Raw genomic sequence first — 133,370 nt, forward strand, 5'->3', positions numbered from 1 at the left:
TGCAGCACAACCCCAATATACAACAAATACATTGATAAGTAAATGGAAACTAAACTAGACTCATAGAGGAATTTAAATGTTCAGTTGTAGAAAGTAGGGCCATGGGATAGGGTCAGAAAGGTCAGTATGTTTGATAACTGGTTACAGAGGTGACATAACAAGCATAAGGTCCATTATAACACAGTGAAGTAGAGGTGGGAGCTAAAAGCAGACATGGACAGTGAGACGGTGTGAGGAGGTCAGGGGTGAAACACTAGATCCGGACAGGTAGAAATGGCAGGGCTGGAAATAGACACAGAGACGCATTCTGATCATGGCTCAGACCTGACCTGAGACACCCAAACAGAAGATGCCATAGCAAAGTCCTGTCCAGTAGGCTATATGGGATTTCCTATCATCAAAATCCTACACATGGAAATGTGTCCAGTGTGTGTGTGTCCAGTGTGTGTGAGTGTGTGTGTCCAGTGTGTGTGTGTGTGTGTGTGTCCAGTGTGTGTGTCCTGTGTGTGTGTGTGTCAGGTGTTTGTGTCCAGTGTGTATGTGTGTGTGTCGTGTGTGTGCGTGTTCAGTGTGCTTGTGTGTCCTGTGTGTGTGTCCTGTGTGTGTGTGTGTCAGGTGTGTGTGTGTGTGTCCTGTGTGTGTGAGTGTGTGTGTCCAGTGTGTGTGTGTGTGTCCTGTGTGTGTGTGTGTGTCAGGTTTGTGTGTGTCCAGTGTGTGTCCAGTGTGTATGTGTGTGTCCTGTGTGTGTGTGTGTGTGTGTTTGTGTCTGTCCAGTGTGTCTGTGTATGTGTCCAGTGTGTATGAGTGTGAGTCCTGTGTGTGTGTGTGTGTGTTTGTCCAGTGTGTGTGTGTGTGTGTGTGTGTGTGTGTGTGTCCAGTGTGTGTGTGTGTCCTCTGTGTGTGTGTGTGTGTCCAGTGTGTGTGTGTCCAGTGTGTGTGTGTGTGTGTCCAGTGTGTGTTTGTCCAGTGTGTGTTTGTCCGGTGTGTGTATGTGTGTGTGTGTGTACAGTGTTTGTGTGTCCAGTGTGTGTCAGTGTGTGTGTCCAGTGTGTGTGTGTGTTCAGCATGTGTGTGTCCAGTGTGTGTGTGTGTCCAGTGTGTCCAGTGTTTGTGTGTGTCCAGTGTGTGTGTGTGTGTCCAGTGTGTGTGTCCAGTGTGTCAGTGTGTGTGTGTGTCCAGTGTGTGTGTGTGTGTGAATCTAGTGTGTGTGAGTGTGTGTCTAGTGTGTGTGTGTGTGTCCAGTGTGTGTGTGTGTCCAGTGTGTGTGTGTGTGTGTGTGTCTAGTGTGTGTGTCTAGTGTGTGTGTGTTTCCAGTGTGTGTGTGTGTGTCCAGTGTGTGTGTGTGTGTGTTCAGGATGTGTGTTTGTGTCCAGTGTGTGTGTGTGTGTGTCCAGTGTGTGTGTGTGTGTGTCCAATGTGTGTGTGTGTGTCCAGTGTGTGTGTGTGTGTCCAGTGTGTGTGTGTGTCCAGTGTGTGTGTGTTTGTGTCCAGTGTGTGTCCAGTGTGTGTGTGTGTCCAGTGTGTGTGTTTGTGTCCAGTGTGTCTCCAGTGTGTGTGTGTCAGTGTTACCATGGTTATTATTTACAGGGACACTGAGGAGTCAACCCAAACCCTAAACCCTGGATAGAGGGGCTCAGTGAATGTGGAGTGGAATGTGTTCAGGTGGGTCAGTGTGTCAGAGGAGACTCTGTAGAAGGACAGAGTGCCGGCTGGCCAGTCCAGATACACTCCTACTCTGTGGGAGCTGGAGGAGGGGACGTCTATGGTAGTGGACTTATTATTGTGCCAGAAAGAGTAACGGTAGTCAGAGCAGAGCAGACTCCAGGACTTGTCATTCCATCCAATCATACAGTCATCACCCCCTCCTCTCCTGCTGATTCCTTTATATGCCACTCCTATATCAGCCCCACTCCCACTCCACTCTACCTCCCAGTAACAGCGCCCAGTCAGACCCTCTCTACACAGCACCTGACTATAGACCTCAAATCTCTCTGGGTGATCAGGATACGGCTGCTCCTCTCTCCTACATGTCACCTTTCTGTTATCCTCAGACAGAGAGAGGAATCTGTTTACTGTGTTTGGGTCCAGTGTGAGATCACAGACATCTGATGTATGAAACCAGACACAATATTAGAAATCATCATCATTCACATTAGAATGTAACTCACTTTTCACTAATTCATTTAATGTAGATGTTTCTAGGTATCAAAAGGAGACGTTAAGGTAACTTGAGACTTGTTGAATGATCATATGTTATACTGTATGGTAATATAAAACACACCTATTACCATTAATTACACACAAACACACATCCTGAACACACACACACATCCTGTACACACACAAACACATTGAACACACACTCACACCTGTATGCATGCATGAACACACACACACATTTCTAAAGTAACACGAACACGCCACACACATACACAGACACACACATTGTCAAAGCAACTCTTTGTAAACTTTGGTGTCCCTGATTTGTGCTTCTGTAGAACTACAGCTGATATTTAATATGACCAAGTAAGTAATGATGGTGGTCTTTGACTTTGACTTCACTTGAATTAAGACTTATTCTTAGTCATATTCTTCACAGCAGTCAACACTCACATTTTCTAAGTCCAGGTTTCATTGTGTTCTTTCCACCATGTTCCACACTGTAGCGGTAAGCAGAAGAACAGACAGTCATTGAGGGATACACCTGAACTCACACACACACACACACACACACACACACACACACACACACACACACACACACACACACACACACACACACACACAAACACACAAACACACACACACACACACACACACAAAAAAAACTATTTTCCTCAGTCACGTGATCTTCATTCACTTCACTCACTTACGTTTCCTCCTAAGTTCGCTCATTTAGCAGTTTTAATTAAAAGGTTTGTCTTCACAGTTGAATAAATGTCATTTTCTTTAATCACTCATTCCTCCTTTTTAATCACGTTGTTTTCCCGCTCCGATGTCCGTCTCGAGTCCTTTTCTGCCGTCCATGACGATGTTAACTCTCTCTCTTAGCTAGCTCGACTATGCATTTGCCTCTGCTAGCAATACACTGTGTTAACATTAGCCTATTCTGGACCACAGAAAATAACAGTTTTAAACAGTTGTAAAAACTCACTTCTTCCAGACAGAATAGTTCCTGTAGATTCAGACTTACTCATCACCAATATTTTGTTATGTCTAATGGGTTTCATACCCACGTCTGTATAACAATTAAAATAATGATGAGACAGGAGGCAGGAATCAGTTCAACCATTTATCTGGAACGTGATCATCTCAACACATACAAACCCCCATGATGCTCTGCAGCACAACCCCAATATACAACAAATACATTGATAAGTAAATGGAAACTAAACTAGACTCATAGAGGAATTTAAATGTTCAGTTGTAGAAAGTAGGGCCATGGGATAGGGTCAGAAAGGTCAGTATGTTTGATAACTGGTTACAGAGGTGACATAACAAGCATAAGGTCCATTATAACACAGTGAAGTAGAGGTGGGAGCTAAAAGCAGACATGGACAGTGAGACGGTGTGAGGAGGTCAGGGGTGAAACACTAGATCCGGACAGGTAGAAATGGCAGGGCTGGAAATAGACACAGAGACGCATTCTGATCATGGCTCAGACCTGACCTGAGACACCCAAACAGAAGATGCCATAGCAAAGTCCTGTCCAGTAGGCTATATGGGATTTCCTATCATCAAAATCCTACACATGGAAATGTGTCCAGTGTGTGTGTGTCCAGTGTGTGTGAGTGTGTGTGTCCAGTGTGTGTGTGTGTGTGTGTGTCCAGTGTGTGTGTCCTGTGTGTGTGTGTGTCAGGTGTTTGTGTCCAGTGTGTATGTGTGTGTGTCGTGTGTGTGCGTGTTCAGTGTGCTTGTGTGTCCTGTGTGTGTGTCCTGTGTGTGTGTGTGTCAGGTGTGTGTGTGTGTGTCCTGTGTGTGTGAGTGTGTGTGTCCAGTGTGTGTGTGTGTGTCCTGTGTGTGTGTGTGTGTCAGGTTTGTGTGTGTCCAGTGTGTGTCCAGTGTGTATGTGTGTGTCCTGTGTGTGTGTGTGTGTGTGTTTGTGTCTGTCCAGTGTGTCTGTGTATGTGTCCAGTGTGTATGAGTGTGAGTCCTGTGTGTGTGTGTGTGTGTTTGTCCAGTGTGTGTGTGTGTGTGTGTGTGTGTGTGTGTGTGTCCAGTGTGTGTGTGTGTCCTCTGTGTGTGTGTGTGTGTCCAGTGTGTGTGTGTCCAGTGTGTGTGTGTGTGTGTCCAGTGTGTGTTTGTCCAGTGTGTGTTTGTCCGGTGTGTGTATGTGTGTGTGTGTGTACAGTGTTTGTGTGTCCAGTGTGTGTCAGTGTGTGTGTCCAGTGTGTGTGTGTGTTCAGCATGTGTGTGTCCAGTGTGTGTGTGTGTCCAGTGTGTCCAGTGTTTGTGTGTGTCCAGTGTGTGTGTGTGTGTCCAGTGTGTGTGTCCAGTGTGTCAGTGTGTGTGTGTGTCCAGTGTGTGTGTGTGTGTGAATCTAGTGTGTGTGAGTGTGTGTCTAGTGTGTGTGTGTGTGTGTGTCCAGTGTGTGTGTGTGTCCAGTGTGTGTGTGTGTGTGTGTGTCTAGTGTGTGTGTCTAGTGTGTGTGTGTTTCCAGTGTGTGTGTGTGTGTCCAGTGTGTGTGTGTGTGTGTTCAGGATGTGTGTTTGTGTCCAGTGTGTGTGTGTGTGTGTCCAGTGTGTGTGTGTGTGTGTCCAATGTGTGTGTGTGTGTCCAGTGTGTGTGTGTGTGTCCAGTGTGTGTGTGTGTCCAGTGTGTGTGTGTTTGTGTCCAGTGTGTGTCCAGTGTGTGTGTGTGTCCAGTGTGTGTGTTTGTGTCCAGTGTGTCTCCAGTGTGTGTGTGTCAGTGTTACCATGGTTATTATTTACAGGGACACTGAGGAGTCAACCCAAACCCTAAACCCTGGATAGAGGGGCTCAGTGAATGTGGAGTGGAATGTGTTCAGGTGGGTCAGTGTGTCAGAGGAGACTCTGTAGAAGGACAGAGTGCCGGCTGGCCAGTCCAGATACACTCCTACTCTGTGGGAGCTGGAGGAGGGGACGTCTATGGTAGTGGACTTATTATTGTGCCAGAAAGAGTAACGGTAGTCAGAGCAGAGCAGACTCCAGGACTTGTCATTCCATCCAATCATACAGTCATCACCCCCTCCTCTCCTGCTGATTCCTTTATATGCCACTCCTATATCAGCCCCACTCCCACTCCACTCTACCTCCCAGTAACAGCGCCCAGTCAGACCCTCTCTACACAGCACCTGACTATAGACCTCAAATCTCTCTGGGTGATCAGGATACGGCTGCTCCTCTCTCCTACATGTCACCTTTCTGTTCTCCTCAGACAGAGAGAGGAATCTGTTTACTGTGTTTGGGTCCAGTGTGAGATCACAGACATCTGATGTATGAAACCAGACACAATATTAGAAATCATCATCATTCACATTAGAATGTAACTCACTTTTCACTAATTCATTTAATGTAGATGTTTCTAGGTATCAAAAGGAGACGTTAAGGTAACTTGAGACTTGTTGAATGATCATATGTTATACTGTATGGTAATATAAAACACACCTATTACCATTAATTACACACAAACACACATCCTGAACACACACACACATCCTGTACACACACAAACACATTGAACACACACTCACACCTGTATGCATGCATGAACACACACACACATTTCTAAAGTAACACGAACACGCCACACACATACACAGACACACACATTGTCAAAGCAACTCTTTGTAAACTTTGGTGTCCCTGATTTGTGCTTCTGTAGAACTACAGCTGATATTTAATATGACCAAGTAAGTAATGATGGTGGTCTTTGACTTTGACTTCACTTGAATTAAGACTTATTCTTAGTCATATTCTTCACAGCAGTCAACACTCACATTTTCTAAGTCCAGGTTTCATTGTGTTCTTTCCACCATGTTCCACACTGTAGCGGTAAGCAGAAGAACAGACAGTCATTGAGGGATACACCTGAACTCACACACACACACACACACACACACACACACACACACACACACACACACACACACACACACACACACACACACACAAACACACAAACACACACACACACACACACACACACACACACACACACACACACACACACACACACACACACACACACACACTCACACTCACACTCACACACACATTCAGCATATAACTTTGTACAAGCGGTGGTAAGAATGTTTGTCCGTGTGTGTCCAGTGTATGTCCAGTGTGTGTGTGTCCAGTGTGTGTGTGTGTGTGTGTTTCCAGTGTGTGTGGGTCGAGTGTGTGTGTGTGTGGGTCCAGTGTGTGTGGGTCCAGTGTGTGTGTGTCCGATGTGTGTTTCCTTTTTGTGTGTGTGTGTGTCCAGTGTGTGTGTGTGTGTGTGTCCAGTGTGTGTGTGTGTGTGTCCACTGTGTGTGTGTCCAGTGTGTGCGTGTGTGTCCAGTGTTTGTGTGTGTGTTTTTGTGTGTGTGTCCAGTGTGTGTGTGTGTGTGTGTGTCCAGTGTGTGTGTGTGTCCAGTTTGTGTGTGTGTGTCCAGTGTTTGTGTGTGTTTGTGTCCAGTGTGTGTGTGTGTGTTTGTGTCCAGTGTGTGTGTGTGTGTGTGTGTGTGTGTGTGGGTCCAGTGTGTGTGTTTGTCCAGTTTGTGTGTTTGTCCAGTATGTGTATATATACCACACACACTGGACACACACACACACACACACACACTGGACACACACACAAAAACACACACACAAACACTGGACACACACACACTGGACACACACACACACACACAGGACCCATGCACTGGACACACACACACACACACAGGACACACACACACACAGTCTTTATATCACTTAGTCCAAGTGGTGGTCAGAATGTTTGTCTTAACTAGCCTGATAACTCCAACATGTCTGATATGAACATTGACATAAACCCTCTACATACTTGAGTTTCTCCAGTCTGCAGTGTGGATCCTCCAGTCCAGCAGAGAGCAGTCTGACTCCTGAGTCTCCTGGGTGATTGTAGCTCAGGTCCAGCTCTCTCAGGTGTGAGGGGTTTGACCTCAGAGCTGAGACCAGAGAAGCACAGCCTTCCTCTGTGACTAGACAGCCTGACAGCCTGCAAAGAGTCAAATCATATTAAAACCACACTGCTATTCTTTGGTGGTGAAAATAGTGGCAGTATATTTTTCCTTACATATTAAGATACATCAGTGTCCTGAAACCTGCCATATCTATTCATAAATTAATGTATCATTATTAGAAATGACAAATTATCAAAGTATTGCTTGTAGAGAGAAAAATGCATAATACAAATATTTGAGTAGACTGACCAGAGCAGTTTAAAAAGCAGTATCAGTCAAAAGACAGACAGTGAGGTATCAGATTTAGATTGTATAGAGTATACAGTCCACACCATATCTATTTTGACAGTGAAGCTAACATTTTAAATGTGGCTCTATACTCCAGCATTTTGGATTTGAGATCAAATGTTTCATATGAGGTGACAGTATATAATGTCACCTTTTATTTGAGGGTATTTTAATACATATCTGTTTCACCGTTTAGAAATGAAAGCACTTTATGTATCTAGTACCCCCCATTTGACGAAGTCAAACGTATTCTGACCATTTCACTTATAATTCATTAAAGTTGTCAAAAGTTGAGTATTTGGTCCCAAACTCGTTGGATGCATTTGCAGTTTGTTTTGGTTGTGTTTTGGGTTATGTTTTGCCCAATAGTAACTGAATGGTGGATGATGACTGGAGTAATTTTCTGTCTAAGTGAGTAGATAACATGTTTCTAAACACTACTAAATTAATCCTGATGATGCCATGATTAATAAAAATCATGAATGAATCATGAACAATTATGAATGAGAAAGTTACAGAGGCTACAACAAAACATGCTAACCTCTCACCATTACCAATAACAGAGGGGGTATGATCCTTGTTCCTCTGTAACTTTCTCATTCATCATTATTCACGATTCTTCATGATTATTCATAATCATGGTAGCATCCACATGAATGTAGAAGTGTTCAGAAACATCTTCTATTCTTACTGACAATACAAGTGAATTGACTCCAAAATGACAGGACATTATTCACCATTCAGTTTCTATTGGGAAAAACATCATCCAAAACACAACCAAAACAAACTGCAAATGTATTCAACAAGTTTGTAGAATCACAAGCTTGATGTAATCACTGCAGGTGAGGAATATGGGACCAAATACTAAACTTAAGACTACTTTAATAAAATATAAGTGAATATGTCCAAATTATTGCGACTTTTTCAAATGGAAGAACTAGACACATAAAGTGCTTTCATATCTAAACAGTAAAACAGATATGTATGAAAATACCCTCAAATAATAGGTGACATTCTGTACTGTCGCCTAATATGAAACATTCTATCTCAAATCCAAAATGCTGGAGCATAGCACCAAATGTAAAACTGTAAGCTTCACTGTCCAAACACATATGGTGTGGACTATGTGTGCCTGGTAAACACATGTGGATCTGGTGAACAGTTATCACTTGTTGACCAACTACAGGAATACTGACCTCAGAGTCTCCAGTTTACAGTGGGGATTCCCCAGTCCAGCAGAGAGAAGCTTCACTCCTGAATCCTTCAGGTCATTGTTACTCAGATCCAGCTCTCTCAGGTGTGAGGGGTTTGACTTCAGAGCTGAGACCAGAGAAGCACAGCCTTCCTCTGTGACTCCACAGCCTGACAGCCTGACAGAGAGATCATCATGATTTCACAAACACACTGTTAATTTAACACCAGTAGTGTAGAAGGACAATGGCAGATGCATTTGGTTTATTCTCTCAAACAACATATAGATTAATCTTCTGTATCCTAGAATTGTATGGTCATATTGTTATACTAATGTGAACATCAATGCACCGATTCAGTAAGTTTTTCAATGTAATACTATATATTATATACATATTATAATACATATATTTCTCTAAACTGAATATTTCTTCCTGATGATTAGTATTAAATGTCATTTTATGTACTCACAGAGCAGCTCTGGAGGCTTTGACCACTGGCAGCAGCCTCAGAAGACCTTCCTCTGATCTGGAGTATTTCTTCAGGTCAAACACATCCAGCTCATTTTCTGAAGTCAGCAACACAAAGACCAGAGCTGACCACTGTGCAGGTGACAGTTTGGCTTCTGAGAGACTTCCTGATCTCAGGTAGCTTTGGATCTCCTCCACTAGAGAATGGTCATTCAGTTCATTCAGACAGTGGAACAGATTGATGCACCTCTCTGGAGAGGGATTCTCCCTGATCTTCTCCTTGATGTACTTGACTGTTTCTTCATGGCTCTGTGAGCTGCTTCTTGTCTTTGTCAGTAGACCTCGTAAGTGCTTCTGATTGGACTCCAGTGAGAGGCCTAGAAGGAAGCGGAGGAACAGGTCCAGGTTTCCTGTCTCACTTTGTAAGGCTTTATCCACAGCACTCTTGTAGACAGTAACTTCAGGCTTGTCCCTGGACTGCGCAAAAAAGTAGCTGAACATTGATTGAGGTTTGGCCATTAGATTCTCATTGTTGTTGATGAATGTGAGGAACACATATACAGCAGCCAGAAACTCCTGAATGCTCAGATGCACGAAGCAGTACACCTTGTCCTGGTACAGCACACATTCCTCTTTAAAGATCTGTGTGCACAATCCTGAGTACACTGATGCTTCATTGACATCAATGCCAGCCCTTTTCAGGTCTTTTTTTATAGAAAATCAGATTGCCCTCAACAAGCTGTTGAAAAGCCAGTTTTCCCAGTGACAGAATGCTCTCTTTATTCCAGTGTGGACCTGTCTCTTCTTTCCCAAGATACTTTTCATTCTTCTGTTTGGTATGAAACTCCACAAGGTGTGAGTATATCTCAGTCAGAGTCTTGGGCATCTCTTCTGTCTTATGTTTCAGCATGTGTTCAAGGACTGTTGCAGAAATCCAACAGAAGACTGGAATGTGGCACATGATGTGGAGGCTCCTTGATGTCTTTATGTGTGAGATGATTCTTCTGGCCAGGTCCTCATCACTGAATCTCTTCCTGAAGTACTCCTCCTTCTGTGGGTCATTGAACCCTCGTACCTCTGTCACCTGGTCAACACACCCTGAAGGGATCTTATTGGCTGCTGCAGGTCGGGTAGTTATCCAGAGGAGAGCAGAGGGAAGCAGATTTCCCTTGATGAGATTTGTCAGCAGAACATCCACTGAGGTTGACTTTGTGACGTCACAACAGATCTTGTTCTTCTGGAAGTCTAGGGGCAGTCGGCACTCATCCAGACCATCAAAGATGAACAGAACTTTGTACTTGTCGTAGTTGGAGATTCTTGATTCTGTGGTTTCCTTTGAGAAGTGATTGAGAAGTTCAATCAAAGTGTGTTTTTCCCTGTTCATCAAATTCAGCTCCCGAAAAGGGAATGAAAATACAAATTGGACATCCTGATTTGCTTTTCCTTCAGCCCAGTCCAGAATGAACTTCTGCACAGAGACTGTTTTTCCAATGCCAGCGACTCCCTTTGTCAGCACAGTTCTGATAAGTTTGTCTTGTCCAGTTAAGGGTCTGAAGATGTCGTTACATTTGATTGCAGTCTCTGGTCTTGCTTGTTTCCTGGTTGTTGTCTCAATCTGTCTCAGCTCATGTTCATTATTGACCTCTCCTGTTCCACCCTCTGTGATGTAGAGCTCTGTGTAGATCTTATTGAGAAGTGTTGGGTCTCCTTGTTTAGCGATCCCCTCAAAAACACATTGAAACTTCTTCTTTAGATTAGATTTGAGTTCACGTTGGCAAATCACAGCAAGCTCATCTGAATCTAGAAATAACACAGAGGATATTAATATTACGTATGTTTTAAAGCCTACAATATTCTAGGACTGTTATGACATTTTAAATTATAATCATTTTTTCGCTTAACTGACTGTATAAATGTGTAAATGTTTTCATAATGCATTACAGACTGGTGTGACTGATTATATTATTATTGGTATTATCTCTCTCTCTCTCTCTCTCTCTCTCTCTCTCTCTCTCTCTCTCAACACAACACATTCTTCTGCTACTTGATGAGGTCACTAGGTGTTGTGTTAAGGCTGCTACAATATCATTTAGTTACACAGCTACTTTAGCTGTACTTTAGCTACAGCTTTTAAATGTTTGTTATAAAACAGCATTCAACATGAGGCAGACAGCTCTTACTTTTCTCCAGTGTGTCAGCAAGCTCCTTCTGGTTCATTTTCCTCAGGACGTGCAGTGTGATCTTCAGAGCCCCCTCTCTGGCACTGCTCTCCTGCTTCTCATCTTCAGCATCCACCACTTCCTTATCCTGCTTCTGACTCTCAAAGCCTTCTGGGAGTTCTGGACTAAGAATCCTCTTGAACCTCTTCAGCTCCTTCTTCACAAATGTCATAATATTCTCTTCAAGCAACTGAAATAAATCAAGTAAATAAGTTAAGCAAGAGAATAATTGCTTTCTCATTAACACATGAATGAATGATTGACAGATCAACTTTACTTGAGGTAAACAAAAACAAATGTACATAACAGGACCACATACACTGAATATGGAGGCCAGGTCTGTTTGATGACTCTGGGAAGACTGACCACTGAGAATCTCTGACTCTGATCTCTCCTGTTGGTTTCTGTGGACAAAACATGAGATTACATCTCCTCATCCAGGGAGTACACACACATACACACATACACACATACACACATACACACATACACACACACACACAGGGAGGGAATGTTGTGTTTGTTTAATATTGTTTTAGGACTATGAAAATGGAAAAAAGGATTAGCCTATGGATTATGAAAACAACAAAAATAAATGGGAAAATGGGAGAGGAGAAATGACTAGAGACAGTGTTGTTTAACCCACTGACCATGACCCATGAGTTCTTCTTACCTTTGTTCACTAGAAAAGTATCCCTCTCTAAACTCTATAGGTTGTTGCATAGACCGGTCACTCTTCATAGACACACAGCTGGGTACAGGGGAGGCTGGTCTCTCCTGCTTGATTGGACTTCAACACAACAGAGACAAACATTACATCTCTCATCTACTCTGAGCTCAGATGGGGAAACATAAAAAGAGTTTCATTCCAAACGCTATATATCCATTTTCAGAAATGTTGGTGAATTAGATTTTATTGTTTAAAGAAATTATGAAAGAGATGAGTGTGTTTTTTCACTATCTAATCATGGCATGGGATTGTTCAACGACAGACATGTATTTGTTTAAAATCTATCACTTGATGGTTTCATTTCAGAGAGACAAATAATCATGTTTTTTTGCAAAATGCTATATATCTGCCTCACTCTCAGAGAAATAAGTAGTACTGCTAGGTTTTACACAGTAATAATATATATCTTCCTCACTCTCAAAGAAATAAGTAGTACTGCTAGGTTTTACACAGTCAAATGTGACCGACCAGCTCGATTCGGTCTTATGTAGCAAAATTTGAAATGTTTATTTTTTTACATTGGATAAAAGTAGAGACTCAGCTAGAAAAAGGTATATCATACACTATAGTTGAGGAACAATGGGAAAGTAATTCTGCTTTGAAAGATGATAAACTTGTAACCTCAATTTTGAGAAAATGGTCTTTGAATGTTTTGGTTCACCTACTGGAGAGCTCTTCTTTATCTACAGTGGTGTTACTTTGGCAGATAATATCACCCATCTAAATAAATAGTATATATATATATATATATATATAGTTAACTAAATGTATGGTGCTTTTGGTTTATGTCAGTTTCATTGTTTGTTATGCTATAAATGGTTATTTTATGGTTGTAAGTGGTAAAATTAACTAATTAATTAATTACTACTTTAGTAAGGATATACTTTATTCAGTACTACTGCAGTTACTAAATAATTCCAATAGATGGCAGCATAAGACCATGAATGACATTTCAGAAGGTTAGTTTAGTTTTCTCCCTGGATACACCACCACTCCCCCTCACAGGAAAACTCCTGCACACGCTTTTTACTGTCCCTTTCCACACTGCTAACGCAAGAGGAACGACTGAAAAAGCATTTAACAGATTACTGTGAAATAATATAATGATGATTCATGTTTATTATTAGCTGTTTTTATGCTCATGTTTTGAAATTATACTTCATTACTATAACGATTATCAATAAGCCTGAACATTAATTTAGTCACCTCTGGTCGAGAAAAACGTATTTTCCTGGTACAGTCATTGTCAGATTCATCAACCAGCAGCGATCACTCTGCCTTCTAGCACAAGCGAGGGGCATGTTGAGGTACATTTGCTAACCGCGAGGGTTGCATGATGTAATTTATTGGTGGGCTGGAAGACGCAGTCTTGTCTTTTCTATTCCGAGGTTGTTTAATCGCAATATTAGATATTTAAAAATGCATGTATACTAGGGTTGAGGTTGGAGCATGTGACTAGTGATTATTTACCCGGGGTTCAACACCTGCTATAGTCACTATTTAATTGCTCTTCCAAAAGCATCACAGGCCTAATACGAGATATATAGCTAACTAAAGTAATGAGTGACCATTTCAGAAAATCATGGGACATATAGTATTTGGTTGCATGCTATTTTATGTCAATCATATTGCTGCTTGTAGCCTATAACTGATGCTTCGTGGTCTTTTGCCACCATCTATTGGAAATATTTAGCTATTAAAAGTTATTAATTCACGTACAGACATTGGTGAGGCAGCTCAGAAATAAAGTGTATTAGATCAGTCTCAAACCTGCCCCACGCCAATTGCTGGATCTTCACACAGAGGTTACTAGGTCACCCAATTCAAACCACATTTGAAAAATAAAACAAATGTGTCTTATTTATCAAGTGTTCTGTCTTGCAATTATACATATAATAAAATAACAACAAAATAATTAAAACACTATTTAATACTATAATTGTATTTACTAAGATAATATTATTACTAAAATAGTTTCTAAAAGTGTTCTAGGCTACCATACCCTAGAATTAGGGGTTAGGGTTACGGCTAAAATAGGTTATAAGTAGGGTAAGAGTTTCTGTATAGCACTTTGTGACATCTGCTGGTGTAAAAAGGGCTTTATAAATACATGTGATTGATTGTTAGGTTTAGGGTTTATATGGCAAAAAACTGTATGGGTTTATAGCACTCTTGCGCCTCCCTTTGGCCATATGTGGGTACTAAATAACTCATTCATTAAATTTTTTACATTTACATTTTACATATTTAGCAGACGGTCTTATCCAGAGCGACTTACAGTTAGTGAGTGCATACATTTTCATACTGGCCCCCCGTGGGAAACGAACCCACAACCCTGGCGTTGCAAGCGCCATGCTCTACCAACTGAGCTATATGACACTTGTTAGGCTCATAATCTGAGGTAGCAACTGTGTCAGATCTACAAATCCATTAGCTAGACCACCCAATTAGACAACAATCACCCCATTATACCCATTTGGTTTGCAACTCAGTGAACCTGCGCAGCATTCGCTCAATTTGATGCCTATGAACGAAGATTTCGATGCATATCAAATTACCCAGCAGCCATTTAGAAACAACAAGTCATCAGAAAAATTGTTATTTCTTAATAAAAAAATGTATTCTGGCTGTTTAAATCTGCCACATCTTGAAAAAGAGGACAGGGACATGCGTTTTGTTTAGATTGTACACTTTTTTCTTAAAACAAATATGTTTAACCATGACCAGAAATTTTTTAACGTTTGATGGCTTTGCGCCAGACAACACCTCTTAGACTGTGGCTCACCACAACATGTACTCAGGTTAACATTGAACGCGCTCACCAAGTAACCGTAATCTTGTTAATAATAAGTTACCTGAGGTAAACCTACAGTAGAACTAATAGGAGCTGGCAGGGTGAAAAATGCCCAAACATAAGGCCTGTTTGTTTCGCGATTACTTCATAACCAGGGACAGAAGGTAATATTATGAAACTGGGCTCCATGGCGGATGCAATGAACTAATTTTATCAGAAATAAACGTTGAAAAAAATTTAACTTGAGGCGCCCCGAAAATAATATTCAAAAAGTTCAGTCCTTGGACACAGAGGGGTTAAACACTAAAGTTACCGTCCATCTAGTGAAGAGAGGAGAACCGGACAGAGGGATGGTAGGTAGCCAGCATCCGTCAACGAGAGAGGGAGAAGCCCTCCACGGTATTTAACAGGTGGAAGAAACAACCAGGGAGCTCCATCGGTCCACAAGAAAAGCAGGCAGCCGGTGATGATGTAGTGGTAGCTAGGATAACTAGGATGCTGCTGGTAGAGTAGCTAGCTTAGCTAGCTGTACCGACTAGCTTGGCTAACTAGCAGGTCGTTCGTCTGTCCCTCGAGGATGATGACGAATCCGGTGAAACACACAATTAAACAAGAATAGCGAGTGAAAAGGATCTGGCTACACTCATACTGTCACTGACCATTACGCAAAAAAGCAAATTGAACAATAAACTTCGGCGTCTCAACACTGTAACTAACTCCGTCGTTGTTCCCCAACATCACCTCAGTCCACTCTGCGCGTAACTGGACAATATGCTTGGCGCCAAACCGTACGTGGACGCGGACATGAGCAGAGCCACACAATAAACTAAACTCAGTCTTTACAGTGGCTTACATTAGTAATATTATTTTATTTATTTTTATATGTAAAACAAACATTCAAAGTTTTTTTTATAACAATATTTTGAGATCTGGGCCCATATCCACAAAGTATCTCAGAGTAGAAAATTGGTCGTATAAGTGCTGAGAATTAAGACATTTTCCTCTTATGGGTATAAATGAATGCATAGCATTTTGTCTTCGGTTTGGCAGATTAACTCATGCTTATTTCTGAAGAAAAACTCAGGTTTTTGCCCAGCAGCTAAGGAGTTGGAGCTGTGGCAGGAGTTGGACCTATGGCAGAAAGGTGGCTGGTTCGAATCACCGGCCGGGCGCTGGAAAAAACGGGCGGGCTTGATCTGACCACTGGAGGGCTGCTGGGTTCACATCCTCAAAACAATCACCTTTCGTTGATCAGAACTCTAGAGGTTCTTCTTCACTGAACCCCAAAATATATCTAACTTTATTATTTAATTACCTATATCATGTTATTTCAAGTTATCCCTTTGGAGCGCAACATCACGTTGTTAATTTTTTTTAAATTGGCCATGGCTATAAATTGGGCAATTGAAGGCATCTAGGGCGAAATATGTGTTCGATGAAAATGAACATTGTATGCAAAGTTGTAGGCAACATTATTGACAAGGGACCCTGATGCCTACGATGCCAAAGCTATTTAGAGTTGTTAAACGGGTGTGAAGAGTGTGTTGGTATAACGGTAATATTGTCAAAATTCCGCTTGTAACAACCATCAGAATTGGTTAAATAAATATGCATTCCATTATATTAGGCAATAATGAAGAGTAGGCAAAGTGGTTGTGTCGTATTAAAATTCTATCAAATGTCTTCCATTGCAACGAGTCCAGTCAGGGTGCTGCAGAACCCCTGCAGTACCTCCACTGACCCGGGATTGAGAACTCCTGATTTAGCAGATACTCTAATCCAGAGTGATTTACAGTAAGTGCATTAATCTTAAAATAGCTATTTATTTTGTAAATAAAATGAATACATTCTTCATAAAATTGTCATCTCACCTCTTAGCTTTGGTGTCATGTTCCCCAGAGAGACGCATTTTAGAGGCAGGGCCCCCCTCCTCTCTCTCCCCAGAGAGACTCCTATTAGAGGCAGGGCCCCCCTCCTCTCTCTCTCCAGAGAGACTCATTTTAGACCACTGACCCCTAAACAGAGATGCAGCATGTTGGTTGTGGTGAACACAGTGACAACTCATTCTAGAATGTCAATTGTTCTATTTTACTCATGATCTCTTAGAAATAAAACATTTACTAACAGACATATCCAAATAGTCGGGTGATTTAATTTAATCACATGAACATTGTTACATTCCTCAACAATAAATAAAACATTGTCTCTCAAACAGAAGAAGGAACTAACAAAGAGTCACTAACAACAACCAAAACGAAACAGGTGGTTTTAGGAGGGGTTCTGAAAGACACTCATGGGGGTGTCCACTAGTGATGGGAAACAGAGGCTTTCTGAACCCTTTGGGGCTTTCACCAAATTGTGCCGAAAATGCCATTGATAGATTTGAGTGCTAATAAACAACATTTAGTTAGAATGTGGGGTTCGCTTTTGCCTCCAGGTTCACTATGTTTTCAAAAATGATGCATCTGTGGTATTATTTAGGATACTAAATACAGAAGATTATCATAGGTTACACTAAATAAAACACATTATTTAAACAACAATGGGAAGATAGTGCGGTTTCACAGAAAATAATTGTTCAACTATAGCATGGATTCAATCTTGTTGATGTCTGATCCAAATCCCCGTCTCTACCTGCTGAGCTCCCATTCAGGGGCTACAAACTGGAAGACATCAAACTAAATGTGTAAATAAGGTGTCCAGTAGAGGTCAGTGTTTGAAAAAGACTTTGCTTCGAAAAAAGCACCGGCACCAGGGAGAAATCAGTGAGATCTCTCACATTTTGCAACACATGATTCGAAAAAGCATGAGACCAAATGAAGCTTCGGACGTCATTGATCATGTGGTAATGTTACTTCGAAACTATCCATGGCAGCGTTTCAAACACTTAAAAGACTCCCTCTCCCCTCAGCCCTCAAGTTAAGTGGACACTTCTGATGACGTATCATGACGTATGATGAGTTGACACTTCTGATGATGTATCATGACGTATGATGAGTTGACACTTGCAGGGCAAAGGGTGAGGGAAGAATGAATGAATTTTAAATGGACCGTTCTCTCTGCGTGGTGCGTGGGAAATGCATGTTACATCTTCAGAAAGGTGTCACTCGTTTGTCCCACGGTTGTGTTTTCAGTCACCATAGCGACCGTTAAAACACTGGTAAACCTAAATTCCATCGCTATCGGGAAACCGGGCCCAGAGTGACTTACAATACAGTTGCTGTATTGTAGCGTATTTTAGCTTTTAAAAGACTTGATTTGCCTTAACAAAAAATGTTAATGAATTATAATCCACATAATAATTCACATTTCCTGTTGCTCCAGGATAATCTTTCTGCTATGAGAAACTGGGTCAAATTATTATGTGGATTAAGTGCATTTATCTTAAGATAGCTAAGTGAGACAACCAAATATCACAGTCAAATATACAGGATACGAACAACCCATTCCAGCTAAACATTGGATATATAGCGTTTTGCGAAAAAACACATTTTCATATACATCTAAAATCTATTAATTAAAAATCTGAGATCAATAACGCTTTGAACACATCAACTGCGTCATTGCATTTTGGTACCAGAAGTACATTCATTTCCAATGGAACGCTGTGTTTGCCTTGCAGCATTGCATTGCAGAGGCAGTTGCAGTGCGTTCTGTGTGGTGCGTATGTTGGATTTATCGAACGTATGCGTCAAACTGTGTACATAGACGGCTTGACAGAAATGGTAGCAGAAAGTGAATGTTTAACTTTTGTTGCACACATATTTAGATGATGCTGCATACTATTTTGCGCAATGAAGCAGTCGGTGTGTTCAAAGTGTAATATTTTAGGTACCCATAAGCAATCATTTGAAAAAATTGTGGACATAGAGTTTTGGAAATGTACTTAATAATTCTCAAACAAAACTGTAATCTCACCTCTTAGCTTTGGTGTAATGTCCCCCAGACAGACTTATTTTAGAGGCAGGGCCCCCCTCCTCTCTCTCCCCAGAGAGACTCATTTTAGATACAGGGCCCCCCTCCTCTCTCTCCACAGAGAGACTCATTTTAGACCACTGACCCCTAAACAGAGATGCAGCATGTTGGTTGTGGTGAACACAGTGACAACTAATTCTAGAATTTCCATTGTTCTCTTTTATTAATGATCTCTTAGAAATAAAACATTTACTAACAGACATATCGAAACAGTCAGGCTATTTAATGCAATCACATGAACATCTGGTTGTGACATCTCTTCTCCATGTTAACTGTCAATAATAACAATAAGTCACTGTTTGTTAAGGTAGTTATAGACAGTGCAGCAACACAAGGCCATGTCTCACACTTATTTTTATTCATTAAAAGTCGGCTATTTGTTGTCTTTCAATCTATTATTTTCTAAACATATCTGAGAATGTAGACAGAAGGGCTAAAACGAGCTTGATTGATCTGAGGGGAAATCAATGATACATTCCGAAAGTTTTTTTTGCAACAAGTAAGAGATGTTATGTTATGTAAAGTAGGCTAGGTTATAATGTAAACTCAGCAAAAAAAGAAATGTCCCTTTTTCAGGACCCTGTCTTTCAAAGATAATTCGTAAAAATCCAAATAACTTCACATATCTTCATTGTAAAGGGTTTAAACACTGTTTCCCATGCTTGTTCAATGAACCATAAACAATTAATTAACATGCACCTGTGGAATGGTCGTTAAGACACTAACAGCTTACAGACGGCTGGCAATTAAGTTCACTGTAATGAAAACTTAGGACACTAAAGAGGCCTTTCTACTGACTCTGAAAAACACCAAAAGAAAGATGCCCAGGGTCCTTGCTCATCTGCGTGAACGTGCCTTAGGCATGCTGCAAGGAGGCATGAGGACTGCAGATGTGGCCAGGGCAATAAATTGCAATGTCCGTACTGTGAGACGGCTAAGACAGCGCTACAGGGAGACAGGACGGACAGCTGATCATCCTCGCAGTGGCAGACCACGTGTAGCAACACCTGCACAGGACCGATACATCCGAACATCACACCTGCGGGACAGGTACAGGATGGCAACAACAACTGCCCGAGTTAACCCACGATAGCACAATCCCTCCATCACTGCACAGAATGTCCGCAATAGGCTGAGAGAGGCTGGACTGAGGGCTTGTAGGCCTGTTGTAAGGCAGGTCCTCACCAGACATCACCGGCAACAACGTCACATATGGGCACAAACACACCGTCGCTGGACCAGACATGACTGGCAAAAAGTGCTCTTCACTGATGAGTCGCGGTTTTGTCTCACCAGGGGTGATGGTCGGATTCACGTTTATCGTAGAAGGAATGAGCGTTACACCAAGGCCTGTACTCTAGAGCGGGATCGATTTGGAGGTGGAGGGTCCATCATGATCTGGGGCGGTGTGTCACAGCATCATCGGACTGAGCTTGTTGTCATTGCAGGCAATCTCAACGCTGTGCGTTACAGGGAAGACATCCTCCTCCCTCATGTGGTACCCTTCCAGCAGGCTCATCCTGACATGACCCTCCAGCATGACAATTCCACCAGCCATACTGCCCGTTCTGTGTGTGATTTCCTGCAAGACAGGAATGTCAGTGTTGTGCCATGGCCAGCGAAGAGCCCTGATCTCAATCCCATTGAGCACGTCTGGGACCTGTTGGATCGGAGGGTGAGGGCTAGGGCCATTCCCCCCAGAAATGTCTGGGAACTTGCAGGTGCCTTGGTGGAAGACTGGGGTAACATCTCACAGCAAGAACTGGCAAATCTGGTGCAGTCCATGAGGAGGAGATGCACTGCAGTACTTAATGCAGCTGGTGGCCACACCAGATACTGACTGTTACTTTTGATTTTGACCCCCCCTTTGTTCAGGGACACATTATTCAATTTTTGTGGAACTTGTTCAGTTTATGTCTCAGTTGTTGAATCTTGTTATGTTCACACAAATATTGACATATGTTAAGTTTGCTAAAAACAAACGCAGTTGACAGTGAGAGGACGTTTCTTTTTTTGCTGAGTGTATAATAGCGGTTTGTTAGTGATATGCAGATGGAGGTCTATACCTCAGCTATAGCCTACATATCCTAGATGACCAGCCTAAACCTGTTCAGATCAGTTCCCATAACGTTACACGCCTACCAGTAGCAGGACAGAGCATGTAGCCTAGGCATGATATGTTTCACATTTCCAACAGAGACCATCAGGTTGGTCAGCATGATAAGTGATCATATATCAAACCTACTCTGACTATTGAATGTCTGTAAACGACCTAACTTTCTAATATAATAGTTCTATGTAGCCTAGACTTACCAGAGTCTGCTCGTCTTTCCTTCAAATCAACACATTTACCCTAATTTTAATGTTGCCGAGAAATGTGTCCCACAGTTTCAACAGCCATTTTGTAAGTGCGTAGGCTACACACTTACTTTCACGTTCATATGAGGAAACTGGTGCGGCCGCCTGTTTTCTTGCAGATGAAGTAGCCTCTCATAGGGAACTCATTCAACCAGCCTAAACAACAGTAAATAAAATATGTCAAATGGTCAAAAAACAATGGTGTAAAGAGAATCCTGTCCTCCTAATATAGCCATGTACATTAAAGACAGGTATATTGCTACAGATGTAGGATCTTAATTTGAGCCTGTTTGCTACAGCAGGAAAATAATCCTGAAGCAACACGACATTTGAAATATTATGTGGATTATAATCAGTCTCCTGAGTGGGGCAGTGGTCTAAGGCACTGCATCACAGTGCTAACTGTGCCACTAGAGATCCTGGTTCGAATCCATGGCTCTGTCGCAGCCGGCCGCCACCGGGAGACTCATGGGCGTCGCACAATTGCCCCAGGGTAGGGGAGGGAATGGCCGGCAGGGATGTAGCTCAGTTGATAGAGCTTGGCGTTGCAAATTCCCACGGGGGGCCAGTATATATAAAAAAAAATGTATTCACTAACTGTAAGTCGCTCTGGATAAGAGCGTCTGCTAAATGACGTCAATGTAATAATTAATTGACATTTTTCAAAAGGGAAAGGTGGAAAAATTTAAATTACAAACTTCAGAAGCCTTTTTAACCCTCAAATACACAACAAGTTTTAGTTCTCCTGCAACAGGCTGATTAAATTAAGATCCTGCATCTGTACATAGCTTGTCTTTATCTAAACCAAGGCAGTTTGCATTATTAGCAATGACGTTGCATCTGTCAGCTGCTGTAAACCTATGTGATTGGATGTTATAGACCCCCATCCCAGTTTCTTTCCCCATGCTGTAGCCCTCACCAACTGGCCATCTGGTCCATAGAGACTAAAGGACTATACACTCTATGCTGCACACCACATCAAGCCATCTCTGAACTGTACACTACCATCTGGCCCATAGAGACTAAAGGACTATACACTCTATGCTGCTCACCACATCAAGCCATCTCTGAACTGTACACTACCATCTGGTCCATAGAGACTAAAGGACTATACACTCTATGCTGCACACCACATCAAGCCATCTCTGAACTGTACACTACCATCTGGTCCATAGAGACTAAAGGACTATACACTCTATGCTGCACACCACATCAAGCCATCTCTGAACTGTACACTACCATCTGGTCCATAGAGACTAAAGGACTATACACTCTATGCTGCACACCACATCAAGCCATCTCTGAACTGTACACTACCATCTGGTCCATAGAGACTAAAGGACTATACACTCTATGCTGCACACCACATCAAGCCATCTCTGAACTGTACACTACCATCTGGCCCATAGAGACTAAAGGACTATGCACTCTATGCTGCACACCACATCAAGCCATCTCTGAACTGTACACTAAATAACTGCACTATACTGCATTAGCACTCTGTTCATCTCTCTTAGATATATTTATGTAAATCACCTGTATACCCACTGTACTGTATTTAAGTGATAATGCCTGAGAAGCCGGTGTTTGGAAGATATATTGGCACGGGTTTTGTTAGGCAAACTGTGCCAATATATCCTCCAAACACCGGCTTCGAGGGCATTATCACTTGTATTCAACGAGTACCAACATATTCAAATAATGATTAACATATGTTCATTAAAATTGTTATTTTGATGAATTTATTTCGTTCTATTTCATCCTTCCACAAGATATAGTCCCGACACAAATCTAGGGTTGCTAATGTCCTGTTGCTGCAGGAATATTTTCCTGCTGTAGCAAACTGGCTCAAATTAAGATCCTACATGAACTCAGCAAAAAAGAAACGTCCCTTTTTATAGATCATTTGTTGTGGACATTTGTTCATATCCTCTGCTAGTTAGTGAGTTATTATCCCAGTTATAGATCATTTGTTCATATCATTTGATAGTTAGTGAGTTATTATCCCAGTTATAGATCATTTGTTCATATCCTTTGATAGTTAGTGAGTTATTATCCCAGTTATAGATCATTTGTTCATATCCTCTGCTAGTTAGTGAGTTATTATCCCAGTTATAGATCATTTGTTCATATCCTTTGATAGTTAGTGAGCTATTATCCCAGTTATAGATCATTTGTGCATATCCTTTGCTAGTTAGTGAGTTATTATCCCAGTTATAGATCATTTGTTCATATCCTTTGATAGTTAGTGAGTTATTATCCCAGTTATAGATCATGTGTTCATATCCTTTGATAGTTAGTGAGTTATTATCCCAGTTATAGATCATTTGTTCATATCCTTTGATAGTTAGCGAGTTATTATCCCAGTTATAGATCATTTGTTCATATCCTTTGATAGTTAGTGAGTTATTATCCCAGTTATAGATAATTTGTTCATATCCTCTGCTAGTTAGTGAGTTATTATCCCAGTTATAGATCATTTGTTCATATCCTTTGATAGTTAGTGAGTTATTATCCCAGTTATAGATCATTTGTTCATATCCTCTGCTAGTTAGTGAGTTATTATCCCAGTTATAGATAATTTGTTCATATCCTTTGATAGTTAGTGAGTTATTATCCCAGTTATATATCATTTGTTCATATCCTTTGATAGTTAGTGAGTTATTATCCCAGTTATAGATCATTTGTTCATATCCTTTGATAGTTAGTGAGTTATTATCCCAGTTATAGATCATTTGTTCATATCCTTTGCTAGTTAGTGAGTTATTATCCCAGTTATAGATCATTTGTTGTCAGCAATAGGAGAGTGATTGCTTCCTACAACAGCACAAAACGTGTACATTTCTAGACATCTTTAAATAGTGAGTCAGGTAAAGAGCTTTTTTTGTCTTAAAGGGGCAGTGTTGTATTTTGAGACATGCTTGAATAAACTAAGTAGCCAATAGGCAGAGGGTAGCATAATTTGTCTGATTCTCTGTAATAATGGTATGAGAATAATGATGCATTTTATTTAGTAAAGTGGTTTCTTGCATCAAACACAACAACATTTTCAGTCACCTCCTCCTTGTGTGAAGGACAAGTAGATAAACAGGTTAATGTCAAGCTCTGCATGTTTTGTTCAAAAGTCTCATGGAATGTAGGCTTACATTGAACACCACACATTGGCTGCTACTGTAGGCTGAATGATAGAACAGCTATTTACATGTTAAATGTTATTGGAGGCCTTTTTTACATTATGATCAAATAGCCTACTTGGTCTCTGTTAAAACTGTAACTTAAAGTGGGTACAGCCTCAGTGTTCACAGTAAACTCACGCCGGAAGTTGCACAGATCGCTACACTATAGTAGAACTATGATACAATTACATTTATTATACGAAATGTGAAATGTAGAACTATGACGAATGAATATTGATATATTGAATTCACAGGAGGTTGGTGGCACCTTAATTGGGGAGGACGGGCTTGTGGTAATGGCTGGAGCGGAATAGGTGGAATGGTATCATTAATATGAGCCGTCCTCCCCTCAGCAACCTCCACTGATTGAATTTGACTTGCCCACGTCCAGTTAGCGCCATTTTGTATGATTAAACTGTCAAGTCATTATATATTTTCCGTTCTGAGAGCACCTTCCTGATGACTGGCACTCTGTACATTCCTATGGATGAGGCCTGAGCTGGAATGTGAAGATAACTGAAGCTAGCTAACTTTAGAAAACCAGTATATCTAGCTAGCATCATAGTCCACCCCTCAGGCTAAGTTCAGGTTACAGCATGAGGCAGACATCAACAGCCGAGTTGTAGGCTACTACCTGGGTCGTATTCATTAGTTTACACAGCAGCCAACAGTTTTGCAACAATGCATAAACAGTTTACTCCAAACGCTGTACAACATGACCTAAACGGTTTCTGTTGCCAAACGTTTTGCTACGGTGGGCACTAATGAATACACACAACCTGTTTTGAGGAAGTGTAAGTTGTTGTTAGTCTTTCCACAATATTCATTTGTCTCTCTTTCACACAACATACCTTCCTGAGTGAAAAGCGTTAACAGTAGATTAGAAAGAGAAAATGTTGTTGCTTGTTATGTTTTAAGCCTGTTTTGAGAAGACAAGTCTATAGACCTATGATACAGTACACTCTTAGAAAAAAGAGTTCCAAAAGGGTCCTCTGGCTGTCCCCATGGGAGAACGCTTTTGGGTTCCAGGTAGAACGCTTCTGGCTTCCATGTAGGACCCTCTGTGGAAATGATTCTTCATGGAACCCAAAAGGGTTCTACCTAGTACCAAAAAGGGTTCTACAAAGGGTTCTCCTATGGGGACAGCCAAAGAACCCTTTTAGATTCTAGATAGTGTAGGAGTGATCACCCTGGGGCACACAGATGGAAACAGAACAAATTCACCCCACGCATCTAATTTATATCCAAAACATTTTAAGGAGAGTAGGCCTATTATAACACTGTCCACAAAACATATCATCAACTATATGAATACACATAACAATATCATCAACTATATGAATACACATAACAATATCATCAACTATATTAATACACATAACAATATCATCAACTATATGAATACACATAACAATATCATCAACTATATGAAAACACATAACAAAATCATCAACTATATGAATACACATAACAATATCATCAACTATATGAATACACATAACAATATCATCAACTATATTAATACACATAACAATATCATCAACTATATTAATACACATAACAATATCATCAACTATATTAATAAACATAACAATATCATCAACTATATTAATACACATAACAATATCATCAACTATAATATTACACATAACAATATCATCAACTATATTAATACACATAACAATATCATCAACTATATTAATACAAATAACAATATAATCAACTATATGAATACACATAACAATATCATCAACTATATTAATACACATAACAATATCATCAACTATATTAATACACATAACAATATCATCAACTATATTAATACACATAACAATATCATCAACTATATTAATACACATAACAATATCATCAACTATATTAATACACATAACAATATCATCAACTATATTAATATCATAACAATCGTCGTCTTACCTTTTATGTGTCTCTCAATAGAAGTAGAGTCTGGAATGATCATTCGGAGGTGGAAAGTTCCTTTAGTTTGTTCTGCTCATTTCCATATCAGGTTCTACCTGTTGTCTCTCCCACTCCCTGTCTCTTTATAGCTCTTACAATGTGCCTTGGCATACATTCTACAAGTGTCTGAAAATCTATTGGAGGGATGTTTAATCATTATTCCAAAATAATTCCATAATTTTGTGTTTTGTTGATGGTTGTCTTCAATTTGGTTGAGACCTGGTGACTGAGACGACATTGGCATTTTGTGAAACATCAGCAAGTTCAGCAGTTTTCGTCACTGAAGCTCCTGCCAAACGTGCCCCAACAATCACCAATCGTTAAGCTCTTCCCGAGCAGGGTCGCAGTCTCTCCTGGTTGCAGCTCCTCTCTCCCCAGGGGTATCAGCTCCTCTCTCCCCAGGGGTAACAGCTCCTCTCTCCCCAGGGGTAGCAGCTTCTCTCTCCCCAGGGGTAACAGCTCCTCTCTCCCCAGGGGTAGCAGCTTCTCTCTCCCCAGGGGTAACAGCTCCTCTCTCCCCAGGGGTAGCAACTCCTCTCTCCCAGGGGTAGCAGCTCCTCTCTCCCCAGGGGTAGTAGCTCCTCTCTCTCCAGGGGTAGCAGTTCCTCTCTCCATAGGGGTAACAGCTCCTCTCTCTCCAGGGGTAAAAGCTCCTCTCTCCCCAGGGGTAGCAGGTCCTCTCTCCCCAGGGGTAGCAACTCCTCTCTCCCCAGGGGTAGCAACTCCTCTCTCCCCAGGGGTAGCAACTCCTCTCTCTCCAGGGGTAGCAACTCCTCTCTCCCCAGGTGTAGAAGTTCCTCTCTCCCAGAGGTAACAGTAGTGGTAGTCGGTGGTGGTGGTTGTAGCTGTGACTGGAGTGAGGCCTGTCCAGGGGCTTTTCTAGGATTTGAAGACAAAGCCAGTATGGGGGTTCAGTACATTTCAACAGATAAATGCATGAATTTGGTGCACTTTGAGATGAACATTGAGAGATTAGAACATTGAGAGATATTTCTCAGGTAACTTGCACCTTCCCACCTGCCACAGCAGACACTGTCAGTCCTCAATTACAGTCGCTACTGTGGGTCTCTACTCTGGAACACTCTCTACTCTGGAACACTCTCTACCATGGAACACTCTCTACTCTGGAACACTCTCTACTCTGGAACACTCTCTACCCTGGAACACTCTCTACTCTGGAACACTCTCTACTCTGGAACACTCTCTACTCTGGAACACTATCTACCATGGAACACTCTCTACTCTGGAACACTCTCTACTCTGGAACACTCTCTACCCTGGAACACTCTCTACTCTGGAACACTCTCTACTCTGGAACACTCTCTACTCTGGAACACTGTCTACCCTGGAACACTCTCTACACTGGAACACTCTCTATTCTGGAACACTCTCTACCCTGGAACACTCTCTACTCTGGAACACTCTCTACTCTGGAACACTCTCTACTCTGGAACACTCTCTACTCTGGAACACTGTCTACCCTGGAACACTCTCTACTCTGGAACACTCTCTACTCTGGAACACTCTCTACTTTGGGAAACTCTCTACTCTGGAACACTCTCTACTCTGGAACACTCTCTACTCTGGAACACTCTCTACTCTGGAACACTCTCTACTCTGGAACACTCTCTACTCTGGAACACTCTCTACTCTGGAACACTCTCTACCCTGGAACACTCTCTACTCTGGAACACTCTCTACCCTGGAACACTCTCTACTCTGGAACACTCTCTACCCTGGAACACTCTCTACTCTGGAACACTCTCTACCCTGGAACACTCTCTACTCTGGAACACTCTCTACCCTGGAACACTCTCTACTCTGGAACACTCTCTACTCTGGAACACTCTCTACTCTGGAACACTCTCTACTCTGAAACACTCTCTACTCTGGAACACTCTCTACTCTGGAACACTCTCTACCCTGGAACACTCTCTACTCTGGAACACTCTCTACCCTGGAACACTCTCTACTCTGGAACACTCTCTACTCTGGAAATCTCTCTACTCTGGAACACTCTCTACTCTGGAACACTGTCTACTCTGGAACACTCTCTACTCTGGAACACTCTCTACTCTGAAACACTCTCTACTCTGGAACACTCTCTACCATGGAACACTCTCTACTCTGGAACACTCTCTACCCTGGAACACTCTCTACTCTGGAACACTCTCTACCATGGAACACTCTCTACTCTGGAACACTGTCTACCCTGGAACACTGTCTACCTTGGAACACTCTCTATTATGGAACACTTTCTACCCTGGAACACTCTCTACTCTGGAACACTCTCTACTCTGGAAGACTCTCTACTCTGGAACACTCTCTACTCTGGAACACTCTTTACTCTGGAACACTCTCTACTCTGGAAGACTCTCTACTCTGGAACACTCTCTACTCTGGAACACTCTCTACTCTGGAACACTGTCTACTCTGGAACACTCTCTACTCTGGAACACTCTCTACTCTGGAACACTCTCTACTCTGGAACACTCTCTACTCTGGAACACTGTCTACTCTGGAACACTCTCTACTCTGGAACACTCTCTACTCTGAAACACTCTCTACTCTGGAACACTCTCTACCCTGGAACACTCTCTACTCTGGAACACTCTCTACCCTGGAACACTCTCTACCATGGAACACTCTCTACCCTGGAACACTCTCTACTCTGGAACACTCTCTACTCTGGAACACTCTCTACTCTGGAACACTCTCTACTCTGGAACACTGTCTACTCTGGAACACTCTCTACTCTGGAACACTCTCTACTCTGGAACACTCTCTACTCTGGAACACTCTCTACTCTGGAACACTGTCTACTCTGGAACACTCTCTACTCTGGAACACTCTCTACTCTGAAACACTCTCTACTCTGGAACACTCTCTACCCTGGAACACTCTCTACTCTGGAACACTCTCTACCCTGGAACACTCTCTACTCTGGAACACTCTCTACCATGGAACACTCTCTACCCTGGAACACTCTCTACTCTGGAACACTCTCTACTCTGGAACACTGTCTACCCTGGAACACTGTCTACCCTGGAACACTCTCTATTATGGAACACTTTCTACCCTGGAACACTCTCTACTCTGGAACACTCTCTACTCTGGAACACTCTCTACTCTGGAAGAATCTCTACTCTGGAACACTCTCTACTCTGGAACACTCTCTACTCTGGAACACTGTCTACTCTGGAACACTCTCTACTCTGGAACACTCTCTACCCTGGAACACTCTCTACTCTGGCACTCTCTACTCTGGAACACTCTCTACTCTGGAATACTCTCTACTCTAGAACACATACATCTACATATCACCAGTGTATTGCCAAAAACCACTCAAACAACTTCAATAGACTCTGACCTGTCCAATGAGCCAAAATGATTAATGAATCCCACAGTACACCAACTCTCTCTCTCTCTCTCTCTCTCTCTCTCTCTCTCTCTCTCTCTCTCTCTCTCTCTCTCAATTCAATTCAATTTCAATTTAAGGGCTTTATTGGCATGGGAAACGTGTGTTAGCATTGCCAAAGCAAGGGAAGTAGATAGTAAACAAAAGTGAAATAAACAATAAATATTAACAGTAAACATTACACTCAGAAGTTTCAAAAGAATAAAGACATTTCAAATGTCATATTATGTATATATACAGTGTATATACTCTCTCTCTCTCTCACACACACACAAAAAAACAACAAAAAAAATCACATCAAACCCCTATTATCAAAACAGCATCGTGCTTTTAAAACTCACATCACTGTGATTGATCCATTAGAAGAAAGAAGTTCAACAGGTTGAAACTGAGTGAAAAACATGGTTGTTGTGGATGTTGTATATTATGTATACACATAGGCTATATATGAGCCCAAACCCGAAAAAAACTAATGATAAAATAATGTTTGAACCATTATACAATACATAACCTACTGCATATTACACACGGCAGAAAAACATTAAAAACAGAAAAAGGATTGAAGATGTCTTCGGTACATAATTGGTCTAGCCTTGACTCCACAATTAAACACATTCTAGTAATGTCCTTTGAGTGATGACTGTATTATTATACATACTGGATGGACTGGTTACCTTATGTTACACTCCACACTTCCTATCCATGAGTCTGGGAGAGAACGTATAGGCCTAGGCCATGCTGTTGGTTCATTGATTGTGCAGGGCAGCTTACAGAGTTAGCCTTCCGGTTTACAGAATTAGATTTTAATATAGTCTAGTAATAGGAAGAAAACAAATATGTTCATAATTAATAGGATGACACATTACCGTTAGCTACAGAATATCTCACCACCATGCGTTTCCATCTCCTCCCCTCTATCCTTCATTCATTTTTCGAGCGCGCAGAGAGAAGGGCTGTCAACAGTTTAGTGAAATATGTTTCCTTGTGAAAACATGTTACTATTGATGATCCAAAACAGATTCCACCTGGTTTCCCAAATTAAGCACTGGGTAGCTGCAGGAACAGGGTTGGAGAGCCCATGGCATACAGAGTTTGGGCGGAATATCACCTGTCGCGCAGCGAGAGGCTGCCTGCTCCTCAAACAGTGGTGGGGTTTTGGAGTGAAATAACCAGAGTATACACAGCATATGACTGAAAACTAAAAACGAACAGGCAGGAAAGCAGCCTCCATTCACTAGTCAAGCTGTTCCCCTGACCCTGTTCATGCCCATTTGATAATCGGACATTATAAATCGAAACCAATTGTAAAATATTAAGGCCAGGCACCACAGGCAAAAATTGTGATTTTGCTTCCATCTTTCAATGTTCCGATTTTGGGATATTTTGGAACTATAACTTCGATACTTTCATAAAACGTACAATTACATCGGCAATAATGTATATAAATACTTGATTTGTATCATTTTATCCCAACTCCGTCAACTACACCTAGCATAAATGTCGTTTTTGTTAGCATGTTTCATGTAGAACTTCAACCGCTATTTTTCAAACTCTCCATGTTGAATCATATACAGTGGGGGAAAAAAGTATTTAGTCAGCCACCAATTGTGCAAGTTCTCCCACTTAAAAAGATGAGAGAGGCCTGTAATTTTCATCATAGGTACACGTCAACTATGACAGACAAAATGAGGAAAAAAAATCCAGAAAATCACATTGTAGGATTTTTTATGAATTTATTTGCAAATTATGGTGGAAAATAAGTATTTGGTCAATAACAAAAGTTTCTCAATACTTTGTTATATACCCTTTGTTGGCAATGACACAGGTCAAACGTTTTCTGTAAGTCTTCACAAGGTTTTCACACACTGCTGCTGGTATTTTGGCCCATTCCTCCATGCATATCTCCTCTAGAGCAGTGATGTTTTGGGGCTGTCGCTGGGCAAAACGGACTTTCAACTCCCTCCAAAGATTTTCTATGGGGTTGAGATCTGGAGACTCCAGGACCTTGAAATGCTTCTTACGAAGCCACTCCTTCGTTGGCCAGGCGGTGTGTTTGGGATCATTGTCATGCTGAAAGACCCAGCCACGTTTCATCTTCAATGCCCTTGCTGATGGAAGGAGGTTTTCACTCAAAATCTCACGATACATGGCCCCATTCATTCTTTCCTTTACACGGATCAGTCGTCCTGGTCCCTTTGCAGAAAAACAGCCCCAAAGTATGATGTTTTCACTCCCATGCTTCACAGTAGGTATGGTGTTCTTTGGATGCAACTCAGCATTCTTTGTCCTCCAAACACGACGAGTTGAGTTTTTACCAAAAAGTTATATTTTGGTTTCATCTGACCATATGACATTCTCCCAATCCTCTTCTGGATGCACTCTAGCAAACTTCAGACGGGCCTAGACATGTACTGGCTTAAGCAGGGGGACACGTCTAGCACTGCAGGATTTGAGTCCCTGGCGGCGTAGTGTGTTATTGATGTTAGGCTTTGTTACTTTGGTCCCAGCTCTCTGCAGGTCATTCACTAGGTCCCCCCGTGTGGTTCTGGGATTTTTGCTCACCGTTCTTGTGATCATTTTGACCCCACGGGGTGAGATCTTGCGTGGAGCCCCAGATCGAGGGAGATTATCAGTGGTCTTGAATGTCTTCCATTTCCTAATAATTGCTCCCACAGTTGATTTCTTCAAACCAAGCTGCTTACCTATTACAGAGTCAGTCTTCCCAGCCTGGTGCAGGTCTACAATTTTGTTTCTGGTGTCATTTGACAGCTCTTTGGTCTTGGCCATAGTGGAGTTTGGAGTGTGACTGTTTGAGGTTGTGGACAGGTGTCTTTTATACTGAAAACAAGTTCAAACAGGTGCCATTAATACAGGTAACGAGTGGAGGACAGAGGAGCCTCTTAAAGAAGAAGTTATAGGTCTGTGAGAGCCAGAAATCTTGCTTGTTTGTAGGTGACCAAATACTTATTTTCCATCATAATTTGCAAATAAATTCATTAAAAATCCTACAATGTGATTTTCTGGATTTTCTTTTCTCAATTTGTCTGTCATAGTTGACGTGTACCTATGATGAAAATTACAGGCCTCTCTCATCTTTTTAAGTGGGAGAACTTGCACAATTGGTGGCTGACTAAATACTTTTTTTCCCCACTGTATAATTCAACAGCTTGTTTTCCGGAGCAGATCGTTACTATCGTTACAGTCCATATATGGCTATATCCTTTGTGACGTAGTGCTGAAAGAGCCGGCATTTACTGACATCCGATTGGTTACTGACATTTAATGGCACTTTCCGGCAACCTGATTGGTTAAAATGCCTCACGTGCCGCACAGCGCTTCCTCGTTTGAAAATATCTCCCGCGAGGAATCCACGTAAAGAGAGACAAAATGAGAAAATCCCGAAGAATATACCTACAGTATGTGAATAAAAATAGGCGATCTCTGTTAGCCAATGCGAGAAAAGCAGTGAATGAAAGAAAACATGAGCCTGATCAGCCGATCCAGGCAGTGGCAGTACAGGTAGAGGAGGAAAAGGAGGAGGCCGGCAGCAGCACGTCGAGACGCACATTAGTTGAGATGAAGATGACAGCTAGCAGCGATCAACCAGACAGCAGACAGACAGACAGCCAACAGTGGCTTTTATTCCACATGTCACAAAGAAACCAACTTGTACATGATTTGATTTGCCCTAAGTGTCTAAACACTGGACTGAAAATCACCATAGACCCCACCAACCAGGGATTGTGTAATTCTGTCATGATAGAATGTGCACCCTGAGAAGGTGATCGTGATGCATTTAGGAGGAGTGTTTACACTTCCTCCAGGCTGCAGGAGGGCTCCAGGGGAGATGTGGCATTTTATATAAATGTGAGGATGGTTCTTCTAGCACAAGAAACTTGGACTTGGTTATGCAGCTCTAAAGAAAACAAAGTCCTAGGGATTCCTTCCCTGAGTCTCAGCTCATATCAGAGACATGACAGGAGAGTGACAGGTCAATAAAAAGGGAGAGTAGCCCATTATTGTCAGGTGACTTGCTGTGGATAAATAATATTTAGTAGACAACTGTTATTACTGAGAAATTATCTTTACATAAAGTAAATGCATGCTGATATGCTAATATGTACATAGGGTAACATGCTGATATGCTAATATATACATAGGGTAACATGCTGATATGCTAATATGTACATAGGGTAACATGCTGATATGCTAATATGTACATAGGGTAACATGCTGATATTTAGTCCTGCAGTTATGACTGTAATGTCGACAGACATCATAATAAGTACTCTTTTCCCCCCACTTTAGTAGCAGAGATTCAGAGAGGGCAACAGCCAATGGGGAGTGCTGCAAAGCTAATTAGAATACGCAGATATAGACCCAGACATAGCAGAGTTGCTGAAGGAGGATGAGGATGCCATCATAGACATTCATGGATCCTTTGATGGCTCTTGGCACAAGAGAGGATTCACTTCCAACTACGGGATAGGTGTGTACATTGGTGCTGGTACCAGCCAGCCCTAGAAAATGGTGAAGATCCACCCAGTCGCAAAAGAAATGGAGGCCATACATTCTTTAATTGAGAGGATGCACAGAAAATGGTACCTGTATATCACAGGATGTCAAATGATAACGTCCTCAAAAGAATGTAGCACGGAGGAACCCAGAATGCAAATTAATGTCTGAACTCTAATATGGTTGCGATGCCCCAAAACTGTCTTCGTGGGCAAAAGCCTCATTGCCAGTATGGCAGTAGCCACGTTCAATGAGGGAGCCACTGCTATATCAAATGGGATGGACTAATTGTGTATTGACAGCACTTTGGTGACACTGGAAGCAATCAGAGAGGAGTTGTGAGAGCTGATGCTGCTTCAATGGAGTGTGACAAGGGGAGGCGCAGGTCACATGACACAGTCAAGAAAGTAAAGCAGCACCAGCAACAACTCAAAGAGGGCCGTACATATGGGGCAGGCATAGCTGATTACTGTTCTGCACATTTCAACAGCCATACAAAAGCCTTGGATGTGACAAATTGAGCAAAGTGATATGAGAATTTGCCCAAAACTGCATATTTGCCCAACAGACCAGTATTCAAAGCATATGCTCTATTGCTTGAAACAAATGCATTAAACATGCGGATGTATTTGTAAAAGGTATATTTGATGTTTATTTGTCAGTTTAGAAGTGATATATGAAAAATAGATTAATTTAATGTGACGTAAATGGTGATATTTATGGAAAGTACATTTTAATTGTAGTCTGTGATGTTTGGCATTACAGTTGTTCTCAATTGCTAAAACACAATTTCTGAAACCTTGCTCCATTTCCTGAAAACATTAAACACAAAACCTCATCTTCAAGCACTATTTACAAAACCTCTGACTCCTCTCGCAAAATGAAAAATTCGCCCTCAAAACAGTTTTACCTGTGTTCAAAATCAAACACTGCTCTCAAATCATAAACAAAGTGATCAAAATGATAAACACACTCAAGCAGTCAGTAAACAATACACCGAAAAATAGAAAACACATTGTTCAAAACATACAGTTCAGGGAGAAGTACATTTTTAATCTCAAAACAAATTTCACATTTTTCCGTCATTGTCTTTTGATGAACGAAAACATGTTCTATCATTGTAGCTCAAAATTGATCAGAAATTACTACTCTGCTTTGCTCTTTGCAATTTTTCGTTTTTGTTCTTCCTCCTCCTTGTACCCCTATTTTTACAGTACTGTACCCTGCATCTCACAAACTTGTCCTTTGTCTCTGCGATACTGTAATTCTTGTTCTTTGTTGATATGAACCTGCAACCAGTCCAAATCTATTGAGCAGTCAGTACTGTTAACAAATGGAAAGCCCAATGTTCAGGGCCATACAATTTGTCCATTGTACAGTATACAGCCTACAATGCACTGTACTACAGTATACAATACTAAAAGGGACACAAATCAAAGGAGTAAACATGTGATCAATGTGCTTCTTCTTGTCTTTGGGCTGGGTCAGGCCAGAGCACTTCGTCCACATCACAAGCAATATTGTCCCTCCTGAGGCAACAGGGGGAAGAAGCCTCTTGTGTGCCGTATCCAGCCCTGACATGATTCTTCACCTGTATCACCACAGGCTAAATCCATGGCTTGCAGCAGATTTACTCTGGTGTAGGGTTGTCTATCATACACTTTCCATCTCCAAGAGGAGGAAAACTTTTAATCGGATTCAGGAAAGGCGAGTATGGAGGGAGGTACAATGTTAAACCATTCCCTTACCTGAGCAGCTCGGTGGAAACTGACATTGTCCCACACTATCACATAGGTGGGAATGGGATTCTCATTTAGCTCTTGACCCTGCTGCTCTTGAACCTGCTGCTCAAATAAAATATCTCTTAGATTGACAATAGATCTGAGAAGGTGCCGGGTGTTATACGGCCCGAGTGTAACATGGTGATGTAGAACGCCATGGTTGCCGATAGCAACACAGATTGTGACATCACCCCCTCGTTGACCAGGGACTTCAACAACGGCCCGCTGTCCAATCATGTTTCGGCCTCTCCTTCTCCTCTTTGTTAGATTGAAGCCTTGATTCATCGACAAAGATGAACTCATGGGGTCTGTCCAAGGATTCCAAGTCAAATATTGTCTGTGTAGAAATACAATATACTGTATGTAGGATTTTGTAAGTGGTACAGAGACAGTGCTATACTGTAGAGTACAATTAGGCCTACTGTATGCACTTCTGATTCACATACATTGTATGTACTGAAGAGTAATGTCATTCGCATAGTATGTGTTAGTACTGTAGACAATCTGGATTACAGTAAATGTTTCTGAATGTACACTTACTTGCACATACTGAGCTCGCCGTTATTTCACCCTTGGTGAGTTGCGCTCAAAAGGTACTCTGTATACTTGTTTCATTCGCATCCTGTTACGACGGAGGACACGGTCAATTGTGGAAATGCTCATACTGTCGATTCCCTGGAAGTGTGTGTTGTCTTGTATCACTCGTTCCTGGATTTCTCTGAGTCGTATTGCATTATCTTGAAGGACCTTGCCAACTATAACGGCCTCTTGCTCCCCAGTGAATATAGCTGTCCTTCCACCTGCATGTGGCAGCCTTGCAATTCTACAAAAAGTAGTTGAGCAGTTACAAAACATATTCATGCAGTACAATACATACAGTGATTCACTTTACAAATGTCTATTGAAACAGCTGCATATAGTGTAGTACAGTAAATTTGCAATTACAAAAATACAGTAGTACACTGTACCTGTTCTCTTCTCTGAATGTCCTTACTATGGTGGACACAGAAAATCGGCTCAAATTGGGTTGCACTCTAAGTCCTGCTTCCCTCATTGTCAGTCCATGGACAAGAACATGGTCTATGACTGTTGCTTGAATTTCATCAGATATTTCCACCCTTTGTCTTCCTCTTCCTCTTCGTCCTCCTCTTCCTCTTTCTTGCCCTCCTCCTCCTCTTCCTCCTCGTCGCCCACCTGGCATACGCACTCGTCCTCGTCCTCTCACATTGTTTCTTCTATCCATTCTCAGACTTTCTCCTTCCCACCTTCAACAACCTGTTTGCTCTCTGAACTGCCTTATATTGGTTGTGTCGCATCATTTGAAACAGGTTAAATAAATTTTGAGTGGTTGTGTTCAATCAATGACATGTGTTCTCTATTTGTATTTGATTGTTGCCTCTTGTGTTTACCAGTATGGATGACATGTGCATTAGAGTGCAGAATGTGTTTTGAGAATGAGAACGTGTTTAGAGTTTTGCTGAAAAGTCTAAGTGAGATCTGCATATTGTGTTTTACCATGTGAGATGGTTTAAGGTATTGACAACAGACTGCATAATTAGCTAAATGAGTCCAGGCAACTGAGAACTTTGTTCAGCCAATGGGTTTTAGTGTTTTAGCGATTTGGCCTTTTATAAACGCATTTCATGCAATTCCACGTCATTTTACTTGACTGCAGACTCTGGCATAATCTTTATTAATGCCGTGTTCAAAACATCTGGAAACTCTGAGCTGGGAAATCTCAGACTTCCGACTTTAATGAGTTCAAGACAACTGGGAAATGGGGAAAAAACGAGCTCCGACTGGAAACATTTGTTTTAAACGGTCATCCAACTGGGAATTCTGGCCTCTTTCCAGAGCTCCGACTGGAAACATTTGTTTTAAACGGTCATCCTACTGGGAATTCTGGCCTCTTTCCAGAGCTCCGACTGGAAACATTTGTTTTAAACGGTCATCCAACTGGGAATTCTGGCCTCTTTCTAGAGCTCCGACTGGAAACATTTGTTTATAAACGGTCATCCAACTGGGAATTCTGGCCTCTTTCTAGAGCTCCGACTGGAAACATTTGTTTTAAACGGTCATCCAACTGGGAATTCTGGCCTCTTTCTAGAGCTCCGACTGGAAACATTTGTTTTAAACGGTCATCCAACTGGGAATTCTAGCCTCTTTCCAGAGCTCCGACTGGAAACATTTGTTTTTAACGGTCATCCAACTGGGAATTCTGGCCTCTTTCTAGAGCTCCGACTGGAAACATTTGTTTTAAACGGTCATCCAACTGGGAATTCTGGCCTCTTTCTAGAGCTCCGACTGGAAACATTTGTTTTAAACGGTCATCCAACTGGGAATTCTAGCCTCTTTCCAGAGCTCCGACTGGAAACATTTGTTTTTAACGGTCATCCAACTGGGAATTCTGGCCTCTTTCTAGAGCTCCGACTGGAAACATTTGTTTTAAACGGTCATCCAACTGGGAATTCTGGCCTCTTTCTAGAGCTCCGACTGGAAACATTTGTTTTAAACGGTCATCCAACTGGGAATTCTGGCCTCTTTCTAGAGCTCCGACTGGAAACATTTGTTTTAAACGGTCATCCAACTGGGAATTCTGGCCTCTTTCTAGAGCTCCGACTGGAAACATTTGTTTTAAACGGTCATCCAACTCGTATTTTTGGCCTCTTTCTAGAGCTCCGACTTTCCTGATTTGAAGACCACTGATGTCATGATTCTACCTCATTTTTTCCTGAGTTCCCATTTGTCTTGAAAGCGCAATACCGCACAAATTCTCGAAATGACAGGCTATTTTTGACACTGAAAAACTGAGAATCTGAGATAAATGAAAACGAACTTGAATCCATCAATAGCCTATGCCTGGGTTTGTCTAGACATACTGTATGCTACAATATGAGGAGGAAATTATAGTCCTAAAAATGTTTTAAAGTTTCTCTGATAGATTTGCAGCGCGTTCCCGACAGTATGCCTTGTTATTGTGCTACACTCCATTTACATTTTAGTCATTTAGCAGACGCTCTTATCCAGAGCGACTTACAGTTAGTGAGTGCATACATTTTCATACTGGCCCCCCGTGGGAATCGAACACAAAACCCTGGCGTTGCAAAAGCCATGCTCTACCAACTGAGCTACACGGGGCCTAGGTTATTTTTAAAATAAGCTATTTATCCTCTGTGACTACATTTTAGGCTTTCTCATTGTGTAGTAGGCTATTCTGAATTATTTAATTTATTTCTGAACAGACAGCAGTAATTCTATAACTTTGTAAAATGTATTTCAATTGATCAGGCGAGCTGCAGCTCCTCCAGAACCCTTGGCGCGGCTCTATAAATGATGGGCAATGCTGGAGAGATGAGAGTTGGAGGCTCATGTCTGTCAGAGCAGAGAGAGTTCTGGGAGAGATTATTAGAATTTTTACATTGCTAAAAGTGACAATTATCTTTCATGCCAGGAGAGGTACCGGATCCGGCCAAATAGGTTCCGGAACGAAACAGTCCAAAATGGAGAGGTGCCGGATCCTGTTCCCGGCAGGATCCGGATCAAATTAAGCACTGATAATACACTATAACCATCATATCAAAGTAAACTTGGAGTCACGCGATATGTTGCGTGGTCCTCCCACTACGACTCGGGAAAGCATGCAGTTTTAGGCTACAGATGAAATAAGTTATGATGAACACAGGTTGGTGAAAGTGCACGGTGACGAGCTTGATGCTCCTTTCCAATAAATATTAAGGCTCTTATTCAGCTAACATGATGATCGATGCTTAGCTGCCATTTGTGAAATACAAATAATATCGATATAGCCATGCCCACACTGTATCTGTGAGTTGTTGGCATGTGTCATGGCCAGAGTGGGCACATTTGCTATATAATGCAACAGCTTTAGTGACAAAACCATCAGTAGAGTTGAAGATGCGATGGAAACCCATTTAACTTGTGTTTTTCATGTGGTACATGGGAATTTAACCACACAAGGAATTACGTTATCATGTACAGTCTTTTATCCACAAAAAAATCAGTTTGAGGGAAACATCTCTGGAGGGAAAATGCGCATATTGTTTTATGCAGATTTTAGAATATTCGCATGGAAACCTTTTGAATATTGGATGAAAACCTATCTATTGACCAGATACTCCATTGGCCGCTCTAACAATGAAAATAATTGTCTTAAAAAGTTAAAGGCAGTCGAGAGGAAGCAAGATCAACAGAACCGAAAACCAGATTTTTTTTTTTTAAAGGAACAGCAACAGAACCGGAAACGAAAGTGATCGATAGTGTTCCAGAACAGAACTGTTATTTTAAAAACAACTGGTTAAAAAGTGTTATTTTACGAGTCACACAAAAAAATACGCTATAAAGTGCTTATGCAAAGCCATCACTCTGTCACTCCAACTTATTCCAGTGTCTGCCTGCCAGCTGAAAGTCTTTACCAGTGGGTGTGTTTAGGCTCCCTGCCTGCCAGCTGAAAGTCTTTACCAGTGGGTGTGTTTAGGCTCCCTGCCTGCCAGCTGAAAGTCTTTACCAGTGGGTGTGTTTAGGCTCCCTGCCTGCCAGCTGAAAGTCTTTACCAGTGGGTGTGTTTAGGCTCCCTGCCTGCCAGCTGAAAGTCTTTACCAGTGGGTGTGTTTAGGCTACCTGCCTGCCAGCTGAAAGTCTTTACCAGTGGGTGTGTTTAGGCTCCCTGCCTGCCAGCTGAAAGTCTTTACCAGTGGGTGTGTTTAGGCTCCCTGCCCCTCCCCTCTCTGAAGCAGAGGCTACTGTACTGACGTTACAAGCTTCATTCAGAAGATAGATGTTTTATTTGCTAGAGAAGAGAATGGTGGTGTCGGGAAGAGTGGGGTGTGCCGGACACAACAAAAGTTTCAGATGCTTTTACTTTAGCTTTTAGTGCAGGGGTGTCAAACTCATTTTAGCTCAGGGGCCACATGGAGGAAAATCTATTCCCAAGTGGGCCGGACCGGAAAAATAATGGTATATATATAACTTAAAAACAACAACTTCAGATTGTTTTCTTTGTTTTAATACGATCAACATACAACATAAAGCTGGAGCCTGAGGACAGTGTGTCCAAAATAGTATAAGCACAACATCACTATTAATCATAAAACACGTCAAGTTTATTTGAAAATTCTAAAGAAAAAGAACACAAACACACAATGCCTCAGTGATTAACAGAACTGTTTCACAGATCACATAACTATATCAGGGGGTCATTTCTCAGGCAGAAATGTAGATACAAATAATGAAATCCTGTTCCCCAAACAAGTGCAAGAACCACAGAGTCAAGAATAGGTTAAATATACAAATAAAATAAAATCAATTAAAAACAATAGCACATCAACATAAAAACATATAAACATAAAGCTGGAGCCTGAGGACAGTGTCCAAAAGCACAACATCACTATTAATCATAAAACACCTCAAGTTATTTGAAAGTTCTGAGGACAAAGAACACACAAACACACAATGCCTCAGTGATTAACAGAACTGTTTCACAGATCACAGAACTATATCAGGGTGTCATTTCTCAGGCAGAAATGTAGATAAAAAGAATGAAATCCTGTTCCCCAAACAAGTGCAAGAACCACAGAGTCAAGAATAGGTTAAATATACAAATAAAATCAATTAAAAACAATAGCACATCAACATAAAAACATAAACATAAATCTGAAAGCGTTGCTCAAACTCCCGTAACAGTCCCGTTATTTTATCTTTGAACCGCTTCATGTCTGCCACATGTTGGGTCGCGCACACATTTTTCAGACAGGGGAAGTGAGCTGCATCACCACCGGCAAGTTGCGTCTCCCAAAATGACAGCTTCAACTTGAAAGAACGTATGTTGTCATAATACTGCGTGACAATTTTGTTGCGCCCTTGCAGCTGTTTGTTCAAGTTATTCAGGTGCTCTGTAACATCCACCATAAATGCAAGGTCCTGCATCCATTCTGCGGAATGAAATTCTAACACTGGTTTGCCCTTTTCTTCCATGAACTGTTCAATTTCTTCTCGTAAATCAAAGAAACGCCTCAGCACAGCACCTCGGCTTAACCATCTTACCTCAGTGTGGTATGGCAGGCCATAGATGTGGTCTTTCTCTCTGAGAAGGCTGTCAAACTGACGGTGATTCAGGCTTCTGGATCGGATTAAATTAACAGTTTGGATGACCACCTTCATGACGTTATCCATCTTTAATGACTTGCAACACAAAGCCTCCTGGTGCAAAATACAGTGAAAAGTAAAAAAATCACGTCCTCCATTTGCAGATTGCACTTTCTCTCTGAACTTTGTCACAACGCCTGCTTTTTTCCCGATCATTGAGGGCGCACCATCTGTAGCCAGGCTGACAGCGCGGGACCAGTCCACTCCGACCCTGTCCAGCGTGCCGACGAGTGCGGGAAAAATATCAGCCCCTGTCGTTGTATCTGTCATCGGCACTAACTCCACGAACTCCTCGGTGAATGTCAATGTGTCATCAACTCCGCGGATGAAAATGGCCAGTTGTGCAACATCTGTAATGTCCGTGCTTTCATCAATTGCAACCGAAAACGCAATAAATGACTTTACTTTTTGCTTCAACTGGCTGTCCAAATCCACTGAAAGATCGGAAATCCTGTCTGCAACTGTGTTTCTTGTCAGGCTGATATTTGCAAAAGCCTGCCGCTTTTCAGGGCACACATTCTCCGCTGCCTTCATCATGCACGTTTTTACAAATTCACCCTCACTAAATGGTTTTGAAGCCACTGCGATTTCATTAGCAATGAGGTAGCTAGCTTTCACTGCAGCGTCACTGATGTCTCGGCTGTGAGTAAACACAGACTGCTGTTTCTTCAGACCCGCCAACAGTTCATTCACCTTCTCTCATCTCCGCTGTCCTTGAAAGTTGTCATATTTGTCGGCATGAAGACTCACATAGTGGCGACGAAGGTTATATTCTTTAAGCACTGCAACATGCTCTGAACACACCAAACATACAGCTTTCCCATTCAATTCCGTGAATAAATAGGATGACAATTTTTCTTGGAACACTCTGCACTCTGCGTCCACTTTTCTCTTTTTTGACAGAGACATATTGGGGCAATGAGGGTGCCAAAGCACATAATGTTAAAAGTAGAAGCCGTAATAAATATCGCGGGCAAAACAAAGTAGCTCATTGGCTGCACGTGCTTGACCTACATGCTCTGCCCCAGTATAAACAATTTGCTTGCTTAACACAATTGCTATTGCGCCATCCAGTGGACGCAATTGGAACAGCAGTTTATTTTATTGAACAATTGCAGCGCATTTTTATACTTTACAAAAAACAACAAAAATTTAAAAATTTAAAAATTTAAAAATCATCTCGCGGCCCGGATTAAACCCGTTTGCGGGCCTGATCCGGCCCGCGGGCCGTACGTTTGACACCCCTGTTTTAGTGTCTCCGGCGCTCTAGTCCACAAGACGTTCAGGCAGGAGGGGGGGTTAACTGGCGCTCTAGTCCACAAGACATTCAGGCAGGAGGGGGGTTAACTGACGCTCTAGTCCACAAGACGTTCAGGCAGGAGGGGGGTTAACTGGCGCTCTAGTCCACAAGACGTTCAGGCAGGAGGGGGGTTAACTGGCGCTCTAGTCCACAAGACGTTCAGGCAGGAGGGGGGTTAACTGGCGCTCTAGTCCACAAGACGTTCAGGCAGGAGGGGGGTTAAAGATGGCGGACACCTGTAGTCTCTTGTGGTGGTGTGACCTCACTGGCAGAGTCCAGAACTCTCCTGAGGAGTCAGTGGAAGGAAAGCAGTCTGAACCAGGTTTTCCTCTAGGAATTTGCCTGTGCTTAGCTCTATTCCGTTTCTTTTTATCCCCCCAAAAAACTCCATAGTCCTCGTCGATGACAAGCAGACCCATAACATGATGCAGCCACCACCAAGAAAACAGTGGCACTCAGTGATGTGTTGTGTTGGATTTGCCCCAAACATAAAAGTTTTAATTCTGACATAAAGTGAATTTCTTTGCCACATTTTTTAGCAGTTTTACTTTAGTGCTTTATTGCAAACAGGATGCATGTTTTGTAATTTTTGTGTCCCGTGTGGCTCAGTTGGTAGAGCAAGGTGCTTGCAACGCCAGGGTTGTGGGTTTGATTCCCACGGGGGACCATAGCGTCTGCTAAATGACTGAAATGCGAATGTATTCTGTACAGGCTTCTTTTTACTCTGTCAATTAGGTTAGTGTTATGGAGTAACTACAATGTTGTTGATCCATCCTCAGTTTTCCCTTATCACATCCATTAAACTCTAACTGTTTTAAAGTCACCATTGGCCTCATGGTGAAATCCCTGAGCGGTTTCCTTCCTCACCGGCAACTGAGTTAAGAAGGACGCCTGTATCTTTGTAGTGACACACCATCCAAAGTGTAATTAATAACTTCACCACGCTCAAAGGAATATTCTGCTTTTTATTTTATTTTTACCCATCTACCAATAGGTGCCCTTCTTTGCGAGGCTTTGGAAAACCTCCCTGGTCTTTGTGGTTGAATTTGTGTTTGAAATTCACTGCTCGACTGAGGGACCTTATAGATAATTTTATATGTGGTATACAGAGATGAGGTTGTCATTCAGAAATCCTGTTAAACACTATTATTGCACACAGGTGAGTCCATGGAACTTATTATGTGTCTTGTTAAGCACATTTTCACTCCTGAACTTATTTAGGCTTGCCATAACAAAGGGGTTGAATACTTGTTGACTCAAGACAATTCAGCTTTCGTTTTAAATTAATTTCTAAAACATTATTCCACTTTGACATTATGGAGTATTGTGTGTAGGCCAGTGACACGAAATCTCAATTTAATCAATTTTAAATTCAGGCTGTGTAACAACAAAATGTGGAAAAATTCAAGGGGTGTGACTTTCTGAAGGCACTGCATTATAGACCGTTCAGACTTCAGTAGGGGACGTTGTTGGGCATCTCCTTTAGCATACGCATCAGATTCATCTACTGGGTTGTTATCAATCTAAATAAATACCATCTAAAAAATATATATTGCTTGATTGAATGCAGTCATGTCTTAAGAATATTTTGTTACTTATTTTGAATAGTTGTATATTTAGAAGTACATAAAATGAATGTAAGGATATGTTTTATATTATAACCAATCAGCATTCAGGATTAGACGTTGTATAATATTCTACAAAGGCCTACTGAAACATGTAGCATATTTTCGTTTCCCATACAATAAAAACATGACAATGTAATACATTTGATAAATAGTATTTATAGATTTGATTAGTAATATAGTTATAGTAAGTAATACAGTCCAGTAACAGCTTCTTTTTACAAAGTAAAACGTAAAAGTGGATTATATCAACCTGCAAGGCTCACGGTCATATTATTTGCCGTAAACATGAGTGCCAAAGCTTGATAAATAGTGCGTAAACAATTGTAAAGGATGAATTACATAAATAAATATCGGTGAAAAGATATCCATGAAAAGATATGAAAACAATAGTAATTTATTGATTGTATGGGACCCTGTATTGTGGCCTTACCCGTGTCTTAACTCATGAATCAATCTCATGAATAATGCTTCAGTTCGGCCGGCGCTGAACTCTGCTAGCCAAACCCAACGAGTGTTCTAGTATACTCCCTTAAAAAGACCTTAAAAGACCTTCGCTTGAAAATCGTGAAAAAAGAGGCAGTAGTCCTATTTGTCCTTTTTGAGATGCCGTAGCCAGTATACACTCAAAATTGTCTGAATTAATTAAGATAACTCAAGCAATCTTGGCAAAATGGGTAAAATTGCAGGACATTTGCTTTAAAACTGCAATAATTCTCTCTGCCCCATTGCAAAATATGTAGAATTGCATGAAATTGGTTATAAAATTGCTACATTTTCTCTCCACCCCAATGCAAAATGTGTAGAACTGCAGAATACCTGCTTTAAAACTGCAATATTTTCTCTACACCACATGGCAAAATGTGTAAAAATAATTAGACCACCCACAATTCTTCATCATCATTACACCATTGTTCTAAATTAAATTCACCCTCTTCACCCTCCTCATCGTTCAGTTCATTCAAATGTAATTGTAAAGTAACGTGCCCCATTATCCGTTTCCATCGCCCGTTCATCCATTGGCATCATTCAACCAGTGAGGAGAGAGACACATTATCACCTGGGTACCAACGTCTTACAGCGCATTTGTCTTTGTCACGAATACCGCCGAGGCTGCTCCTCCTCCTTGTTCGGGCAGGCTTCGGCGTTCGTCGTCCCCGGAGTACTAGCTGCCACCGTTTGATGTTTCGATGTTCGTTTGGTCATGTCTAGTTTAGTGCACCTGTTTCGTATTCTGTCCTGATTATGTCCCCTATAAGTTTCCCTGTGTTATGTTTTGGAGTTGTGTGTTGTTGTCCGCCTGTCGTTTGTCTGTTGGTTTATGTTGTGCTTTAGTGTTTTACGCGTTGCGCGTAGGTTTTCGCCTCCTGTGTTTTGAGGCCATTTATTTTCTGTATTGTGTATTCAGTCAAGGAAAGCTGTTTGACTTATCCGCTGTGTCCTGCACCTGACTTCACCACCACATCCACAAGTACATCGTGACAGTGTTGTTGTTTTATCGTACTGCTTTGCTTTATCTTGGCCAGGTCGCAGTTGTAAATGAGAACTTGTTCTCAACTGGCTTACCTGGTTAAATAAAGGTGAAATAAAAATGTAAATACAAATGAATGGAAGTTAGGCTAGCGAGCAAGCTTTTTAGCCAGGTAGCCTAGGACAACAACAAATAAAAGTGTGTACTGTATGACAGAGTGATATACCATTTTGTTGTGCTGGAATGTTGTTGCTGAAGAAATTGCTATCTCTTCTCTCACTCTGTTTTGATTCATGCAGGTGACTGTGACCCTCTGGCAGAACGCCCAGAATATGTTCTGGAAGTTAAGATAGGAGACATTGCGGGATAACAGCCAGTCACAAGGAGGAACCAATCCATGTTCTGACTGACCTGTGTAATATGGTGCATTGAGTTGGTTGGAACCTCTCCAGTTAACTGTTAATAAACAATATTAAATTAAACTTAAATTCATTTAAGTTTGACTTTGTGTGTCCCTGTGTTGAATTTCCACGACATCATCAACATAAAAGAGAGGAGGATGTCATTGGTGTTTCTCTCCTAGTAGAGTGAGTCAACATGAAAGAGGAGGATGTCATTGGTGTTTCTCTCCTAGTAGAGTGAGTCAACATGAAAGAGGAGGATGTCATTGGTGTTTCCCTACTAGTAGAGTGAGTCAACATGAAAGAGGAGGATGTCATTGGTGTTTCTCTACTAGTAGGGTGAGTCAACCTGAAAGAGAGGAGGATGTCATTGGTGTTTCTCTACTAGTAGGGTGAGTCAACCTGAAAGAGAGGAGGATGTCATTGGTGTTTCTCTACTAGTAGGGTGAGTCAACCTGAAAGAGAGGAGGATGTCATTGGTGTTTCTCTACTAGTAGAGTGAGTCAACCTGAAAGAGAGGAGGATGTCATTGGTGTTTCTCTACTAGTAGGGTGAGTCTACATGAAAGAGAGGAGGATGTCATTGGTGTTTCTCTACTAGTAGAGTGAGTCAACATGAAAGAGAGGAGGATGTCATTGGTGTTTCTCTACAAGTAGAGTGGGTCAACATGAAAGAGGACAATGTCATTGGTGTTTCTCTACAAGTAGAGTGGGTCAACATGAAAGAGGACAATGTCATTGGTGTTTCTCTACTAGTAGGGTGAGTCAACATGAAAGAGGATGATGTCATTGGTGTTTCTCTACAAGTAGAGTCAGTCAACATGAAAGAGAGGAGGATGTCATTGGTGTTTCTCTACTAGTAGAGTGATTCAACATGAGAGAGGATGATGTCATTGGTGTTTCTCTACAAGTAGAGTGAGTCAACATGAGAGAGGAGGATGTCATTGGTGTTTCTCTAAGTGTATAGTGAGTCAACATGTTTTCTCTACTGGCACCAACAGACACACACACACACACACACACACACACACACACACACACACACACACACACACACACACACACACACACACACACACACACACACACACACACACACACACACACACACACAAACACAAACACACACACACACACACACACACACACACACAGAAATCAGAACCATGTACAGCCACATCATATTTAGCTTACGTTGATTGGACTAAATTGTTTTTGGTATCTTTCAGTTGTCACTGTATTAGACTAAGCATTGGTGATTTAATAATGTTGATATGTTGAAGTTGAAATGGTGCTGGAATAGTGGAGGCAGCTCCTGTTTTCTTTGCGACTTGTGGTAACTCTCCGTGGTTCTAAATCAATAGTTGTTTAGTGCATATGAACTAACAGGTTACAGAGCAAACAATGCAATTATCACAACACATAGATTGTAGAGGTTCGTCTGTCCCTCGAGGATGATGACGAATCCGGTGAACCACAAGATGAAACAAGAATAGCGAGTGAAAAGGATCTGGCTACATTCAAATTTCATTTTTTGAGAAAAAAAGTATTACTTGTTAAACGATCTCTTTCTCTGAGCAATTGTATTAGTATAAAATCATTTGACTCAGGGGGGTGTTTAGGTACTGTGGGATTATTTAATCAGTTTAGCTTATTGGACAGGTCAGAGTCTATATTTGAAGTTCTTGAGTGGTTTTTGGCAATACACTGTAGATGTATTCATGGATTTAGCTGTTGAAATTCCTTCCCGGACCCTCCTACTGGCTATGGGCTAAGCCACCGATGTCTTCAAATCCTAGAGGAGAGAGGAGCTGCTACCCCTGGGGAGAGAGGAGCTGCTACCCCTGGGGAGAGAGGAGCTGTTACCCCTGGGGAGACAGGAGCTGCTACCCCTGGGGAGAGAGGAGCTGTTACCCCTGGGGAGAGAGGAGCTGTTACCCCTGGGGAGAGAGGAGCTGTTACCCCTGGGGAGAGAGGAGCTGTTACCCCTGGGGAGAGAGGTGCTGCTACCCCTGGGGAGAGAGGAGCTGCTACCCCTGGGGAGAGAGGAGCTGTTACCCCTGGGGAGAGAGGAGCTGTTACCCCTGGGGAGAGAGGAGCTGTTACCCCTGGGGAGAGAGGAGCTGTTACCCCTGGGGAGAGAGGAGCTGATACCCCTGGGGAGAGAGGAGCCGTTACCCCTGGGGAGAGAGGAGCTGCAACGAAGAGAGACTGCGACCCTGCTCGGGAAGAGCTTAACGATTGGTGATTTTTGGGGCACCTTTGGCAGGAGCTTCAGTGATGAAGACTGCTGAACTTGCTGATGTTTCGCAATGTGCCATGGCCGTCTCAGTCACCAGGTCTCAACCCAATTGAAGACTCGTGGAATAATGATGTCACATCCCTCCAATAGAGTTCCAGACACTTGTAGAATGTATGCCAAGGCACATTGTAAGAGCAATAACGAGACAGGGAGTGGGAGAGAGAACAGGTAGAACCTGATATGGAAATGAGCAGAACAAACTAAAGGAACTTTCCACGACCGAATTATCATTCCAGACTCTACTTCTATTGAGAGACATATAAAAGGTAAGACGACGATTGTTATGTGTATTAATATAGTTGATGATATTGTTATGTGTATTCATATAGTTGATGATATTGTTTTGTGTATTCATATAGTTGATGATATTGTTATGTGTATTAATATAGTTTTTGATATGTTTTGTGGACAGTGTTATAATAGGCCTACTCTCTTTAAAATGTTTTGGATATAAATTAGATGCGTGGGGTGAATTTCCATCTGTGTGCCCCAGGGTGATCGCTCCTACACTATCTAGAATCTAAAAGGGTTATTTGGCTGTCCCCATAGGACAAGCCTTTGTAGAACCCTTTTAGGTCCTAGGTAGAACCCTTTTGGGTTCCATAAAGAATCCTTTCCACAGAGGGTTCTACATGGAAGCCAGAAGGGTTTTACCTGGAACCCAAAAGCGTTCTCCTATGGGGACAGCCAGAGGACCCTTTTGGAACTCTTTTTTCTAAGAGTGTACTGTATCATAGGTCTATAGACTGTGTTCCCTAGGGTGATCTCCTACTGTATCATAGGTCTATAGACTTGTCTTCTCAAAACAGGCTTAAAACACAACAAGCAACAACATTTTCTCTTTCTAATCTACTGTTACCTCTTTTCACTCAGGAAGGTATTTTTATTTTCAGGTAGTAGCCTAGCTGGCTCTATATCTAGCCTGGCTGTTGATGCCTGAAACCTGAACTTAGCCTGAGGGGTGGACTATGATGCAAGCTAGATATACAGTTTTTTCAAAGCTTATCTAGATTTCAGTTAGCTTCACATTCCAGCTCAGGCCTCACCCATAACAATATACAGAGCGCTAGTCATCACGAAGGTGCTCTCTCAGCAGAACAGTAGATATCTCAATGACTTGACATGTTCTGGTTGTGAATTCAGGCTACAAGGTGAGAATCCTGCCAGGAATGATTGTAAAGTGTGTAGAGAAATTAAATGTATGGTGTAATTTTAGTACAGTGAATGGAAGTAAAACACTCAGACCTAACAGTCTACTTCTACTGAGACAGGTTTGTGTCAGTTTAATCATACAAAATGGAGCTAACTGAATGTGGGCAAGTCAAATTCAATATATGTATATATATTATAGTTCTACATTTAACATTTGATATGATAACTGTAATTGTATCATAGTTCCACTATAGTGTAGTGATCCTCGCTAAATGAACCACGTCACAATTCCAACCAAGTAACCCAATTGGCGCCAGTGGCGCGATGCGTAGGTTGTTTGCCTTTTTACAAGTGCAACCTGGGTTCACTTCCCTGCCCCGCTGTTTGCTACATTGGTGTCAGAAGTAGTATGGTGTCTGTGAGGCCATCAGATTGCACGGCCCGGATGTGTGAGGGGTCTGAGTAGTCGAAGCACGGGACTTGCTTTTATAGGGGGCAGTGTGAGACAGGTTACAATTAAGTTTAACCCTATTGCTGCGATGCTTAGGGTGTTTGCCTTTTTTTGTAGCGGTTGATACATTTCTATTAAGGGAAACTCAAGTCTGCCATTTCTAAGTGGAAATGACAATCTTCAGAAGCCTTTTAAAACCTCAAATTCAGTACAAGTTTTACATTTCCTGCATTGCGGGAAAGTTATTCTGCAGTGGGGGGTGATCAAATTAAATCTTACATCTGTACACATAATTTTACATGGTGATAGTGACAGACAACATTTAGAGACAGAATACAGACAGAAGAGTTTACACAAATGTCTGTACAACATTAAACACAACTAGGAAGAGTGAGCATAGAGCTATAAGATAATGAACAGTGGATATACAGATATACAGTACAGTGGGAATACAGTTGATATACAGATATACAGTACAGTGGGAATACAGTTGGTATACAGATATACAGTGGGAATACAGTTGATATACAGATATACAGTACAGTGGGAATACAGTTGATATACAGATATACAGTACAGTGGGAATACAGTTGGTATACAGATATACAGTACATACATTTCATTTTTTTTTTAGCAGACGCTCTTATCCAGAGCGACTTACAGGAGCAATTAGGGTTAAGTGCCTTGCTCAAGGGCACATCGACAGATGTTTCACCTAGTCGGCTCGGGGATTAGAACCAGCGACCTTTCGGTTACTGGCACAACGCTCTTACCCACTAAGCTACCTGCCACCCAGTACAGTGGGAATACAGTTGGTATACAGATATACAGTACAGTGGGAATACAGTTGATATACAGATATACAGTACAGTGGGAATACAGTTGATATACAGATATACAGTACAGTGGGAATACAGTTGATATACAGATATACAGTACAGTGGGAATACAGTTGATATACAGATATACAGTACAGTGGGAATACAGTTGATATACAGATATACAGTACAGTGGGTATACAGTTGATATACAGATATACAGTACAGTGGGAATACAGTTGATATACCGTGGATGTCCACATGTACAGTACCAGTATAAATATATCTAAGAGAGATGAACAGAGTGCTAATGCAGTATAGTTCAGTTATTTAGTGTACAGTTCAGAGATGGCTTGATGTGGTGTGCAGCATAGAGTGTATAGTCCTTTAGTCTCTATGGGCCAGATGGTAGTGTACAGTTCAGAGATGGCTTGATGTGGTGTGCAGCATAGAGTGTATAGTCCTTTAGTCTCTATGGGCCAGATGGTAGTGTACAGTTCAGAGATGGCTTGATGTGGTGTGCAGCATAGAGTGTATAGTCCTTTAGTCTCTATGGGCCAGATGGTAGTGTACAGTTCAGAGATGGCTTGATGTGGTGTGCAGCATAGAGTGTATAGTCCTTTAGTCTCTATGGACCAGATGGTAGTGTACAGTTCAGAGATGGCTTGATGTGGTGTGCAGCATAGAGTGTATAGTCCTTTAGTCTCTATGGGCCAGATGGTAGTGTACAGTTCAGAGATGGCTTGATGTGGTGTGCAGCATAGAGTGTATAGTCCTTTAGTCTCTATGGACCAGATGGCCAGTTGGTGAGGGCCACAGCATGGGGAAAGAAACTGTTCAGATGGGGGTCTATAACATCCAATCACATCGGTTTACAGCAGCTGACAGTTGCAACGTCATTGCTAATAATGCAAACTGCCTTGGTTTAGATAAAGACAAGCTCTGTACAGATGTAGGATCTTAATTTAATCAGCCTGTTGCAGGAGAATGAAAACTTGTTGTGTATTTGAGGGTTAAAAAGGCTTCTGAAGTTTGTAATTTCCACTTTTCCACCTTTCCCTTTTGAAAAAGTGTTGCTTCAGGATTATTTTCCTGCTGTAGCAAACAGGCTCAAATTAAGATCCTACATCTGTAGCAATATACCTGTCTTTAATGTACATGGCTATATTAGGAGGACAGGATTCTCTTTAGACCATTGTTTCTTGACCATTTTACATATTTTATTTACTGTTTTTTAGGCTGGTTGAATGAGTTCCCTATGAGAGGCTGCTTCATCTGCAAGAAAACAGGCGGCCGCACCAGTTTCCTCATATGAAATTAAAAGTAAGTGTGTAGCCTACGCACTTACAAAATGGCTGTTGAAACTGTGGGACACATTTCTCGGCAACATTAAAATTAGGATAAATGTGTTGGTTTGAAGGAAAGACGGGCAGACTCTGGTAAGTCTAGGCTACATAGAACTATTATATTAGAAAGTTAGGTTGTTTACAGACATTCAATAGTCAGAGTAGGTTTGATATATGATCACTTAGTAACAGTCAGTATCTGGTGTGGCCACCAGCTGCATTAAGTACTGCAGTGCATCTCCTCCTCATGGACTGCACCAGATTTGCCAGGTCTTGCTGTGAGATGTTACCCCACTCTTCCACCAAGGCACCTGCAAATTTCTGGGGGGAATGGCCCTAGCCCTCACCCTCCGATCCAACAGGTCCCAGACGTGCTCAATGGGATTGAGATCCGGGCTCTTCGCTGGCCATGGCAGAACACTGACATTCCTGTCTTTTAGGAAATCGCGCACAGAACGAGCAGTATGGCTGGTGGCATTGTCATGCTGGAGGGTCATGTCAGGTTGAGCCTGCAGGAAGGGTACCATATGAGGGAGGAGTATGTTTTCCCTGTAACGCACAGCTTTGAGATTGCCTGCAATGACAACAAGCTCAGTCCAATGATGCTGTGACACACCGCCCCAGACCATGACGGACCCTCCACCTCCAAATCGATCCCGATCCAGAGTAAAGGCCTTGGTGTAACGCTCATTCCTTCTACGATAAACGCGAATCCGACCATCACCCCTTGTGAGACAAAACCGCGATTCGTCAGTAAAGAGCACTTTTTGCCAGTCCTGTCTGGTCCAGCGACGGTGGGTTTGTGCCCAAATGTGACGTTGTTGCCGGTGATGTCTGGTGAGGACCTGCCTTACAACAGGCCTACAAGCCCTCAGTCCAGCCTCTCTCAGCCTATTGCGGACAGTCTGAGCACTGATGGAGGGATTGTGCCTTCCTGGTGTATCTCGGGCAGTTGTTGTTGCCATCCTGTACCTGTCTCGCAGGTGTAATGTTCGGATGTACCGATCCTGTGCAGGTGTTGTTACACGCCACTGCAAAGGATGATTAGCTGTCCGTCCTGTCTCCCTGTAGCACTGTTTTGGTTGTCTCACAGTATGGACATTACAATTTATTGCCTTGGCCACATCTGCAGTCCTCATGCCTCCTTGCAGCATGCCTAAGGCACGTTCACGCAGATGAGCAGGGACCCTGGGCATCTTTCTTTTTGTGTTTTTCAGAGTCAGTTGAAAGGCCTCTTTAGTGTCCTAAGTTTTCATAACAGTGACCTTAATTGCCTACCGTCTGTAAGCTGTTAGTGTCTTAACGACCGTTCCAAAGGTGCATGTTCATTAATTATTTATGGTTCATTGAACAAGCATGGGAAACAGTGTTTAAACCCTTTACAATGAAGATCTGTGAAGTTATTTGGATTTTTACGAATGATCTTTGAAAGACAGGGTCCTGAAAAAGGGATGTTTCTTTTTTTGCTGAGTTTATATTATAACCTAGCCTACTTTACATAACATAACATCTCTTACTTGTTGCAAAAAAACTTTCTGAATGTATCAATGATTTCCCCTCAGATCAATCATGCTCGTTTTAGCCCTTCTGTCTACATTCTCAGATTCAAAGACAACAAATGGCCGACTTTTAATGAATACAAATACGTGTGAGACATGGCCTTGTGTTGCTGCACTGTCTAGAACTACCTTAACAAACAGTGACTTATTATTATTATTGACAGTTACCATGGAGAAGAGATGTCACAACCTGATGTTCATGTGATTGCATTAAATAGCCTGACTGTTTCGATATGTCTGTTAGTAAATGTTTTATTTCTAAGAGATCATGAGTAAAAGAGAACAATTGACATTCTAGAATGAGTTGTCACTGTGTTCACCACAACCAACATGCTGCATCTCTGTTTAGGGGTCAGTGGTCTAAAATGAGTCTCTCTGGGGAGAGAGAGGAGGGGGTCCCTGCCTCTAAAATGAGTCTCTCTGGGGAGAGAGAAGAGGGGGGCCCTGCCTCTAAAATGAGTCTCTCTGGGGAACATGACACCAAAGCTAAGAGGTGAGATGACAATTTTATGAAGAATTTATTAAGTTTATTTACAAAATAAATAGCTATCTTAAAATGAATGCACTTACTGTAAATCACTCTGGATTAGAGTATCTGCTAAATCAGGAGTTCTCAATCCGGGGTCAGTGGAGGTACTGCAGGGGTTCTGCAGCACCCTGACTGGACTCGTTGCAATGGAAGACATTTGATTAAATTTTCACGACACGAACACTTTGCCTACTCTTCATTATTGCCTAATATAATGGAATGCATATTTCTTTAACCAATTCTGATGGTTGTTACAAGCGGAATTTTGACAATATTACCGTTATACCAACACACTCTTCACACCCGTTTAACAACTCTAAATAGCTTTGGCATCGTAGGCATCAGGGTCCCTTGTCAATAATGTTGCCTACAACTTTGCATACATTGTTCATTTTCATCGAACACATATTTCCCCCTAGATGCCTTCAATTGCCCAATTTATAGCCATGGCCAATTTAGGATTATTTTTTAACAACGTGATGTTGCGCTCCAAAGGGATAACTTGAAAAAACATGATGTAGGTAATTAAATAATCAAAAGAAAAACGTGTTTATTATACACTTAGAAAAGAAGGTTCCTTATAGAACCAGAAAGGCTTCTATCACTTCCTTAATATATGGAACCACTAAAAATTATATATATTTTTGGGTTCAGTGAAGAAGAACCTCTAAAGTTCTGATCAACGAAAGGTGAATGTTTTGAGGATGTGAACCAAGCAGCCTTCCAGTGGTCAGATCAAGCCCGCCCGTTTTTTCCAGCACCCGGCCCGGGATTCAAACCAGCCACCTTTCTGCCTTAGGTCCAACTCCTGCCACAGCTCCAACTCCTTAGCCGCTGGGCGAAAACCTGAGTTACTCTTCAGAAATGAGCATGAGTTAATATGCCAAAATGAAGACAACATGCTATGCAGACATTAATGGTATCACTTATACATAATTATTATACAGAAATCATTGCCAAAAGCACAAGACATACAGTTGCATGTAGGTCTATATTATTTATGGATTGATCATATAGAAATATAGAAACATTATTTAAACTACTCCAAAGCAATTACATGTGGCACAGGAACCACTGACTCACTGCATTATTCTATAGTATTATCAAGACACCTGCTGTTAACTCTTAACTGGTTAGCTCATGAGGTGTCCTAAATATCTGCCGACTAGGTGGGACTAGAGGCTTCATGCATAGCTTTAATTTATACCCGTAAGTGTAAAATGTCTTTATTTTCAGCACTTAATTGTCCAATGTTCTACTCTGAGACACTTTGTGGATATGGCCCAGATCTCAAAATATTGTTATGAAAAAACTTTGAATGTTTGTTTTACATATAAAAATAAATAAATGAATATTACTAATGTAAGCCAGTGTAAAGACTGGGTTATTTATGCACTCACTAACTGTAAGTCGCTCTGGATAAGAGCGTCTGCTAAGTGATTAAAATGTAAATGTAAATGTATTGTGTTGCACTGCTCATGTCCGCATTCTGGAACTGTCCACGTCCCCGTACAGAACTGCCCGCGTCGACGTACGGTTTGGCGCCAAGCATATTGTCCAGTTACGCGCAGAGTGGGCTGAGGTGATCTTGGGGAACAACGACAGAGTTTGTTACAGTGTAGAGACACCGAAGTTTATTGTTAAATTTTCTTTTTGGTCAGGGACAGTATGAGTGTAGCCAGATCCTTTTCACTCGCTATCCTTGTTTCATCTTGTGTGGTTCACTGGATTCGTCATCATCCTCGAGGGACAGACGAACGACCTGCTAGCTAGCCAAGCTAGCCAGTACAGCTAGTTAAGCTAGCTACTCTACCAGCAGCATCCTAGTTATCCTAGCTACCACTACATCATCACCGGCTGCCTGCATTTCTTGTGGACCGATGGAGCTCCTGGGTTGTTTCTTCCACCTGCCTGTTAAATCCCGTGGAGGGCTTCTCCCACTCTCGTTGACGGATGTTGGCCTCTGTCCGGTTCTCCTCTCTTCACTAAATGGACGGTAACTTTAGTGTTTAACCCCTCTGTGTCCAAAGACTGAACTTTTTGAATATTATTTTCGGGGCACCTCAAGTTACATTTTTTACAACGTTTATTTCTGATAACATTTGTTCATTGCATCCGCCATGGAGCCAAGTTTCATGATATTACCTTCTGTCCCTGGTTATGAAGTAATCGCGAAAAAACAAGCCTTATGTTTGGGCATTTTTCACCCTACCAGCTCCTATTAGTTCTATTGAGCTCCGTGACACCGACTCGCCTTCAGAACGTTCTATTCCCAGTCCATTGTTCTGCGTCACAATGCCAGCTTCACTATTGTTATCAATGAGACCTGCCTGCGTTAACCCTGTAGGTTTACCTCAGGTAACTTATTATTAACAAGGTTAAGGCTACTTGGTGAGCGTTAACCCTGTAGGTTTACCTCAGGTAACTTATTATTAACAAGTCTAAGGGGTTTACCTCACGTAACTGATTATTAACAAGGTTACGGCTACTTGGTGAGCGCACACACTGTTCACCTGAGTACATGTTGTGGTCACCTATAGTGAGGTGAGACACAGGTAAGGAGGTGATGGCTGGCGGATAGCCATCAAACATTAAACATTTTCTGGTCATGGTTAACCATATTTGTTTTAAGAAAAAAGTGTACAATCTAAACAAAACGCATGTCCCTGTCCTCTTTTTCAAGATGTGGCCGATTGAAACAGCCAGAAGACATTTTTTAATTAAGAAATAACCTTTTTTTTTTACGACTTGTTGTTTCTAAGTGGCTGCTGGGTAATTTGATATGCATCGAACTCTTCATTCATAGGCATCAAATTGAGCGAATGCTGCGCAGGTTCACTGAGTTGCAAACCAAATGGGTATAATGGGTGATTGTTGTCTAATCTGGTGGTCTAGCGAATGGATTTGTAGATCTGACGCAGTTGCTACCTCAGATTATGATCCTAGCAAGTGTCATGAATGAGTTATGTAGCACCCACATACGGCCACAAGGAGGAGCAAGAGTGCCATAAACCCATACTGTTTTTTGCCATATAAACCCTAAACCTAACAATCAATCAAATGTATTTATAAAGCCCTTTTTACACCAGCAGATGTCACAAAGTGCTATACAGAAACTCTTACCCTACTTATAACCTATTTTAGCTGTAACCCTAACCCCTAATTCTAGGGTAGGGTAGCCTAGAACAATTTTAGAAACTATTTTAGTAATAATATTATCTTAGTAAATACAATTATAGTATTAAATAGCATTTTGATTATTTTATTGTTATTTTGTTATATGTATAATTGCAAAACAGAACACTTGATAAATAAGACACATTTGTTTTATTTTTCAAATGTGGTTTGAATTGGGTGACCTAGTAACCTCTGTGTGAAGGTCCAGCAATTGGCGTGGGGCAGGTTTGAGACTGATCTAATACACTTTATTTCTCAGCTGCATCACCAATGTCTGTACGTGAATTAATAACTTTTAATTGCTAAATATTTCCAATAGATGGCAGCATAAGACCACGAAGCATCAGTTATAGGCTACAAGCAGCAATATGATTGACATAAAATAGCATGCAACCAAATACTATATGTCCCATGATTTTCTAAAATGGTCACTCATTACTTTAGCTAGCTATATATCTCGTATTAGGCCTTTGATGCTTTTGGAAGAGCAATTAAATAGTGACTATAGCAGGTGTTGAACCCCTGGTAAATAATCACTAGTCAGATGCTCCAACCTCAACCCTAGTATACATGCATTTAAAAATATCTAATATTGTGATTAAACAACCTCGGAATAGATAAGACAAGAGTACGTCTTCCAGCCCGCCAATGAATTACATCATGCAACCCTCCCGGTTAGCAAATGTACCTCAACATGCCCCTCGCTTGTGCTAGAAGGCAGAGTGCTCGCTGCTGGTTGATGAATCTGACAATTAATGTACAAGGAAAATACGTTTTTCTCGACCAGAGGTGACTAAATTAATGTTCAGGCTTATTGATAATCGTTATAGTAATGAAGTATAATTTCAAAACATGAGCATAAAAACAGGTAATAATAAACATGAATCATCATTATATTATTTCACAGTAATCTGTTAATTGTTTTTTCAGTCGTTCCTCTTGCGTTAGCAGTGTGGAAAGGGACAGTAAAAAGTGTGTGCAGGAGTTTTCCTGTGAGGGGGAGAAGTGATGTATCCAGGGAGAAAACTAAACTAACCTTCTGAAATGTCATTCGTGGTCTTATGCTGCCATCTATTGGAATTATTTTGCAACCGCAGTAGTACTGAATAAAGTATATCCTTACTAAAGTAGTAATTACTCAGAATTGCAAAATATGACATTTTCTAGTTAATTTTAATACTTACAACCATAAAATAACAATTTATAGCATAACAAACAATGAAACTGACATAAACCAAAAACACCATACATTTAGTTAACTGTATATATATTATTTATTTAGATGGGTGACATTATCTGCCAAAGTAACACCACTGTAGATAAAGAAGAGCTCTCCAGTAGGTTAACCAAAACATTCAAAGGCCAATTTCTCAAAAGGGAGGTTACAAGTTTATCATCTTTCAAAGCAGAATTACTTTCCCATTGTTCCTCAACTGAGTCTCTACTTTTATCCAATGTAAAAAAACACAATTTCAAATTTTGCTACATAAGACCAAATCGAGCCGGTCGGTCACATTTGACTGTGTAAAACCTAGCAGTACTACTTATTTCTCTGAGAGTGAGGCAGATATATTTTAATACTGTGTAAAACCTAGCAGTACTACTTATTTCTCTGAGAGTGAGGCAGATATATATTTTTAATACTGTGTAAAACCTAGCAGTACTAATTATTTCTCTGAGAGTGAGGCAGATATATATTAATACTGTGTAAAACCTAGCAGTACTACTTATTTCTCTGAGAGTGAGGCAGATATATATTAATACTGTGTAAAACCTAGCAGTACTACTTATTTCTCTGAGAGTGAGGCAGATATATTATTACTGTGTAAAACCTAGCAGTACTACTTATTTCTCTGAGAGTGAGGCAGTGTATATTATTACTGTGTAAAACCTAGCAGTACTACTTATTTCTCTGAGAGTGAGGCAGATATATATTAATACTGTGTAAAACCTAGCAGTACTACTTATTTCTCTGAGAGTGAGTCAGATATATTATTACTGTGTAAAACCTAGCAGTACTACTTATTTCTCTGAGAGTGAGGCAGATATATTATTACTGTGTAAAACCTAGCAGTACTACTTATTTCTCTGAGAGTGAGGCAGATATATTATTACTGTGTAAAACCTAGCAGTACTACTTATTTCTCTGAGAGTGAGGCAGATATTATTACTGTGTAAAACCTAGCAGTACTACTTATTTCTCTGAGAGTGAGTCAGATATATTATTACTGTGTAAAACCTAGCAGTACTACTTATTTCTCTGAGAGTGAGGCATATATTTTATTACTGTGTAAAACCTAGCAGTACTACTTATTTCTCTGAGAGTGAGGCAGATATACACTGCTCAAAAAAATTAAGGGAACACTTAAACAACACAATGTAACTCCAAGTCAATCACACTTCTGTGAAATCAAACTGTCCACTTAGGAAGCAACACTGATTGACAATAAATGTCACATGCTGTTGTGCAAATGGAATAGACAACAGGTGGAAATTATAGGCAATTAGCAAGACACCCCCAATAAAGGACTGGTTTTGCAGGTGGTGACCACAGACCACTTCTCAGTTCCTATGCTTCCTGGCTGATGTTTTGGTCATTTTTGAATGCTGGCGGTGCTTTCACTCTAGTGGTAGCATGAGACGGAGTCTACAACCCACACAAGTGGCTTAGGTAGTGCAGCTCATCCAGGATGGCACATCAATGCGAGCTGTGGCAAGAAGGTTTGCTGTGTCTGTCAGCGTAGTGTCCAGAGCATGGAGGCGCTACCAGGAGACAGACCAGTACATCAGGAGACGTGGAGGAGGCCGTAGGAGGGCAACAACCCAGCAGCAGGACTACTACCTCCGCCTTTGTGCAAGGATGAGCAGGAGGAGCACTGCCAGAGCACTGCAAAATGACCTCCAGCAGGCCACAAATGTGCATGTGTCTACTCAAACGGTCAGAAACAGACTCCATGAGGGTGGTATAAGGGCCCGACGTCCACAGGTGGGGGTTGTGCTTACAGCCCAACACCGTGCAGGACGTTTGGCATTTGCCAGAGAACACCAAGATTGGCAAATTCGACACTGGCGCCCTGTGCTCTTCATAGATGAAAGCAGGTTCACACTGAGCACATGACAGACTGACAGAGTCTGGAGATGCCGTGGAGAACGTTCTGCTGCCTGCAACATCCTCCAGCATGACCGGTTTGGCGGTGGGTCAGTCATGGTGTGGGGTGGCATTTCTTTGGGGGGCCACACAGCCCTCCATGTGCTCGCCAGAGGTAGCCTGACTGCCATTAGGTACCGAGATGAGATCCTCAGACCCCTTGTGAGACCATATGCTGGTGCGGTTGGCCCTGGGTTCCTCCTACTGCAAGACAATGCTAGACCTCATGTAGCTGGAGTGTGTCAGCAGTTCCTGCAAGAGGAAGGCATTGATGCTATGGACTGGCCCTCCCGTCAGCACATTCAATTATGTAAAGAAAAAAGTATTTAATACGATTATTTCATTCATTCAGATGTTATTGTAGTGTTCCCTTAATTTTTTTGAGCAGTGTATATTATTACTGTGTAAAACCTAGCAGTACTACTTATTTCTCTGAGAGTGAGGCAGATATATATTATTACTGTGTAAAACCTAGCAGTACTTCTTATTTCTCTGAGAGTGAGGCAGACATATATAATTACTGTGTAAAACCTAGCAGTACTACTTATTTCTCTGAGAGTGAGGCAGATATATTAATACTGTGTAAAACCTAGCAGTACTACTTATTTCTCTGAGAGTGAGGCAGATATATATTAATACTGTGTAAAACCTAGCAGTACTACTTATTTCTCTGAGAGTGAGGCAGATATATATTAATACTGTGTAAAACCTAGCAGTACTACTTATTTCTCTGAGAGTGAGGCAGATATATATTAATACTGTGTAAAACCTAGCAGTACTTCTTATTTCTCTGAGAGTGAGGCAGATATATATTATTACTGTGTAAAACCTAGCAGTACTACTTATTTCTCTGACAGTGAGGCAGCTATATATTATTACTGTGTAAAACCTAGCAGTACTACTTATTTCTCTGAGAGTGAGGCAGATATATATTATTACTGTGTAAAACCTAGCAGTACTTCTTATTTCTCTGAGAGTGAGGCAGATATATTATTACGGTTTAAAACCTAGCAGTACTACTTATTTCTCTGAGAGTGAGGCAGATATATTATTACTGTGGAAAAACCTAGCAGTACTACTTATTTCTCTGAGAGTGAGGTAGCTATATATTATTACTGTGTAAAACCTAGCAGTACTACTTATTTCTCTGAGAGTGAGGCAGATACATGCATTTTGCAAAAAAACATGATTATTTGTGTCTCTGAAATGAAACCATCAAGTGATAGATTTTAAACAAATACATCTGTCAATCGCATTCCATGATTAGCTAGTGAAAAAACACACCAATCTCTTTCATAATTTCTTTAAACAATAAAAGCTAATTTACGAACATTTCTGAAAATGGATATATAGCGTTTTGGAATGAAACTCTTCTTATGTTTCCCCATCTGAGCTCAGAGTAGATGAGAGACGTAATGTATTTCTCTGTTGTGTTGAAGCCCAATCAAGCAGGAGAGACCAGCCTCCCCTGTACCCAGCTGTGTGTCCATGAAGAGTGACGAGTCTATGAATCGTCATATAGAGTTCAGAGAGGGAGACTTTTCTAGTGAACAAAGGTAAGAAGAACTCATGGGTCATGGTCAGTGAGTTAAACAACACTGTCTCTAGTCATTTCTCCTCTCCCATTTGACCATTTATTTTAGTTGTTTTCATAATTCATAGGCTAATCCTTTTTTCCATTTTCATAGTCCTAAAACAATATTAAACAAACACTACATTCCCTCCCTGTGTGTGTGTGTGTGTGTGTGTGTGTGTGTGTGTGTGTATGTGTGTGTGTGTGTGTGTGTGTGTGTGTGTGTGTGTGTGTGTGTGTGTGTGTGTGTGTGTGTGTGTGCACTCCCTGGATGAGGAGATGTAATCTCATGTTTTGTCCACAGAAACCAACAGGAGAGATCAGAGTCCAAGATTCTGAAAATGAACCAGAAGGAGCTTGCTGACACACTGGAGAAAAGTAAGAGCTGTCTGCCTCATGTTGAATGCTGTTTTATAAAATGTAAAAGCTGTTGCTAAAGTACAGCTGAAGTAGCTGTGTAACTCAATGATATTGTAGTAGCCTTAACACAACACCTAGTGACCTCATCAAGTAGCAGCGGAATGTGTTGTGTTGATTAATTTAGACAGAGAGAACAGGAGAGACAGAGAGAGAGATAGACAACATTAATGATACCATCAGTAATACCTAAGAATAATAAGAATAATAAGAATAATAAGAATAATAATAATAATATAATTATAACTCCAGTGTGGAATGCATCATTTAACATTTACACATTCATACAGTCACATAACACAGTCCAACAATACTGTGGGCATTAAAAGAGATGTAATATTAATATCCTCTGTGTTATTTCTTTATTCAGATGAGCTTGCTGTGATTTGCCAACGTGAACTCAAATCTAATCTAAAGAAGAAGTTTCAATGTGTATTTGAGGGGATCCCTAAACAAGGAAACCCAACACTTCTCAATAAGATCTTCACAGAGCTCTACATCACAGAGGGTGGAAAAGGAGAGGTCAATAATGAACATGAGCTGAGAAATATTGAGACAACAACCAGGAAACAAGCAAGACCAGAGACTGCAATCAAATGTAACGACATCTTCAAACCCTTAACTGGACAAGACAAACTCATCAGAACTGTGCTGACAAAGGGAGTCTCTGGCATTGGAAAATCAGTCTCTGTGCAGAAGTTCATTCTGGACTGGGCTGAAGGAAAAGCAAATCAGGATGTCCAATTTGTATTTTCATTCCCTTTCCGGGAGCTGAATTTGATGAAAAAGGAAAAACACACTTTCATTGAACTTCTCAATCACTTCTCAATGGAAACCAAAGAATCAAGAATCTCCAACTACGACAAGTACAAAGTTCTGTTCATCTTTGATGGTCTGGATGAGTGCCGACTGCCCCTAGACTTCCAGAAGAACAAGATCTGTTGTGACGTCACAGAGTCAACCTCAGTGGATGTTCTGCTGACAAATCTCATCAAGGGAAATCTGCTTCCCTCTGCTCTCCTCTGGATAACTACCCGCCCTGCAGCAGCCAATAAGATCCCTTCAAGGTGTGTTGACCAGGTGACAGAGGTACGAGGGTTCAATGACCCACAGAAGGAGGAGTACTTCAGGAAGAGATTCAATGATGAGGACCTGGCCAGCAGAATCATCTCACACATAAAGACATCAAGGAGCCTCCACATCATGTGCCACATTCCAGTCTTCTGTTGGATTTCTGCAACAGTCCTTGAACACATGTTGAAATATAAGAGAGAAGAGATGCCCAAGACTCAGACTGAGATGTACACACACCTTGTGGAGTTTCATACCAAACAGAAGAATGAAGAGTATCTTGGGAAAGAAGAGACAGGTCCACACTGGAATAAAGAGAGCATTCTGTCACTGGGAAAACTGGCTTTTCAACAGCTTGTGAAGGGCAATCTGATTTTCTATGAAGAAGACCTGAAAGAGGCTGGCATTGATGTCAATGAAGCCTCAGTGTACTCCGGATTGTGCACTAGGATCTTTAAAGAGGAATGTGGGCTGTACCAGGACAAGGTGTACTGCTTTGTGCATCTGAGCATTCAGGAGTTTCTGGCTGCTGTGTATGTGTTCCTCTCATTCATCAACAACAATGAGAATCTAATGGCCGAACCTCAAGTTACTGAAGTTACTGTCTACAAGAGTGCTGTGGATAAAGCCTTACAAAGTGAGACAGGAAACCTGGACCTGTTCCTCCGCTTCCTTCTGGGCCTCTCACTGGAGTCCAATCAGAAGCACTTACGAGGTCTACTGACAAAGACAAGAAGCAGCTCACAGAGCCATGAAGAAACAGTCAAGTACATCAAGGAGAAGATCAGGGAGAATCCCTCTCCAGAGAGGTGCATCAATCTGTTCCACTGTCTGAATGAACTGAATGACCATTCTCTAGTGAAGGAGATCCAAAGCTACCTGAGCTCAGGAAGTCTCTCAGAAGCCAAACTGTCACCTGCACAGTGGTCAGCTCTGGTCTTTGTGTTGCTGACTTCAGAAAAGGAGCTGGATGTGTTTGACCTGAAGAAATACTCCAGATCAGAGGAAGGTCTTATAAGGCTGCTGCCAGTGGTCAAAGCCTCCAGAGCTGCTTTGTGAGTACATAAAATGATATTTAAGTACTAATCATCAGGAAGAAATATTCAGTTTAGAGAAAAATATGAATTATAATATGTAGATAATATATATTGAAAAACATATTGAATCAATGCATTGATGTTCACATTAGTATAACAATATGACCATACAATTCTAGGAGACGGAAGATGAAGCTTTTTGTTGTTTAAGAGAATAAACCAAATGCATCTGCCATTGTCCTTCTACACTACTGGTGTTAAATTAACAGTTTGTGAAATCATGATGATCTCTCTGTCAGGCTGTCAGGCTGTGGAGTCACAGAGGAAGGCTGTTCTTCTCTGGTCTCAGCTCTGAAGTCAAACCCCTCACACCTGAGAGAGCTGGATCTGAGTGACAATGACCTGAAGGATTCAGGAGTGAAGCTGCTCTCTGCTGGACTGGGGAATCCCCACTGTAAACTGGAGACTCTGAGGTCAGTATTCCTGTAGTTGGTCAACAAGTGATAACTGTTCACCAGATCCACATGTGTTTACCAGGCACACATAGTCCACACCATATGTGTTTGGACAGTGAAGCTTACTGTTTTACATTTGGCGCTATGCTCCAGCATTTTGGATTTGAGATAGAATGTTTCATATTAGGCAACAGTACAGAATGTCACCTTTTATTTGAGGTTTTTCGTACATATCTGTGTTACTGTTTAGATACGAAAGCACTTGATGTATCTAGTTCTCCCATTTGAAAAAGTCTTATTTATTTGGACAAATTCACTTATCTTCTATTAAAGTAGTCATAAGTTTAATACTTGGTCCCATATTCCTTACCTGCAGTGATTACATCAAGCATGTGATTCTACAAACTTGTTGAATACATTTGCAGTTTGTCTTGGTTGTGTTTTGGATTATGTTTTTAGTAATAGAAACTGAATGGTGAATAATGTCCTGTCATTTTGCAGTCACTTCACTTGTATTGTCAGTAAGAATAGAAGATGTTTCTGAACACTTCTACATTCATGTGGATGCTACCATGATTATGAATAATCATGAATGAATCATGAATAATGATGAATGAGAAAGTTACAGAGGAACAAGGATCATACCCCCTCTGTTATTGGTAATGTTGAGAGGTTAGCATGTTTTGATGTAGCCTCTGTAACTTTCTCACTCATTATTATTCATGATTGATTAATTATTTGTATTAAGCAAGGCATCATCAGGATTAATTCAGTAATGTTTAGAAACATGTTATCTACTTACTTAGACAGGAGATTAATCCAGTCATCATCCACCATTCAGTTACTCTTTGGCAAAACATAACCCAAAACACAACCAAAACAAACTGCAAATGCAACCAACGAGTTTGAGTCACAAGCTTGATGTAGTCATTGTGTTCAAGGAATATCGGACCAAATACTAAACTTTTGACTACTTTAAAACACTATGAGTGAATTTATCAAAATACTTATGACTTCAAAAGTGGGGGACTAGATACATAAAGTGCTTTCATTTCTAAACGGTGAAACAGATATGTATTAAAATACCCTAAAATAAAAGGTGACATTATATACTGTCACCTCATATGAAACATTTGATCTCAAATCCAAAATACTGGAGTATAGAGCCACATTTAAAATGTTAGCTTCACTGTCAAAATAGATATGGTGTGGACTGTATACTCAATACAATCTAAATCTGATACTTCACTGTCTGTCTTTTGACTGATATTGATTTTTAAACTGCTCTGGTCAGTCTACTCAAATATTTGTACTATACATGTTTCTCTCTACAATCAATATTATGATCATTTCTAATAATGGAACATTCATTAATTTATTAATAGATATGGCAGGTTTCAGGACACTGATATATCTGAATATGTTGAAAAAATATATTGCCACTCTATTTTCACCACCAAAGAATAGCAGTGTGGTTTTAATATGATTTGACTCTTTGCAGGCTGTCAGGCTGTCTAGTCACAGAGGAAGGCTGTGCTTCTCTGGTCTCAGCTCTGAAGTCAAACCCCTCACACCTGAGAGAGCTGGATCTGAGTAACAATGACCTGAAGGATTCAGGAGTGAAGCTGCTCTCTGCTGGACTGGGGAATCCCCACTGTAAACTGGAGACTCTGAGGTCAGTAATCCTGTAGTTGGTCTGATTTCAGATGAAATGTTTCATATTAGGTGACAGTACATAATGTCACCTTTTATTTGAGGATATTTCCATACAAATCTGTGTTACTGTTTAGAAATGAAAGCACTTTATGTATCTAGTTCTCCCATTTGAAAAAGTCATAATAATTTGGACATATTCACTTATATTGTATTAAAGTAGTCATACGTTTAGTATTTGGTCCAATATTCTTTGCCTGCAGTGATTACATCAAGCTTGTGATTCTACAAACTTGTTGAATGCATTTTCAGTTAGTCTTGGTTGTGTTTTGGATTATGTTTTTCCCAATAGAAACTGAATGGTGAATAATGTCCTGTCATTTTGGAGTCACTTCACTTGTATTGTCAGTAAGAATAGAAGATGTTTCTGAACACTTCTACATTCATTAGGATACTACTATGATTATGAATAATCATGAATGAATCATGAATGATGATGAATGAGAAAGTTACAGAGGAACAAGGATCATACCCCCTCTGTTATTGGTAATGGTGAGAGGTTAGCATGTTTTGTTGTAGCCTCTGTAACTTTCTCACTCATTATTATTCATGATTCATTCATGATTTTTCTTAATCATGGCATTATCAGGATTAATTTAGTAGTGTTTAGAAACATGTTATCTACTAACTTAGACAGAAAATTACTCCAGTCATCATCCACCATTCAGTTACTATTGGACAAAACATAACCCAAAACACAACCAAAACAAACTGCAAATGCAACCAACGAGTTTGGGAACAAATACTCAACTTTTGACTACTTTAATACACTGTAAGTGAATTGGTCAAAATAGTTATGACTTCTTCAAATGGGGGACTAGATACATAAAGTGCTTTAATTTCTAAACGGTGAAACAGATATGTATTTAAATACCCTCAAATAAAAGGTGACATTATATACTGTCACCTCATATAAAACATTTGATCTCAAATCCAAAATGCTGGAGTATAGAGCCACATTTAAAATGTTATCCTTGTCAAAATAGATATGGTGGGACTGTATACTCAATACAATCTAAATCTGATACCTCACTGTCTGTCTTTTGACTGATACTGCTTTTTAAACTGCTCTGGTCAGTCTACTCAAATATTTGTATTATACATGTTTCTCTCTACAAGCAATATTATGATAATTTCTAATAATGATACATTAATTTATGAATAGATATGGCAGGTTTCAGGACACTGATATATCTGAATATGTTGAAAAAATATACGGCCACTATTTCCACCACCAAAGAATAGCAGTGTGGTTTTAATATGATTTGACTATTTGCAGGCTGTCAGGCTGTCTAGTCACAGAGGAAGGTTGTGCTTCTCTGGTCTCAGCTCTGAAGTCAAACCCCTCACACCTGAGAGAGCTGGATCTGAGTAACAATGACCTGAAGGATTCAGGAGTGAAGCTGCTCTCTGCTGGACTGGGGAATCCCCACTGTAAACTGGAGACTCTGAGGTCAGTATTCCTGTAGTTGGTCAACAAGTGATAACTGTTCACCAGATCCACATGTGTTTACCAGGCACACATAGTCCACACCATATGTGTTTGGACAGTGAAGCTTACAGTTTTACATTTGGTGCTATGCTCCAGCATTTTGGATTTGAGATAGAATGTTTCATATTAGGTGACAGTACAGAATGTCACCTTTTATTTGATGTTAATGGTGAGAGGTTAGCTTGTTTTGTTGTAGCCTCTGTAACTTTCTCATTCATTTTTATTCATGATTCATTCATGATTATTCTTAATCATGGCATCATCAGGATTCATTCAGTAGTGTTTAGAAACATGTTATCTACTCACTTAGACAGACGATTAATTCAGTAATCATCCACCATTCAGTTACTATTGGACAAAACATAACCCAAAACACAACCAAAACAAACTGCAAATGCAACCAACGAGTTTGGGACCAAATACTAAACTTTTGACTACGTTGATACACTATAAGTGAATTGGTCAGAATGCTTATGACTTCTTCAAATAGGGGGACTAGATACATGAAGTGTTTTCATTTCTAAACGGTGAAACAGATATGTATGAAAATACCCTCAAATAAAAGGTGACATTATATACTGTCACCTCATATGAAACATTTGATCTCAAATCCAAAATGCTGGAGTATAGAGCCACATTTAAAATGTTATCTTCACTGTCAAAATAGATATAGTGTGGACTGTATACTCAATACAATCTAAATCTGATACCTCACTGTCTGTGTTTTGACTGATACTGTTTTTAAACTGCTCTGGTCAGTCTACTCAAATATTCGTACTGTACATTTTTCTCTCTACACACAATATTATGATTTTTTCTAATAATGATATATATATGGTAGGTTTCAGGACACTGGTATAAATTAAAATGTTGAAAAAATATACTGCCACTATTTTCACCACCAAAGAATAGCAGTGTGGTTTTAATATGATATGACTCTTTGCAGGCTGTCAGGCTGTCTAGTCACAGAGGAAGGCTGTGCTTCTCTGGTCTCAGCTCTGAAGTCAAACCCCTCACACCTGAGAGAGCTGGACCTGAGCTACAATCACCCAGGAGACTCAGGAGTCAGACTGCTCTCTGCTGGACTGGAGGATCCACACTGCAGACTGGAGAAACTCAAGTATGTAGAGGGTTTATGTCAACGTTCATATCAGACATGTTGGAGTTATCAGGCTAGTTAAGACAAACATTCTGACCACCACTTGGACTAAGTTATATAAAGACTGTGTGTGTGTTTGTGTGTGTCCTGTGTGTGTGTGTGTGTTTGTGTGTCCAGTGTCCACACACACACACACAAACACACACACACACACACTGGACACACATACACACTGGACACACACATACATACAGGACTCACACACACACACTGGACCCACACCTACACACACTGGATCCACACACACACACTGGATACACAAACAAACACTGGACACACACACACACTGGACAAACACACACACTTGACACACACACACTGGACACACACACACACACACAAACTGGACAAACACACACACACTGGACACACACACACACACACACACACTGGACACACACACACACACACTCACACTGGACACACACACACACACACTCACACTGGACACACACACACACACACACTGGACACACACACACACACACACTGGACAAACACACACAAACTGGACACACACACACACACACACACACTTGACAAACAGACACACACTGGACACACAAACACACACTGGACACACACACACTGGACACACACAAAAACACTAGACACACAATGGACAAACACACACACACACACACACAAACACACACTGGACACACATTCACACACAATGGACACACATTGGACACACACACACACACACAAACACACACTGGACACAGACACACACTGGACACACACATACACTGGACACACATACACACACACAAACACACTCGACACACACACACACACTCACACACACTGGATACACACACAAACACACACAAACACACACTGGACACACACACACGCACACACTGTACAAACACACTGGACACACACACACACACACACACTGGACACACACACACTGGACACACACACATACACAAAAAGGAAACACACACACACACACTGTATACACACACACACACTGGACACACACACACACACACTGGACACACACACACACTGGATATACACACACACACACTGGACACACACACACACACTGGCACACACACACACACACACACTGGACACACACACACACACACACACTGGACACACACACACTGGACACACACACATACACAAAAAGGAAACACACACACACTGGATACACACACACACACTGGACACACACACACACACACACACTGGACACACACACACACACTGGACACACACTCACACACACTGGACACACACACACACTGGACATACACACACAATGGACACACTGGACAAACACACACACACTGGACAAACACACACACACACACACACACACACACACACACACTGGACACACACACACACACACACACACTGGACCCACATATACACTGGACACACACACACACACACACACACACACAAACAGGACACAAACACTGGACACAAACACACACACACACACTTGGACAAAGTTATATGCTGACTGTGTGTGTGTGTGTGTCCAGTGTGTGTGTGTGTGTGTGTGTGTGTGTGTGTGTGTGTGTGTGTGTGTGTGTGTGTGTGTGTGTGTGTGTGTGTGTGTGTCCAGTGTGTGTGTAAGTTCACGTGTATCCCTCAATGACTGTCTGTTCTTCTGCTTACCACTACAGTGTGGAACATGGTGGAGAGAACACAATGAAACCTGGACTTAGAAAATGTGAGTGTTGACTGCTGTGAAGAATATGACTAAGAATAAGTCTTAATTCAAGTGAAGTCAAAGTCAAAGACCACCATCATTACTTAATTGGTCATATTAAATATCAGCTGTAGTTCTACAGAAGCACAAATCAGGGACACCAAAGTTTACAATGAGTTGCTTTGACAATGTGTGTGTCTGTGTATGTGTGTGGCGTGTTCCTGTTACGTTTGAAATGTGTGTGTGTGTTCATGCATGCATGAAGGTGTGTGTGTGTTCAGTGTGTGTGTGTTCATGCATACAGATGTGAGTGTTTATCCAGTGTGTATCCAGTGTGTGTATGTTCAGGATGTGTGTGTGTGTGTGTGTGTGTGTTCAGTATGATGATGATTTCTAATATTGTGTCTGGTTTCATCCATCAGATGTCTGTGATCTCAGACTGGACCTAAACACAGTAAACAGACGCCTCTCTCTGTCTAAGAAGAACAGAAAGGTGACACGGAGGAGAGAGGAGCAGCCGTATCCTGATCACCCAGAGAGATTTGAGAACCTTGGACAGGTGCTGTGTAGAGAGGGTCTGACTGGGCGCTGTTACTGGGAGGTAGAGTGGAGTGGGATGGGGGCTGGTATAGGAGTGACAAATAAAGGAATCAGCAGGAGAGGATGGGGTAGTGGGATTGGATCCAATGACAAGTCTTGGAGTCTGAACTGCGTCTTCCACAGATACTTAGCCTATCACAATAATAAGTTCACTATCATAGACGTCACCTCCTCCAGCTCCCACAGAGTAGGAGTGTATCTGGACTGGCCAGCCGGCACTCTGTCGTTCTACAGAGTCTCCTCTGACACACTGACCCACCTGTACACATTCCACTCCACATTCACTGAGCCCCTCTATCCAGGGTTTGGGGTTCATCATGTTGATGACTCAGTGTCCCTGTAAATAATAACCATGGTAACAGGGTTCATGATTAATTTTGGGGTTTGGTGTCCTCAGTCAAACACACACTGGATACATACACACACACTTTACGTACACACACACACTAGACACACACACTGGACACACACACGCACAGGACGCACACACTGTACACACTGTACACACACACACAAACATTAGACACACACGCAATGGACACACACACATTGGACACACACACTGGACACACACACACACACTGGACGGACACACACACACTGGATACACACACACACTGGACACACACACACTGGACACACACACACACTGGACACACACACACTGGACACACACACACCCACACACTAGACACACACATTGGACACAAACACACACTGGACACACACACACACACACTAGACACACACACACACACTGGACACACACACACTATACACACACACTGGACACACACACACACTGGACACACACACTGGATACACACACACACACACACACTGGACACACACACAATGGACACACACACACACACTGGACACACACATGCACTGGATTCACACACACACACACAAACACACACTGGATACACACACACACTGGACCTACCCACACTGGATACACACACACACACACACACACGCTGGACACACACACACACACACACACATACGTGTTTATAGACTATATCAGGACTTATGAAAAAATGTGGGGACATGCCTTTCCCAAGGTCCAAGAGACCTGGGAATCAGAATAGTTCCATCCCATGATTCTAGGAATACATCCATCTGTGAGATTTTGTCTAGGGCTATATTTTGTTCAGACCTGATTTTAATAGTATATATGAGGACTTTTTCGGGTTAATGTGACTTATAAGGCCCATAGCAACAGCACCCCATAGATACACCCTCGATTTTCAGGTTTATGTGACTTATGAAGACCCTGTAATACAAAAAATAGGGTCTGTATTTGAACGTGGTTCCGGTTACATGTTGAAATGTCTGCATAAGAATCATAGGTGTACAATACTTAACTAAAGCTTTTAAAAAATTATAATAATAATCATGCTCACCAGACAGGTAACCTTCAACAGAAATGCCTATCCATGTTCACATAAATATAATATATTCTCAGTCTACTGTTTAAGTCGTATTATTGTTATTTATAACAATAATATATATATATATAGATATATATACATTTACAGTCAATGTTCATGTAAAAAAAGAGGGAACACTTTATGCCTTTCTTACTTTTATTGAGTGCCAGCGAAAATATGCAAATTACCAAATCAATTGAACACCCAGAATAGACCACCTACACTTTGCCTCCTTCCCTGCTATGCACAAGGCAGTAGAAATTGCATGTTTGAAATGAATGAGAAACTCTCTATTAAAGCATCCAGCTTCTATGAATCATGACAGTGTACAGTACATTCAGCTAACCTGTCTAAATAACGTAGGGATTTACATCATATTTACATAGTGCAAGTTACCATACACGAGGCCTGTTACAAGTACCCATTGAAATGGTAATAGTTTAACAGTAATTTAAACACCTTGCCACATTCAACAACTTGTGGTTAAGAACAAAGTGCTGCTGAAAACTTGGGAACAATAACAATCCCTTTAAGTACTGTTTATCTCTTTTCCCAGTCAATGAGAGCAGATTATTAACTTATATCATCAACTGTTATCCCAAAAAAATGTGACCATAAATTGCAAACATATGCTCATTAATAGCCCTCAATTATACATAAACATACGAACATGTGGGATCTACAGTGGAGCCTATGTGGCATGTTTGTACAAGAACCAACACTATAAATCATTTAAGGAAAATAAAATATGAACATGAAACCCACAGATATTAACACTATCTGAGGAGAAGCTGATTGAAATTGGAATTGAATGGTACCTGAGCTACAGTTGGCATGCTCTAGTTCTATCTATTAATCTTCCTTTTTAATGCTACGTTTCTGTTGTGGATGTAGTATTTGGTGTAGTGTCGAGCAACGTTGCTAATTATGCTGTGTGACAAGGAGAACCCACTGACGCTGTAATTTCATCATAAGGTTTATTCATAACAAAGGGTTACAGCGTCGATTTACAGATACCTGCAGATACCCGGAGAATAATCGCCCCATCTCAAATCTGATTATTCTGACCTCTTTTGTCTTTACCAAGTATATATAATCTTTACCAGCGTATGGGTGGTTTCCCTACAGACCAATCACCTATCTTCACACAACAGACTTCCTCTGTTCTATGGTGTCACTCTAAAACCGCTCCCTCTAAAACTGAATAAACCTCCTCTCAGGTTCCACTTGAAAACATTAGCAAAGTCATAATTCTTCATACACTACAATAGCAACCCAGTCTCTGTCTTTCAGAGCTACTGGCTCTGCTTGGAGGCAGGAGTCACAGTCCTTTTTATCTGGTATTCTGCAGCTTGTTATGAAATTAAGCAAATGCCGCTCAACAGCTTTCACTTCATCACCTGTCCACTTGCTTCTCACCTTCACAGCTTTCATAAATGGAAACAAAATACAACTGATTAACAATGAGCTCTGCTAAAGTGACAAATGGAGGATATGATACAAAGGATTCTAGTTAGTAGTTATATGATGTTATCAATACATGTGAATACAAAATGCTTACTAACCTTGCTTTCCTTTGGAGCACTTTGAGGATGCTTGGGATGTGACTATTTTACCATGTCTTGGTTGTGTGTTGCTCATGTGTACGTTATCCAAGGTGGTTGACCTAGGAGTGCCCTCCATGTTGTCCAGGGTGGTTGACTCAGTAGTGCCCTCCATGTTGTCCAGGGTGGTTGACTCAGAAGTGCCCCCCATGTTGTCCAGGTGGTTGACTCAGAAGTGCCCTCCTGTTGTCCAGGGTGGTTGACTCTGGTGTTTGCCTCAGAAGTGTCTGGTCCCTAGAAGTCTCTGTTGTTGAGCCTTTGCAAAGTAATAATGAATGTGATTATGTTCTATGAGCTTTATGACAATACGTTTGCTTGCTTGTATTATTCACTGTAAACAACCTCAATGTCAGGCAATATGCAATTCTACATGAGATATTAACTGATATTTGAGATATAAACATAAACTGATTGCAAATCCATAAATGTGGAATTACTTATCACCACCAATGTGATTGTTTAAAAACAGATAGAGGATCATTTTGATAATCCCCACAGAAATTTGCATTTATGTGACATAACTTAAAGATATTACCACATATATACAAGTCAGGATACCTTTGCATTGATGTAGGTCAGCAATGGTTTCTTCGCTGGAATCATCATCACTCATTTCTACTTCATCTGGTTGGGTAAAAAACATTTACGGCCAATTATTTAAATTAAGGACTAACAACACTTATAATAGTTATATTTGAAGTGGCTAAAAACTATATTTCAAACAAAATTTTACCTTCAGGATTGACCTCAATGTCATCCAGCCCTTTCCCCTGCAGGTAAGGCAGTCTTCCTTTTTCGATTGCTATCAACAGTTTGCTGACTTTTGCGAGCTGCAGGGTACTCTCTGGAAGCCGATAGAATTCTCTATGGACACGGATGTCATGTCCTAGAAAGGTGGCAAGTTGATCCATTTCATTTTCTTTGAGGTTTAGTAGTGTGGACAAAGTGGCGACTTGTTTCCGCAATCTTGTTGAGGTGAGTGCCTCTGGGTTCTTTGCACCACATTGTTTGCATACTTGCGAAAGCAGTCGGAGCCTCTGTAATGGGAAAGGACACCTGGCCGTGCAAACATGTACACATTTTCTTTGTGGACTTGACACTCTTTTCTGCTTATCATGAGGAGGTCCATAGCAGTGATCATGTCAGGGGTTAGAAGCACTGGAATCTTTCTTGACCTTTTACCTTGAATCTCAACTCTCTCAAAGTGCTCTGCAAGCTTCCTCTCGAAGTCAGTAAGGCCCCTCACAATGTCTGGATTCAGCTCCGTAAGATCCCTGGATGTGAAAGACTGAAGCTCCAATTTTTAAACTTCCCCTTCCCTCCTTCTGTTAAATAGTACTACCTGCGTCAAAGTCACTTTAGCAAGATTTCCAAAGCTTTTGCTGTTGGGTTCTTCCTCAAGGTCCTTCATACACTTAGCACGCTCAGTAGCAAGAAACGTGTGCAGCACCGACACATCCTCTGTAAAGGGTAAAACCTGTGGTTTATTCCATTTGGCTTGTTGAAGTGTACCCAATGTGGCAGCTGAAATGGACTCTGTCCACTTTTTCTGATGTAAAGTGGCAAATTGCTTTGCAGACTCTGCAACAGCAGGGCGATTTGCAATGATGGCATTGCATTGCACAATGCCTGCAACTTTGGCTAAACTGTGTCCCAATTTCAAAGCCAATGATGGGATTTTATACGAGTTGCTTTCGACATCATAACCAGCAACAGATCTTACTGCCTGTATCACATGGGGAAAGTTACAGGGCATAACAAGGACTTCGGTGCTCTTCAAAGGTGTTAAGCCCTTGCCGTTATCAATAGTCTTGCCATCTCTCTCATTTTTTGGCGTATGTAGTCATTCCTTCTCTCATATGGTTTCCTGGAATTCAACAGTGACTCGCCGATACAAAGGAATTCAGTTTCACTCCTTACAACCGAGGAAACGTCATCCTGGTTCATTTCACAAGCAATCTTCCAAACAGTTTCCTTAACTGAGTCAGGTCTTGGTAAGTGCAGTTGAATCCGTTTTCGCCCAACTTGAGGCTCTCTCTCAACAGACTTCTTCGGGCAGTTTCTCACATGTCTCCATAGGGAATTTCTTGCATACAGTCCTTCGCAAAATGTGCAGTGACGGTAGTCATCAGATGGTTTTGCAGTACTAGGTCTTTTACAGGCAACCATCTCTCCAGTGCCACAGCTTGCCACTTCAGTATTATGGTCAAAGTTTCATCTCTTCTTAAGAGAGCGTAACAACTCTCTTCTTTTGCGGGATCCTTTATTAAAACTGAAAGCCATTGCAACATCAGGCTTTTCACTGTGGATGGATTCGAGGTGTCTTGCCAATTTATAAATGGCCTTTTTACAATAAAGACAATTGCTTCTTGTTGTACTTGCTTCCTTTTGCTGTTATTGACAAAGGTGTGACATTTATGGAGCTTTTCTGGTGTGATGTGTTCTCTGATGAATTGGCACTGCAGCTTATTACTGAAGTAGAAGGATTGCTGCGCATCTTTGAATAACTTAATGTTCTCGGCTTCTCTGAACTGGTGGTACTATCCCCACTGTGTGCTGTAACATTCCCTAATGGTGTGTTCTCTGACAATTTGTGGTGGAGATTCTTTTCTGTGGTTTTATTTTCCTTACTACAAGAACTTGTAGTAATTATAATAGAAGCATCCGAGGAATTGCCACATGAGTCTGGAAGATAGTCTGCAGCATCCGAAGATTCATCAAGGTCTGAAGGAAAATGGAGAAAAAAAACATCTAATTCTGTCAATAACTTTATACATGTATTAATACCTAGGGTATCATACTCCCTACAGTACCATCACATTGTGCATAACACCTACATACTCACAGAAAAATGTATTCTAGTAAACTGATTGAAAGACCTCTGTCTCTCAGTTATCTATTTTTTAGCCTTCTCATAACGATCCTCACACGGCGCCTCAGATTTTGCAGATGGCGGCTTTTTCTAAGCTGTACAAATTTCTACAATGTTTCCTCACATCAAAAATACCACAATGCGTTAACAAAGAACATGAACTATTTTATCTAATGACAAGAATGCAGCTTTCTTACCAGCTTTGCAGTAGGACACTGGAAGGGTACAATTCCACTGGACTTGCTTGCCTTGAATGAAATTATGAAAAATAAATATTTGTTTGTAATAACACAGTACCGTAACAGTAAATTAGGATATTATACATTATACTGTATGTGAAAATAATTTGGGTTAAGAAATTGACAATACTGTTTTATAGATGACCTATAAATGAAAAAATGAATATGTGGATCTGAGGTCAAGGGCTGCATTGACCACAGATGTTAGGAAAGATAATTAATATATGGATCTGGGCTTTTTATGCAAGACTATATAAATATGGTTAAAACTGTACAATATCTGCTAACCAACAATATGAGGACCGTGTAACACACACACTCTACTCTGGTTGGGTCATACCATATCGGGACGTCATCTGAAACACATTTACGTCTTGAACAGCCTAAGTACCAAATGAGGACTTGACGACTGAACACATTGTCACGAACCGGCTCAAGTTCGTAACAAAAGGGAGACACGTGGAGACAAGGAATACTCAAAGTATATATTTATTAACTAAAGTAAACTAAATCAAATAACAATGGTGTGTGTAATCAGTAATCAGTAGTGTAAGTGAGTGTTTGCATGCATAAATGTAATATGGAAAAGTGTTGAGAGGTGCCAAAGCAAACAACCAAAAATGGCCCAGGTGTTTCCCATGTAGCTGACGACCCTCCCAACTCCGCCCACCGGCATCCTAATAAGGAAACAAGAGCAAAGAGAGAGAATACGGCAGACAGAGTGGGAGGGTCGTCACACCCCCCCCCATAAGACCGGGGACCAACAAGGACCCCGGACCAACGTACCAGCCCCTGCGTCCCAAACCGACAAATTGTACATGTTCACACCTCCACTTGCCCCACCCATCATCCTCCTCTCCAGACCTCAGCAACCTTTACACAGGAAGCAACCTTTAAGAGGAAAGAAGAACACAAGACTAGGAGGGGACAAACAGGAAAGATAGAACATGACAAAATCAAACAATGGTCGGTCACGTCAATATTCATGAACAGGGCGCACGAGAGAGCGCATCAGCAATCACGTTATCAGTCCCCCGGATGTGCCGCACATCTAGATGGAAGGATTGTAAAAATAAACACCATCTCATTATCCTCTGATTAGGACACCTCATGGACCTCAAAAAGGTGAGAGGGTTATGGTCGGTGTAGACCATAATAGGTACTACACCCGACCCGACATACACTTCAAAGTGTTGTAGCGCCCATATGAGTGCTAATGCTTCTTTTTCAATGACCGAATAGTTCAACTGATAATGGTTAAACTTTTTGGAAAAGAAACTAACAGGCCTCTCAACCCCAGCCACATCGGCTTGCAGCAAAACTGCACCCGCCCCCACATGACTAGCATCCACCTGCAAGGTAAATGACAAATCCACACGAGGAGCAGCCAGTACCGGAGTTGAGGTAAGCAACCTCTTTGCATCTTCGAAAGCCTGTTGACAATGAGAAGACCATACGTACACAGCCTTAGCTTTCAGCAAATCTGTCAAGGGAGGGACCACAGTAGAGAAGTTCCTACAAAAACCACGATAATACCCAATCATTCCCAAGAAACGCATCAGTTCCTTTTTAGCAGTTGGTAGTGGAAAAGTATCAATAGCTACCACTTTAGCCCGAACAGGACGCACTTCACCCTGCCCAACCACCTTTCCAAGGTATGTAACAGTCGCCTGAGCAAACTCACATTTAGCCAAATTTATCGTGAGGCGACCCGCAGCCAGACGTCCGAACAAGGCTTGAATACGGGACAGATGTTCCTCCCAAGTATCTGCATATATCACTACATCGTCCAGATAAACAGCGCACCCGGCCAGACCAGAGACAACCCTGTTCATACGTCGCTGAAAAGTGGCAGGCGCATTACGCAGTCCGAAACTCATAACCGAATACGAGTACAGACCAAAAGGTGTAATAAAGGCAGAGATTTCACATGCCCTACTCGTCAGTGGCACCTGCCAATAGCCCTTTAACAGTTCAAATTTGCTCACAAACTTAGCTGCGCCGACTTGATCAATGCAGTCCTCCATCCGAGGAAGAGGAAATGAATCCGGCTTAGTGACATCGTTTACCTTACGGTAGTCCGTACAAAATCTGTTTGTTCCATCCGATTTACTGACCAAGATACAGGGAGAAGCACAACTGGAGAAAGAAGGCTCTGCTATTGTACTCTCCAGCATGTACCTGACCTCAGCATTCAGACAACGCAGTTTCTCTGAAGAAACTCTATAGAACCGTTGACGAATGGGGTCAGCATCTCCAATGTCAATATCATGTTCTATTAAGTTTGTACGTGTTGGTGTATCAGAAAACAACCCTGGAAATCTCCGAATCAAACCAACCTACTCTTTCCGCCTATCAACAGGTAGATGAGTAAGAAGGCTATCTAAATTCTCCAGTGTCTCTGAATTGTTCAATCTACCCTGCAGTATACAATCGTCGGGACCAGAAACATCTTCCTGCTCCTGCACAGACCTAGCATGACCAGAACCCAGGGAATAAACAGTATCAGCCAAAAGAACAGCCTTACCGTCCTCTGTAGACCCCCCCTGTTCAGTCTCAGAGGAACGTGCATAATAGGGTTTTAACAAATTTACATGGCACAGTTGGTGTGCTTCCCTCCGTTCTGGAGTGGCAAGGACATTCAGAGACTTGTCCCGATGCCACTCCTGTGTTGTCTTGGCTGTGTGCTTAAGGTCGTTGTCCTGTTGGAAGGTGGACCTTCACACCAGTCTGAGGTCCTGAGCGCTCTGGAGCAGGTTTTCATCATGGATCTCTCTGTGCTTTGCTCCGTTCATCGTTCCCTTGATCCTGACTAGACTCCCAGTCCCTGCCGCTGAAAAACATCCCCACAGCATGATGCTGCCACCACCATGCTTCACCGTAGGGATGGTGCCAGGTTTCCTCCAGAACTGACGCTTGGCACTCCAAGCGGGTGTCATGTGCCTTTTACTGAGGAGTGGCTTCTGTCTGGCCACTCTACCGTAAAGGCCTGATTGGTGGAGTGCTGCAGAGATGGTTGTCCTTCTGGAAGGTTCTCCCATATCCACAGAGGAACTCTGGAGCTCTGTCAGAGTGACCATCGGGTTCTTGGTCACCTCCCTGACCAAGGCCCTTCTCCCCCGATTGCTCAGTTTGGCCGGGCGGCCAGCTCTAGGAAGAGTCTTGGTGGTTCCAAACTTCTTCCATTTAAGAATGATGGAGGTCACTGTGTTCTTGGGGACCTTCAATGCTGCAGAAATGTTTTGGTACCCTTCCCCAGATCTGTGCCTCGACACAATCCTGTCTCGGAGCTCTAATAAACATACAGTGTCCGGTAGACCTGCATGCTACCCCCCCTGTCTACCACTGCCACTATATATATAGACCACCTGATAGAACCCAGGTCTTATCTCTCTATCAGTACTAAAAACTACTACTGCCACAATATATATAGACCACCTGATAGAGCCCAGGTCTTATCTCTCTATCACTACTAACCACTACTACTGCCACTATATATATAGACCACCTGATAGAACCCAGGTCTTATCTCTCTATCACTACTAACAACTTCTACTGCCACTATATATATAGACCACCTGATAGAACCCAGGTCTTATCTCTCTATCACTACCAACCACTACTACTGCCACTATATATATATATATATATAGACCACCTGATAGAACCCAGGTCTGATCTCTCTATCAGTACTAACCACTACTACTGCCACTATATATATAGACCACCTGATAGAACCCAGGTCTTATCTCTCTATCAGTACTAGCCACTACTACTGCCACTATATATATAGACCACCTGATAGAACCCAGGTCTTATCTCTCTATCAGTACTAACCACTACTACTGCCACTATATATATAGACCACCTGGTAGAACCCAGGTCTTATCTCTCTATCAGTACTAGCCACTACTACTGCCACTATATATATAGACCACCTGATAGAACCCAGGTCTTATCTCTCTATCAGTACTAACCACTACTACTGCCACTATATATATAGACCACCTGATAGAACCCAGGTCTTATCTCTCTATCAGTACTAACCACTACTACTGCCACTATATATATATAGACCACAATGATATAACCCAGGTCTTATCTCTCTATCAGTACTAACCACTACTACTGCCACTATATATATAGACCACCTGGTAGAACCCAGGTCTTATCTCTCTATCAGTACTAGCCACTACTACTGCCACTATATATATAGACCACCTGATAGAACCCATGTCTTATCTCTCTATCACTACTAACCACTACTACTGCCACTATATATATAGACCACCTGATAGAACCCAGGTCTTATCTCTCCATCAGTACTAACCACTACTACTGCCACTATATATTTAGACCACCTGATAGAACCCAGGTCTTATCTCTCTATCAGTACTAACCACTATTACTGCCACTATATATATATAGACCACCTGATAGAACCCAGGTCTTATCTCTCTATCAGTACTAGCCACTACTACTGCCACTACATATATATATATATAGACCACCTGATAGAACCCAGGTCTCATCTCTCTATCAGTACTAAACACTACCACTGCCACTATATATAAAGACCACCTGATATAACCCAGGTCTTATCTCTCTATCAGTACTAACCACTACTACTGCCACTATATATATAGACCACCTGATAGAACCCAGGTCTTATCTCTCTATCACTACTAACCACTACTACTGCAACTATATATATAGACCACCTGATAGAACCCAGGTCTGATCTCTCTATCAGTACTAACCAGTACTACTGCCACTTTATATATAGACAACCTGATAGAACCCAGGTCTTATCTCTCTATCTCTCTATCACTACTAACCACTACTACTGCCACTATATATATAGACCACCTGATAGAACCCAGGTCTTACCTCTATATCAGTACTAACCACTACTACTGCCACTATATATATAGACCACCTGATAGAACCCAGGTCTTATCTCTCTATCAGTACTAACCACTACTACTGCCACTATATATAGACCACCTGATAGAACCCAGGTCTTATTTCTCTATCAGTATTAGCCACTACTACTGCCACTATATATATAGACCACCTGATATAACCCAGGTTTACCTCTATATCAGTACTAACCACTACTACTGCCACTATATATATAGACCACCTGATAGAACCCAGGTCTTATCTCTCTATCAGTACTAACCACTACTACTGCCACTATATATATAGAACACCTGATAGAACCCAGGTCTTATCTCTCTATCAGTACTAACCACTACTACTGCCACTATATATATAGACCACCTGATAGAACCCAGGTCTTATCTCTCTATCACTACTAACCACTACTACTGCCACTATATATATGGACCACCTGATAGAACCCAGGTCTTATCTCTCTATCAGTACTAGCCACTACTACTGCCACTATATATATAGACCACCTGATAGAACCCATGTCTTATCTCTCTATCAGTACTAACCACTACTACTGCCACTATATATATAGACCACCTGATAGAATCCAGGTCTTATCTCTATATCACTACTAGCCACTACTACTGCCACTATATATATAGACCACCTGATAGAACACAGGTCTTATCTCTCTATCACTACTAACCACTACTACTGCCACTATATATATAGACCACCTGATAGAACCCAGGTCTTATCTCTCTATCAGTACTAGCCACTACTACTGCCACTATATATATAGACCACCTGATAGAACCCAGGTCTTATATCTCTATCAGTACTACTGCCACTATATATATAGACCACCTGATAGAACCCAGGTCTTATCTCTCTATCAGTACTAACCACTACTACTGCCACTATATATATATAGACCACCTGATAGAACCCAGGTCTTATCTCTCTATCAGTACTAACCACTACTACTGACACTATATATATAGACCACCTGATAGAACCCAGGTCTTATTTCTCTATCACTGCTAAGCACTACTACTGCCACTATATATATAGACCACCTGATAGCACCCAGGTCTTATCTCTATATCACTACTAGCCACTACTACTGCCACTATATATATATAGACCACCTGATAGAACCCAGGTCTTATCTCTCTATCAGTACTAACCACTACTACTGCCACTATATATATAGAACACCTGATAGAACCCAGGTCTTATCTCTCTATCAGTACTAACCACTACTACTGCCACTATATATATAGACCACCTGATAGAACCCAGGTCTTATCTCTCTATCACTACTAACCACTACTACTGCCACTATATATATGGACCACCTGATAGAACCCAGGTCTTATCTCTCTATCAGTACTAGCCACTACTACTGCCACTATATATATAGACCACCTGATAGAACCCATGTCTTATCTCTCTATCAGTACTAACCACTACTACTGCCACTATATATATAGACCACCTGATAGAATCCAGGTCTTATCTCTATATCACTACTAGCCACTACTACTGCCACTATATATATAGACCACCTGATAGAACACAGGTCTTATCTCTCTATCACTACTAACCACTACTACTGCCACTATATATATAGACCACCTGATAGAACCCAGGTCTTATCTCTCTATCAGTACTAGCCACTACTACTGCCACTATATATATAGACCACCTGATAGAACCCAGGTCTTATATCTCTATCAGTACTACTGCCACTATATATATAGACCACCTGATAGAACCCAGGTCTTATCTCTCTATCAGTACTAACCACTACTACTGCCACTATATATATATAGACCACCTGATAGAACCCAGGTCTTATCTCTCTATCAGTACTAACCACTACTACTGACACTATATATATAGACCACCTGATAGAACCCAGGTCTTATTTCTCTATCACTACTAAGCACTACTACTGCCACTATATATATAGACCACCTGATAGCACCCAGGTCTTATCTCTATATCACTACTAGCCACTACTACTGCCACTATATATATATAGACCACCTGATAGAACCCAGGTCTTATCTCTCTGTCAGTACTAACCACTACTACTGCCACTATATATATAGACCACCTGATAGAACCCAGGTCTTATCTATCTATCAGTACTAGCCACTACTACTGCCACTATATATATAGACCACCTGATAGAACCCAGGTCTTATCTCTCTATCAGTACTAACCACTACTACTGCCACTATATATATAGACCACCTGATATAACCCAGGTCTAAACATAGAATCACATGGTTTATCCGTTGATAACTTAAGAACAAAGTTGACCACAAAACAGTAAAATACGTAGAGCTGGGTCGCTCTCTTTCAAGCTCGGAGTTTTAACGATGCTCCAACAAAGGTTCTAACAATGAACTTAAGATGCTTTGAGAAACCGGTCCCTGGATAAGACCTTCTGCTAAATGACTAAAATGTTGAATGTAAATGTTTTACATACAGATCTCATGTTACTGTATTGAATTGTTAGTATTAAATATGTATAAATGTATGTCACAAATGTATCATTTGTACAGTTCTTTACTAAAAATGTAGTTATTTGTTACATTTGACTGTGTAAAACCTAGTAGTACTACTTATTTCTCTGAGAGTGAGGCAGATATATTATTACTGTGTTAAACCTAGCAGTACTACTTATTTCTCTGAGAGTGAGGCAGATATATTATTACTGTGTAAAACCTAGCAGTACTACTTATTTCTCTGAGAGTGAGGCAGATATATATTATATCTGTGTAAAACCTAGCAGTACTACTTATTTCTCTGTGAGTGAGGCAGATATATAGCATTTTGCAAAAAAAGATGATTATTTGTCTCTCTGAAATGAAACCATCAAGTGATAGATTTTAAACAAATACATGTCTGTCATTGAACAACCATGATTAGATAAAGAAAAAACACACCAATCTCTTTCATAATTTCTTTAAACAATAAAAGCAAATTTACCAACATTTCTGAAAATTGATATATAGCGTTTTGGAATGAAACTCTTGTTTCCCCATCTGAGCTCAGAGTAGATGAGAGATGTAATGTTTGTCTCTGTTGTGTTGAAGCCCAATCAAGCAGGAGAGACCAGCCTCCCCTGTACCCAGCTGTGTGTCCATGAAGAGTGACTGGTCTATGGTTCAACCTATACACTTTAGAGAGGGAGACTTTTCTAGTGAACAAAGGTAAGAAGAACTCATGGGTCATGATCAGTGAGTTAAACAACACTGTCTCCAGTCATTTCTCCTCTCCCATTTTACCATTTTTTTTGTTGTTTTCATAATCCATAGGCTAATCCTTTTTTCCATTTTCATAGTCCTGAAACAATATTAAACAAACACAACTTTCCCTCCCTGTGTGTGTGTGTTTGTGTGTGTGTGTGTGTGTGTGTGTGTGTGTGTGTGTGTGTGTGTGTGTGTGTGTGTGTGTGTGTGTGTGTGTGAGTGTGTGTGTGTGTGTGCACTCCCTGGATGAGGAGATGTAATCTCATGTTTTGTCCACAGAAACCAACAGGAGAGATCAGAGTCAGAGATTCTCAGTGGTCAGTCTTCCCAGAGTCCTCAAACAGACCTGGCCTCCATATTCAGTGTATGTGGTCCTGTTATGTAAAAATGTTTTTGTTTACCTCAAGTAAAGTTGATCTATCAATCATTCATTCATGTGTTAATGAGAAAGCATTTAGTCTCTTGCTTAACTTATTTACTTGATATATTTCAGTTGCTTGAAGAGAATGTTATGACATTTGTGAAGAACGAGCTGAAGACGTTCAAGAGGATTCTTAGTCCAGAACTCCCAGAAGGCTTTGAGAGTCAGAAGCAGGATAAGGAAGTGGTGGATGCTGAAGATGAGAAGCAGGAGAGCAGTGCCAGAGAGGGGGCTCTGAAGATCACACTGCACATCCTGAGGGAAATGAACCAGAAGGAGCTTGCTGACACACTGGAGAAAAGTAAGAGCTGTCTGCCTCATGTTGAATGCTATTTTAGAACATTTAAAAGCTGTAGCTAAAGGACAGCTAAAGTAGCTGTGTAACTAAATGATATTGTAGCAGCCTTAACACAACACCTAGTGACCTCATCAAGTAGCAGCAGGGATGTGTTGTGTTGATTAATTTAGAGAGAGAGAGAGAGAGAGAGAGAGAGAGAGAGAGAGAGAGAGAGAGAGAGAGAGAGAGAGAGAGAGAGAGAGAGAGAGATAATACCAATAATAATATAATCAGTCACACCAGTCTGTAATGCATTATGAAAACATTTACACATTTATACAGTCAGTTAAGCGGATACATTTTATAACAGTCCTACAATACTGTTGGCATTAAAACAGACGTAATATTAATTTCCTCTGTGTTATTTATTCATTCAGATGAGCTTGCTGTGATTTGCCAACGTGAACTCAAATCTAATCTAAAGATGAAGTTTCAATGTGTATTTGAGGGGATCGCTAAACAAGGAAACCCAATACAAGGAAACCCCCTACCTGTCCCAGACCTGCTGTTTTCAACTCTTAATGATCGGCTATTATTATTTGACCATGCTTGTCACTTATGAAAATTTTTGAACATCTTGGCATGGTTCTGTTATAATCTCCACCCGGCACAGCCAGAAGAGGACTGGCCACCCCTCATAGCCTGGTTCCTCTCTAGGTTTCTTCCTAGGTTTTGGCCTTTCTAGGGAGTTTTTCCTAGCCACCGTGCTTCTACACCTGCATTACTAGCTGTTTGGGGTTTTAGGCTGGGTTTCTGTACAGCACTTCGAGATATTAGCTGATGTATGAAGGGCTATATAAAATAAAATTGATTGATTGAATAAGATCTACACAGAGCTCTACATCACAGAGGGTGGAACAGGAGAGGTCAATAATGAACATGAGCTGAGACAGATTGAGACAACAACCAGGAAACAAGCAAGACCAGAGACTGCAATCAAATGTAACGACATCTTCAAATCCTTAACTGGACAAGACAAAATTATCAGAACTGTGCTGACAAAGGGAGTCGCTGGCATTGGAAAAACAGTCTCTGTGCAGAAGTTCATTCTGGACTGGGCTGAAGGAAAAGCAAATCAGGATGTCCAATTTGTATTTTCATTCCCTTTTCGGGAGCTGAATTTGATGAACAGGGAAAAACACACTTTGATTGAACTTCTCAATCACTTCTCAAAGGAAACCAAAGAATCAAGAATCTCCAACTACGACAAGTACAAAGTTTTGTTCATCTTTGATGGTCTGGATGAGTGCCGACTGACCCTAGACTTCCAGAAGAACAAGAAATGCTGTGACGTCACTGAGTCAACCTCAGTGGATGTTCTGCTGACAAATCTTATCAAGGGAAATCTGCTTCCCTCTGCTCTCCTCTGGATAACTACCCGACCTGCAGCAGCCAATGAGATCCCTTCAGAGTGTGTTGACCAGGTGACAGAGGTATGAGGGTTCAATGACCCACAGAAGGAGGAGTACTTCAGGAAGAGATTCAGTGATCATGACCTGGCCAACAGAATCATCTCACACATAAAGACATCAAGGAGCCTCCACATCATGTGCCACATTCCAGTCTTCTGTTGGATTTCTGCAATCGTCCTTGAACACATGCTGAAACATAAGAGAGAAGAGATGCCCAAGACTCTGACTGAGATGTACTCACACCTTGTGGAGTTTCATACCAAACAGAAGAATGAAAAGTATCTTGGGAAAGAAGAGACAGGGCCACACTGGAATAAAAAAAGTATTCTGTCACTGGGAAAACTGGCTTTTCAACAGCTTGTGAATGGCAATCTGATTTTCTATGAAGAAGACCTGAAAGAGGCTGGCATTGATGTCAATGAAGCCTCAGTGTACTCAGGATTGTGCACACAGATCTTTAAAGAGGAATGTGGGCTGTACCAGGACAAGGTGTACTGCTTCGTGCATCTGAGCATTCAGGAGTTTCTGGCTGCTGTATATGTGTTCCTCTCATTCATCAACAACAATGATAATCTAATGGCTGAACCTCAATCAACCAGGAACTGTTTTGCGCTGTTCAGAGACAAGCCTGAAGTTACTGTCTACAAGAGTGCTGTGGATAAAGCCTTACAAAGTGAGACAGGAAACCTGGACCTGTTCCTCCGCTTCCTTCTGGGCCTCTCACTGAAGTCCAATCAGAAGCACTTACGAGGACTACTGACAAAGACAAGAAGCGACTCAAAGAGCCATGAAGAAACAGTCAAGTGCATCAAGGAGAAGATCAGGGAGAATCCCTCTCCAGAGAGGTGCATCAATCTGTTCCACTGTCTGAATGAACTGAACGACCATTCTCTAGTGGAGGAGATCCAAAGCTACCTGAGATCAGGAAGTCTCTCAGAAGCCAAGCTGTCACCTGCACAGTGGTCAGCTCTGGTCTTTGTGTTGCTGACTTCAGAAAAGGAGCTGGATGTGTTTGACCTGAAGAAATACTCCAGATCAGAGGAAGGTCTTCTGAGGCTGCTGCCAGTGGTCAAAGCCTCCAGAGATGTTCTGTGAGTACATCAAATGACATATAAGAACGAATCATCAGGAATAAATATTACGTTTAGAGAAATATATGTATTATAATATGTATATAATATATAATATTACATTGAAAAACTTACTGAATCAATGCATTGATGTTCATTTTAGTATTACAATATGACACTACAATTCTAGGAGACGGAAGATGAATCTACAGTGGGGAAAAAAAGTATTTAGTCAGCCACCAATTTTGCAAGTTCTCCCACTTAAAAAGATGAGAGAGGCCTGTAATTTTCATCATAGGTACACGTCAACTATGACAGACAAATTGAGAAAATAAAATCCAGAAAATCACATTGTAGGATTTTTTATGAATTTATTTGCAAATGATGGTGGAAAATAAGTATTTGGTCACCTACAAACAAGCAAGATTTCTGGCTCTCACAGACCTGTAACTTCTTCTTTAAGAGGCTCCTCTGTCCTCCACCCGTTACCTGTATTAATGGCACCTGTTTGAACTTGTTATCAGTATAAAAGACACCTGTCCACAACCTCAAAAGGTCACACTCAAAACTCCACTAGGGCCAAGACCAAAGACCTGTCATAGGACACCAGAAACAAAATTGTAGACCTGCACCAGGCTGGGAAGACTGAATCTGCAATAGGTAAGCAGCTTGGTTTGAAGAAATCAACTGTGGGAGCAATTATTAGGAAATGGAAGACATACAAGACCACTGATAATCTCCCTCGATCTGGGGCTCCACGCAAGATCTCACCCCGTGGGGTCAAAATGATCACAAGAACGGTGAGCAAAAATCCCAGAACCACACGGGGGGACCTAGTGAATGACCTGCAGAGAGCCGGGACCAAAGTAACAAAGCCTACCATCAGTTACACACTACGCCGCCAGGGACTCAAATCCTGCAGTGCCAGACGTGTCCCCCTGCTTAAGCCAGTACATGTCCAGGCCCGTCTGAAGTTTGCTAGAGTGCATTTGGATGATCCAGAAGAGGATTGGGAGAATGTCATATGGTCAGATGAAACCAAAATAGAACCTTTTGGTAAAAACTCAACTTGTCGTGTTTGGAGGACAAAGAATGCTGAGTTGCATCCAAAGAACACCATACCTATTGTGAAGCATGGGGGTGGAAACATCATGCTTTGGGGCTGTTTTTCTGCAAAGGGACCAGGACCACTGATCCGTGTAAAGGAAAGAATGAATGGGGCCATGTATCGTGAGATTTTGAGTGAAAACCTCCTTCCATCAGCAAGGGCATTGAAGATGAAACGTGGCTGGGTCTTTCAGCATGACAATGATCCCAAACACACCGCCCGGGCAACGAAGGAGTGGCTTCGTAAGAAGCATTTCAAGGTCCTGGAGTGGCCTAGCCAGTCTCCAGATCTCAACCCCATAGAAAATCTTTGGAGGGAGTTGAAAGTCCGTGTTGCCCAGCGACAGCCCCAAAACATCACTGCTCTAGAGGAGATCTGCATGGAGGAATGGGCCAAAATACCAGCAACAGTGTGTGAAAACCTTGTGAAGACTTTTGACCTGTGTCATTGCCAACAAAGGGTATATAACAAAGTATTGAGAAACTTTTGTTATTGACCAAATACTTATTTTCCACCATAATTTGCAAATAAATTCATTAAAAATCCTACAATGTGATTTTCTGGATTTTTTTTCCTCATTTTGTCTGTCATAGTTGACGTGTATCTATGATGAGAATTACAGGCCTCTCTCATCTTTTTAAGTGGGAGAACTTGCACAATTGGTGGCTGACTAAATACTTTTTTTCCCCACTGTATGTATGAAAATTCCCTCAAATAAAAGGTGACATTATGTACTGTCACCTCATATGAAACATTTGATCTCAAATCCCAAATGTTGGAGTATAGAGCCAAATTTAAAATGTTAACTTCACTGTCAAAATAGATATGGTGTGGATTGTATACTCAATACAATCTAAATCTGATACCTCACTGTCTGTCATTTGACTGATACTGCTTTTTAAACTGCTCTGGTCAGTCTACTCAAATATTCGTACTGTACATTTTTCTCTCTACACACAATATCATTATTTTTTTCTAATAATGATATATATGGCAGGTTTCAGGACACTGGTATAAATGAAAATGTTGAAAAAATATACTGCCACTATTTTCACCACCAAAGAATAGCAGTGTGGTTTTAATATGATTTGACTCTTTGCAGGCTGTCAGGCTGTCTAGTCACAGAGGAAGGCTGTGCTTCTCTGGTCTCAGCTCTGAAGTCAAACCCCTCACACCTGAGAGAGCTGGATCTGAGTAACAATGACCTGAAGGATTCAGGAGTGAAGCTGCTCTCTGCTGGACTGGGGAATCCCCACTGTAAACTGGAGACTCTGAGGTCAGTTTTCCTGTAGCTGGTCAACAAGTGATAACTGTTCACCAGATCCACATGTGTTTACCAGGCACACATAGTCCACATCATATGTGTTTGGACAGTGAAGTTTACAGTTTTAAATTTGGTGCTATGCTCCAGCATTTTGGATTTGAGATCAAATGTTTCATATGAGGTGACAGTATATAATGTTACCTTTTATTTGAGGTTTTTCATACATATCTGTGTTACTGTTTAGAAATGAAAGCACTTTATGTATCTATTTCTCCCATTTGAAAAAGTCTTAATAATTTGGACTACTTAAAGTAGTCTTAAGTTTAGTGTTTGGGCCCATATTCTTTGCCTGCAGTGATTACATCAAGCTTGTGATTCTACAAACGTGTTGAATGCATTTGCAGTTTGTCTTGGTTGTGTTTTGGATGATGTTTTTCCCAATAGAAACTGAATGGTGAATAATGTCCTTTCATTTTGGAGTCACTTCACTTGTATTGTCAGTAAGAATAGAAGATGTTTCTGAACACTTCTACATTCATGTGGACGCTACCGTGATTATGAATAATCATGAATGAATCGTGAATGATGATGAATGAGAAAGTTACAGAGGAACAAGGATCATACCCCCTCTGTTATTGGTAATGGTGAGAGGTTAGCATGTTTAGTTGTAGCCTCTGTAACTTTCTCATTCATTATTATTCATGATTCATTCATGATTTTTCTTCATGTCATCATCAGGATTTATTTAGTAGTGTTTAGAAACATGTTATTTACTCACTTAGACAGAAAATTACTCCAGTCATCATCCACCATTCAGTTACTATCGGGCAAAACATAACCCAAAACACAACCAAAACAAACTGCAAATGCAACCAACGAGTTTGAGTCACAAGCTTGATGTAGTCATTGTGTTCAAGGAATATCGGACCAAATACTAAACTTTTGACTACTTTAAAACACTATGAGTGAATTTATCAAAATACTTATGACTTCTTCAAAAGTGGGGGACTAAATACATAAAGTGCTTTCATTTCTAAACGGTGAAACAGATATGTATGAAAATACCCTCAAATAAAAGGTGACATTATATACTGTCACCTCATATAAAACATTTGATCTCAAATCCAAAATGCTGGAGTATAGAGCCACATTTAAAATGTTAGCTTCACTGTCAAACTAGATATGGTGTGGACTGTATACTCAATACAATCTAAATCTGATACCTCACTGTCTGTCTTTTGACTGATACTGCTTTTTAAACTGCTCTGGTCAGTCTACTCAAATATTTGTACTATACATTTTTCTCTCTACAATCAATATATGATCATTTCTAATAATGAAACAAATAAATGTTAAAATGTTAAATGTTAATTAATAGATATGGCAGGTTTCAGGACACTGATATATCTGAATATGTTGAAAAAATATATTGCCACTATTTTCACCACCAAAGAATAGCAGTGTGGTTTTAATATGATTTGACTCTTTGCAGGCTGTCAGGCTGTCTAGTCACAGAGGAAGGCTGTGCTTCTCTGGTCTCAGCTCTGAAGTCAAACCCCTCACACCTGAGAGAGCTGGATCTGAGTAACAATGACCTGAAGGATTCAGGAGTGAAGCTGCTCTCTGCTGGACTGGGGAATCCCCACTGTAAACTGGAGGCTCTGAGGTCAGTATTCCTGTAGTTGGTCAACAAGTGATAACTGTTCACCAGATCCACATGTGTTTACCAGGCACACATAGTCCACACCATATGTGTTTGGACAGTGAAGCTTACAGTTTTACATTTGGTGCTATGCTCCAGCATTTTGGATTTGAGATAGAATGTTTCATATTAGGTGACAGTATATAATGTCACCTTTTATTTGAGGATATTTTCATACATAACTGAATTGATTAGTATAGCCTATCTTATTGGCACCAGCAGAGAGCATCGCCATATTACATTTACATTTTAGTCATTTAACAGACGCTCTTATCCAGAGCGATTTACAGTTAGTGCATACATTTTGTATTTGTTTTCATACGGGTCCCCTGTGGGAATCGAACCCACAACCCTGGCGTTGCAAGCGCCATACTCTACCAACTGAGTTACACGGGACTAGTGTAGTAATAAAGGCCTAGTTCATGAAAATGTATCCCCCCCCAAAAATGTGGGGTTTATCAGGCAGCACCTTCAGCACCCCTACCTTCAGCACCTCATGTGTCTCTAAATCTCTTAAGCTCAGTGTCTGTCTAGTTCAGTGCCAGCTCCTCACAGGCATGCCTGGTGCTAAAATACGTTGAAAATATGTCTTTTCCAGATGTTGAAATCAGGGTTGGGCTCAATTCCAATTCAATTCTTGAATTTGAATTTAATTTCAATTAAAGGAAATATAATTTAATACAGTGAAATTCAATTAAATTTAAATGCCTCTTCAATTCCATTTTAGGATAAGTCTATATAAACATGCATCTTGTAAATAAAACATCAAACAAGTTGTTATAGACAGTACAAGTCAAAAGTTTGGCCACACCTACTCATTCAAGGGTTTTTCTTTATTTTTACTATTATTCTACATTGTACATTGTAGAATAATGGTGAAGACATCAAAACTATGAAATAACACATGGAATCATGTAGTAACCAAAAACGTGTTCAACAAATCAAAATATATTTCATATTTTAGCCACCCTTTGCCTTGATGACAGCTTTACACACTCTTGGCATTCTCTCAACCAGCTTCACCTGGAATGCTTTTCCAACAGTCTTGAAGGAGTTCCCACATATGCTGAGCACTAGTTGGCTGCTTTTCCTTCACTCTGCGGTCCAACTCATCCCAAACCATCTCAAATGGGTTGAGGTCGGGTGATTGTGGAGGCCAGGTCATCTGATGCAGCACTCAATCACTCTCCTTCTTGGTCAAATAGCCCTTACACAGGCTGGAGGTGTGTTGGGTCATTGTCCTGTTGAAAAACAAATGATAGTCCCACTAAGCCCAAACCAGATGGGATGGCGTATCGCTGCAGAATGCTGTGGTAGCCATGCTGGTTAAGTGTGCCTTGAATTCTAAATAAATCACTGACAGTGTCACTAGCAAAGCACCCCCACACCATCACACCTCCTCCTCCATGCTTCACGGTGGGAACCACACATGCGGAGATCATCTGTTCACCTTCTCTGCATCTCACAAAGACACGGCGGTTGGAACCAATCCAAAGAAAGGATAGGTGGGAGCTTTGTGGACAACAACACCCATTGTGAGGGCAGAGAGACGGATCTTGTCAGTGTATCCATAATCTTTGATTGCACTGAATTAAATTCGACTTTCTGTTACTCAAATTCAAATTCCTGGGGGATGTGGCCAATTAGCAATGTTCTCTCCAACTTGATAGTTTTCCCGATTAGTTAACACTATTAACATTTGCCTCTACTGTGGGAATTCTGATGGACTCAACACAATATTAGCCACTTTCAGTCCAACATACTGAAATAAAACAAACTATGCAAGACTTAGTATACAAAACTAACTATGCAATAGATTTCGTAGGCAGAGCGCATCAGAGAAGGATTCTGTAGCATTGCCAGGCACGACTCAGGCCTGTACTCTGAGCCATAGTCCTCATGCATAAGAAAACAACGAAGGAAAGAAAAGCATTGCAAGTTTACATTTTGCAAAGTTAGTGTGGGAGAGGTAGAATTGTTTTTGTTATCGATCAATAATGAAAAACCTCCTGGCATTGACAACTTAGATGGGAAGCTACTGAGGATGGTAGCTGACTCTATAGCCACTCCTATCTGTCATATCGTTAATCTGAGCCTAGAGGAAAGTCTTTGTCCTCAGGCCTGGAGGGACGCCAAAGTCATTCCGCTATCCAAGAGTGGTAAAGCGACCTTTACTGGTTCTAACAGCAGACCTAGCAGCTTGCTGCCAGCTCTTAGCAAACTGTTGTGTTTGACCGAATACAATGCTATTTCTCTGTAAACAAATTAACAACAGACTTTCAGCATGCTTCTAGAGAAATGAATATACTTGGCCACTGTTAAAACTGTAACTTCCAGCTGGTACAGCCTCAGTGTTCACAGTAAACGGGTGCCGAAAGTTGTACAGAATTTTCACAACATTCATGTTTGCGCTCAGCAGACCTGAAATTTGCTCAGTGACGATTAATCTTCCTCATGAGTTGAATGGGAGTCAATTCCAACATTCTGAATTGAGCCCAACCCTGATTGCTACAGATATTATGACCTATGTCTTTATCTAAACCAAAGCAGTTTGACTTCTTAGCAATGGAGTTGCAACTGTGAGCTGCTGTAAACCTATGTGATTTGGTACAAAGGTTGGGTCTCTAGATTCCCTTGCTGCACTGGGGAAATAATGAAATGGTTGTCATGGTGATTTAAACTGGGCCTGGTTATCTCCCAACTCGGAGGCCATGTCATTTGTTACATTTCAGCCAATTGATAAAAGCAGCTACAAGGCTGAACCTAAAAGACAACTCTAAATTGATACTTATTTATATTATCCTAAAATCCTTTATCTCATTCTATTGAGTCTCTTTGTTCAACAAGTAGTCTATGATATTAATATTGTAGCAAACAGCTGGGCAGGGAAGTGAACCCGGGTCGCTGGCGAGAAAGGCAAACACCCTACACATGGCAATAGGGTTAACCCACATGGTGGGAATTGTAACGTGGCTCACTACACAGCCCCCTCCAAAACAGGAAGGTATTGGGGATTTTTCAGTAGACTATAGTTCAATCCTTTTAGACTCATTAGACTATAAGTTAAACAGTTAATCACAACATGACAAGCACGGAGCCAGGGTTAAACATAGTTACATCTCTGTTGCTAGGCAGGAACTTCATTGGTTCCTCTCGCTGGTGTAGTCATGGCCCTGCCTGATGCTAGAACCTTCATGGGCGTGGAAGTTTCTTCTCTCTTCATCTGATCTGACTTCGGGTCGAATTCCTCCCTCCTCCCTAATCCATGGCTGTCCTGCCTTATCAGTGACTGAAACCAGACTGTTGCCCTCTGCCTCCCTCCTTAGGCATATTCCTGGAACGGAGCCAGGGGTTAAACATAGTTCAGACTATAAGTTAAACATGGTTAATCACAGCATGACAGGTGTTGGGACTGAGTGGTACAGAAGGAAGAGGCTTGGAAGAATGCCTGCTATGTGTGAGAACTGCCTGCTATGTGTGGGAACTGTATATGATTGAGAAATTGATTATGGACCTGCCATGTTTAAGCCATGTTTATGTACCGATTGATAGGTATGGGAATCAATTAGGGGGTCAGAATGGAGCCAGGAAATGGCTCTGCTATTTTTACAGGACAGTGCTGTTATTTTTACAGGACAGGGCTGTTATTTCTACAGGACAGGGCTGTTATTTTTACATGACAGGGCTGTTATTTTTACAGGACAAGGCTGTTATTTCTACAGGACAGGGCTGTTATTTTTACATGACAGGGCTGTTATTGCTACATGACAGGGCTGTTATTTCTACAGGACAGGGCTGTTATTTTTACAGGACAGGGCTGTTATTTCTACAGGACAGGGCTGTTATTTCTACATTACAGGGCTGTTATTTTTACATGACAGGGCTGTTATTTTTACAGGACAGGGCTGTTATTTCTACAGGACAGGGCTGTTATTTCTACATTACAGGGCTGTTATTTTTACATGACAGGCCTTGGTCCCGCCACTAATGTTTCCAGACACTGAATTAGAAGGGAGAGAAGTCAGATACCGCCATTATTATAAAATAAGGAAGTTGGCGGAGCGGTCAAGAGGTGAAAACTGGAGACAATGGTGGAGGAACCAAACAGGGAGGGATTAAGCTAAAATGTATGTAAAATGAGTAAGGATGAAACTGTATACAAACTGAGAGCTGAGAGGTGGAAAGTTAGATGTCTGCAGACCACCTCGGCTATATTATCTGTGTAATAAAGTCTATCTTAATTCTACAAAAACTCTGAAAGTACTTTTTGTTTTTCTGCCGACACATACAATTTTCTACATCAAAGGCACTACTTAACCCCCTCACACGTCCAGGCTTTCTGATGGCCACCATCCCACTTCTGACACCAATGTAGCAAACGGCGAGGCAGGGAAGCAAACCCGGGTCGCTGGCGTGAAAGGCAAACACCCGACACATCATGCCATTGGCACTAAGAGGGTTAACCCACTTGGTGGGAATTGTAACGTGGCTCATATATTGAGGATCGTTGCAATATAGTGGAACAAATATGATACAATTACATATTTCATACGAAATGTGAAATGTAGAACTATGATATATTCATATGCTATATGTTTTTGAATTTGACTTACCCAATCCCAGTTAGCGCCTGTCCCAGGATTCACTATACTATAATTACACCATACATATCATTTCTCTACACACTTCACAATAATCTCACCTTGTAGCCTGAATTCACTACCAGAACATCTCAAATCATTGAGATGTTTCCCGTTCTGCTCAGAGAGCAACTTCCTGATGACGAGCGGTCTGTATCTATGTTCTAGGTACAGTTGATCTCCCATTCTGCTCAGAGAGCAACTTCCTGATGACGAGCGGTCTGTATCTATGTTCTAGGTGCAGTTGATCTTTGAACTCTGAACGTGTGTTGGGTAGTCTACCTTTGGCTAATCTCTCGTGGACAGACTACAGTACGGAAACAGAAATGACCAAATTACGCAATATTTTAGTTCTGGATTAACCGAGATTAGCCTTTGACAGACATTCAGCTGCTCAGCTACCACTTCTTGTCTTGGCTGATTTGTTCAGGATACGGTCTGTGGGGTCCCACCCTGGTCTCAACATTACAGATCTGTTGAGGAAGGAGTCAGTGGGTCCCACCCTGGCCTCTACATTACTGATCTGTTGAGGAAGGAGTCAGTGGGTCCCACCCTGGCCTCTACATTACTGATCTGTTGAGGAAGGAGTCAGTGGGTCCCACCCTGGCCTCAACATTACTGATCTGTTGAGGAAGGAGTCAGTGGGTCCCACCCTGGCCTCTACATTACTGATCTGTTGAGGAAGGAGTCAGTGGGTCCCACCCTGGCCTCCACATTACTGGCAGTAGTTTAGGAAACGTTTATTATAGTTGAACATCACGTTGTTGGGGGGAGAGAACAGGACACTAAGCCACTCCATATGGCTCGTTGTTGGGGGGAGAGAACAGGACACTAAGCCACTCCATATGGCTCGTTGTAGGGGGGCGGAGAGAACAGGATACTAAGCCACTCGATATGGCTCGTTGTTGGGGGGAGGAGAGAACAGGACACTAAGCCACTCCATATGGCTCGTTGTAGGGGGGAGGAGAGAACAGGACACTAAGCCACTCCATATGGCTCGTTGTTGGGGGGAGAGAACAGGACACTAAGCCACTCCATATGGCTCGTTGTTGGGGGGAGGAGAGAACAGGACACTAAGCCACTCCATATGGCTCGTTGTTGGGGGGAGGAGAGAACAGGACACTAAGCCACTCCATATGGCTCGTTGTTGGGGGGAGAGAGAGAACAGGACACTAAGCCACTCCATATGGCTCGTTGTTGGGGGGAGGAGAGAACAGGACACTAAGCCACTCCATATGGCTCGTTGTTGGGGGAGGAGAGAACAGGACACTAAGCCACTCCATATGGCTCGTTGTTGGGGGGAGGAGAGAACAGGACACTAAGCCACTCCATATGGCTCGTTGTTGGGGGCGGAGAGAACAGGACACTAAGCCACTCCATATGGCTCGTTGTTGGGGGGAGGAGAGAACAGGACACTAAGCCACTCCATATGGCTCGTTGTTGGGGGGAGAGAACAGGACACTAAGCCACTCCATATGGCTCGTTGTTGGGGGGAGGAGAGAACAGGACACTAAGCCACTCCATATGGCTCGTTGTTGGGGGGAGGAGAGAACCGGACACTAAGCCACTCCATATGGCTCGTTGTTGGGGGGAGGAGAGAACAGGACACTAAGCCACTCCATATGGCTCGTTGTTGGGGGGAGGAGAGAACAGGACACTAAGCCACTCCATATGGCTCGTTGTTGGGGGGAGAGAACAGGACACTAAGCCACTCCATATGGCTCGTTGTTGGGGGAGGAGAGAACAGGACACTAAGCCACTCCATATGACTCGTTGTTGGGAGGAGAGAACAGGACACTAAGCCACTCCATATGGCTCGTTGTTGGGGGGAGGAGAGAACAGGACACTAAGCCACTCCATATGGCTCGTTGTTGGGGGGAGGAGAGAACAGGACACTAAGCCACTCCATATGGCTCGTTGTTGGGGGGAGGAGAGAACAGGACACTAAGCCACTCCATATGACTCGTTGTTGGGGGGAGGAGAGAACAGGACACTAAGCCACTCCATATGGCTCGTTGTTGGGGGGAGGAGAGAACAGGACACTAAGCCACTCCATATGGCTCGTTGTTGGGGGGAGGAGAGAACAGGACACTAAGCCACTCCATATGGCTCGTTGTTGGGGGATGAGAGAACAGGACACTAAGCCACTCCATATGACTCGTTGTTGGGGGATGAGAGAACAGGACACTAAGCCACTCCATATGACTCGTTGTTGGGGGAGGAGAGAACAGGACACTAAGCCACTCCATATGGCTCGTTGTTGGGGGAGGAGAGAACAGGACACCAAGCCACTCCATACGGCTCATTGTTGGGGGGAGGAGAGAACAGGACACTAAGCCACTCCATATGGCTCGTTGTTGGGGGGAGGAGAGAACAGGACACTAAGCCACTCCATATGACTCGTTGTTGGGGGGAGGAGAGAACAGGACACTAGGCCACTCCATATGGCTCGTTGTTGGGGGGAGGAGAGAACAGGACACTAAGCCACTCCATATGGCTCGTTGTTGGGGGGAGAGAACAGGACACTAAGCCACTCCATATGGCTCGTTGTTGGGGGGGGGAGAGAACAGGACACTAAGCCACTCCATACGGCTCGTTGTTGGGGGAGGAGAGAACAGGACACTAAGCCACTCCATATGGCTCGTTGTTGGGGGAGGAGAGAACAGGACACTAAGCCACTCCATATGGCTCGTTGTTGGGGGAGGAGAGAACAGGACACTAAGCCACTCCATATGGCTCGTTGTTGGGGGGAGGAGAGAACAGGACACTAAGCCACTCCATATGGCTCGTTGTTGGGAGGAGAGAACAGGACACTAAGTCACTCCATATGGCTCGTTGTTGGGGGGAGGAGAGAACAGGACACTAGGCCACTCCATATGGCTCGTTGTTGGGGGGAGGAGAGAACAGGACACTAAGCCACTCCATATGGCTCGTTGTTGGGGGGAGGAGAGAACAGGACACTAAGCCACTCCATATGGCTCGTTGTTGGTGGGAGGAGAGAACAGGACACTAAGCCACTCCATATGGCTCGTTGTTGGGGGAGGAGAGAACAGGACACTAAGCCACTCCATATGGCTCGTTGTTGGGGGAGGAGAGAACAGGACACTAAGCCACTCCATATGGCTCGTTGTTGGGGGGGAGGAGAGAACAGGACACTAAGCCACTCCAGCTATGGCTCGTTGTTGGGGGGAGGAGAGAACAGGACACTAAGCCACTCCATATGACTCGTTGTTGGGGGAGGAGAGAACAGGACACTAAGCCACTCCATATGGCTCGTTGTTGGGGGAGGAGAGAACAGGACACTAAGCCACTCCATATGGCTCGTTGTTGGGGGGAGGAGAGAACAGGACACTAAGCCACTCCATATGGCTCGTTGTTGGGGGGGAGGAGAGAACAGGACACTAAGCCACTCCATATGGCTCGTTGTTGGGGGGAGGAGAGAACAGGACACTAAGCCACTCCATATGGCTCGTTGTTGGGGGGAGGAGAAAACAGGACACTAAGCCACTCCATATGACTCGTTGTTGGGGGGAGGAGAGAACAGGACACTAAGCCACTCCATATGACTCGTTGTTGGGGGGAGGAGAGAACAGGACACTAAGCCACTCCATATGGCTCGTTGTTGGGGGGAGGAGAGAACAGGACACTAAGCCACTCCACATGGCATCTGGATGGACAATACAAGGTTTATTAGAATTATATTTAGTGGGGTATATTTGTTGGGTTTCCAGGCTATTGTCATGGATATTGTATTGTCAACATTATGATCTAACGGCTTTATTCTCACCTTGATCTTCTGGGATGTTTCAATGACAAGGCCATCATGGAAAGAGTTGTTCAGCTGTAGAGACACAACAACACAGTAATTCAGTATATCTGGTCCTCCATTATGGAAAGAGTTGTTCAGCTGTATAGACACATCAACACAGTAATTCAGTATATCTGGTCCTCCATTATGGAAAGAGTTGTTCAGCTGTAGAGACACATCAACACAGTAATTCAGTATATCTGGTCCTCCATTATGGAAAGAGTTGTTCAGCTGTAGAGACACATCAACACAGTAATTCAGTATATCTGGTCCTCCATTATGGAAAGAGTTGTTCAGCTGTAGAGACACATCAACACAGTAATTCAGTATATCTGGTCCTCCATTATGGAAAGAGTTGTTCAGCTATAGAGACACAACAACACAGTAATTCAGTATATCTGGTCCTCGCTGCCATAGTTATAGTAGGGATTTAGCATTTTACACAAAAGGGGAAAAACACAATGCCCATTTCAATGAGGATAAAAGTTTCCTGTTTCAGGTTGGTTCAGGAAGTGAACTCAAAACCCTCTGAACAATAAGTAATATTACCTTTGATCAAATGGCGTCGTTCTGCTGATAAGATGTGGAGATTGTCCATGGACCAGTTACTCTTCATAGAGACAGCTGGGTACTAGAGACTACTTTCTGGGTCTGGTTGGAGTCTCTGACAGCTGGGTACTGGAGACTCTACTCTGGGTCTGGTTGGAGTCTCTGACAGCTGGGTACTGGAGACTCTACTCTCTGGGTCTGGTTGGAGTCTCTGACAGCTGGGTACTGGAGACTCTACTCTCTGGGTCTGGTTGGAGTCTCTGACAGCTGGGTACTGGAGACTCTACTCTCTGGGTCTGGTTGGAGTCTCTGACAGCTGGATACTGGAGACCCTACTCTCTGGGTCTGGTTGGAGTCTCTGACAGCTGGGTATTTTCCCCCCATAATATTTTCAAATCAAATCAAATTGTATTTGCCACATGCGCCGAATACAACAGGTGTAGACATTACAGTGAAATCCTTACTTACAAGCCCTTAACCAACAATGCAGTTTTTTAAAGAAAAAAATAATATTTCATACAGTAATGATGATCAGTAGTATGAGAAATCACCCTGGATCATTATTAAACCCCATAGTATTTCATACAGTAATGATGATCAGTAGTATTAGAAATCACCCTGGATCATTATTAAACCCCATAGTATTTCATACAGTAATGATGATCAGTAGTATGAGAAATCACCCTGGATCATTATTAAATCCCATAGTATTTCATACAGTAATGATGATCAGTAGTATCAGAAATCACCCTGGATCATTATTAAACCCCATAGTATTTCATACAGTAATGATGATCAGTAGTATGAGAAATCACCCTGGATCATTATTAAACCCCATAGTATTTCATACAGTAATGATGATCAGTAGTATGAGAAATCACCCTGGATCATTATTAAACCCCATAGTATTTCATACAGTAATGATGATCAGTAGTATCAGAAATCACCCTGGATCATTATTAAACCCCATAGTATTTCATACAGTAATGATGATCAGTAGTATTAGAAATCACCCTGGATCATTATTAAACCCCATAGTATTTCATACAGTAATGATGATCAGTAGTATGAGAAATCACCCTGGATCATTATTAAACCCCATAGTATTTCATACAGTAATGATGATCAGTAGTATGAGAAATCACCCTGGATCATTATTAAACCCCATAGTATTTCATACAGTAATGATGATCAGTAGTATGAGAAATCACCCTGGATCATTATTAAACCCCATAGTATTTCATACAGTAATGATGATCAGTAGTATCAGAAATCACCCTGGATCATTATTAAACCCCATAGTATTTCATACAGTAATGTTGATCAGTAGTATTAGAAATCACCCTGCATCATTCATCATGTCAGACATGTCCCTCTATTTCTCCCCACATGGAACTGCTGATGTAAAAGGGCTTCATAAATAAATGATTGATATAACGTTGAACTCCCAACCTCCCAACCAGACTACAGTCTGTTACATTCTCACATTCTCCACAGATCTTTGAGGAATTCCCCTTTTATAATCTATAATGTATGGCAGTAATCTTCCTTTGGGTCAAAGGGCATTGGTCCACTGATAACATTGAGAGGATTGTACATGGACCAGTCATAGACAGACAGCTGGGTACTGGAGACTGCTCTCTGGGTCTGGGGGTTGGCAGTGCCCCCCTCCTCTCTCTCCTCAGAGACACTCATCTTAGGAGTGTGTTCCAACTTCCAGAATTACAGTGTGATAAAAAGACTCACACACCATTTAGGAGACACACACTTCCTTGATTAAACATATACTTACTAGAGTTTACAGGATATCCTGCTCTGTCCTCTCTCCAGTTTAAAGTTTATAGGATATCCTGCTCTGTCCTCTCTCCAGTTTAGAGTTCATAGGATATCCTGCTCTGTCCTCTCTCAAGTTTAGAGTTTATTGGATATCCTGCTCTGTCCTCTCTCAAGTTTAGAGTTTATAGGATATCCTGCTCTGTCCTCTCTCCAGTTTAGAGTTTATAGGATATCCTGCTCTGTCCTCTCTCAAGTTTAGAGTTTATAGGATATCCTGCTCTGTCCTCTCTCAAGTTTAGAGTTTATAGGATATCCTGCTCTGTCCTCTTTCAAGTTTAGAGTTTATAGGATATCCTGCTCTGTCCTCTCTCCAGTTTAGAGTTTATAGGATATCCTGATCTGTCCTCTCTCCAGTTTAGATTTTATAGGATATCCTGATCTGTCATCTAAAAATATTTAATGGCTGGACAAGAACAAATATACTTTTATATAGGTATGCTTTCTACACACCATGAGGATAAACCATTAACCATGAGGTGTAGCTAACTGTTTTCATTACTGACAACTGGGGTTAGAGACAGACAGAGACTGAGAGAGACACAGACATCAAATACTCATGATCTTTGACCTTCCACCATTTCAGGCTTTTTTCACAGAAATTGCATGGTAACACTTTACATGGCAGATGATAGGCATTAAAATACATTCATAAAGCCCTTGACCATTTTAAATAATAGTATTTACATTTTCGTCATTTAACATACGCTCTTATCCAAAGATACTCAAGGGCACATCTACAGTTTTTTTATCTAGTCAGCTCAGGGTTTCGAACCAGCAACCTTTCGGTTACTGGTCCAACACCCTTATCCGCTAGGCTACCTGCCACCAGTGTATGATGGGCATTTTACAACAACTACAGCTGACATTATTGTGGTCATGTTATGTATTTCGTTTTTTATTGGGATAGACGTTGCCAAGGCAATCATTTTTTTAAATTCTTTTTTATTTTATTCAGGCTACAAAGTAAGGATCCTACCAGGGATTATTGATGTATGATGTAGGTAGAATGTATACATTGGGATAGTAGTAAGGATCCTACCAGGGATTATTTATGTATGATGTTGGTAGAATGTATACATTGGGATAGTAGTAAAGATCCTACCAGGGATAATTTATGTATGATGTTGGTAGAATGTATACATTGGGATAGTAGCAAGGATCCTACCAGGGATTATTTATGTATGATGTTGGTAGAATGTATACATTGGGATAGTATTAAGGATCCTACCAGGGATTATGTATGTATGATGTTGGTAGAATGTATACATTGGGATAGTAGTAAGGATCCTACCAGGGATTATTTATGTATGATGTTGGTAGAATGTATACATTGGGATAGTAGTAAGGATCCTACCAGGGATTATTTATGTATGATGTTGGTAGAATGTATACATTGGGATAGTATTAAGGATCCTACCAGGGATTATGTATGTATGATGTTGGTAGAATGTATACATTGGGATAGTAGTAAGGATCCTACCAGGGATTATTTATGTATGATGTTGGTAGAATGTATACATTGGGATAGTAGTAAGGATCCTACCAGGGATTATTTATGTATGATGTTGGTAGAATGTATACATTGGGATAGTAGTAAGGATCCTACCAGGGATTATTTATGTATGATGTTGGTAGAATGTATACATTGGGATAGTAGTAAGGATCCTACCAGGGATTATTTATGTATGATGTTGGTAGAATGTATACATTGGGATAGTAGTAAGGATCCTACCAGGGATTATTTATGTATGATGTTGGTAGAATGTATACATTGGGATAGTAGTAAGGATCCTACCAGGGATTATTTATGTATGATGTTGGTAGAATGTATACATTGGGATTGTTAGTAGTAAGAGGCCGGTGGGTAAATGACTAAGATTCAAGCCTCCTGTCAATTAGGGAGATTTGTTTCTTTATTGTGTGTTTAGTTGTACCTTTACCTTCCTGTAGTCGCTCATTTGGAAGGATTCTGTATGTAGGAATTGTCTAATATCCCTCCCAATGTGTTCTCGCAAAGGAGGTATTGAACGGGGGTGTCAATTTTGACCTCTACCTTTTTGAGAAAAAAAGTATTACTTGTTAAACAATCTCTTTCTCTGAGATATTGTATTAGTATAAAATCATTTAATTTAATATTTTGGGACCCTATTGTATACTTCTAAGTTAGAGATATGTTGAAACTGGATCCATCCTAATGATTTTACATTTTATAGTATGCCATGGCCTTTACTGGCCTAAGGTTAAACTACTGTTCTGTTAATGCTATACTATGGTGTTCTGCCACTAGACTTTGACCAGATATTATTGCATCCAAAGATCAACTGTACCTAGCACATAGATACAGAGCCACTTGTCATCAGGAAGGTGCTCTCTCAGCACAACGGAAAATATCTCAGTGACTTGACATGTTCTGGTTGTGAATTAAGGCTACAAGGTAAGAATCATCAAAGGGATTATTGTAAAGTGTGTAGGGAAATTAAATATATGGTGTTATTATAGTATAGAGAATGACAGTAAAACACTCAGATCTAACAGTCCATTTCACCTGGGACAGGTACGTGACAGTTCAATCATACAAAATGGCGCTAACTGGGCGTAGGCAAGTCAAATTCAAAAACATATTGTTCATATCTCGTATTATAGGATTCGTATATCGTGGTTATTTTACAATTTGTAAAAATGTTAATGTATCATAGTTCTAAGTCATCTTTCAGAATATCAGAACATTTGTTGTTTTCAAAATTACAATGAGCTCCTGCTTCCTGTGTAATTTGGTATGAAACCTGAACGTACTTTTCTTAACATTGATATTATGAATTAAATTCAATAATATCATAATAATAGCAGACCTGTTGAACAAAGCAACACACTAGAATGAGTGAAATTATTACAAGAGAAAGTGAGACATTATTATTATTATTCATTATTAATATTATTATTGTATTATTAATATTATTAATATTATATTATTATTATTATTATTAGTTCCACTACATGGAGAAAAGGTTAAAAAATCAGTCATGACTACGTGTTGATGTGATTGCATTAAATCTCCTGACCGTTTGGACGTATCTGTTAGTAAATGTTTTATTTCTAAGAGATAATTAATAAAATAGAACAATTGACCTTCAATAATTAGTTGTCACTGTGTTAACCACAACCAACATGCTGGATCTCTGTTTAGGGGTCAGTGAACGAAAATGAGTCTCTCTGGGAAGAGAGAGGAGGGGGTCCCTGCCTCTAAAATGAGTCTCTCTGGGGGACATGACACCAAAACTAAGAGGTGAGATGACAATGTTGTTTAAGAATTTATAAAGAGTTTATTTCTAAAACGTTATATCCACAATTTTTCACGTTTGTTATTTTACATCAGAAAACATTGCTTATGGGTACCTTCATGTGTCTGTCAAATATTGTTGTTCTAAGATTGAAATGTTTGTATCCTGTATATTTGACTGTGATATGTGGATGTCTCACCAGCACACACACACACACACACAAAGACACACACACACACACACACACACACACACACACACACACACACACACACACACACACACACACACACACACACACACACACACACACACACACACACACACACACACACACACACACACACACACACACACACACACACACACACACACATCTTTACCATCATACACACACACATCTATAGAAGTTATGCATGACACAATCATTTATCCTACTCTTAGTTATTGTCTAATATGTTGTCATGCAGAACCTTATTGTTTTTACTAATTCTGATCGTTGTTACAAGCGGAATATTGACAATACTACCGTCAAATCAACACACTCTTCACTCCTGTTTTAAACAACAAGGGTTGCTTAATATATGGAACCACTAAAAGTTCTATATAGAAACCTTTTATAGGGTTCTTTGATCAGAACTCTAGAGGTTCTTCTTCCCTGAACCAAAATGGTTCCATATAGAACCCTGCATGGTGCCATTTATGAATTATGGCTACTACTATTAAATAGGAATATTTTTAGCTAAGAATATAATTTATAGGAAAATAGGAATGGTTGAAAAATCCCAATATTCATAAAAAATTATCCTTAGAAATAGCAGTGCTGGGGGTTTGGAAAGCCATAGTCAGTCAATCAACAACAGAATAATACTCTTATGAAAAATATTGATCTTTAACTTACAGTCTGTGGATACTATGCGACTAGAAAGGTTAAAAATGCATGTAAGAAATCACAGCGCAGCTGAAAAAAATATGGCAGGTGGAAATCAAAAGAGGATGTTCTACGGAGATAGGTGGGCGGGCTGAGAGTAGCAGAGGGGTGGGATTAAAAAAGATCATGATCGGTAATAGTCATTACTGTAAACACTATAGATGTCTGAGTACTATCTATCCAAAATGTAATGTGTATAATTAATTATTATTATTATATATATAAATAAGTAATTACTGTGTATGAAAGTATTGTATGGGGGGTAGAATTTATCTTCGTTATATTCAAACACACTGGTGGCCAGGGAGGCATATCTTTGTTCGAACGATGGCCCAACTCTGGCTGACTTCTTTACAATACAATACATTACAATACAGTACAACTTTGTCCATTAGTTCCAGCAAACAACAAAAATGTATTTTCTGCTCCGTTCATAACCCCCCCAAACAGCAGTCCTCACACATACAGTTGAGACCAGCACAGGTTCAAGCTGCAGTGCAGCGCCCCTGGATGGAGAGCATGTTGTGGGGTTAAGGGCCTTGCTCAAGGGCCCAACGAAAGGTGATTGTTTTGAGGACGTGGACCCAGCAGCCCTCCAGGGGTCAGATCAATTCCGTCCGTTCTTTCCAGCGCCCGGCCCGGGATTCAAACTAGACACTTTTCGGCCACAGGTCCAACGCCTGCCACAGCTCCAACTCATTTGCCGCTGGGCGAAAACCTGAGTTAATATTCAGAAATAAGCATGAGTTAATCTGCCAAAATGAAGACAAAATGTTATGCAGATATCATTATTATGATAACATACATGCAGTTGTCATCAGCAGCAGCCACAAGAGAGAGCCTCTGATAGTTCTGGGTAACTGCCAGACTGAGCAAAACATAGATAGTGTGTTAAAAGACATGTAATGATTAACTAGGCTATTGAATCACCAATACTTACTATACATAATTATTAAGAAGAGAAGAGAAACTGTTCCATGTAGGTCTATATTATTTATGGATTGATCATATAGAAAAATCTAAACATTATTTTAACTACTCCAAAGCAATTACATGTGGCGCAGGAACCATTCAGGAACTCACTGCATTTTCCTATTATCAAGACACCTTCTGTTAACCCAGATCTCAAAATTTTGTTTTTAAAAACTAAGAATTTTGTTTTACGTAATAATAATGATAATAATAATAATAGCACATTAATATTACTAAAGTAAGCCACTGTAAAGACTGGGTTTAGTTTATTGTGTTGCTCTGCTCACGTCCGCGTTCTGGAACTGTCCGCGTCCACATACAGAACTGTCTGCATCCCCGTACTGTTTGGCGCCAAGCATGTTGTCCAGTTACGCGCAGAGTGGACTGAGGTGATGTTGGGGAACAACGACGGAGTTCGTTACAGTGTTGAGACACCGAAGTTTATTGTTCAATTTGCTTTTTGGTCAGTGACAGTGTGAGTGTAGCCAGATCCTTTTCACTCGCTATTCTTGTTTAATTGTGTGGTTCACCGGATTCGTCATCATCCTCGAGGGACAGACGAATGACCTACTAGTTAGCCAAGCTAGTCGGTACAGCTAGCTAAGCTAGCTACTCTACCAGCAGCATCCTAGTTATCCTAGCTACCACTACATCATCACCGGCTGCCTGCATTTCTTGTGGACCGATGGAGCTCCCTGGTTGTTTCTTCCACCTGTTAAATACCGTGGAGGGCTTCTCCCTCTCTCTTGATGGATGCTGGCTTCCTACCATCCCTCTGTCCGGTTCTCCTCTCTTCACTAGATGGACCGTAACTTTACCATTTAACCCCTCTGTGTCCAAGGACTGAACTTTTGAATATTATTTTCGGGGCGCCTCAAGTGACATTTTTTACAACGTTTATTTCTGATAAAATTAGTTCATTGCATCCGCCATGGAGCCCAGTTTCATAATATTACCTTCTGTCCCTGGTTATGAAGTAATCGCGAAACAACAGGCCTTATGTTTGGGCATTTTTCACCCTACCAGCTCCTATTAGTTCTATTGAGCTCCGTGACACCGACTCGCCTTCAGAACGTTCTATTCCCAGCCCATTGTTCTGCGTCACAATGCCAGCTTCACTATTGTTATCAATGAGACCTGCCTGCGTTAACCCTGTAGGTTTACCTCAGGTAACTTATTATTAACAAGGTTACGGCTACTTGGTGAGCGCTAACCCTGTAGGTTAACCTCAGGTAACTTATTGTTAACAAGGTTATGGCTACTTGGTGAGCGTTAACCCTGTAGGTTAACTCATGTTTGATTACGGCTACTTGGTGAGAACGCACACTGTTCACCTGCGTACATGTTGTGAGCACCAACCGCTAGGTGAGACTGAGTTGAAGATGCAATGGCTGGCGGATAGCCATCAAACATTAAACATTTTCTGATCATGGTTAACCATATTTGTTTTAAGAAAAAAGTGTACAATCTAAACAAAACGCATGTCACTATCGTCTTTTTCAAGATGTGGCCGATTTAAACAGCCAGAAGACATTTTTTAACTAAGAAATAACCATTTTTTGGACGACTTGTTGTTTCTAAATGGCTGCTGGGTAATTTGATATGCATCGAAATCTTTGTTTGTAGGCATCAAATTGAGCGAATGCTGCGCAGGTTCACTGAGTTGCAAACCAAATGGGTATAATGGGGTGATTGTTGTCTAATCGGGTGGTCTAGCTCATTGATTTGTAGTTCTGACGCAGTTGCTATCTCAGATTATGAGCCTAGCAAGTGTCATGAAGTGTCAGGTCTCCCGAGTGGTGCAGTGGTCTAGAGATCCTGGTTCGTATCCAGGCTCTGTCGTAGCCGGCCGCAACCGGGAGACCCATGGGGTCGGCAGGGATGTAGCTCAGTTGGTAGAGCATGGCGTTTGCAACGCCAGGGTTGTGTGTTCGCTTCCCACTGGGGGCCAGTATGAAAAAATAAATAAATCATGTATGCACTCACTAACTGTAAGTCGCTCTGGATAAGAGTCAATAAATGACTAAAATGTAAATGTGTTGAATGATTATGTACTACCCACATATGGCCAAAAGGAGGAGCAAGAGTGCCATAAACCCATAATGTTTTTGCCATATAAACCCTAAACCTAACAATCAATCAAATGTATTTATAAACCCCTTTTTACACCAGCAGATGTCACAAAGTGCTATACAGAAACTCTTACCTTACTTATAACCTATTATAGCCGTAACCCCTAATTCTAGGGTAGGGTAGCCTAGAACACTTTTAGAAACTATTTTAGTAATAATATGATCTTAGTAAATACAATTATAGTATTAAATAGCGTTTTGATTATTTTGTAGTTATTTTATTATATGTATAATTGCAAGACAGAACACTTGATAAATAAGACACATTTGTTTTATTTTTCAAATGTGTTTTGAATTGGGTGACCTAGTAACCTCTGTGTAAAAGTCCAGAAATTGGCGTGTGGCAGGTTTGAGACTGATCTAATACACTTTATTTCTCAGCTGCCTCACCAACGTCTGTACGTGAATTAATAACTTTTAATTAATAAATATTTCCAATAGATGGCAGCATAAGACCACGAAGCATCAGTTACAGGCTACAAGCAGCAATATGATTGACATAAAATAGCATGCAACCAAATACTATATCTCCCATGATTTTCTGAAATGGTCACTCATTACTTTAGCTAGCTATATATCTCGTATTAGGCCTGTGATGCTTTTGGAAGAGCAATTAAATTGTGACTATAGCAGGTGTTGAACCCCGGGTAAATAATCACTAGTCAGATGCTCCAACCTCAACCCTAGTATACATGCATTTTTAAATATCTAAAATATCGATTAAACAACCTCGGAATAGAAAAGACAAGAGTGCGTCTTCCAGCCCACCAATAAATTACATCATGCAACCCTCCCAGTTAGCAAATGTACCTCAACATGCCCCTCGCTTGTGCTAGAAGGCAGAGTGCTCGCTGCTGGTTGATGAATCTGACAATGAATGTACTAGGAAAATACATTTTTCTCGACCAGAGGTGACTAAATTAATGTTCAGGCTTATTGATAATCGTTATAGTAATGAAGTATAATTTCAAAACATGAGCATAAAACAGGTAATAATAAACATGAATCATTACATTTTAGTCATTTAGCAGACGCTCTTATCCAGAGCGACTTACAGTTAGTGAATACATATTTTTTTTAAACTGGCCCCCCGTGGGAATCGAACCCACAACCCTGGCGTTGCAAACGCCATGCTCTATCAACTGAGCTACATCCCTGCCGGCCATTCCCTCCCCTACCCTGGACGACGCTGGGCCAATTGTGCGCCCATGAGTCTCCCGGTCGCGGCCAGCTGCGACAGAGCCTGGATTCGAACCAGGATCTCTAGTGGCACAGTTAGCACTGCGATGCAGTGCCTTAGACCACTGCGCCACTCAGGAGTACAATCAGCATTATATTATTTCACAGTAATCTGTTAAATGCTTTTTCAGTCGTTCCTCTTGCGTTAGCAGTGTGGAAAGGGACAGTAAAAAGCGTGTGCAGGAGTTTTCCTGTGAGGGGGAGTGGTGGTGTATTCAGGGAGAAAACTAAACTAACCTTCTGAAATGTCATTTGTGGTCTTATGCTGCCATCTATTGGAATTATTTAGTAACTGCAGTAATACTGAATAAAGTATATCCTTACTAAAGTAGTAATTACTCAGAATTGCAAAATATGACATTTTCTAGTTAATTTTACCACTTACAACCATAACATAACAATTTATAGCATAACAAACAATGAAACTGACATAAACCAAAAACACCATACATTTAGTTAACTATATATATAATAATAATAAGCCATTTAGCAGACGCTTTTATCCAAAGCGACTTACAGTCATGCGTGCATAATTTTTTTTGTGTATAGGTGGTCCCGGGGATCGAACCCACTACCTTGGCGTTACAGGCGTCGTGCTCTACCAGCTGAGCTACAGAGGACCACAGGACCACAGTATATACTATTTATTTAGATGGGTGACATTATCTGCCAAAGTAAAACCACTGTAGATAAAGAAGAGCTCTCCAGTAGGTGTACCAAAACTTTGAAAGGCCATTTTCTAAAAATTGAGGTTACAAGTTTATCATCTTTCAAAGCAGAATTACTTTCCCATTGTTCCTCAACTGTAGTGTATGATATACCTTTTTCTAGCTGAGTCTCTACTTTTATCCAATGTAAAAAAAAACACAATTTCTAATTTTGCTACATAAGATTGAATCGAGCCGGTCGGCCACATTTGACTTTGTAAAACCTAGCAGTACTACTTATTTCTCTGAGTGAGGCAGATATATATTAATACTGTGTAAAACCTAGCAGTACTACTTATTTCTCTGAGAGTGAGGCAGGTATATATTAATACTGTGTAAAACCTAGAAGTACTACTTATTTCTCTGAGAGTGAGCCAGATATATATTATTACTGTGTAAAACCTAGTAGTACTACTTATTTCTCTGTGAGTGAGGCAGATATATATAGCATTTTGCAAAAAAACATGATTATTTGTCTCTCTGAAATGAAACCATTAAGTGATAGATTTTAAACAAATACATGTCTGTCATTGAACAATCACATGCCATGATTAGATAGTGAAAAAACACACCAATCTCTTTCATAATCTCTTTAAACAATAAAATCTAATTTACGAACATTTCTGAAAATGGATATATAGCGTTTTGGAATGAAAGTCTTCTTATGTTTCCCCATCTGAGCTCAGAGTAGATGAGAGACGTAATGTTTGTCTCTGTTGTGTTGAAGCCCAATCAAGCAGGAGAGACCAGCCTCCCCTGTACCCAGCTGTGTGTCCATGAAGAGTGACCTGTCTATGAATCTTCCTATAGTGTTTAGAAAGGGAGACTTTTCTACTGAACAAAGGTAAGAAGAACTCATGGGTCATGGTCAGTGAGTTAAACAACACTGTCTCTAGTCATTTCTCCTCTCCCATTTTCCCATTTATTTTTGTTGTTTTCATAATCCATAGGCTAATCTTTTTTTCCATTTTCATAGTCCTGAAACATTATCAAACAAACACAACATTCCCTCCCTGTGTGTGTGTGTGTGTGTGTGTGTGTGTGTGTGTGTGTGTGTGTGTGTGTTTGTGTGCACTCCCTGGATGAGGAAATGTAATCTCATGTTTTGTCCACAGAAACCAACAGGAGAGATCAGAGTCAGAGATTCTCAGTGGTCAGTCTTCCCAGAGTCATCAAACAGACCTGGCCTCCATATTCAGTGTATGTGGTCCTGTTATGTACATTTGTTTTTGTTTACCTCAAGTAAAGGTGATCTGTCAATCATTCATTCATGTGTTAATTAGAAAGCATTTAGTCTCTTGCTTAACTGATTTACTTGATTTATTTCAGTTGCTTGAAGAGAATATTATGACATTTGTGAAGAACGAGCTGAAGATGTTCAAGAGGATTCTTAGTCCAGAACTCCCAGAAGGCTTTGAGAGTCAGAAGCAGGATAAGGAAGTGGTGGATGCTGAAGATGAGAAGCAGGAGAGCAGTGCCAGAGAGGGGGCTCTGAAGATCACACTGCACGTCCTGAGGAAAATGAACCAGAAGGAGCTTGCTGACACACTGGAGAAAAGTAAGAGCTGTCTGCCTCATGTTGAATGCTGTTTTAGAACATTTAAAAGCTGTAGCTAAAGTACAGCTAAAGTAGCTGTGTAACCAAATGATATTGTAGCAGCCTTAACACAACACCTAGTGACCTCATCAAGTAGCAGCAGGGATGTGTTGTGGTGATTAATTTAGACAGAGAGAAGAGGAGAGAGAGAGAGAGAGAGATAGAGAGAGAGAGAGAGAGAGAGAGAGAGAGAGAGAGAGAGAGAGAGAGAGAGAGAGAGAGAGAGAGAGAGAGAGAGAGATAATTATTAATGCCATCAATAATACCAATAATGATATAAATCAGTCACTCCAGTGTGTAATGCATTATGAAAACATTTACAGATTTATACAGACAAGAGAATAAATGATTATAATTTAAACTTTATAAGACAGTCTTACAATACTGTAGGCATTAAAACAGATGTAATATTAATATCCTCTGTGTTATTTCTAGATTCAGATGAGCTTGCTGTGATTTGCCAACGTGAACTCAAATCTAATCTAAAGAAGAAGTTTCAATGTGTATTTGAGGGGATCGCTAAACAAGGAAACCCAACACTTCTCAATAAGATCTACACAGAGCTCTACATCACAGAGGGTGGAACAGGAGAGGTCAATAATGAACATGAGCTGAGACAGATTGAGACAACAACCAGGAAACAAGCAAGACCAGAGACTGCAGTCAAATGTAACGACATCTTCAAACCCTTAACTGGACAAGACAAACTTATCAGAACTGTGCTGACAAAGGGAGTCGCTGGCATTGGAAAAACAGTCTCTGTGCAGAAGTTCATTCTGGACTGGGCTGAAGGAAAAGCAAATCAGGATGTCCAATTTGTATTTTCATTCCCTTTTCGGGAGCTGAATTTGATGAACAGGGAAAAACACACTTTCATTGAACTTCTCAGTCACTTCTCAATGGAAACCAAAGAATCAAGAATCTCCAACTACGACAAGTACAAAGTTCTGTTCATCTTTGATGGTCTGGATGAGTGCCGACTGCCCTTAGACTTCCAGAAGAACAAGATCTGTTGTGACGTCACAGAGTCAACCTCAGTGGATGTTCTGCTGACAAATCTCATCAAGGGAAATCTGCTTCCCTCTGCTCTCCTCTGGATAACTACCCGACCTGCAGCAGCCAATAAGATCCCTTCAGTGTTTGTTGACCAGGTGACAGAGGTACGAGGGTTCAATGACCCACAGAAGGAGGAGTACTTCAGGAAGAGATTCAGTGATGAGGACCTGGCCAGCAGAATCATCTCACACATAAAGACATCAAGGAGCCTCCACATCATGTGCCACATTCCAGTCTTCTGTTGGATTTCTGCAGTAGTCCTTGAACACATGTTGAGTACAGACAAGACAGAAGAGATGCCCAAGACTCTGACTGAGATGTACACACACCTTGTGGAGTTTCATACCAAACAGAAGAATGAAAAGTATCTTGGGAAAGAAGAGACAGGTCCACACTGGAATAAAGAGAGCATTCTGTCACTGGGAAAACTGGCTTTTCAACAGCTTGTGAATGGCAATCTGATTTTCTATGAAGAAGACCTGAAAGAGGCTGGCATTGATGTCAATGAAGCCTCAGTGTACTCAGGATTGTGCACACAGCTCTTTAAAGAGGAATGTGTGCTGTACCAGGACAAGGTGTACTGCTTCGTGCATCTGAGCATTCAGGAGTTTCTGGCTGCTGTATATGTGTTCCTCTCATTCATCAACAACAATGAGAATCTAATGGCCAAACCTCAATCAATGTTCAGCTACTTTTTTGCGCTGTTCAGAGACAAGCCTGAAGTTACAGTCTTCAAGAGTGCTGTGGATAAAGCCTTACAAAGTGAGACAGGAAACCTGGACCTTTTCCTCCGCTTCCTTCTGGGCCTCTCACTGGAGTCCAATCAGAAGCACTTACAAGGTCTACTGACAAAGACAAGAAGCAGCTCACAGAGCCATGAAGAAACAGTCAAGTACATCAAGGAGAAGATCAGGGAGAATCCCTCTCCAGAGAGGTGCATCAATCTGTTCCACTGTCTGAATGAACTGAATGACCATTCTCTAGTGGAGGAGATCCAAAGCTACCTGAGATCAGGAAGTCTCTCAGAAGAAGAAATGTCACCTGCACAGTGGTCAGCTCTGGTCTTTGTGTTGCTGACTTCAGAAAAGGAGCTGGATGTGTTTGACCTGAAGAAATACTCCAGATCAGAGGAAGGTCTTCTGAGGCTGCTGCCAGTGGTCAAAGCCTCCAGAGCTGCTCTGTGAGTACATAAAATGACATTTAAGTACTAATCATCAGGAAGAAATATTCAGTTTAGAGAAATATATGTGTTATAATATGTATATAATGTATAATATTAAATTGAAAAACTTACTGAATCAGTGCATTGGTGTTCACATTAGTATAACAATATGACCATACAATTCTAGGAGACGGGAGATGAATCTATATGTTGTTTGAGAGAATAAACCAAATGCATCTGCCATTGTCCTTCTACACTACTGGTGTTAAATTAACAGTGTTTGTGAAATCATGATGATCTCTTTGCAGGCTGTCAGGCTGTGGAGTCACAGAGGAAGGCTGTGCTTCTCTGGCGTCAGCTCTGAAATCAAACCCCTCACACCTGAGAGAGCTGGATCTGAGTAACAATGACCTGAAGGATTCAGGAGTGAAGCTGCTCTCTGCTGGACTGGGGAATCCCCACTGTAAACTGGAGACTCTGAGGTCAGGATTCCTGTATGTTTTACCATTTAGAATTGAGAAAGTTTTAATTAGTTGGACAAATTCACTTATAGTGTATGCTGGAGTACAGAGCCACATTTAAAATGTTAGCTTCACCGTCAAAATCGATATGGTGTGGACTGTATACTCAATTCAATCTAAATCTGATACCTCACTGTCTGTCTTTTGACTGATATTGCGTTTTAAACTGCTCTGGTCAGTCTACTCAAATATTTGTACTATATATTTTTCTATCTACAAGCAGTACTTTGATAATTTGTCATTTCTAATAATGATACATTCATTTATGAATAGATATGGCAGGTTTCAGGACACTGATGTATCTGAATATGTAGAAAAAATATACTGCCACTATTTTCACCACCAAAGAATAGCAGTGTGGTTTTAATATGATTTGACTCTTTGCAGGCTGTCAGGCTGTCTAGTCACAGAGGAAGGCTGTGCTTCTCTGGTCTCAGCTCTGAAGTCAAACCCCTCACACCTGAGAGAGCTGGATCTGAGCTACAATCACCCAGGAGACTCAGGAGTCAGACTGCTCTCTGCTGGACTGGAGGATCCACACTGCAGACTGGAGAAACTCAAGTATGTAGAGGGTTTATGTCAATGTTCATATCAGACATGTTGGAGTTATCAGGCTAGTTAAGACAAACATTCTGACCACCACTTGGACTAAGTTATATGCTGACCGTGTGTGTGTGTGTGTGTGTGTGTGTGTGTGTGTGTTTGTGTGTTTGTGTGTTTGTGTGTTTGTGTGTTTGTGTGTGTGTGTGTGTGTGTGTGTGTGTGTGTGTGTGTGTGTGTGTGTGTGTGTGTGTGTGTGTGTGTGTGTGTGAGTTCAGATGTATCCCTCAATGACTGTCTTTTCTTCTGCTTACCGCTACAGTGTGGAACATGGTGGAGAGAACACAATGAAACCTGGACTTAGAAAATGTGAGTGTTGACTGCTGTGAAGAATATGACTAAGAATAAGTCTTAATTCAAGTGAAGTCAAAGACCACCATCATTACTTACTTGGTCATATTAAATATCAGCTGTAGTTCTATATAAGCAGAAATCAGGGACACCAATGTTTAGAAAGAGTTGCTTTGACAATGTGTGTGTGTGTGTGTGTGTGTGTGTGTGTGTGTGTGTGTGTGTGTGTGTGTGTGTGATTAATGTGAATAAGTGTGTTTTATATTACCATACAGTATAACATATGATCATTCAACAAGTCTCAAGTTACCTTAACTTCTCCTTTTGATACCTAGAAACATCTACATTAAATTAATTAGTGAAAAGTGAGTTAACATTCTAATGTGAATGATGATTATTTCTAATATTGTGTCTGGTTTCATCCATCAGATGTCTGTGGTCTCACACTGGACCTAAACACAGTAAACAGATTCCTCTCTCTGTCTGAGGAGAACAGAAAGGTGACACGTAGGAGAGAGAAGCAGCCGTATCCTGATCACCCAGAGAGATTTGAGGTCTGTGAACAGGTGCTGTGTAGAGAGGGTCTGACTGGGCGCTGTTACTGGGAGGTAGAGTGGAGTGGGAGAGGGGCTGTTATAGGAGTGACATATAAAGGAATCAGCAGGAGAGGAGTGGGTGATGACTGTTGTCTTAGATACAATGACAAGTCCTGGAGTCTGTTCTGCTCTGACAACAGTTACTCTGCCTGGCACAATAATAAGTCCACTACCTTAGACGTCCCCTCCTCCAGCTCCCACAGAGTAGGAGTGTATCTGGACTGGCCAGCCGGCACTCTGTCCTTCTACAGAGTCTCCTCTGACACACTGACCCACCTGTACACATTCCACTCCACATTCACTGAGCCCCTCTATCCAGGGTTTAGGGTTTGGTATGATGGCGCCTCAGTGTCCCTGTGTCAAACACAACACACACACAAACACACTGGGAACACACACACACACTGAACACACTAAACATACACACACACACTGTACACACACACTGTACACGCACACACACACTGAACAAAAACAAACAAACACACACACACACACACACACACTGGACAAACACTGGACACACTCACACTGGACATACACACACACACACACTGGACACACACACACACTGGACACACACACACACACACTGGACACACACAGACACTGGACACACACACACACTGACACACACACACACACTGGACACACACACACTGGACACACACACACACTAGACACACACACACGCTGGACACATTTCCATGTGTAGGATTTTGATGAAAGGAAATCCCATATAGCCTACTGGACAGGACTTTGCTATGGCATCTTCTGTTTGGGTGTCTCAGGTCAGGTCTGAGCCATGATCAGAATGTGTCTCTGTGTCTATTTCCAGCCCTGGCATTTCTACCTGTCCTGATCTAGTGTTTCACCCCTGACCTCCTCACACCGTCTCACTGTCCATGTCTGCTTTTAGCTCCCACCTCTACTTCACTGTGTTATAATGGACCTTATGCTTGTTATGTCACCTCTGGAACCAGTTATCAAACATACTGACCTTTCTGACCCTATCCCATGGCCCTACTTTCTACAACTGAACATTTAAATTCCTCTATGAGTTTTGTTTTTCGTGTACATTTATTTATTTATGTATTTGTTGTATATTGGGGTTGTGCTGCAGAGCATCATGGGGGTTTGTATGTGTTGAGATGATCACGTTCCAGATAAATGGTTGAACTGATTCCTGTCTCCCGTCTCATCATTATTGAATTGTTATACAGACGTGGTTATGAAACCCACCAGACATAACAAAAGATTGGTGATGAGTAAGTCTGAATCTACAGGAACTATTCTGTCTGGAAGAAGTGGGTTTTTACAACAGTTTAAAACTGTTATTTTCTGTGGTCCAGTCTAGGCTAATGTTAGCACAGTGTATTGCTAGCAGAGGCAAGTGCATAGTCCAGCTAGCTAAGAAAGAGCGTTAACCAGTGGTGTAAAGTATTTAAGCAAAAATACTTTAAAGTACTACTTTAGCAGTTTTTTGGGGGGTATATGAACTTGACTTTACTATTCATATTTTTGACTATTTTTACTTTCACTTCACTACATTCCTAAAGAAAATAATGTACTTTTTTACTCCATACATTTTCCCTGACACCCAAAAGTACTCGTTACATTTTGAATGCTTAGCAGGACAGAAAATGGTCCAATTCACACACTTATCAAGAGAACATCCCTACTGCCTCTGATCTGGGGGACTCACTAAACACAAATGCTTTGTTTGTAAATTGTCTGAGTGTTGGAGTTTGCTTCTGGCTGAACGTGCATTTTAAAAACAAGAAAATTGTCTGGTTTGCTTTATGTAAGGAATTTGAAATGATTTATACTTGTACTTTTACTTTTGATACTTTAGTATATTTTAGCAATTACATTTACTTTTGATACTTAAGTATATTTAAAACCAAATACTTTTAGACTTTTACTCAAGTAGTATTTTACTGGGTGACTTTCACTTTTAATTGAGTCCTTTTCTGTTAAGGTATCTTTACTTTCACTCAAGTATGACAATTGGGTACTTTTTCCACCACTGGAGTTAACATCGTCATGGACGGCAGAAAAGGACTGGAGACGGACATCGGAGTGGGAAAACAACGTGATTAAAATGGAGGAATATACAGTGATTAAAGGAAAGGACATTTATTCAACTGTGAAGACAAACCTTTTAACTAAATCTGCTAAATGAGCGAACTTAGGAGGAAACGTCAGTGAGTGAAGTGAATGAAGATCACGTGACTGAGGAAAATATTGCTTTGGTTGAGGACAATATTGAAGTGAGTGACAATCAGGAGCCTATTGAGAAATGAAAAATGGCTGGAATTGTTGGAAACATTGGACAGTTTGATGAAAGTATTGATCAGTGGAGCTCATATACAGAACGGTTTGAATATTTTGTTATTGTAAATGACATGGATGAGGACAACATTGTGCCTACATGTTTTAGTGTAATGGGGCTAAATACATTTAATTTACTAGGCAGCCTGCTACAGCCAGACAGAACAGGTAATAATAATAATATAATATGCCATTTAGCAGACGCTTTTATCCAAAGCGACTTACAGTCATGCATGCATACATTTTTGTGTATGGGTGATCCCGGGGATCGAACCGACTACCTTGGCGTTACAAGCGCCGTGCTCTACCAGCTGAGCTACAGAAGACGTATGGGGATATTGTGGAGATACTTAAAGGACATTTTTCACCAGAACCACTAGTTAATGCTGAAAGGTTCAGGTTCCACAGGAGACATCAGGAAGAGGGAGAATCAGTAACAATGTTTGCTGCTGCATTAAAGAAACTACCAGAACACTGAGTTTAATGCTGTTCTAAATGACATCATTAGAGACAGACTAGTATGTGGGCTACGGAGTGAAGCTACACAAAATAGACTGTTGACTGAAAGTTATACTTATATTAACATACATTATAAACATTCATAATTCAATTATGACTTTCCTCATCCTGAAAATAAATACAGATCGTTATCTCAACGCATTCTCAATACTATCACTTTAGCAGTGTATATACCTACTATCATCTGCAGATCGTCAGTTTCCTCGTAGCCATCTGTTGCATTGGTTGACATGATACCTGTTCAATCTCCCCTCTATCCATACCTCCGTTGGTGTAGACTGTGTGATGATGCATGAACCTTCTTCCTTCACTAGTTCTATGATCATGCAGAGTCCTTCTCCATTTATCACCATCTCTCTGTGGAGTGTATCCTTCTATCAGCGTACCAATAGTCTCTGCTGCAAAAACACACAGACAAAACAAAACAATGCTCTGCCGAAGCGGTGCCACCTTCCTCCTCTGCGTTAGAAAAGTCCTACAATGGTACATATAGATCTAGGAATCTCTGTCTCTTACTTGCCCCTCCATCAAGGTAGCCATCAACACCTATTACTAACCTTCCCACTTGGGTGTTGTCCATCAATGACTTCCTTAATCCTTTACCACCACATAGTCTCCAAGTCGCAGAAAATGTCCAGATTCTCCTGGTAGGTCTGGCAGACAAACCTTCACCTTTTCAAAAGAAAGTCTGCATAACATTGTTAGTTGAGACACAGCATGCTACTTCATCCTGTCTTCTTATCAGTCCTGATAAGCCTTTTATATCAGGAAGTACACATTCTCAGTTTATTACCTGTATAAAAGACACCTGTCCACAGAAGCAATCAATCAATCAGATTTCAAACTCTCCACCATGGCCAAGACCAAAGAGCTCTCCAAGGATGTCAGGGACAAGATTGTAGACCTACACAAGGCTGGAATGGGCTACAAGACCATCGCCAAGCAGCTTGATGAGAAGGTGACAACAGTTGGTGCGATTATTCGCAAATGGAAGAAACAGCAGCAGTGGATCAAATACCTTTTTCCCTCACTGTATGTGTGTATATATGTGTGTATATATGTATATATATGTATATGTATATATATGTATATATATATATGTGTGTATATGTATGTGTATGTGTATTATCTCCCGAGTGGCGCAGTGGTCTACTAGAGATCCTGGTTCAAATCCAGGCTCTGTCGTAGCCGGCCGCGACCGTAAATCATAATTGGCCCAGCGTCGTCCAGGGTAGGGGAGGGAATGGCCGGCAGGGATGTAGCTCAGTTGGTAGAGCATGGCGTTTGCAACGCCAGGGTTGTGGGTTCGATTCCCACGGGGGGCCAGTATGGAGAAAAAAATAAAATAATGTATGCACTCACTCACTCACTCTGGATAAGAGTGTCTGCTAAATGACGTAAATGTAAATATGTGTGTGTGTATATATATAAAAAAAAATGGGGGACTGGAAGTGATGCAGACATTACCCTCAGGTCAAGAAGGCATTACCTCTTGGTCTACTAGTCAAGACACAGGTTTTTCCCATGGGACACCTGGGTACAGATCCCGCCCATGAAATGTGCACACCTCTCCCAAGGCACCATTCCACTGCTTCCACCAATGTAGTGTTTTTTTGCAAACAGCAACGGTGTAATGCCCCTTTCGTCTCAAACCCGGGTCTCCCTGCCCGTAGGCAAACAAATATATTGTAGTGAATTCAGGGGGTAACCCCAAACGGGTTTTGAACCTGGGTCCATCAACTGTCAAGCCAACACCTTAAGCGTGTTAGGTTCTAAATGAACCTAGTAAAACTCAGGGACGTTTAGTAAAGCTCAAACCAAGTTTATTCACCCATTGGATCATACAGCTGCATACGACAAAAAACATATTCACACAAGCACTGGTATTTAACCCTTTCTCCTATGCTGAGCCCCTCCTTCCACATCTGAACAGCCAATACACCTCTGTTGGTATCCAGAAGATTAGTGATACATGTTCTTCCTTACTTCATCTAACCTGACCTCTGCCCAAATTGCTCACTCCTCCCCAACTCACGGCTGTCATGTTGACTTGTACCAGACTGTGTCTCTTCTCCTCCCATAGGATCCCTGATGACTAACAATAACATATCCTGACAGAATGGAAACGTTATACATTCCCCTCTCTTCCTCAGTGACATTAATAAGTATATTTCATGTTTAGAAGTCAGAACCCAACCAGCGCTACGCCAAGAGGTCCGAACCTCTCGATGATGTGGCTAGGTGTTGGATTAAGGTCGCTACATTACCCCCTTCCTTGGGGAGAGCATGCCCCCACACTTCTTTATAGCAAGTCTCTCACGTGTACACGCCTCTTTGATGGCCTCACAGGCACTATCCCACTTCTGACTCCAATGTAACGAATTAAGGGATAGCTCCAACCGGGACTCGAACCCAGGTCCAGCGACTATCAAGCCAACACCTTATCCATTCCACCAAGAGATCAGAAGGTGGTAATTGGTAGGTGTTGGGTTCAGCTTGCTACAGTATATACTTATATAGGGCAATGTGTGATCTGGGAGCGGCAGCACTACCACTAGTGCTCCTGACACAGCCTAACACAATCTTTACCTTCTGAACCTTAAAAACTGACCTAAAGTCAGCTTCCCCTCCCCCAAACCTAACAAGGATCATTAGTGGGAGGAATTTAAACCTGATCCAAAGTCAGTGTCTATTTGGGAAACTTGTCCCCTCCCCCACAACTCTACATGTGGATGCGGCTTCCTCCATCTCACCATGTTCACAAAGAAAACGGCAGTGTATTTCAGCTGTAAGTATTTTGAAGTTACTAGCTATATTATTTGAATTGAATCGACCTAGCTTCATTATTATTCAACAATAACTGGGCCAATGTAGCCGTAGCAGCAGTGGTGGTTCTAGAACATTCCCAGTGGGAGGGGCCAGGCTGGGGCCAGTTGTACTGTTAGATGGGCCAGTTACATCACACATTATTGTTGTCATGTCGTTTTCTTCACTGCATTGCAGGCATCAATAGACAAATGACCATGTTTATAATCAACAATTTATTATTTGCATTTACATTACATTTTTGACATTTGCATTACATATTCAGTATCAGTTACATCAACTGTATTCTACGGTTTTTGTGGTTTCTTACAAAAAGATCCGCAAATTCATCTGGATTCAAGGCCTTTGCTCTCCTTGACTCAATACTTAATACACCTAAATTGCTTAATCTCTCATCTGACATTGTGGACCTAAGATACGTTTTCACCAGCTTTAGAGCAGAAAAACTCTGTTCACAAGAAGCGGTACTAACAGGGATTGAAACAGCTATTCTGCACAGTTTAAAGAGCTGAAAGAAAACGCCTTTATAAGGCTGAATGAATAATGCTATCTCTACTACACTGGAGGGTCTCTGCATGCCACTCTGTATTTTCCTTTGTCAAATTCTTCTGAACTGATGTAGTTCATGTCCCAAGTCCTCAATATTTGATTCATACATTCTAGTAAATGGAAACAGGGACTTCTCTTTGAGAAATGCATCACTTTTGGGGTTTAGAGTTTGGATGCCATTCATTATGTCACAGTTTTTGCTAGAGAATCATCTGTTGAGCTCATTGAGCATCTGATCTAAGACAGGGTAGAAAAAGGTTGTACGAAAACTGTCTTTAATCTATTTCTGGATCTGACCTCTGACCTACTGTACTGAGTACACAGTCTCCATTAAATTGAGAGCTTAGCTTTTTTGGTGGTTTTGCAGGGGGCTGTATTGCAGTATCATATTGCTCAGCTGTGTTCAACACTTCATTCCACAGGTCATCAGAAAATGACTCATCCCTGTAGTCATTCAAAGTTTGAACTAAGGCTTCAACTAAATCAACAGCCTTTGACAGGTCAAGTGATGAAGACTGTAGCATCTCTGATAGAAATGTTGCTTCTCCAAAAACGTTATGCAGTGGAACAAGGAACACAATGAATTGTAAATCTATCTGTGCAAGCAGACCTCGTGCCTCAACAGATCTGTCTCCGTTGTGTTCTTGGACTATGTCTTGCAGGACTCGCTTAACGGCAGGCAATCTATCCATAATAGTATGTAGAGCCATATATCGACATGCCCAGCGAGTGTCACTTAGTCTCTGAAGCTCTCTAGGTGCACCTGGGTACATCTCTCTTTGTACGCTAAGCCATTTTTGATGCACATGTATGACCCAGATGTGAAGACATACAGTCTTTCTAGTAAGGAGAAGAACTGTCCTACCTCAGGGACAGCTTTGACTGTATCCACTAAAACTAAGTGTAGACAGTGTGCACTGCAGTGGAGGTAAAAGGCTTTGCTTGTTCTTTAATGCGTTGCCTGGACGCCTGAATGCTTGCCACTCATAACTGAAGCACCGTCATATGCTTGGCCTACTAGGTTGGTTTTGTATTCAAGACCATGACTTTCTAATATGTGTATGATTTAGTCAGTAAGCCCTGCTGCATCTAGTGGATCAGCCGATTCAAAGTGGAGACAGCTCTCATGGACAGCTCCACTGAAATAGTACCTGAGTACTGGAGATATCTGATCCTTTTGTTTTAACATCTTTTGTTTTCCGTCTGCCATTATGCTGAAGACCTCACTGTCTTTCACTTCTTCTATCATCTCTGTTGGAACCATGTCTGCCAAACAACTCAGAACCTCATTCTGAATCCCTTTGCTTTATGAATGGAAGTCAAAAAAAATTCCACAGTTGTGTCATGCTTAGCTATTGTTTCTAGGATTGCCATGAAGTTCCCTTTATTATCAGACTCTGCAGACTCATCGTGTCCTCTTTGTGCATGTCACGATCGTCGAAGGAGGAGGACCAAGGCGCAGCGTGATATTCGTACATCTTATTTTATTAAGTGCACAACACAATAAACAAAACAACAAACGATAACGTGACGTCCTAGGTCTAACACAACCAACACGGAACAAGATCCCACAACTACTGTGGGAAAACAGCCTGTCTAAATGTGGTTCCCAATCAGAGACAACCAGCAACAGCTGACACTCGTTGCCTCTGATTGAGAACCACTCTGGCCAACATAGAAATGAAACAACTAGAAACTACAACACAGAACACAAACACATAGAATCTACACACCCTGGCTCAACATATAGAGTCCCCAGAGCCAGGGTGTGACAGTACCCCCCCCCCCCCAAAGGCACGGACTGCGACCGCGCCTCAACATAGACAAACCAGGGGATGGCTGGGTGGGCATTCCTCCTCGGAGGCAGTTCCGGCTCCGGGCTTGACCACCACCCTTCAACCATCCCCCCGTAGCGCCCCTGGTCCGGTCTGGCCCCGCTGGCTGGAGCTGGACTGGACATCGTAGGAGCGGATTGCTTAAGCTCCGGTGTGGAGCAGCTGACCGGTACCTGACCAGGCACCAGTGACCCAGGCACGAGTTGTGCCGGACTGACGACGCGCACCCCTGGCTTGGTGCGTGGAGCAGGAACGGGCTGGACCGGGCTGACGATGCGCACCCCTGGCTTGGTGCGTGGAGAAGGAACGGGCCGTACCGGGCTGACGACTCGCACCCCATTAGCTTGGTGCGGGGAGCAGGAACAGGCCGGGCCGGGCTAGCGACGCGCACCGTAGGCTTGGTGCGGGGAGCAGGAACAGGCCGGGCCGGGCCGGCGACGCGCACCATTAGCTTGGTGCGGGGAGCAGGAACAGGCCGGGCCGGGCCGGCGACGCACACCGTAGGCTTGGTGCGAGGGGCAGGAACAGGCCGGACCGGGCTGGCGACATGCACCGTAGGCTTGGTGCGAGGGACAGGAACAGGCCGGAGCATACTGGGAACACACACCACTGGCCTTAAACGGGAATCAGGAACGGGCCGGACCGGACTGGCAATACACCTCAGTACCTCTCTTCCTTCCCTTTTCTTACCAATGGCTCCCGTAACCTGGTGGCCTTCTCACCTCGTCCACAAACTCACCCCTTCTCTGCCTCCAGCAGCCCCGTCGTCCATGCCATGTGCCCCCCCCATACATTTTTTTTGGGGGTGCCTCTCGCCTGTCCGACCACGGCCCGGTTGGCGCCGCTTCTCCTCTCTACGACGCGCCTCCACCGTCTCTTCCCACGGACGCCGATCCATCCCGGCCTGTATCTCCTCCCAAGTCCAGGACCCTTTCCCGTCCAATATCTCCTCCCATGTCCAGGCTGCCTGCTCCTGGACACGCTGCTTGGTCCTGGTATGGTGGGATCTTCTGTCACGATCGTCGAAGGAGGAGGACCAAGGCGCAGCGTGATATTCGTACATCTTATTTTATTAAGTGCACAACACAATAAACAAAACAACAAATGATAACGTGACGTCCTTGGTCGAACACAACCAACACGGAACAAGATCCCACAACTACTGTGGGAAAACAGCCTGTCTAAATGTGGTTCCCAATCAGAGACAACCAGCAACAGCTGACACTCGTTGCCTATGATTGAGAACCACTCTGGCCAACATAGAAATTAAACAACTAGAAACTACAACACAGAACACAAACACATAGAATCTACACACCCTGGCTCAACATATAGAGTCCCCAGAGCCAGGGTGTGACAGTGCAATGTTTTGTGTGGCTGTAAGTAGTAGTACTTCTCCTATTATTTTAATATAGTCCCCATTTTCTTGAACCTGTTTGTTGTGTTCCTTGTTTAGGGCATTTACCAGTGTTGCATTACTTTTTACAGCTTTCTGATAGACTCTCCACGTAATCATTGCTTGTTTGTGCCGCTCAGCCCTTGCATGAATTGCAAATCCCCCCGTCTTTGTAAGTTGCCTTCTTCCAGTTGTTAAAACCCAATTTTGAATCAAATACAGTCTCTGAGACAGGCGTAACAAAACCCAGAGTCTGATTTGTTTGAATATTGAAGCCAGTGGTGGATGTGGTACCAGGCCGCCTTGAAGCTCCTCCTCCTGTCCCCCATCAGAGTTCTTGGGTCCATGTTCATCACTTGCTGCACCGGTGGCTCCTCCCGGGATTGGCTGATATCTGTCGAAGAAAAAAAAACTATAATTAAAAGTATCTATTTGGGTAATTTTAGACACATACCATAGCCATCAGACAACTTCTGAAATCCATATGATATCTATATCACAAGCCCAATAACATGTTAAATGTGATCATTCATTTCGATCATAAACCAACACATTTCTATACACCATATAAACTGACTAATTGCACTGCTTTACAAGTAACCACAGATTTATTCAACATCCCAAACCTGATGGTCCACTGTTTGTGGACGCACATGGCTCCTCTGGTGGTGTCTCACTCTCAGCCTCTACGCACATGGCTCCTCTGTCTCACTCTCAGCCTCTACGCACATGGCTCCTCTGTCTCACTCTCAGCCTCTACGCACATGGCTCCTCTGTCTCACTCTCAGCCTCTACGCACATGGCTCCTCTGGTGGTGTCTCACTCTCAGCCTCTACGCACATCAATCAATCAATCAATTTTATTTTATATAGCCCTTCTTACATCAGCTAATATCTCGAAGTGCTGTACAGAAACCCAGCCTAAAACCCCAAACAGCTAGTAATGCAGGTGTAGAAGCACGGTGGCTAGGAAAAACTCCCTAGAAAGGCAAAACACATGGCTCCTCTGTCTCACTCTCAGCCTCTACGTCCCCCTCAGCCTCAGTCTCTCCATCTGTCTTTCCTGCTCAGTCTCTCCATCTGTCTTTCCTGCTCAGTCTCTCCATCTGTCTCACTTTCCTGCTCAGTCTCTCCATCTGTCTCACTTTCCTGCTCAGTCTCTCCAATGGACAAGTCTTCCTGCTCTTTCTGCAGGCTCTCTGCTCTCTCTTGCTAAACTAAACCAAAAACCATGCAAACTAATACATAGCCCAGGATTCAAGCCAATTCCTTCATTAATTCACAAAGAAAGTAACAAACGGACAGGTTAACATTAGCTGATCTAACGTTACACTTCTGTAATGCATTTAATAGTTAACGATGTTACAAATACAACATATTCAACATGTTGCTGACCTCTCTTTATTTCCTTCTTCTTGCTTGAACAATATTATTCACGCCAAATGTGTTGGGTTACTTTAGTGTTCCGCTTTGCCACTGTCTAATAACGGATGTAAAAAAAAGAAAAGAAAAAAAAGAACATTATCGCAAAAATGAATTCTGTGATAATTATTTCAGACTCCGCATTTAGAGGGGCCACAAGGGGGTCCAAGCTTGTTGTCACAGGGGCACTGCCCCCCCCCCCAGAACCGCTAGTGTCTAACAGCCCTTCTTCGGCCTCGGTGGATGCTAGCTCGGAAGAAGCACCAGCATGGTTCAGAATGGTGATGGACAAGGGTAAAACTAAAATCCAAGAGACACTTTCTGAACGCCTCAGCAAAATTGATGTGCTGGTTGATAAACTCCACGAAGACCAGAAAGTCACAAAGGGAACGAGTGACATAGTTACAAAAAGACCATGCTGACCAACAGGCTGCCATCCTGGACATCCGCCAGGAAGTGGATCAAAAGCACAAGAAGTTGGAAGACGCCATCTCTAAACTCGAGGAGAAATTAGATTCTCACGAAAATTTCCAAAAGTGCTCGAATTTGAGATTTCAAGGTTTCCCAGAGGCCGTGGAGGGACGAGACGCCATCTCATTTCTACAGGAATCCCACAATTCTGGATCTACACCCTTCCGCGCACCAACTGGAAATGGAGAGGGTCCATTGCACCCTACGGAGGCGGCTGCCTGGCCAGGTTGCACCCAGGGCATTTGTCATTACATTTCTACGGTACCAGGACACTGTCCGCATCCTCTCTGCTGCCCGAGCAAAGGGAGAGCTCAAGTATGGAGATGCCAGAATCATGATCTTTCCGGATCTTTCTCCCATACTACACAAGAGGAGGATGGCTTTCTCCCCACTGAAGAGGTTTCTGCGGCAGGCTGGCTCGGCATACGGCCTGCTGCTACCCGACGACTCTGTGGACGTAAACCAAGAATGGTGAGCGCACATTTGACTCTGTGAAGACGGCTGAAACATAGATGAGGAAAGAACTCCCTGACTTGTTCCCGTCTACTACATCAGGAGGAACTGTCTTTTGAACTTGGATACAGTGGATAGTGAACTGTTAGAACATGAGGATACAACCAAATGACTCATAGGATCGGCTGGCTGGCTGGCTAGATGGCTAGCACCATAATGACAGGCCAGGTAAAGTTGGATCATAGCTAATGTTGACTGGCTGGCTGGCTAGATGGCTAGCACCATAATGACAGGCCAGGTAAAGTTGGATCATAGCTAATGTTGACTGGCTGGCTGGCTAGATGGCTAGCGCCATAATGACAGGCCAGGTAAAGTTGGATCATAGCTAATGTTGACCTGCTGGCTGGCTAGATGGCTAGCGCCATAATGACAGGCCAGGTAAAGTTGGATCATAGCTAATGTTGACTGGCTGGCTGGCTAGATGGCTAGCACCATAATGACAGGCCAGGTAAAGTTGGATCATAGCTAATGTTGACTGGCTGGCTGGCTAGATGGCTAGCACCATAATGACAGGCCAGGTAAAGTTGGATCATAGCTAATGTTGACTGGCTGGCTGGCTAGATGGCTAGCACCATAATGACAGGCCAGGTAAAGTTGGATCATAGCTAATGTTGACTGCGCTATTTAGCCAGCTCGCTAAGTTTACCAGGGTGTTACTATAGCTACAGCCACACTATGCCAGGTAGTTACATTTTCTTTCTGGATACTTTTATTTTACCCATAGAGGTCCAGTGGGGTTTGGTTAAATAGTGATGTGGCTTTTGACTGGGTTTCAAGCCTAACTATGGTGTTTATATTACTTCAGGGAATTTTTAGCTACTATTACGTTTGCTGGCTTGTTTATTGTTAGAGATGTATGCTAGCGTTAGTGATACCGAGGCAGGGAGAAGCTACTCACTGGCTGGACACCTAATTGCCAGCTAGCTGATAGCTGGACAGTTGTGTGTGTGTGTGTGTACATGTGTATATAAATATATATAATGGGGGGTTGGGAGGGTGAACTCAGGAGGATGGTGATTGTTTAACTAATTGTCTCTATTTTATATTTGAGGGATAATAGTTATCGTCTGGTAAAGGTTTTCATTTATTCATCATAGCTTGATGTCTTTTTTCCTGTGCTGCTTGGGTGCGTTTGTTTCACAGCGCAGGTTTCAGGGTGCCTTGGTGCTTTATCTTGGCCAGGTCGCAGTTGGAAATGAGAACTTGTTCTCAACTGGCTTCTTACCTGGTTAAATAAAGGGAAATATAAATAAAATAAATATAAATGCCGAT

At 41.7% G+C, this 133,370-nt stretch overlaps 3 protein-coding genes, 1 long non-coding RNA gene and 2 pseudogenes across 6 annotated transcripts; 3 read left to right on the plus strand and 3 right to left on the minus strand.

The window, feature by feature from the left end:
- Positions 1-1,543: 1,543 nt before the first annotated feature.
- LOC311114894 (stonustoxin subunit beta-like) lies at positions 1,544-2,717 on the minus strand. Its single transcript, XM_084190117.1, has 2 exons — positions 2,614-2,717; positions 1,544-2,105 (listed from the first exon to the last, which is right to left on the minus strand). The coding sequence occupies exons 1-2, from the start codon at positions 2,690-2,692 to the stop codon at positions 1,582-1,584; spliced, it is 603 nt and encodes a 200-aa protein (XP_084046243.1). The 5' UTR covers positions 2,693-2,717; the 3' UTR covers positions 1,544-1,581.
- A 2,172-nt stretch (positions 2,718-4,889) lies between these two features.
- LOC311114891 (NLR family CARD domain-containing protein 3-like) lies at positions 4,890-11,316 on the minus strand (annotated as a pseudogene). The gene is made up of 6 exons: positions 11,280-11,316; positions 9,106-10,893; positions 8,635-8,771; positions 7,012-7,185; positions 5,960-6,006; positions 4,890-5,451 (listed from the first exon to the last, which is right to left on the minus strand). The product of its transcript is annotated as an NLR family CARD domain-containing protein 3-like (transcript).
- Positions 11,317-48,919: 37,603 nt separating this feature from the next.
- Positions 48,920-65,602, plus strand: LOC311114892 (NLR family CARD domain-containing protein 3-like; the record flags this gene model as incomplete). The annotated part of the gene is made up of 6 exons (XM_084190116.1): positions 48,920-49,568; positions 52,962-53,046; positions 54,978-55,121; positions 62,922-63,038; positions 63,360-63,433; positions 63,843-65,602. Exons 3-6 carry the CDS (start codon positions 54,994-54,996, stop codon positions 65,600-65,602), a joined length of 2,079 nt encoding a protein of 692 aa, XP_084046242.1. The 5' UTR covers positions 48,920-49,568; positions 52,962-53,046; positions 54,978-54,993.
- A 10,304-nt stretch (positions 65,603-75,906) lies between these two features.
- Positions 75,907-76,781, minus strand: LOC311114889. The gene is made up of 3 exons (XR_014611169.1): positions 76,460-76,781; positions 76,285-76,350; positions 75,907-75,982 (listed from the first exon to the last, which is right to left on the minus strand). It is a non-coding gene; the product is annotated as an uncharacterized lncRNA (long non-coding RNA).
- A 10,458-nt stretch (positions 76,782-87,239) lies between these two features.
- On the plus strand, positions 87,240-120,642 carry LOC311114893 (NLR family CARD domain-containing protein 3-like; annotated as a pseudogene). Its single transcript, XR_014615237.1, has 9 exons — positions 87,240-87,369; positions 87,499-87,727; positions 88,141-88,256; positions 88,588-90,261; positions 94,114-94,283; positions 118,535-118,708; positions 119,135-119,308; positions 119,610-119,656; positions 120,068-120,642. The product of XR_014615237.1 is annotated as an NLR family CARD domain-containing protein 3-like (transcript).
- LOC311114888 (NLR family CARD domain-containing protein 3-like) lies at positions 116,338-118,248 on the plus strand (the record flags this gene model as incomplete). The annotated part of the gene is made up of 1 exon (XM_084190115.1): positions 116,338-118,248. A coding segment is annotated over one exon (1,911 nt), but the record flags the coding sequence as incomplete, so codon positions are not given.
- Positions 120,643-133,370: the final 12,728 nt, after the last annotated feature.

The sequence above is a fragment of the Coregonus lavaretus genome (assembly GCF_964263955.1).
Source record: "Coregonus lavaretus genome assembly, contig: HAP1_SCAFFOLD_1324, whole genome shotgun sequence".
Lineage (NCBI taxonomy): Eukaryota > Metazoa > Chordata > Actinopteri > Salmoniformes > Salmonidae > Coregonus > Coregonus lavaretus.

What these genes read in the sequence shown, in the direction of transcription:
- LOC311114894 (XM_084190117.1), bottom strand. Translation starts at nt 2,692, where the DNA reads ATGACTGTCTGTTCTTCTGCTTACCGCTACAGTGTGGAACATGGTGGA. An exon ending in GAAACCTGGACTTAGAAAAT is followed by an intron (nt 2,106 to 2,613) that starts GTGAGTGTTGAC and finishes TTCATACATCAG; the next exon opens with ATGTCTGTGATCTCACACTG.